Genomic DNA, 144,179 nt, shown 5'->3' on the forward strand with positions numbered 1-144,179 from the left:
GCCCAATGGACTATATTCCTAGGCGTGGTGTGGGACTCAATGACTATGCAGGCCCAACTGTCTCCTGCACGCGTCGGGTCCATTTTGTCCACAGTGACCAGAGTGCAACGAGGCCGCACCATCACTGTGAAACCCTTTCAGAGGGTGTTGGGTCTCATGGCGGCAGCGTCCAGCGTAATCCCGTCTGGCCTGCTGCACATGAAAGCCCTGCAGTAGTGGTTAAAATCAAAGGGATTATCCCCGAGGGGAAATCCATTCCGTCTGATACGGGTTACGATCACGGTTGCCTTTGTTCCCTGTCAGTATGGAGGAAATCTTGGTTCCTGTCCCAGGGTCCCGTGTTGGGAGCGTCATATCGCCGGACAATTATTTCGACAGACGCCTCGCTCACGGGGTGGGTGCCGCTTTGCAAGAGGCTCCCGCGGTCGCCACGTCCTTGTCAGGACCGACAACACGGCAGTGGTGGCCTATTTGAATCAGTAGTCAATAGTTTCATTCATGATTTCAGCCCCGCCCAGAGGTGTTCCCACAGTGTCATCACCGGCGCAGTGTCTCGTTCCCCTTCTCGGGAAACAAGGGTTACATACGTAACCGGAGACGTTCTTCCATTACAACATGATCAGAAACAATACATAAACACTACTGTACATTCAGCCAATGAGCTGTATATGATAAAATGTTATTAAACAAGAACAGCAAAGAACAAAACATTAAGACCTGCTTAACAGCTGTGCTCTCTACATGTCATTTCACATTAACACAGCAGTCAATTTGTGAAGTACAAAAGTAGCCAATTACTTACATGTATAACAATATTTTATAATAATATTTATTTTTATATTGTTTATTTTTCACAAGAAAAGAGCAAAAACAGTGATTGTGTGCAGGAGCCAGACATACCTATGAGCACATTGAGCTTTTGAGGGTCCAGCTGGCTCTTTGAATGCCAGACTTCCCTGTGAATGTGGATCGGGCTAGTGTGTCTTTTCCAAATATCAGTGTTGAGGTCTTGGATAAAAAAAACAATCCCAGAAAGCTCCTAAAAGAAAAAATATTCACAGTTACGGCAGTACTACCACCTAGTTTAGTTTAGTTCTTCATTTGCATATCTTGATTAAACACTGATTCTTACAGCAAATCATTCTCATCATTCATTATTTGATTTTGTTTAGCTAAGGCAGGAAATTCAGACTCCCATCTGGGCCCAACATTAAGTTGGTTAAATGTGGCAAAGGGTTGGTTCAACTTTTAAAAGTTTAATACATGATATATGACCATGTAAATTTACATAAAGTTGAGCAGTATTTTATATAACATCACATGCTATTATATAGTGTGGTCAGGCATTACCGGACACATAAATATTATTTCAAGCGCATCTTAAAACAATTCTCACATACCCGTGTACACGTTGACATCGCTGTTATTAATGAGTTATATTGGTCACTGTAATGATTCCCCCATCCGTGGTTGCAGTGAAGTGAAATCTCTAAAAGCAGTGTAACTTTGGAAGATATCCACTTTTGACTAGATTAACACAAATGCTTAGCTGATACTTCATATTAGCATTAGCTAAACTTTAAAATTAATTTGTACGAAAATGACAACTTGCCTCACAGCAAGAAGGTCTCGGGCCCCGGCCTTTCTGTGTGGAGTTTACATGTTCTCCCAGTGTCTGCGTGGGTTTTCTCCAGGTGCTCCAGCTTCCTCCCACCGTCCAAAGACATGCAGACTAGGTTAATTGGTGTCCCTAAAATTGTCCTTAGGTGTGAGTGTGAGTGTGACTGGTTGTTTATCTATGTGTGGCCCTGCAATGGACTGGCGACCTGTCCAGTGTTTGCCTGTTGTCTGCTGGGATTGGCTCCAGCTCCCAGGCGACCCTTCTTTAGCGTATAGACAGCATCATATTAATTGCATTTATACTCATACCAGTGATAAAGACCTTACTGGTCATCTTAACAGTACAAAAGCTGAATTGAGCACTCACACACGCATGCACAGGCCTGCCTACATTCTTAACCATCAAATTCCAGCAACAGGTAGGTAAGATATGTTTTGCAGTGGCAAAATGTTTAGTGGTGTTTTTGAATTGTATATAAAAATAAACACCACTTAATTTCGGTTTAAAATGCTTTGTAATGGGCATTACTGAGATTTTAACTGCTATAATATTACCAACATTTTATTAGTAGATATTGTTTTATTTGATTTGATTTATATCTTTCCATATTTTAATATAGGCTTGCACTTAATTATATGCTGTGTGTGTGTAGCATGAAGGAACTACAAGTTTTGTTTTTTTATGCAGTTTTGTCTGTTTAATGACAAATAAACAACCTTGTACCTTGTAATGCCTTATATTAACGTTACTGCGTTACAGCAAAAAGCAATACATGACTGTAATTGCATTTCTTTTGTAACGCATTAGTCTCAACACCGGTTCTATGGCAGATGAAAGTGGCTGTCTAGATTATGAAGCTATGAAGATGCTAGTTGACTAATATCACCTAAAAAATATCAGAAAATTACTATTAAAGTTATAAATCAACCTGTTAGCTAGCATTAGCCAGAGACGGGGACTCGAGATTGAGCCTCGGACTCAAGTTTGAGACTCGGACTCGAGTCCGACTTAAGCTGCACAAACAGTGACCTCACACTCGACTTGATACTTCAGACTTGAGTCGGACTCGAGGTGCAGGAGTTGTGAACAATGTTTATATTTAGGAAAAGTCTGATGAGCGTGCTTGCCAAACTAGTGCTTGCCAAACTAGTGGTGGTTGATTGAGTTAATGATTTAAGTCCCGCTGGCTGCCATCAGCGTTAATTATTAACGGTGGCTGGGGGTGTGTTGACTTACAGTAGTTTATAAGCTGTGACAACTGTGAATAGTTGTAGAGGAGTTGTACATCAGGCTATGGTTTTACTCTGTAAGTAAAAAACAGGCTACAGGTTTAGGTTTAAGACCGGGTATGGTTGTAACACTTTTTGCTTCAGCAACTATAACTCACTGAATTTTTTGGCTAGAACTCTCAAATTTTTATACAAAGTACCCACATTTGTTCACTACAAATGGCACCAATTCAATCCTCTACAAGAATATCACAGGCCTCGTGAGTTGATGTCAAATGCAATGTGTTCCCTTGTTGCAACCTACCCCAATAGCGGGGTAGGTTGTAACACATGCTTGGGTAGGTTGTAACAATCACATAAAAAAATCAAAAATAGATGCCACACTATATGATAAGCTTCCAAAACAGGTAGTGATATCAAAGAACAATGTTTCTCTCTTGCTGTAACAGACTTTGTCTGATGACTCACGTGCATCAACAGTATGTGTATGTAAATTTATCTATAGAATAAACTTACTTAAAAGTATACTTAATAAATACTACTAAAATGTTCCTAATTAAAGAACATCTCTGTACATCCTTAAGTCTAACTAAAATGAGGTGTGTGTGTGTGTGTATTCTTATTCAGAGTTTCAGTTAGTGCTTGAAGTGGTTTACTTTCTTATCTCAAAATCAGTTTTTTCTCTATATATTCTGAATATGCCTGTTTCCAGACTTGATGCCTGATCGGGGAGGAAGTAGGTAAATACTGAAATGATCACCTAACTCCTATCTTATCTCTATTTGGTGGAATTGGTGTTATTACAACTCTCTCCATGTTACAACCATACCCGTAACTGTCTCAAAGACATGTTTAATTGAAATGTCTATTTTGTATATTTGTATGTGTAAGTTCATGAATATTTGAGTTCATACAGCCATTTAAAAATAGGAAAAACATGTGAAGATGTTAAAAGGGGTAACATTCACAAATATGTCTTTAATTTAAATACTGTTAAAAATGTTGTGCTTTTATATAAGGTTTATTTCAACGAACAACAGAGAGTAATGGGAAATGGGTCACATGAACAGAGTTAAGATAAGGGCATAACCATGGCATTATGGGTAAGAGACAATGTGGAGGCAGAGCAGAGCATGCAGAGGAACGAAATGAAGCCCCAAAATAACCATATTCTGCACTTGGTTCAAGAGGCGCACACGGTAATTGCCTTTCATTTGTTTACCTTTGTGTATGGTACTTGTTGGTGTACTTTACGTGGACAATATTTATGTTTGGTTATATTGTATGATTTCATTGCATTTCGCTTGTGTTAATGTGTTAGGGCCTGTTTATCAGTGGACACTAGCTTGAAAGGCTTTAAAGTGAATGTGAGATGAATGTTTTAAGCTGTACGTCTTATTATTTTCTTGTAGTTTCACAGTGTCTGCTGACGAAGGAGAGAGTTGCCATAAAATAAATCTTCAAAAGACATCTGTATGATGCATGGCCATTATTTCTTGGGACCAGTGTAGCTACACCCGGTCTCCCCTATCTTTGTTTCAATATAATATTCAAGTCCCCCAGTCTTTGACTTTTCCTAAAAGTGTGTTATGTAGCACCCCCTATTGTTAAAAAATGTCAAGGTAAAGCCAGATTTAAAAAATGGGCATTCATACCTATAAGCGCCAGGTGCTAAATGTGTTGAAGCAACATGTAGCAGAAATAATCTCAAAATCACGGCATTTTTATAGCGGGTAAATTTTACCCGCTATGGCGGTTAGGTATACAACGAACCCTGGCGGTTCTAGTGTTAAGTTGTTATTATGTCTGTGGTGTCCACCTTTGCCATGTCCGAGTCGGGAAAGTAAAACAAAGCAAACCTGGGAAACAACATAATTTTCAGGCCAAAATTAGCTTCCCTCTCAACACTACGTTAACTTGACACAGTAACCTGACTTTCACGCAATGTGATTGGGGCGTCGATTAGAAAATCTTGATTCTGATTGGTCAAATTGATTGCATTGCACTAGCGGGCTGGGCAGGAGGGCACACTTTGCCCCTGTGTATATGTGTTTACTGTTTACAAACAGTATAACTACATTATGATTTAAAGTATGCTTATTACCATACTTTTTTTTTTACATTAAAGATGTGTGTTGCTACCTTCTTGGCAAGGTCAGCGTGGGATCTCAACTGGCTATTTACTTGGTTAAATAAAATTTTAATAAAAAAAGAGAAGAAAAGAAAAAAAGTGTAGGCTATATAAGAAATACTCTGCTTTTGAAAAATATATTAAAATGTTATAAAAATAGGTTTTGAAAATCTAGAAAACAGGCATAAAACATTTGACAATCACATTAATATTTTAAATATATTGCAGTGGACAATGGAGCATAATTGGCATGAATATATTTTTAACCCGCTTAAAGTGTAATTGTTTAACAATATACTTCCACAAAGTAAACCTCAATAGTATTTACTCCTGTGGTACAAATATATTTTTAATAAATAGACTTACATGTACTATAAGCACACTATGTGAATTTCTAGTACATTTTCAATGCCTTTAAGGGCACTTCTTTTCAACCTGGAGGGTGTGTTAAGGACAGGCTTCCATGCCAGTTTGAGCCAATAGGGACCAGCAAACATGAGAGCAAGTAGGAGCAGGAGAGGAGGTGCCTAAAACCTGTGAGAATGAATGGGGCTCATCCACTTTCATTGTTTAAATAGCTTGAAAAGTTCTTAGAGTTCAGAAATGGAACATATAAATTAAGAATCATCTCTGCTTTAGTTTTGTTTTGGAATGCCTAGTATATCATTTTACTGAAAAAAAAGCAAAACAAAGCAGTATCCTTTATTTAATGTTGTATTTTCAACAGGTCATATGTGCCAGTTAAGTCAAATATCAAAGCTAACAAGGATTTGGTGAGTATTATTTTGAAAGCATTCAACAACACATTTTATTGGCTACAAAGGCAGTGGCTCCTAGAAATAAGTGTAAAGGTTAATTCTGATTCATAACAGGTGATGGTGATCAATCCAGCTTTCATGAGGTATGTTCATGACATGTGGCTGCAAAAGAAGGGCAGTTATCCATCCACTGGCTTTATGACTTTGATTCTTGCCCTCCATATTTGTGACGAGGTGAGTTAATTATTATCCTTGTGAATGTCACTAGTGTTGCTGTAACAACAAGTAGATGTAAATTATGTTTTGACCTATAATTAAATCCTTCAATGGCTATCAGGCTGTGCCATCACAAATCGACTAAGCCCAAAGACAGGTGACACTATTCTCTAACTCAGACTTAACTTCCCTTAAACTGCCATTGAATCCTGCATTCACCCCAGCAAAGAGCTCTGCTGTTTTAACCAGACCTGCATTGGCTAACCCAGACTTGTGGCCTGACTGGCTTGATAGACAGTTCAGTTTGAATGCTGTGGCCCACTCAGTAGTCCCGCTGCCAGTACTGCTTATGTAGTGTGATTACAAAATTAACATCTTGAAAGTTGTGGCACTTGTTGCAAAGGCAGTGTTTCATTATGTACATACATTATGTAATTCTGTTAGTTAATAGATGTTTTTGTTGTTATTTTTCTTATCCAACAGGTCCGTGTGTTTGGTTATGGAGCAGACAAATATGGAAACTGGAATCATTACTGGGAAAAACTCAAAGACACAAAGTTTAAAACTGGAAAACATCCTGGAAGTCATGAGTATGGAATTATCGAGGAGCTAGCTGAGAAACAAAAGATCATGTTTTTTACAGGTCGGAGATCTTTCTCTTAGCATTTAAACTATTCATAAACTTGATAGCAAATAATTTATCATGCAAAACAAGAATAAGAAGACCAACTGCCTTGTTGCAGACATTAAAGAGTGGTAGACAAACTGTGAGTGGCTAACCTATTTCTACTGAGGGAAAAGTAAAGAACTAAAAAATGTTTAATGAATGTGAATGATCCTGTTGTATGGGGGACCAATTCTGACAAGGAAAATAAATACAGAAATAAATAAATGCTCATTAAATAAATAAGCATCCGATTAAAATAAAGTACATAAATAAATGAAGGCAGTAATCAAATTATACAATGAGACAAATGTATATATCTCTTGATTTATCCATTCATTTTAATCTTCTGTATCTGTGACACAGCCCCTCCTCATTTGCATAATGACGCAGAAATGCATAGAGAAATGCAAAAATGGATGAAGAGGATTAAGAATGGCAAGAAATTATGAGATTCAAATAAGAATACCACATCTTTCTGTGCAATTGAGTTTAAAATGAGGCCTTTTAAGCTGTGATTACACGTTTAAACATAGAGGGGGCTGTTATACTTTTTGTAATAACTGGAAGTCAAGATGTCATCACTCCACTGATGTGGGCAGTGAAGTCATGGTACAATAGTCTACCCTTGCAGGTTTAATTTCAACTCACTATTAAACAGTCACTTATTGTCAGCCAGCTTCTTTCACACAGTGTGTCTATTGACACACAGAGACAGGAAGTTAAGACATGTTTAATTTGCATGGATGGGATATTGATTTGATGCAAACAGTTGGTGGACACTAAATCTCCAGGCGGGTGCCATTGAGCCATTGCAGAAGAACAGGCTGGAACATATCATACATAAATGCATGTGTGCATACAAAATAATTTACACATAATCTCATTCACACATATATGGACGTTTACATGGACACATACATTCGTTCTGAGCTGACTGTAAGTAAGGAGTAGGCTTCAGATATGACATCTGTATTTTCATTCATTTTTTTTAAAAAATGCAAATGAGGTGTTTTCTTAGAAATGCCTTGTGACTCAAAAAAACCCCAACTGATCAGTTAACAAGAGAAGAATGTCTTCTATATGAAACACAAAAAAATTGGTCCATGGCCTCACGTACTGACAGTGCGACGTTGCAAAAATGGTTAAGGTTTGGTTAGGTTAGGCACATATACAAGGTGGTTATGATTAGACCATGGCTTAAGTTAAAATTACCACTTGGTTAGGGTTAAGAAAACGTGGTTTGGTTTAAAATGATGTCTGCCAGATGTCTGCCTTTTCTGCATCAGTGGAAACATCAATTTATGTAAAGGGAAACAACTAGTCTGTAATGGACTATAATACAGTAAAGCTCTCATTCTGTTTTGCTTTCAATTATATATTCTCCTGTAGATGAACTTTTAGTACATATAATACCATCCCTGCTGAGTCAGCACACATGCAGGCATGATTTAGTCTTCTCTTATTTTTCAAGGAACCACATCGCTTCTCTTTGCAAGGTTGCAACATCACCTCTGCCATGTATTATGTATGCAGTGGAAAATTATGGTAGACTTCACAATCAGATTTAGCAGTGAGGAAATAGATGAGTTTAGCCAGAGACATGACATTTGGAGGAGACATGCTACTCAATCACATTCTCAATAAAACTTTACCATTACGGACTTTCCCCTATGGTAAAGTTGGCGCTAGAAAGCCAATCGTCTACATCAACATATGTAAGCCAATCATGGGGTTCCACTGACGTAAGGGTCTGTTTTACTTCTACTGCATGCGCGGAAGTGGTGATGCATGCGCAGGAGAAGTAGAACCAATTGGGAAAAGCTTTTTAAACCTTATTTGGCTTTTTCAGCGATTTTTATCAGATTTAAATGCTGATTCTATTCATGTAGTTTTTATGTCCCAGTGACCAGTGAAAGTGTATATCTGGCTTTCTCCCCATTCATTTAGACAGGAGCCTGGTCTTGTTAGTCCGAAATAGCTGCCCAGAGGCTTTGCCAAGATGGTGGCCGAGTGGCATGACTTGCCTAAAAGGACTTTGGTTTAGCCCACAATCACTAGGCTATATAATCATGCACCTTAGAGACTTTGCCGTGATTGGTGGTATTCAGAAGAAAACACCAGTGATTTAGATTTTTTTGTCTGATTTCTGTTCTTATAAATCTGATACATGAATCTTGGATTTTTTTCTCAGTTTATTAACCCCCACCATGGCTCCGTATGTTTTGGCAAGGTAAAATAGTCAGTCTAAATATGTGGCAATACTTAGGATAAATCAACCAAGGCTTTCAGAAAGCAGGCTTTACAAACTCTTAGATTATCCCTGAGCGATCACACAGCTTATCCCTGTGTGACTTCTTGTTCTATGGTCAACTTCCTGTTCACATGTGGTTAAAGTCTAATCTGAAATGAGCACAATTTTATTTATTTTTTTGCTTCAAAAGTAAAACATTGGCACTTTACATTTTATGTACTACAACTTTGTTAGGTATGAATGTTCAAAATTATAACTTTGCACAAAGTAGTGGGGATAATAAAAGTGTCTTTTGACACTTCAGCTGAAGTGCTATGTTAAGCTAACCTTGAGATTTAGCCAACATTAATATACATGTCAGTTTGGCATCCGCTCTGGTGGGCAAGGCTTATATGGCGGCGGGTTGAGCTGGTGCAAGCCTGCACACTATAGCCATCCTACAGGCATACCAGGCCCATCTGCTAAAGGAATGTGACCATGAGGGGGGCCCCTCTAAGGAGGATATAGTGCCATTTGTGGCTCAACCTCTCGGGCATCCAGGAGAAGGAAAAGGCTTTCCTCCTTGATGCGCCACTGACGACTACTGGCCTGTTTGGTGAGTCAGTGGATGTCAAAATGCAGGGAGAGGCGTTTGAGCAGTATCTCCCCCGCCAGTCTGGGTCCAGGACGGCGACGGCTGAAGAGAGACGAGCTCAGCCCCCTTCTAGCTCCTACCACCAGAAGCAAAGCGTCGCTTCCTGTGGTCCCCCTCAACAAACCTGGGATGCGAGGCGGCGCTCTCGCCCACAGCCCCCCGAGAAGACGGATATGAGGTCCATCATTCAGTCACGGCGGGCCCGGGGAAAGAGGTCCTGAGGTTTCGAGTAGGCGGGGCCCACTACCACCTGCGCTCGTGCCCGTTATGCAAACTGGCGCATCAGATCCTCCTGTGGTCCCAGCAGAGACTGCTGTCTCAGAGCGATGTATATCCCTGGGACCCAGAATCAAGGAGCAGACCTGCTGTCGAGACGGGCTGAGGCCTGGGGGAATGGAGACTCAACCCCGAGGTGGTGGAGTTATTGTGCGAAAGGTTCGGCCCTACAGACGTGGACCTGTTTGCGTCTCAAGAGACTACGCACAGTCAAGTGTGGTTCTCCCTCTCACCCCCAGCCCCGCTAGGGCTGGATGCCATGGTGCAGACGTGGCCGAGGCTGCGTCCGTATGCTTTTCCCCCAGTTGTTATGCTCCCGGGGGTTCTGGAGCGGGTCCATCAGGACGGTGTCTGCCTACTGTTAGTAGCACCGTTTTTGGCGGGCCCGAGTGTGGTTCTCGGACATAATATCACTCCTGGAGGGCCCACCCTGGCAGGTCCCTCTGAGGAGAGGCCTGCTGTCCCAGGTGGAGGGCCGGGTCTTTCACCCGTGCCTCGCCCTGTGGCAGCTGTGGGTCTGGCCCCTGAGGGGGCGCAGTTCCTGGAGGCGGGCCTGACGGCAGGAGCAGTCAAGACGCTACTCAGCTCCAGAGCCCCGTACACGAGAAGGATGTACGGCCTGAAGTGGAATGTGTTTAACTGCCACCTGTTGTAGAGGACAGGCAGTGGACCCAGTTACCTGCCCGGTGATTATGGTACAGGAGTTCCTCCAGGACCGTTTCTCTGCTGGCCTTTCCTCGTCCACGCTCAAGGTGTATGTGGCTGCCATTTCTGCGTTCTGGGGAGGCTTCCACTGGTCGGGCGCCCGGAGGATGAGACCCGTGACTCGTTCCAGGGTTCCCACTTGGGACCTGGCAGTGGTTCTCGAAGCGTTGGCTGGGGCTCCCTTCGAACCCCTGGAGTCGGCTGAGGCCAAGCACCTGACCCTTAAGATGGCCTTTCTCCTCGCTATCACCTCTCTGAGGAGGGTGGGGGATCTCCAGGCACTTTCGGTTTCTCCACGATGCCTGGAGTTTGCCCCACCTCATGTGACGGCGGAGGACGGGAGACGTCTTTCCGGTGGAGGAAAGCAGACCAGTTGCTGGAGTGTTTCGGGATCGTTCAGAATATTTCCCTGGCCTATCAGGTGCGCGGTTTGCCTTCACCTATGGCCGTGAGGGCGCACTCTACTCGAGGCATGGCGGCTTCTAGGGCCCTCCTTTCAGGGGCTTCGCTCCAGGATTTGTGTGAAGCAGCTGGCTGGGCCACTCCTCACACTTTCATCCTGTTTTAAAGTCTGGACCTTCCTTCTGCACGTGTGCGCTCTCCTCTTAGTCGTGCCTACGGGGTGCTGCACGCTGGGGGCAGGCGGGGGTTAGTGTTGTTACCGACGCAGTTTGAGTTCCCTCGAAGGGGAACGTCTCCCCGAGAAGGGGAACGAGACACTGCGTCAGTCTGCCACACCTCACCCCGCCTGGAGTGCCTTGCTTTATAGCAAAGAGCTAATGTGTCCGGTGCGCCGGCGTGCTTATATACGCCTCCAGTTATGCCGTCACACGCTACCGTACTAGCAACACCAATAGGATTGGAGTAGTTTCATTTATGGTTCAGCCCTGCCATTCCCAGAGGCGTTCCCATAGTGTCGTCACTGACGAAGTGTCTCGTTCCCCTTCTCAGGGACCAAGGGTTACATACGTAACCCGAGACGTTATCATCGTAGTATTAAAATGAAACCGATGTAACAAAAGACAATGAAGATATCGTATTTAGCAACTTGTATAAAACAAAAGATAAAAGAGTAATTAGTTTTAAATATGAGGTGGACGATACTGTAAGAATTTCAAAACTACGCGGCCCTGGCTGATGCTCCCCTTTGGTCCCGTACCCACCGTCTCACAGTCGATAGCGGGGTACTTTGTGGGGATTCCTGTTGATGTCTGTGTGGCAGTGGGTTTATGTTGCTTGATACTGAGGGTGTGGCGGCTGTTGACTCTGTGTTCACTGGTCCCTTTGGCTTTTCTTGGTGGCCTATTCTGTCCACAGTGGCAGTAAAGGAAGGCATGCTGTGTGTGGATGTTGAAGGCTTGGAGCTACAGTGTGAGGCGCCGGCTGTGCTGCTCGGATGAGGTATATTTTTGTTGTGTGTGGAAGCGGGAAGTGATGGGCGCTGTGCGGCTGCTCCATTTGGGAGTGGTGGGCCTTGGTCATGTCTGTACTGTCCCATTCTGTGGTTGTAGTTATGTTTACGCTCTAAATACTGCATCTTCCTACGATGCCAGATGTTTTTCCTCTTTTGGTTTCCTGCTGGTGTTCTCCTCTGTGTTGTGTCATCAGAAGAGCACAAATTGATCGTAATGTCCGACATGGTTATGTCCAGCAGACGTCAATAATAATGTTTAATCAGTGCACAATGGTGTAAAAATTATACTGATCGATATTTCACTGTAAAGGAATGCGTGTCAAGGGACCCTCCTTAAAAGACTATGACGGCGAAATATTACAGGGGACATTTTATGAGCAAGAGATGCAAAAAGTTATTGTAGATAAAAACAAAACATTTAAAATAGAAAAGATTTTTATCTAGAAAGAAAAGACAAGGCCGGGACATGGTGTTAGTAAAATGGGTCGGATGGTCAGATAAATTTGGAACAGGTCATTCAGCTACCTTAGCAGAATACAAACACACATATAAATGGATACAGAGGATTTTTTGTCACCCTGCTCAGAAACTCGTCTGCATTATTTTACCCGAGCAATACAATAGCAAGCTTTAGAACAAAACTATCCAAGCCTTTACACTGTAAATCAGCATACAAGGTGGGTTTGATAGAAATACAATATCCAAAAACATGGAAATCGTTTTCATCAGAAGACTCAAACTTTGTTGTGTTTGAGAAAAAATCCAACAAGAGGGTATCAGCGACACAGGGGTTCTATACAACAATGTCACAGATAATAGCTGAACTAAAGAGTTGTTTATCTGAAAACGACATGGGTCACATTGAGCTTGATAACAACAATATTACCAACCGAGTAAGCATTTTACCAACGAGAGACGTAGAATTAACGTTTCAAGGAAAACTTGGAGAGGTGCAGAAACAGGGGGTCTCTGCATGATCGGATAAGGACATTTACTTAGGAACAATGGGGGAGGGGTAGTTTGGAATGTGGTACAAAACATCTGTTCTCCAAGAGGACTTGGGCCAATCATGGACTGACCTACACTTTTGTTTTATTGTTTTATGACGTGACGATGTACACTAAAACACTGGGTCAGGGAGAGATAGCCAGTCAGACTTCATGAACTGATATAGCTTGTTGTTTGTCAGAGAAAGGAAGATTGACCCAGAGCTCTGTAAGCTTTATTCATTCACTTGTAATAAAACTGATTAACGGGCTCGGTGCTCAGTATGGTGCAGGGTTAGGGGGTATCTTTAGGGGTCTGTTTAGATTAGCATTCCCCTTATTCAAGAAATTATTTACATTTGTTGACCCTCATTTAAAGACAGCTGCTAAAAACATAGTTACAATTGTTATTACTAACGTCATGAACAGACGTCAAGAGGGGTCGAGTATAATGGCCGTGGCCCCCCGACCAATAAAACGACCTCCTGGGAAAAGAGGGAGTTCCCCACCAAAGAGACGTAGCTGAACAACAAATAAGAAAACCCAAACTAAGACTAGAAAAAATAAACAAGCAAGGAGAAGCAAGTCGACAAAAAGTCAGAAGACAAGAGACATTTTCTAACAAGAATGTCGTTGGTACATAACCTGTCACAAGAGTGCGTCAAGTCGGAGCTAGACCTGTTTATGGTGCCGTTAACACAAACGAGTATTGAGAAATGCGCCTACGTCGAATTCCCTCCTCTAGCAGCGGTATCAGACTCTGCACCCCTTGAATTTTTCATTCCAGCTAGTACAGAGGACTACCTGGATCTAAACAATACGTTTCTCTACAAGCATGTGAAAATCACCAAAGCTAATGGTGGAAACCTGGATCAAGCAGACGAAGTGGGCTTTATCTACTACCCTGGATGTACAATATTTTCCCAGGTCGACATCTCGTTGGGGGACAGACTCATAACGCAATCATCAAACACATATCCTTACAGGGGTATAATACAATGCCTTTTGAACTACAGAAATGACGCTCTGCAGACACAGTTTGGATCCGGACTATTTTGCATGGATACAGCAGGTCATATGGACGCAATGAGGGACTAGTTAAAAGAATGGAGTACACACAAGGCGGCCGCGTAGAGCTAATATCCCCATTACATTCTGACTTGTTTTTTCAAGACAAGTTAATGATAAATGGCGTAGACCTCAAGATAAAATTCATAAGATCTAAAAACAAATTTTGCTTAATGCGCAACACTGTAGATGACTTTCGGGTTAACCAAGCCTGTTTGTAAAGAAAGTCACCGTATCTCCGGCTGTTAAGCTAGCGCACGCTAAGGCATTAATGCATGGCGACGTTAAATATCCCATAGACAGAGTCTGGCTTAAAAATTGTGTTTGTTATCAAGAAAATGTATTCTTGGGACAAATACCTAAACTTATTGTAGTAGGATTTGTAGATCATGAGGCATTTACAGGTAGTTATGCGCGTAATCCATTTACATTTAACCATTATGATATAGAGTTTTTATGTTTATACGTTGACGGCCAACAATATTCATCAAAACAACGCTATGGCCATAACCCGCGACGAGTTTTGTAATGGATATAGTCTGTTCTGTTTTAACCTGAGCCCTGATGAAGGATGCGGAGACCATATGTCGCTCATTAAAAATGGTAGTGTTAGATAAGAGGCTCGTTTTAGAAACCCGCTTCAACGCACAATAAATGCGTTATTACGCCACATGTGATTCTATAATTGAGATATCATCAAGAAGACAGGTTCTCATTGACTTTTTCTAACTTTAACAAACTATAGTATGAATACGATAGAACTGTCGAAAGGTAGTGAAGCAAGGCGTCTTTCTTGGAGTATTTGCTCGTGACCAGCTTCCTAAATCAGTTATTAAAAAGAGACCCGCCATGTTGGTGGTAAACACAGACCCCTCCCACCTGGGAGGACAACAATTTGTCGCTATCTATATTGACAAGCAGGGTGTGGGATCATTCTTTGACAGTTTTGGGAACTCTCCGATATACTCACATTTTCCTGAATCCTTTTCTGTCTTTCTCAACAGTAATTGTAAGTCCACGCAACATTCTGTTAGACAAGTGCAAGATTTGTTTCTGTAGTGTGCGGTCAGCATTGTGTGTTTTTTCTTTACCATATGGATAGAGGGTTATCTTATGACAATGTAATGACTAAATATAGTGATAAACGGTCATGCAATGAATGATGACTGAAAGAATGATGAAAAAAATACGACCCTCGGTTGTATGTGGTCAAAATAATTATGCAGAATGTAACAGCGTGTCCAAGTATCAGATTCTTTTAAGTGTGTATAATAATATTAGAAGTTGTGTGCCATTCATTATCAAAATGATTTATAGATTGAATGTTTTTTGTTATTATGGTGATATAAATAAAAACACTTTGAAGTAAAGTTATGTCTCTATGTATTTATTTAAAACCGATAACGATATACAATTAAAAAGTTATCCAATCACTCGCATTTTAGAGGATACAAATGGACTTGTTTCATTGTTTGCTAATCGATGCCCTCTGGTAACAAGAGGTGTAGATGGTGGACCAGTAATAAGAGGAGAAGATTCTCCAAAAGTCTTTCTCTTAATCTCGTCAATTTTTCTTTTGACCTGTTGATTTCGTACAACTGATAAAGGTATATTCAATATAGCCAACAATTGCAGATATTCATCCCAACCTGTAGGTCTCTGGCTGTCAGACATGTTGTGAGAAGCAGTTACTCCTCTTATCAAATCATACACATGAGACCCTTTAATAACATTCTATCCAAAATATGCTGGGCTTTATTCCTACTGTTTTTTGGCTTGTTTTTTAAAACATCTTCAAAAACAAAGTCTCATCGTGCGTGATTCTTCTGCTCTGAAGAGTGAAAATCCTCAGCGACCGGCATTGACAAAGTCAGTGTGTTCTGGTCTTTTTCTCCTTGTTTTACCATGGTGAGAAATCTCTGCAATGCGATGGAATATTTTTTTGCTTTTTCATGAAGATCCTCAGTCTTTTGATCCAGAATGTACAGAAACGTTTTTTGTGCATACTCCATAGTCATCTAAGTTTGTCTTGAACCAATAAGACTCGTTATAAAAGGCACAGCGATACTCAGGAGGGGGAGAAGAAAACCGCCAGACTGTTTAAGCAACGTCTTCTTTTTCTTTGAAGCGCAAACCTTTTTATTGGCAAGCAGTCTAATCCCCGCCTTCTTCTTTTTAAATTTTTGATACGGTGTCTTATTTAAAGGAATTTTACCTTTTAAAACATTGTAAGCTATTTCGCGTAACACTACCAAAAGGTCTGGTGATGCAGATTTAATAATATTCACTCTCTGAGATGGAGATGCTCCGCATAGTTTGCAGTAAAGACAGGTTTCTTTTAATGCAATCAGACATGTTTATTTACTTTCTCTTAGGCACATACACAACAGGCAGGTCTGAAAGCAAGTCGGTTCTGAGTCTGAAATCATCAGGTGTCTTAACTTTAAAATCAATCATCAAGTAACCATAAGGAACACTTGTGGCATCCTCGAAACAATCCATAAAAAAATTACTCTTCCCAGGAAACATTTGTCTAGTCATTAGCATGACTTGATATTTATCTCTGGGATTTTTAAACAAAACAAGATAATTGGTATTCAGATTAATAGTACGGCTAACTTTGCCTTGAAAAAACAAATTCTGAACTAGGTGTAAACACATTTTGTACCTCAATGTTATTGCTAGCATCACTCATTAAATCATCAATAATCAACAAATTGTTTTTATCTAAAGGCAACAATGTATCATCATCACACAAAGAAGATGGCAAGCCTTCAACGAAATTCACATTTCTAATTTTCAATAACTGGTCATACAATGGTTGCCAACACGAAAAAATATATACAGCATTTTCAATCTGTTTTGAAATGAGCTTATCGGCATTTTCAATCAACATATGTTTTACCACTGTTTGAAGGACCTGACACAATTAGACTAAAAGGATGTTGCAGTCTAAAATCAAAACCATCAGTCTCCCTAACAGCCATGGTATGGTAAACTTCTCAGATCAGGAAAAACTTTGCGTATCCTGTACACGACCTGAAGTCTTGCGGCTAATGTTTCATTTTTTAGTTCGAAAGCCTTTTTATTTCTCAGATACTTAAATTGTCTCCTATTGTTAGGATAATAGATAGGGTTATATCTATCTCAGCTTAAATCCCACAATGTGTGTGTGTGCGTAAGTGTCCCCCATCGGTCAGTGACGTCACTACGCAGGAGGAATGTCCCATTCTTGCAGATCGGTTATAAAGGAAGGAGAGCCACAGAGCCTCTGTGGTAATAAATAAACACTCTCGCACGCATTTACAAACATCATGTGAGAGACATCTGTTTTGTGTTCTCACGCATAAATCCGTCCCTCTCACTAACTATAGGCTACCGTTTGCTCCTCGTAAGATAAAAAAAACGGATTAACCCTGTGTCTGATATTACGTTGATCAGACGGACGTTAGGTTTTCTACATTCAAGATTCACTCTTTCAGCGCAGGCCGATAGGTGCCTGCTTTCAACAGGTTGATGGGCGCATTACTCTCTCCCTCCATGAGAAACTTCGCAGAAATCATACACAACACATTAAGGATGGATCACTAGAAAACATGTCTATATGATGTGGGGGACGTATCCTATTCTTGCACCCGTCAAAGCTATAATATCAATCCCGTAATAATATGCATATCGATTGACATCTCCTCGAGAGCCTTATGTTTTGGTCTCCTCATGCATAATCAGTTTAAAACAAGAACGCTAAATAATCACACGCGCGTTTGTAAAATCCCTTCATGCGTGTGATACATTTGAAACTATTGTTACTGAGAGTTTAAATCAAGAACGAAAGCCACGCATGCATTTGAAACTAATATTACTCATTTTGTTACTGAGAAAGTTTAATTGTCTGTCTAATTGAAAGACAGTTTAGCCACAGTTAAGAGAAAGCATACATACAGGTGCTGGTCATATAATTAGAATATCATCAAAAAGTTGATTTATTTCAGTAATTCCATTCAAAAAGTGAAACTTGTATAATGTATACATTCATTCCACACAGACTGATATATTTCAAGTGTTCATTCCGTTTAATTTTGATGATTATAACTGACAACTAATGTAAAACCCAAAATCAGTATCTCAGAAAATTAGAATATTGTGAAAAGGTTCAATATTGAAGACACCTGGTGCCACACTCTAATCAGCTAATTAACTCAAAACACCTGCAAAGGCCTTTAAATGGTCTCTCAGTCTAGTTCTGTAGGCTACACAATCATGGGGAAGACTGCTGACTTGACAGCTGTCCAAAAGACGACCATTGACACCTTGCACAAGGAGGGCAAGACACAAAAGGTCATTGCTAAAGAGGCTGGCTGTTCACAGAGCTCCGTGTCCAAGCACATTAATAGAGAGGCGAAGGGAAGGAAAAGATGTGGTAGAAAAAAGTGTACAAGCAATAGGGATAACCGCACCCTGGAGAGGATTGTGAAGCAAAAGCCATTCAAAAATGTGGGGGAGATTCACAAAGAGTGGACTGCAGCCACTCTTGAACAAGACACAGCGTCAGAAGCGTCTCACCTGGGCTAAAGACAAAAAGGACTGGACTTCGGCTGAGTGGTCCAAAGTTATGTTCTCTGATGAAAGTAAATTTTGCATTTCCTTTGGAAATCAAGGTCCCAGAGTCTGGAGGAAGAGACGAGAGGCACAGAATCCACGTTGCTTGAAGTCCAGTGAAAAGTTTCCACAGTCAGTGATGGTTTGGGGTGCCATGTCATCTGCTGGTGTTGGTCCACTGTGTTTTCTGAGGTCCAAGGTCAACGCAGCCGTGTACCAGGGAGTTTTAGAGCACTTCATGCTTCCTGCTGCTGACCAACTTTATGGAGATGCAGATTTCATTTTCCAACAGGACTTGGCACCTGCACACAGTGCCAAAGCTACCAATACCTGGTTTAAGGACCATGGTATCCCTGTTATTAATTGGCCAGCAAACTCGCCTGACCTTAACCCTATAGAAAATCTATGGGGTATTGTGAAGAGGAAGATGCGATACGCTAGACCCAACAATGCAGAAGAGCTGAAGGCCACTATCAGAGCAACCTGGGCTCTCATAACACCTGAGCAGCACCACTGACTGAAGGGCACAGAGAAGTCTGGGGCAGACAGGACAGGAGCACAACACAGGATGCTTTTCAGATTTTCAAAAGACCGTTGGCACTCACCAGACCAAATGAAGGGTTTTGAAGGACTGGTTAAGGCAGTCAATATGGCTGCCACAGAGGAGAAGTTTTTACAGAACCGGCGATAGTACCCAGCCATCCCAAGGAAACGACGCAGCTCTCTCCTGGTAGATGGTACAGGAAATACAGCAATGGCCTTGATCTTTGCATCAACAGGAAACACCTGTCCTCGACCAACCTGCTGACCAAGATAGAGAACAGTACCCTTCCCAAACTCACATTTGGCAAGGTTAAGCGTTAGGGATGCGGCGGACAGGCGTTCAAAAACTTCCCTCAGGGTTGTCACGTGACTGACCCAGTCATCAGAATATACAACGATGTCATCTAAGTATGCTCTGCAGTTTGAAATACCGCCCAGTACTTTGTTCACCAGTCTCTGAAAAGTAGTAGGGGCATTACACATGCCAAAGGGCATGACAGTATATTGCAAAAAACTGTCAGGAGTTACAAATGCAGAGATTACAGAGGCATGTGGTGTTAAGGGAACTTGCCAATACCCCTTTAACATGTCCAGTTTAGTGACATACATTGCAGGACCAATTTCATCAATGCAGTCGTCAATGAGGGGCAACGGATATGCATCTGGCACGGTTACCGCATTTACCTTGCGGAAGTCAGTGCAGAATCTTGGACTTCTGTCCGACTTGGTATCTAGGAGACACGGAGAACTCCATGGACCAGAGCTTAGTACTGCAAATCCATTTCTCACAAGGTAGTCAGCCTCCTTCTTCATGACTTCCCTCTTGGCTGGACTGACCCGATACGCATGCTGCTTGATCGGTTTCGGGTTAGTCAGAACTATGTCATGAACTATGACTGAGGTCTGAGATGGGACATCATTAAACAAACATGGGAACTCCTGTATGAGTTTTTCAACCTCACCATGTTGGGTATCAGAAAGATGAGATAAGTAGTGGGGCAAATTAGACAAGATCTCCTTGTTACCTAGCCTCACCCCCTGTGGCTTAGCATTACCCATCACTAGCCCATCCTCATTATCAGAAGAGCCCACCTTTGTGAACGATGCCACTGGTGAGACCGACTTCACAACATTGGATGTGGATGACATGTTCTGGTCATCCTTGGCGTGGTACAGCTTCAACATATTGGCATGACACAACCGGGTCTGCCGCCTGCGGTCAGGGGTTTGAATGAGGTAGTTTGTGTTACTGAGTCTCTTCACTACAACATATGGACCAGAAAATTTAGTGGAGAGAGCAGAACCAGGTATAGGTGAAAGAAGCATAACTTTATCACCCGGATTGAACAAGCGGACGACCGCTTTCCGGTCATACTGCCGCTTCATTCTCACCTGTGAAGAGGTCAGGGCATCTCTAGGTTTGTTTCTGGGTTATCTAGTACCTCAGGCACTGGCATAACCTTGCCCCCAGCGAGGTCATTGCTCAGAATGAGGTCAACACCTTTGATGGACAAGGCAGGAAGGACAGCAACATTAAACAGTCCACTAACTAGAGGAGACTCAACATGTACATGATGCAACGGAGCAGGGATGAATCTCATTCCCACACCCTGGACAACTGCACCTGACTGACATGATGATTCAGATGACAAAGGTAAGATCCCCTCCCTAATAATGGACTGTGACCCACCTGGGTCCCCAGAATAGTTACCGGCAGACAATCTTTTGGGTCTCCAGTTAGTGACACAAAGCCTTCTAGAATGAAGGGTTTAAAACAGGGATCAATATCATCCGGTGACTCTTTTTCTGACAGTGGCTTAGTATTAATTAAACCCATGCCTTTTGACTGTGAAATGCTGGGCTGAGTACGTTTATGCTTTAAAGATAAACAATCAGCAATCACATGACCCTTCTTGTGACAGTAGAAGCATTCTCGGTCACCACGTGGAGGTGACTGTGGCCCTCTCGCCTTTTCAAAAGGAGGATGGCCAGGGTTAAGCTTCTCATGTCGCGGGCCTGAACCTCTGTCTGGACGAAAGGAAGACACAAACACATTCTTGTGAGTTAACACAAACTCATCAGCCAAGACTGCTGCCTTAGACAAAGAAGTCACCTTTTGCTCATTTAAGAACACCACCATTTTCTCCGGTAAAGCATTCTTAAAATCTTCCAACAACATTAACTGTCGAAGGGACTCAAAATTATCCTTGACTTCATTAGCAGCACACCAGAGAACCCCCTTTTCACATGCAAACTCAACAAATGTTTGGCCACTGGATTTTTTGTGATTCCTGAATTTTTGACGATACGCTTCAGGTACAAGTTCATAAGCACGCAAAATTGACTCTTTAAGCACATCGTACTGCATGCTGTCAGCTATTGACAGAGAGGAGACAACCTCTTGCGCTTTATCCACCAGCTTGCATTGAAGCAAAATAGTCCACATGTCTTTGGGCCAGTTTAGTGCAGTAGCAATCCTTTCAAAGGCAGTTAAATAAGAGTCAACTTCGGACTCTCTAAAGGTTGGTACTAACACAATGTTTTTACTGACATCGAAACTTTGTTTTCCAGGGACTGTCTGCAAAGGTACTGATTTCTCAAATGTATGTGGTAATGTATGACCAGCAGAAATTTTCATGGCTTCCACATCAAGCTCCCGTAATCGGATTTCTTTGTCAACCTTCAGCTTGCGCAGCTGTAATCGAAGCTCATAATCTGCTTTACGAACAATCTCCTTTTCCTGCGCCTCCATCTGAAGGCGGGCTAGGCGAAACTTCAGCCTTGTCCTTCCGACAAGAATCAATTTTGTCAAGAGTGGGATTTTTTGTAAAGTCTTCTAAATCAAAACTCATTTCAACTACAAGGTGTCAGACACGTTACCACAGTTTAATACAACAGTGCACCATCACCTAATTTGACAAATCACCCACTGCTGTGTACAGCAAGAAAGCACCTGAGTGCGCTGATAATCAAAAGCAAACCCCCTGGTACCTGCCTAGCTTTAACTAAAACCTATGTATCTTCTGAGACATACCGGGCCCGAGGCGTCTTTAAAAGCTGAACTTCAGTGATCCTTAGCCTTGCAGCCGAGGACCTGAAATGCTTACCCCCACCAGAGAAACATGTCTCCACCCAGAGTCATCTCGAAAATTAAAAAGGCAAAATAATAAATGAGTCAACCGGTGGAAGGACAGACAACTCTGTCCAGCTGGAACACTCCCTAACTCACCAGGGTTATCACTGAAACTTCAGGTCAACAGCACTCAGAAACTATAGTTGCAGTTTACTCACCAAGAACAAAAGGAACACAGCAGTCCACAATTTAAACCAACTAAAGATTAGCTACAAAATCCAGAAAAAAAAGAACAAAATCATCCAGTTGAAAATAGATCCCGGACGAGCCCCCAATATGTTACGACCCCGGCTCGAGGTGTGCAACATAAAAGAAGTGCCGATACGAAGAACTCAGCAGATGAAAGTTTATTCAACAAACTACAATGTGTAACAAAGGGCTGTGGTACACTGCTGCTACAAACAAGGCTGATTGCATGGGGTGAGAGACCAAACTCTTCTAGGGTGCTCCTTTTATTTCGCATGTTCCATCCTGGTTGGCCAGCTCCAACCTCCTTTGTCATCCTTTCTCCCAGTCACCCACTCAACACCTGAGGAGAAATTAGTGGTGGAGGAAAACAAAACAAAAACAGGCCTGCTTGGCATGTCACACTAGGGAATACGCTGCGGACAAACTCTCGGAAACTCAGATAAATCTGTCGATATAGAGATGTGACGTCGTCTCAGATTTGTTGTTGTAGTACTGTAGCCCCTATGGTGGGCTTTGTTAAATAAAAAACCCTAGAAAATAGCACTGGGCGCATGAAACTTTTGAGCAACTAATAATGCTTAAGGTGTTTCGTAGAACTAGACATGTGATTGCACTGCTGTGGCCGCAATGGCGGGCGATGTGAAAAGATAAACCCCAGAAAACAACACAAGTCACGCATAATCAACAACATACCTCTACCCCAGAAAACACTTGACCTCTCACACAAATAACAACTCACCACCAAGAAAGCAAGACTCTCTGCACAATCTGCTTTCAAGTATATAAGGCCAAGGATTATAATACGCTATACTTTAATTAATTTATTTGTATATAGATAATGTCATGAATTTCATAGGCTCCTTAATGTTTGTGAGGAACATAAGGAGCAGGAGCGCGCAAAGCTGGCCTTTATTTACTACTCTTCTCTGTTCAGTAGTGAGTTAACCTGTGATTTTCCAGTAGAACAGAATAACTCTTTCGAAGGCAGCAGCTTCACTGTTTGATTCTACGTGACATCATCGGAGAAATCTAAGGAGGGGTAGTTCAGAGGGAAGGGCTTCATTTCTTTTCTCTCGGTTTCACTTACTCCTTACTTACAATGTTGAATAGCTGCTTTTATGTGGTTTCCTTTGTAAATATTTTAAATTATGGTTCATTCTACATTGCTAATTTAATGTCTGGTGTCAGTGAAATGTGTAATTGTTGTAATGTGTTTTACTATAACTTCCGCACCACCAAACTGCAGAGCAGTGTTTTCCCACCAAGCTATGAGACTTTCAAATCAAATGAATCCTCCATGGAATATAGTTTAGAGTTTTCCTTTCTATAATTATATTTCTATATTGTATATTGTCTGCTATGTAGCAGAAGGGAGTTACAAACCACATTTTATTTTACAACTCTGTTCTAATGTGACCGTTAAACCTACCTTGTACCTTGTATCATTTCCATTTGCATCTGGAGGCTAAACGGAGGATGATGAGGTGAGTCAGCTGGTTTACTGAACCACAAGTTGTTACTGTTGCTTTCTGCTTTTCAATTCCCTAAAAACAATTTGTTTATTATTTTAGAGAAGAAGAGTTTCTGATACAGGAAGACCATTTCAGAAGGAATGCTTTCTTGATTATCAGTGAAATGGTGAAAATGAGTCCAAAGCATCCTTCAGTGTTAGTGGATGAGGTTTGTCTGATGAGGACTGAAATTTCAGAATTTCTGGTTCTGGACATAATGCATGGGTGTGTGAAATCGTGTATTTTCTATAAAGAATACTTGTGTTTTGACTTAACAGATTCTTCACAGCATTTTCTTTTTGGGACACATCAAGACTCCTCAATATTCCCCAAAAGATATTGTGAGTGATGACAACATGCAAAATATGTTGAAGGGCCGCTACCCTCAGCCTTTTAAACTTTTTTCCTCTGAACTACCCAAGCGGAGTCCAATTTCATGTGTGCTCGACATGGTGAGATTATAGTTAGTCAAAAGATTATCCAATTATTAAACATATTAAGTGTAGAATTACTACTTCACCTCAATACAAAGCATGACTCTGTAAATGATACTGCACATGTGGGGATAACAGCAGCTTAATATTTGTGATTGCTTGCAGATTGTCAATCTGATGGGACAAGAGAATGAAGACACAATAATAGAAGAGCTGCAGAAGCTCATCCGTCAACTGAAGGAGGATGAAGCAAAAGATCTGGTCTCCTCCACCATCTGTGTCTCACAAAAAAACAAGGACCCAAATTCAGACAGGTACTATGGAGTCTCCATGTCCACTTCTGGCAGGGATCATGGGTGAATCATGATTGCTGCGTCCTGCCTTAGTGCCTGGGACAGTTACGTAGCTGGTGCAGTGATGACCTACTATCCAAAGAAGACACAAAAGCCATATTTTGATGGAACCATTAAACTTCCAGAGCAGGTCAGGTGTCAGGCGTTTAGCTTAAGTGATCTAAGAGAAATGCCTCCTTGCAGATCATGTGGGAATTTGTTTGGTTTGACAACAAGTGAAAATAGGGAGTGGCTCTATGGCCACTGTGCCGAAGCTGAAAGTGTGAACAACTTGCTTAAATATGAGAAAGAAGTGAGAGAGCAAGCACAGCCAAAATCTAAAACAGCCACAGATGAGAACAGGAAAAAGGCTCAAGAGAGTGTCTTGAAAGAGCTTACAAATCTTCTGAAAATGCAGAAATTTACATGGGATAAACATTTCTACACCCCACAAGTTTGATCTTTGGGGAGTTCTTATGGTTCATTATTATATAGTAACCAGATTGATCTCAATGGTTTTGATTCCTTATCAGTAAAGACTTCTCTGTAACCCTCTAATGAAATCAAAGTTTTTTGTGATTGTGAAATTGATGTGACGACCAGGGCTGTCAATAAATCGTGCTTTTATCATAACAAATGATTAATGCTCCAGCTACCCACTCCTGTAACATTAAACATATGAATGCATTCATGGCAGAATCACAAAGCCAGATGTCTGTTAACTGTAAGAAAAAAGCATGCAGAAAGATGCAAATGTTGATGTATTGATCGTGTTATTAACAATAAATAATGGTGGGGTAAACTGTGTTTTGATTTGACCTCCTGCAACTTCATCTAAAGATTCTTTAGTTAATGTATGGAATAGCTTGCCCCTATCCAACCCTACATACTGTATATGGGGTGACAACTCCAACTCTTAGACAGTCATACCAGTCATTCCTCTTAAATGCTAAAACATGACTTCACCAAACTCCTTGACTCTCTATTAGGCCACAGTAAACAGATCTTTTGTTTCTGGTCCCCTGGTCCGTGGCATGGATGCTTTACCCGCACTTAACACCTGGCTGCAGTTAACCTGCCCTGCCCGCAGCTTAGCTTTTGTGGACAACTTTGTTCTCTTCTGGAATCACACAGCTTTCTTCTTTCTTCACGATGGCATTTACCCCAGTGGCCTGCACTCATGCACTCTAACCAACAGTTTATTTAACATAATCATGAACTCTCCCGCACCCTGACAACCTGCCATCGCATGTCTACAAATTCACGCTCGTTAAATTATTATGTGACACTGACTGCATTCAGCCAACATGATATGTCAGAGTAAGCTCGCCTACTGGCTTCTCAATAACTATTTGTGTATCTTCCACCAGGAGGCTCAGCAATGTCAGCATAGCTAAATTTATTGGAAGATAATTAAAATGGTGAGAGTGGGCTGAATATTATAAATGAGTTTGTTGCCACACTTTAGTATTGTAATGTGTATATATATATATAGTAGTATATACTTATAAATAGTACATTTTTATACCCTGTATATATGTTTTCTACCCTGTAAGGAACTTTGAACTGCCCTGGTGGATGAATTGTGCCATCCAATTAAAGTTACCTTGCCTTGTCTAGTGGGCTGTGGAGGACAAGCCTGAGCAGCTACAGATATTGACATCAGAGAGAGAAGATCAGTAACATCACAGGAAAGAATCTTAAACAGAAGTAAGCATGAAACATGAAACTGTTCAGGACACCATTGTAAGGACTACTACTCTAACTGTAAGGAACAAAGTAGTGACTGAGATGAAATCGTGGGTCCAAATGTGAAGTGTTCCAAGACAGCAACCAGAATACATCAACCAAGCAATACTCTGATCTACAATGCTGTAGACCTGTGCTTATCTTTTATGTTCAAGATCACATTTATCAAAAACTTACTGAAGATAAAGTTGGAAACAATATAACACTTTACAGTCTCCTAAAATATAAAGTGTTGGACAGAATACTAACTGCATCTCTCGACCAGTCCAGCTACAGAATATTTTGTCTCTAGTGGGGGAACTTTAGCAACAGCATAAAATAAAAAAAGAATATGAGCCTTACCCTTAAGTGTTTGACATTCTTGCAACATATGGATGATGTTGAAGGTATCTCAAGAACTAAGGGTAGATAAGTCATATTTTTGTTTTAAATAATCAAATGATTGAATTGATGATGAATTGTTCTAATGTAAGAATCAATTTTCCATTCATTCCTTCCAATGCTTTGCTTTGGATTTCCTCAAATACAATACAAAAATGAACAACCTTACAGTTCTCCTCTGTGTACTCTCAATGTGAGATAGAATTAGGAGAAAAAATGTTTAGATGACTTAATGGATGAGCCGTGTGACGGGGAGAGGAGCTGAGAGAGACTCTCTCAGGGGGACCATGAACAATGTTCCTCAAACTATACACGTAATAATAAAATAAACATTTTGGAAGCTCTAAATCTCCCGTGTTTTCCATTCACAAAAGGAATTTTTTCTGCTTTCTCAGCCCTTATCAGATCTCTTAAAATACCTGAAGGGGATTTCTGATGGGAGAGAATAAAACAAATAATTGATTTTCAGAACACAATTCGTCTCGATTACGTGGACTGTTCTTTTGTGAAGATGTGTGAGAGCTAATGAATTGTGTGCTGACACTTCCTTTGTACATGGCATTGTGGGAGAATATCGTGCTTCTACAGGACACACAGAAATCTGTCATATTTACTATGTGTATTTGTGGTGGAGTCAAGTTTGATTATAGTATATTTTGTAACTAGAAAGCAGTTTAGAACATATCAAACTGTTTACACATCTTATATAAATTGAACATAACCTTGAGAGATTTTGACAGGTGATTTCATGTTTTTTTTCCTCCGGTGGGCTTGTCTCAGTGGCAAAGATGCACCACTAGGTGGCAGCTCAACCATGTTCAGTTGACACTTGATTACATAGACTTTAAGCCAGTACAAGCAAGATCCAATTTTCTCATTACTCTGGACTGGATTTTATGAAATGGAGTGTAAGTTATCACTACACTGTCCTGGATGTTTTGTTGTGATCCACTTCCTAGCTGAATCCTTCACATCTGATGGACCAGACCACTTTTTTCACACCAAATACAGGAAGCATGCAGTGGTTTAAAAAATAACATCCCGTGTTTTAAAGGAAAGACAGGAATCAAAGTGCAACAAGAAGAGCAAATAATTCACATTCACCTGTCATCAGTTATTAATCTAGGCATATTCAGCTCTTGGAGAAATACACTTTCTGGCTTCAAATAAATCCAAAACACTGATGAAAAATTGTGCAAACAAAACAAAATATCATTGCAGGTTTGTACAGATTGTTATGTTTCGGGGAAGAAACTCAATCAAGACAAATTCCACCACATTAAAGCCAAATGTTGTTAAACTAATTTATTATTACGTAGCCAGTTTGTACTTGTGTGTTGATTTGTGTGTTGCCATGGAGGTCATTTCAGAATCAGAAGTCTTGAGAACCAAACAAAATGCCATTCTTCAGGAAACGTCTGGTGAGTGATGGGAAATGCGATTTATTTTCAGCTGCTACGTCACAGAGGCTTTGTCTAGCTTTTCCCGTGGACCTCTCTCCAATAACATGTTTGTTTTCAGGTCTATATTTGTGTAGCCAACTGCTGCCAGTGAGGGAAATCCTGTCTGAACTCTCAGCCTGTCCCGATGAAAACACTGGCACTTTGTGACGTCCAGGAGACAGAATGTTAATTTTTCTTTAAACCTTATGTAATTCACAGCTCTAATCTTTGTTTAAACAGGCAATCCTCCTGCCTTGCAGAGATGAAAGGACCTAGCCTTGGTAGGATTCTCAAACATTCTTTGCTATGGGAGCACACACACGTACAGTATGTACACAGATGATGAATGCTGCGTCACACTCGCTTGCACACACACAGATGGTTGCAGTTAGTCTGTAATATTTTCACTGAAGTTGCCCTTGGTGTTTCATGTCTGGAAAATCTGAGTCATGCTTATTTGACAGCTCATCTCTGATCTAATGTAGGCTTTGTTGAATCACCCTGTAAAGCATTAAAGCATGTTTGTAAGTGAAACAGATGCTCAGATAATTAACCCACATCACCATCACACTCATATATGAGGGTGCATTTACAGTATTGTCCCTTACCCACTCATTCTCTAACAAACTACTTTTTCTTGAGGTTGGTCTGTCATTTCATTCTAAATGTGTAGAGAGAATTTAGACCAGAGAAGATATCTGCATGACAATAGTTTCCAGTTTATCAGAAACTAGTTTAAACTAATGCAGTCTAAAACAAAGAGCCCTGAAATAAATCCTAACATCATGAAGGTTATTATGTTTAGTTCAGTAAACTGATCAATAAATATCATGTGAGTACAGAATGACCCCGCATTATCATACACGCTGATGTTTGAGTTGTGTGGGAGAATGCCCTAGTGCATGCAAAAAAAAATGCATGCAAAATAGATTGATTCAGCATTGTCATCGCGATGTGCACACACTGGGGCTACATGATAGATTGATTCAGCATTGTCATCGTGATGTGCAATTACCATATACTGCATATAAAAAGGCAATTACGCAGTAGTCACATCGCAGGGCATGCAGCGTCAACCAATGACATGTGCAAAGCCAGAACTGAATGCCATCCAAAGCAGAAGTATTTCAGATGCCTTTGCCAGTGTTGCACCATACGAGTAAAGTTCCAAACGGGGCTTAATAGGGCTTATAAAAATATAGGCTAATCAGTTGCTGATGCCAAGCGGTGTATGTTATACCATCACGCACCTGTTTTCCACAAGTTGCCATCTTAGAGCTGTACCAGAAATGCTGGGCAAAAATTAAAACAGCAGCTCTTTTTAACAAAATATTAAAATATGTTTACTGCATTGAATCTAAAGAAAGGATGGTTTGCATTAAAAAAAAGTCTTCAGAGTAAAAAGTCTATTAGCCTTTGGATTTTTTATGCATTTCCCCTACAAAATCATCCCATTAATTCTACAATGCTTAATTCTTTCCAAATAGAGCTATTGAAGTCATTTGGTGGAAAAACCTGTATTTTTTCATACAGCAGTATATAGTACTGAATTGCAATGTCAGTTTTTTCCAATATCATGCAGCCCTTACATGCAAACACACTGCTTGTACCCTTACAAAACACAATAACTGATCCATGGAAGCTTTTGAAGTATGTGGCTGAGAACTTGAACCAATAGGCTGACAGATGCTAACAAGATAAGCAGAGCTAAGGTAACTTAATTAGCGGCACACAGAATGATTATTACATTGCTGGCCATGTACAAACAAAGCATAAGCTAACAAGAACATTTACTCAAGTACTAGTACTACAGTGCTACTAGCACTAGCTATAGAACCAGAGGTACAGACTGAGGATACGTTGAATGCCATGAGTAAAGAAAACCTGACTGAGCTTTGTAATGCGATGCTGGGAGTGTACATAGGCATGGTCAATAATATGTTGCTGTGGTTATAATTATTGATCATGGCCAAACAAGATGCAAACTGTAGCTATGTTAGTTAGCAAAGCTAATATTGTTTTGCCTCACCCATCCCAACCACACAAAGAACAATACTTTAGATAATTCTCAATGAAAGCCCTCTATTAATAATTCCTGCGTACATCATACTGTTTCTTGTCCAAATGCTCCAGTATCACTAGTAGCATGTAAATATCTAATCTTACTCCTGCTGGTGTTTGTGTTTAACATAAGCTAGCACGTTCCCCATAAAATCAAAATGTGTAATTTTAATATGCAATATTTACACATAGTCTTTTGTACAGATTAAACACATGAGATATAAAATGCTATTAAAAAGCTTTAGCGGTGCTGGTAGGTGGATTTTGTTACCCTCTTGGACAGAGTCAGACTGGCTGCTGTTTCTAGTTGTGCTAAGCTAACCAGCTACTGCTGGGACCTTCAAAGACATGAGTGGTATCAATCTTCTTATCTAACTCCTGGCAAGAAAGCACAAGTGTATTTCCCAAAATGTTAAAAGATGTTTGAAATCATCATCTTAAGAGTGATGCATGTATTAAACAAACCAAACACTCAATAATCATCCTGACCTTAAGCACTGTCGCCTTGTTTCAGAGATGTTCTTAAACCTACATTTTTAGTATATAATGTATTTCAGAAGCGCAATGAATGTGGATCTATGCAGACTATGTGCACAGTAGGCCACATTTTGTAACTCAAATGCTAAGCTCTCGGTATGTACCAATCCCTCTGACCACCCAATCAACAGTATGTTTATTCGGGTGTAAACACTGTAGAGGAGAGCCAGAGTACTGTGTTTTGTGTGAGTGTGTGGTGTGTGTGTGTGTGTGTGTGTGTGTGCGTGTGTGTGACAAAAATAGTAGCAAAGTTATTTGTTGTTGGGACATGCTGAAACAGGCCAGTACTTAGTACACATCCGGCGTGGTTAACAATAGCTTTTGTGAATTAATTTTTGTCATGTTGTTGCGTCTGTCTGCCACCACTGATCAAGGCTGCCAGGCAGCAGCACAGCAGGGTGTTAGAGGGATTTTGATTTGGCTGCTGCCACAGGACCACCACTTCCCATCATGCCGTTCAGTATGGCTAGTTCTGAATGGCTGACTCAGCAAGCTCTTGATGGACATTTTCATGTCGCTGCTCTGTAACAAAGGAGGGAAAGTAACAATGCTTCCCAGTGTGTGTGTGTGTGTGTGTGTGTGTGCATGTGTGGAAGAAGCCAGGCCTGCCCCACCAATCAGTCCAGCTGTTGCTTTTATGGTCTCTAATTAAGACTAAGATTAAGAGTTTTCCAGCACTGATATAAATTTATGTGTACCACACATATGCCATTCTCACACTCATTCACTTCAGCATAACAGAGACACTGATGGAGGTTTCATGCGTCATTGTTGGTTAGACTTCGCTTTAGGCAAAGGCCTAAACTCCATTATTGTCACTGGGATAAACACAAATAAAAAGAATAATGTGAGACATGAGTGTGACTGTAGCTCAAATTGGGAGCATTTTCTCCTATCTGGCACATAAAACCTGACATGAAATCATTTATAAAGTCTAAGTTGCTGCTGGAAAATAAAGCATACTAACCAGCGTCAGTGCAGTTCTTATATAACAGGTTATATACTGAGCAAATGGGCCCCAGCCCTAGTGAAGCTGTCATCTGCTGGAGTAGTAAAACAATGAGAGTGAAGGGTGAGAGATAACAGAGCACCACCCCTGCTGTGATAATAACACTGTGCGATGGCTATATTTAGGGGCTCACTTTGACAAAATTGCTTGGTGTGTATGTAAGTGGCAGCGTGCACTGGACTGCCCAGAGCTCATAGCTATGCAGTGCCACAACAGCTAGTAAAATCACTTTCAAATGCACTAATGTTTGCAGACCCCCCTTCCCCTGCAACAGAGATACAGCATGTGCTGTCAAATAAATAAATAGGTGGGTAATTTTATTTTACAGCAAGGAATTTGATTGGATGTTTGGTCTCATTTAAAACCATGCTCATATATTATATAATATCATGTTTACTATGAGTTCTCCTCATAACAGTAGATGTCAAATAGAGTGTGGGTACACTGATTTGAGGTATGGCTGTGTTCACACACACACACACACACACACACTCACACACACTCAGAGTTTTAAATTTGACCTTTTCGTAAAGGTACATTGTGACCTTTCCCCTACATTCTCAGGCTCAAGAGCTCCACTCATTAAACCGGCACCAGAGCTTGCTACCAGGACCTTACCTCCAATAAAAACAGCTCAGGCCTGGACAGCTGAATAATGACTATTCACAAGATTTTTACTCTGGTTTGAAGCCAGCTGATGTATTTACAGGAGGTACAATAAGGCTCTCCTGCTTTCCTCTCTCATGTGTTTTAAAGCAGTGGTTCTCAAAGTGGGGTCCAGGGACCCCTAGGAGTCCTGGAGAGAGTTCCAGGGGGATAATGGTAATTGGTTTTACATACTTTCTGTAATAAAACATCTAAAATCAAAAACCCTATCAGATGGGGGACCCTGGGACAAAAGTAACCCATACTGTTGGCAACATTTACACACAGATTAACCTGAGAATAGACCCTCTGTAGATCCCACAGTAGATTTTCCGTTAATTTCATTATATCTATGATGGGGACATACCTGAACAGCAAGGATGACCTGTACCAAGTCGGAGATTTAACAAACAAACAACAAAAATCAAGCATGTTTTCAGATTTCTTTTGACCCTGCAATGAATGGGAGTTTTCTTTGGCCACATGGGGGCAGCGGAAACAAATTGTGAACACAAGAGACACTCACTTTTAACTTGATATGACAAACTTGTTTGCAAAAAGTTGCTTATTACACATCCAGCAGTTATGGAGAAACATTATCATTCATTTGTGTTTCTGGCCACCTGTACAATATTCACTCTCCTTTAAGCTCTTTTTGTTCTCTACCAACTCCTGAGGGAAATATCTGGATGTTTAATCTCCAAATGCTCCACTAGGTTTATGATAGTTGGTCTTGGTGTCTGTTTGCTGTTTGGATGGCAATGTACTGTGGGTTTTAGAGCTTTTTCACTAAAAAGAGCTGCCTGCTGAACAATGAGAGCGGTGAGAGTAAACCGAAGTAGTACAGCTAAACAATTATCTGAAACTCACTAAAGCTCTGTATAAAGCTGAGAGGAGCTGCAGCTTCAGATAATGATAATTCTCTTTAGGTTCATCACTACAAGAGACTCATTTCACAGTGTCACATAGCTGTATACCCTCTGTGTGTGTGTGTGTGTGTGTGTGTCTGTGTCTGTGTGTGTGTGTGTGTTTGTCTTCAAGGAGATTCAGCCTCTTGTGTATCTGTTTCCTCTGTGAATGATTTGACTTGAGTTTTACCTCTTGTGTGTTTGTGTAGTCTGTCCTCTGCCAGGAGGATGTGTCGCTCAGGTCCTATCTTTATGGCTACACCTGAACGTCCTCCCGAATCCATTCTTTATAGATGTCATGTTATAATCTTGTCACTCTGATTGTCCATACTGTAGATTTATTATATTGGTCTATTCAGTACACACAGCATCTATTGAATCTCTGGCCTGGCAGAGGGATCTTTCCTGTGCTGCTCTTCTGGAGGTTTTGTCATTTTTAAAAAAAAGTTTTGTTGGGAGGAGTTTTTCAACAAGGTATAACTAATTAGCAATACGGGAGGAGCAATCATTTAAAGGCCCAGTACACCTATGGTACACTCCCACATGTCTTTAAATTTTTGCTGATTAGACTTCTTCTAAGGACTGTTTTCATGAACTGGAGTAATATCGGGTGTGGGTGGCTGTGGCTCAGGAGGTAGAGCTGGTTGGTCACTAATCAGAAGATAGGTTGTTCCAGCTTCCATGTTGCGGTGTTCTTGGGCAAGACGCTGAACCCCGAGTTGCCCCCAGTGGCTGTTCCATTGGTGTGTAAAATGTTTCTGTTTGAGCACTTAGGCCCTTTGAGAGGTCAGAAGACTAGAAAGGTGCTATACAAATACAGACCATTTACATCTCTATCAATCTCCTAATGGCTTTGTTCCACCTCTTAACGCATGTCAGTTGGATACATGCAATATCACCATTTATTCCCCATAATATGGACAATAGTTTACAAGCGAGTAGTTAATCGGGCATTCAGACACTTATGTGTGCATTTTTCTCCTATGCTGTGTGAATATAGCTTGCACTCAGCTAACTAGCTGCGTATAGTAAGCTAGCTAACAGAGCTCCTGTGGTTAAACCTGCATTCATTGATTTTTGGTTATTTGGGGGCACCACAACAAGCTATAAATACAACATTGACATATTATTGATTTGTAAAATTGATAATGCGAACACTAGTTGCTAATTTTGTCTGTCTGCCTTTTGGTGATGGTAAGCTACCGCAGTGGTTCTCAAACTTTTTCACATCAAGGAACACTAAACTGACACACATTAGACCATGGACCCCCGTTTGATAAGATTTTGGCCCATGGTTGCCCATCTGATTGCATTTTTGCTTTTAGATGTTTTATTACAGAATTAATATGAAACCTTTGGCCAAAGCAGTCTAACATTCATTGCGCCACGGATGGAATAATAGTGAAAATAAATTATTCCCCTTTTTTGCTGGGGACCCCCTGGAACCTCCTCAAGGACCCCTGGGGGTCCCTGGACAACTGTTTGAGAACCACTAAGCTAGCGTACAGTGGCTATATCAGGGCTTGCTCTGCTTAAAACAGCTGCAGCAGGCATTTCTGAGTAATGTAACATGCATTATGCCAACTTTTGAGCAATACAGCTAAATTGAAAGTCTATGTGTGAACAAGCACCACATCTGAAGGGAATGAATAGGTCTATCAAGTCATAGCTATATCTGCTATACACATCAGACTCCTCACAGGTTCACCCTTCCTGTGTCTCAACACAGCGTGTTTTCCTCCCATTGATTGGGGCAGAGTGTTCCCTGCTCTGTTTCTGTTGGCTGGCAGCCAGGATTTTTGAAGCCATCAAGAAGAGATAAGCCAAATAGAGTAGTCACTGTAACCTCAGGGTTATCAGCACTACTATTTACTTAACCCTGTTCACCACAGATACTCAGCACGTGTGCATGTTAGCAGCTCCACCTTGCTTTGTGAGCTGGGTTCAGTACAGCATTTCATTGTTATTATATGAAACCAGCCATCACAGGAGCAGAGGTATTACAGGATGTCCCAAGCTATTAGATATTAGTTTCTCTAGAACACACACACACACACACACACACACACACAAACCTTACACTGTTGCTGTGTCTCCTTTCAGATACTTCTGTTAATACACTTCCATGTAGTACACTGTGTACTTACTTGCTTGGTGAATGAAGTTTGACAGGGTAGTGTTGTCTTAATTGGAACATAGGCGTTGTGGACATTTCATGGCTTATTCTTCTTCTTTTAAACAGTGAATTGCAACCGGGTGGGCATTATCGCCAACATTTGACCAGAATTGTCACCACCAAAATAGGCATTTGCTCACATTAGTTAAATTTGAATAAAAATGAACATGGTTTTACTTTAACTTGCTTGAGTGTGCCACCGAACCACTTCAGCTACCTTGGCTGCCATTTTCACAAGTTTTAAAGTTGGTTGGTGTCTAGCGTTCCACACTCAACTCTTTACTTGTATTACACTGAATTTCGCCATAACTGTCAGTGTGTCTTGTGCATTCAAGTGTAAATAAAGAAGAATGCAAATCAAGCATGTATTTTTATTTTGCACACATTTTGCTTCCTATAGGCGACACAGGCAGCCAAGGAAGCTTGCCTAGGGTACAGAATGTGCTAGGTCCGGCCCTGCCTCCTCCCTCTCTTTTTGCCTTCAGATTCTGGACAGATGTGTCAGGGTTTGGGCGAATGCCAGTTCCAGAGACACACGGACTCTGTCATGCACACGCACACACACACACACACACACACACACACACACACTTCTCCTTTCCTCCTTCCCCCCTCTTCCTGTTGGATTTAGTTCCCGCTGTTCTGAGAAAAATGAGGCTTGACTTTTAAAAGGGAATGTTCTGAACCTTGTCAGCAGGGTTTGGTACCGGCCATCCAGTCACGGTCTGCTGGGACAAACTTGCAGTCTTGCATGTTACATCATGCTCTCCACATTTGCTCCTGTTTGACCTTTCCCTGCCACCTTGAATGGAAAGTCCCGCTGGGCTCAGACAAGGTAATAATCTGGACCTCTCTGAAATTGCTCTGTTGCAATATCAAAGAGTTGACTGTCTGACCAAAGTTTGGCTATTACGATAAATCAAGAAATTCACTGCCACCAAAATTGACTTGACTGGGATTGTTGATGTAGCTGAAAAAATAGATGCACAAATAAAGTTAATTCTTCATGTCTGCTGAGGCCTGTGCACTAGATGTCGCTGTTTTACATAGACATCCTTTGCATGCATTGCTCCACTAAAACCTAGTTTACACTACAGGATTTTAAGCCTGATTTGGGAGTCGCTGAGCTCGCCGACAGACAAAGGGGGTGATCGGGAGCAAATCACAGAGCAATCAGCGCTCGCCAATCTGCACGTAATCGTTATGTGTGAACTGCTCACGGAGGCATCGCAGACGCATCGCCGATACCAGACAGATCTAGCATGCATATCTTAAGCTGTCGGCGACTCCACATCCACATCCAGCCAATGAGAGTAGGCAGCTGGCAGAGCAAGCAGCTACTTTTACATTCATGAACACTTTTTACTCATCTCCATCTCTCTCTGTAGCACAGACAATCCGTGCTGCACAGGTGTGCTAATCCATTCTTTCCCCAATATTGTTTGTCTTTTCCTTTTTTGTGTTTTGTAATATATAAACTATAATAATATAAACTATTTAAAATAAACAACTCCTGTTTCAAGCATGGTTTTGCGTTATTTCCCATGTCACTTCTCACGTGTGTTCTTGACAAAACATGGTTTGGAGACCAGATGTCGTTGTCAGCTCCTGTAGTGATCAGTCACGTAGTGTGAACACCACACGACTTCAAGACCACAAGATCACAAAACAGTAGTCTGAACAGCACAATGATCTGCTGACGATGAAAATCGTGTACTCTGCACTAGGCATAACTGTATCCGTTTTAGTCCTGAAGCTCACAGTAACACCACAACTCTTTTATCTTAAACAGTCAACTCAGACATTACATGAAGAACATGTACACTTGTTGGCAAGACAACATTTTAGATAATATGGGCTGGACTGCAAACTGTCATAAAAGGACCTGTAACTTTAATCTTGTACATATTGTTGGACATTCAAAACGCTTTTGGGCTGGTCTTACAGATGATCTTCGTCCTGAAAGGCAGCCTTCACTCCATCTTGGCTGGTGCTAAGCCGCGAGAGTCCAAGTTGCTGGCTGACGCATGTACAGTGCACTCACCGTTACCAAGTTGAAATGATTAACCTCTTCAATCGACTTTTCCATCTGAAGCAGTTAGAACATCAGATATCTGCTTAGTTTATTCCCTCATTCTTCTTCTTTACACTGCCAGAGTCGTTTGAGTTTCTCTGGATTGTTTTAATGGAAGCTGAACTCTGCCTTGACCTAAACAAATGTGGTTTAGATTCTGGGAGTGTTGCTATTAATATCCAGGCAGTCGTTTGGCAGCAGATAGCTGATACTTAAAGAGGGAGACAGGGCATGATGGGAGGGAACTGCCTGCCTGCCTGCCTGCCTGCCTGGTGCACAAGGGAAAGTCTTTGCAAAATCTAAGAATACTTTTTAAAAAAAATCTGTTTCACAGTCAACAGCTTAATATATCAGGAATCTTCAATTACACAGGGGTTCCAGTGGTATATGGCATGTTTTTAGCCACAGTTGGAGATGATAAGCACTGACTGGGGTGCAGTTTTTCACCAGTATGGCTCTAGGTAGGCACTTTAACGTGAATAAATTATTGTGTAGCATTTTCTTTTGCATATATAGTAGTAGTACAAAGTTTGTTTATTAGTTATTATACAACACAAGGCTGCATACCAGAACGAAATTTGTAGTTCCATGCTACACACACAACATATAATTAAGTGAAGGCCTATATTAAAATATGGTAACATTTAAAATTAAATAAAGCAATATAGTTATTTATATACATACTATATATACATACACGTATATTCCCAGAACATTCCACAGTGCATTTTTTGAATTTGCATCTGGGGTGAATGTAAACCGTAGCAACCAGATGATAATACGAAAGTTTCATCTTTACAATAAACAGTCACAAGTCACAGTCACAATTTGGGAAACAGAGTCCATCTTAACTGCGTTCGTGCACCAAGCATCATCGATGTAAAACACAGAGTCCACCTCCTCTCATCTTGCCAGAATCATTGCTGCCAGCTCGGAACATAGACGACCTGTCGAGTGCTTGATCCGGGATGTTGATGGGGTGGTGTTGTATGTAATATTTACTATACTATAATATAGAATAGTAAATATTTAAATAACTTAATTAATATCATAAATGTGCAACGACTAGTTGACTAAAAAACTGTGGGGGCAGCCCGATTTTCAGTCTGGCTTGTAATCCAGATAGACTTTTCATAGTCTAGGAATGTGAGCCCTTAATGACAAGCTGAAAGATTAATATAGAATAAAACCTTTTATTTATCACTCCTAAAATCTCATTTACACTCCTCACAGAGTGTTTGTTGATGTATTTCTCTTTCACTCGACAAGACTTATTTTTCTTGCCAGCCTCACTTTCAGGATTCATTTTCCCTGCTCATAATGAAAATCCCTGGTGCCGTGACAGACTCAGTTTCTGAGGTGCAATGCAAACATTCCAAGTGATTTAGCTGAGGCAAAATTAAATTCCTCAAATGATTATTGCTCAAGTCTTTTTTTGTGCTGGTGTGGTCTAAAAGAAAAGACTTGCAGGTGCAGGAAGAACATTCCTCTATCATACTATCGCTTCTGAAAGGGGAGTTGTGCTCCCTGCTTTCTCAGTACTCTATTCCTGTAGCCTGTTGAGCCCAAGCCAGATGGAAGGGTGGCGTTCCACCACACGGCGATCCAACCCAAACATCTGCCTGGCAACGGCCGAGGCCTTCTCACTGAGACAAAACAGAGGCCTGCTCTGTGCGATACCATTACAAATGATTTCTCTGTTTGATCGGGAATAGCTGCTGCACGCTGCTTCCGGCAGGGAGCTGTTAGGTTGGAAATCTTAAAGTGGGTGAAGCAGGACTGGATGTTTCCACCCAGCCCTTATCTTTACCCATTTAACCTAGCCTTAACCCAGCCCTTAATCAACCTTCAGCCAGTTTGCCCAGCCCTTGCCACGGACTGTAGAATTATATGGAAGCAGCTTCTGTTTCTTCATCACTTGCCAGAAGTGTGACTTACCCTGATTGCTTTGAACTTGACAAAATAAATGAAGACTTGCAAATAAAGATGCACTGAATGCAATTTTCTTTTCTGATCCCGATTTTAGCAGATTCTGATTTCCTTTCTTTCTAAGAAATAATATTATTTTTCTTTCTTAGGATCCCAATTACCACCAGCATAAGCACTGGGTATTCCTGCTGGGGTCCATTCAATTCTATGTTAATAACAAACACTGACTATTAAAGGGGCTATATGTAGTTTTATAATAAAATTACTTTTCACAGTCTTATTGTAGCCTCTCTTAGAAATGTGCTTCATTTCTAAGTGAGGCTACAGCCCCGTTGCCTGTTTTCTCTGTTGCTCGCATCAGCCACTATTCTGCTTTTAATGTGAGGACACCGGGTCAGATGTAGCTCTGTGTGCGCTCCCGAGCCTCTTTCTGACTACAGCGACAACACCGCAGCTAACGACATGCAGTCCACTAAAACCATAAAACGACCAGCTGCCAGCACAACACAGACACCGGCAGAAACTCCACGTAAAGGTTAAAAACAACAAGAAAGGTTTGCATATGTGTTGAAGCCCATCAGACCAAACAATATTCAGATGATGTCAAATAAAAACACAGTTAACATCAGAAAGGCTGGAGAAACACAGAGAGAGTCACGTTAGCTTGCCGGCTAATGCTAAGCAGTTGCTAACGTTATCCGGTGCAAACAAAACAGCGACAACAACACAGAGGAAGAGCCAGCCACTAACCTTACAGTAATGTTACTTACTGCGGACTACCTGTTATAAAGTGTGACAACAATCTCATTATAATATTCAGTCCAGCTCACTTCCCATTTCTGTATCATGCCGATATGCGGCTCACTACGCTGTATGAAAGGTACGGAGCCGCATTTGATCTGCCTCTGAGCAGGGAACGTTGAAGTAACAGAGCAGTTGAACATGTTTGGAGAAAAGCCACAGCCGGCATGCCGGTGTTTCTGCATTTATTGTAGGATCTCTGTATGATTATGCTCGCTCATGAGTTCAAGCGAGCACGCGTACGAGCACACGCCTGGTTGCAATCTTAAAACCGCACCGCTAGAGGCAGCTGAAAACTCCATAATGGCCCCTTAAATAACATTTTCTCCAAAACTGCACCAGGTTACAGAATACTGTATATTTTACATTACCCTATTTCTAGTAGAATATTTCTTATCTCACCATTTAAATTCATCTTAATTCTCTTCTCTTATTTTAATGTGTACTGACAAACTACTTTCATCTTCCTTACTTGCTTTTCAGCCACACACAAGCACACCCCTACACCTGTCTCTCTCCGCTCTGTTCTGCAGTTTTATGAAGTCACTCAAAAAAACACAACTCACATTTTCACACCAGCAGGTGAGCTGACTGTGGAGGAGGCTTGTTGTCAATGATGTTCCCTCAGTGTTTCCCACAGAATTTTAAGAGACTATGATGGGAGAACCTCGGACCCTCTTGGGGGGTCCCGGGGGCCTGCACCCCCGGTAGAAAATTTTGTACATTTAAAGTTAAATGCATTAATTTGGTGCAAAATTAAGAGGCTATCTATGAATAACTTTAAACTCTTGTAAACAATGTTGTGCTCTAGTAATCTATTTGATCATAAACCCATTGTATAGCTATGAATGGTGATGAAACAGCAACAGAAGTCAACAAATGTATTTAACGTTTTTCCAGCAACCCTAAATCAAAGAATAGAAAATAGAATAAGTAATTTTCCTAACATTTTATTGTTGTTGTTGTTTTTACTTTTAATGGACAAATGTAATATGTTTTATACTTTCTGTGAATATGATATAATCCAATTAATATTAATTCCATACTGTATAGACACCTTATTTTGAAAACCGGACGTGCTAAATTCATCAAGTCCGACCCAGTTTGATAAATTATATTGTATGCGGTTCTCTATCACGTAACATAAAGACTTCACAGCCTCTCTTCAGGTAGGACTCTCATACTGCAACACTTGTCTTTGTAAAGAGAGAAACTGGCAGGAGTCACTAACCTGCCTGTCAGCTCGAGCTGGTCCGTTGTAGTTACCATAAAGGCTTTAATACGTGTGTACTCTAAATTTATGTGCAGCTAGCTTAATCGCCTTCTCATAAACGAGTGACAGAAACAGACTGTTAACGTTACTGTAGTTACCTCAAAAGAAAGGTGGTTGTCTCAAGTCAGATGCCAAAGTGTCTGAGCGTGCAAGTTTACAGCAGTGCAGAGCAGCTCCCACAAAACATAACGTTAGAGGTCTGAAACGTTATTTTGAGGTGTAAAAATATTTTCGGTTCATTTTAAGACTATGGCGGAGCAAATTAGTGGCGGGCTGCCATGGTCTCGTTAATTAATGGGAAACACTGCTTATCAAAACAATCGAAACCAACATGGTACAGAATGACATCGCCAAAGGTGTGTTCACTGTTGCTTAACCTGGTCCATGCTTGTAAAATACACCCCCGTGTCTGCATATTCTAATCAGATACCAAATAGCTTTGGTGACCGTTAATATACCTGGACGGTCCACCTAAGTAAAGTCTGTGCTTATTTTGACCTTACAGGTATTACAAATTGCGAGTGTTGTGTCTACTTTACTCACGGTGAAGAACTTCCACTCCGATTACATATTTTTGTGTGTGTGTGACAATAGTCAGTTACTGTCTGAAGGACGACCAGGAAGCAGGACCCAAAGGGTTACCAGTTTAGGAGACCAACAACAAAGGTGGAGTCCCTCAGGAGGCCAGCGGCAAAGGCTGAACATCTCTGGAGGCCGGCAATGAAGGCAGATCCCTCTGGAAACCGGTGGAGAAGGCAGAACTGGAGACTGGCAACAGGGCAGCACGACTGGAAGCTGGTGACAACTAGGAGACAGGTGGGAGAGCAGGTGGAGTCAGGGAAACAGGAGGCTGCTGAAGTACAGGAACAGGTAACTGCTGCAGCTCAGATTCATGAGATAACTGCAGCTCTAAAACAGAACTGCAGTACTCGCTCAGAGGATTGCTGCAGCGCAGGAACCAAAGTCATTAGCAACTCAGGAGCAGCAAACTGTTCAGGAGGAACGAGAGGTTACTGCAGCTCTGCTGGGACAGAAGATTGCTGCAGCTTAGCTGGGACAAGTATTTGCCAGGCTGCCAACTGGGGACCATGAACTGATTTCAGCCAGGCAGCTGACTGGGAACAGTTAGGATTGGTGGTAATTCAGTGGAACAGGGCATCGGGGTCTTATAGGCACTGGCTGGCAGTGACCAGAAAAGTCCAGCGCTGGACAGCTCAGTTTCTGACGTATGTGTGTGTGTGACACAGCTCAGTCTCTGTGGATCTCTGCACCACGAGGCAGCAGCAAAGAGGAGTTGGACAGTGGTGTGGATCAGGAGCTGTGGTAGCGGAGACAATGAGGAGCTGCGCAGCAGTGACTCTATGGTGCTGGGCAGAGGAGAAGGAAGACAATGTGAGAGCCACACTTCCTTCTAGAGGGCTTCCCAGAAGGTGGCTCCAGGGCAGGATCAGGCAAGAAACTGGCTGGTTTTAAGCAAGCTGACTGGTCATCTGTCTCTAGAGTGGGGTCTAGTTAAAATGAGACCAGAAAGCTGGATGACAGGGAGTCTGTAGATTGTCAAGCACCCCGCTTTCTTGATGGGGCTGTCTTATATGCTGCTGGGTTCCACAAAAAGGAGACTCATGGGAATCATGGAGGTGGGATCAGGTGAAATAGCTTGAAACTTTGAAGTTGCACAACAACTGTAAGAAACACAAAACTTGCAGGGACCAATGCTTCACCCAAAAGTTGGTAGCACTATTGCTAAGTTAGTTTGGGGCCCTGGGAGCTGGCAGGAGGTTAACAGGCCAGAGACAGTCTGGCTGGCTGTTAGTAGTCCAGGAGGTTGGCTCAGGACAGGAAGGCTATAGACTCACAAACCCAAGCCTAATCGACTGGCGTGAAGGTGGTTTGCAAGCAGGCTGGAGTGAAGGCTGGTGGTAAGCAGGGTGGAAGCTAGCTGGCTTGATGCTAGCAGGCCGGAGCACAGACTGATAGCTAGCACACTAGTGACAAGCATGTTTGAGGCTACCTGACTGGATGCTAGTGAATTGAAAGGTAGCTGGGTGCAAAGTCAACTGAGGGCTGGCAGGCTTTGAAGTAGTCAGAGGTGCAGGGGGGTTAAGGATGTCCCCGTGGCCCACTTAGGTATTGAATCCCTCAGCTGAGGCTTTGAAGACACTGTTTTTTGTGCCAGAGACAGGATTGCCTCTCCATGATACTCACTGATCGCCTGTTTCCACATTACTCTCAGGTTGAAAAGGTCCATAATTAAATCATAAAGAGGTAGTGTCTGCTGGGTCCATGATGGTTGGTTCATTGTGTCACATTTAGCCTAGGAAAACAAAGGATTTGGACCCGAACGCAGAACTCCAGGCAGAGCAAATTCAGTTTTATGGAGTTTTGTTACTAATAAAACAAAAAGGGTGAACAATCTTATGTAGAGTGTAAATCAAGTTCAATACACTCCCAAACATACTTCTCTTAAAGTCAAAATATCCACATATCCAAATACTTTTAATATTTGCCACCAGACGTTGGCTTTTGAGAGCCTAACATCTTGTGGAAAATGTTGATTGGCTTTGAAGAACCTTTCTTAAGATGGCCTCACCCAGAGCCCCCAGACTTCATCAAAGTTGTCCAAGCCCATTTTCACCTATTTATTCCAAGTTATTACATACAGAGAAAGGTTCATGAATCTAGTAGGAATTAAATCAGCTATAATCACAATGTGGAGCTCCTCTTTCATCTACGATAACATTTGATTTGTGTATTATAGTATCTTTTACTTTTAAGGCAAACAAAATATTATCATAATCTTTAAACATGCACATGTTGCACTAGAAGACACATGCTCTTTGAAAGTGGTGTTTACACTTTTTGTATTAACCACTCTGTCAGGTGTCACAGAAAAGTCTCTATTGTGTAGAAATAAAGTATTTTGTAGCTGTGTACTTTTCCAGAGGTCGGGTTTGAGGCTTGGTGGCACTGACGTACCAGGCTGCCAGAGTGAAAAGAATGTTCTGTTATTAGTAGAAAAGCTCCTGTTATGTGGATTAATCTACAGCTTTGACTTTGATCTCCTGACTCACTCTAAGCGACTTTGGAGGGGAGTTGGGGCCAGTGCACATTTCTCTCTCTCACACACACACACACACACACACACACACACACACACAGAATGTACATGCTGCAAATAATGTCCAGTCACATAATCTAGGTTGAAAACTTAATTAAGTCTTTCAAAACAAGTCAAAATAATCAGTTCAATTTCACAGTGTTTAGTTAATTAAATCAATCAAAAAAATAAAGATGTTGAATAATCTCCTGAGGTTTCCTGATACTTACACTTCTTTGTCTAAAATGCCTCCAAAAAATTTAACTATTTTGAAAGCCAATACAATTCCTTACCTAATTAGCAGAGATGTTTTTTTGTTGAATCCTGAGTTTGGGGAAAAAAGTGCACACATTGAATGTCGATTTACCATAAATTAAGCAATTAAAATGTTCTTGTCTGCATGTGTGTAGTTTCAAGGCTTATTACGGAATAAAAAAAACAACAAGCAAAGAAAATGTCTGAATCATACACTGTAAAAATTATCAAGGTGGTTCAACTTAAAAACTTAAGTTTTATTGCTGCCTTAAAAATGTGAGTACACTCAACATTAAGAAAAGCTTTGTTTCAACTCATATTGTTACATTATACAATTTGTTTAATTAAAGATAATTTATTGTTTGAACTCAATACTGTGAGTTAAAACAACTATATATATTACATTGTCCATTCAAGGAATGCAATGAACATACAATTCTACACTCTTTCAACTCACATTTTTAAGATAAGACTAAATATAAGACAGTTAACCTGCTGCCTTGAAAATGCAAGTTAACTCAACTTGTTTCAACTCATAAATTCAAGTTCATAAAGTTGATATAACTACAGTGTTGTAGTTGTCTCAACGTTGTTTGTTTTTTTAGTTAAATTTTATAACTTCAACTTCATACTTTGAGTTATCTAACTGATAGTTTCAAGTTAAAACAACTTAACCAAATTAATACTACTTTCCATCTCAAGTTAAGGGATTTAAATTCCAAATTTGTTTCAGTTTACATGTATGAAGAGCCTTGCAGACAGACCACGACAACAGCACCGCTGCGCTATTATCTTGCGACACGGCAGAGCGGTTTGTTGGTGTATCGCACCACTTGAGCTCCCGTGCGCACTGCAGTCAAAGTTCAAAATAGCAGCACCTCCTTTCTAAAAGGGCCTTTTTCAGGAACCCTTTCCATCAGTGGCACTAGTCTTGTTTACCACAGAAGTGTCTATATTTTGATTGGAATTTGAATACATGACTTGTCTGCAGGGCGGCACGGTGGTGCAGCAAGAAGGTTGTGGGTTCAAACCCCGTTTGCCCTGGCCTTTCTGTGTGGAGTTTGCATGTTCTCCCTGTGTCTGCGTGGGATTGGTGATCCTAAATTGTCCTTAGGTGTGAGCGTGAGTGGTTTTTTTTCTATGTGTGGCCCTGCGATGGATTGAAAACCTGTCCAGGGTGTACCCCGCCTTTCGCCCGATGTCAGCTGGGATTGGCTCCAGCCCCCCGCGACCCTGTCTGCAGATAAGCGGTTGATGGATGGATGGAATTATCTGCAGTGCATAATTAGTAGGGATGAGCAAATACACCACCATCTGTATCTGTTTTTCTGTACCTTCCATACTCACTTAATCTAGAAGTGGGCGGGGCTAATTGGAAGTTATTTAAGCCTGAAATTGGTATCAGAAGTTGCTATAGTTATTAGAGAACTATTTACAGAACAGCCTCAGAATTGAGCTTCAGAGCAATGTTTTTGATCACAATAGTAATTGATTGTTTTAAAAAAGGTTCCTATATTTATATTTATAGTTTATAACAAAACAGATATTGACACATTTTACTCTGATGATACTCCTGGTAATAATTAGTTGATTATGTATATGTTTCTCTCAAACTCAAAAGACACAGCACCTAGGCAATTTTTTTTCTCTTGCTCCCCTCCCTGCACTCTCACCTTTTTTTCAGCTTATAATTCAACACAATTAGTCAATGCAAGTTTAACTTTCTAAAACTCATACGTTTGAGTTCAAAATCCAAAACTTGTCAGAGCTATTTGAGTTAAAAAGAAGAAGCAAGTTGACATAACTAAACGGGTCTATGATTTTTTTTAGTGTAATACAGTGTTCCAAGCTCTTAATAAGATTTTAGTTTGTAACGTAGATGCCTAATTATATCCAAATTCCATGTGAAGGCAAAAGACATAAAATTATTTTGTTACTGATTTAGATTTAATGATTACTAAGGTATTAAAGGATTAAGGATGCTTAAAAATATAACAACCACTGTGACCGTAGTTTTAAACCAACAGTAAAGTCCAGAGGACTCAATGAACACAGAATACAATATCTCTTTCCGAACAACTTGAAAAGGAAGCTGTGAATGTCAGTAGCAGATAAAATTTATCAAGTATACACAGATTAGAAAAATATTGTATTTGTTTTAGCATATATCATACATAACTATTGTATACACTGAGCAGTCGTCTAATTGATTAAGCCAATGAAGGATTAGATGATGAATGAATTGCCTTTATGATGGAATATGACACAAAACAATTTAATATATCAACAAAGTTTAGATGCAGCTCAATTTCATGTAAAGTCAATAGAAAGATGCAAATGATCATGTAATAATTCACCGGGGGGTCATTAACTGAGGAGAAGAAGCAGTTGAAAATGTTTAACCTTAAGAAAATTTGTGCTTATCCTGGACTACTTCATAATGTGCAGAGACAAAATGAAAAAGGAGGTGAGGTGCTTGCGATCTTACAGCTAACGTAATTTGCTGTTCAGGGTGAATAACGTTCCAGCTCATGTGAATAGTCTACAGCCATTCATGTTAATCCATCCAATTGTTTACAAAGTGGACCAAAGTGGTCGACTGACAGACCACTGCCATTCCTAGAGCCAAAAAAGAACAAATCATTGCTATAACGTTACTCCATGCAGGTCTTTGCTTTCTCATCTACCTCCTTCACTTCTCTGCACCAAACCCAACCTCTGTATGATATTATGTTTGGATCTCTGTATGATATTTCGTTTGGAGAAGTATCAGCATTCCAGCTCAGAGGTGAACATCAATAAAAATAAGTAGGTCCACAACAGCTCTCAGACCACCCAACCACAGACACTCTGTCCACACAGACACACCCACAAACACAGACGCACACAATGAATCACCTACAAAACATGCCGTGAGCGCACACGTTGTACCCTGGAAGAGATGACACACACACACACAATGTCAGGATGACCCAGTTCCATGTGGCTGGACTCAGTTTTGTTTACTCCGCTGAGCTCTCAGAGGTTTCAAAATGGTCACAACACACTGAGTTTGTGACCCAACCGTTTAAGACGATTTTAATTGTCTCACACATGAAAAGACGCATTCAGACAGGGTAGTGCTTTGATGTCAATCTTTAGGCTGCTATGCATCCTATGTAAGCACACTGAACACTGTATTTACAACTGGAGACAATTTAGCCCATGGTGGTGGCGTGAGTAGTGGTGTGTTGTGTGAATGTATCTGAGTTGACCTCCCAAGGTCTTGAGAGACTCAGATTCCACCACATCTGGTATGCTTAACTATTTCCCAACATGGGTCAGTGGAATTTTTATGTAACAACCATGCTTCTCCTGTGTTTTCAAAACACTGTGCATGTCCATTTGCGCGGCTGACCCATTTCAGTGGGAAGCATCAAGCTGTTTCTGTTGTCAATTGCGTAACTCTATTACATTTAACCTTCAAATGCAAACAAACAGAGCAGTGGGACTCACCGGTCATCAGACCAAGCCAGGCCTTACCCTTTAAAGTTTGTTGGCTTTCATATAAGGCGCTGTGCTTTGAAGTAGTGGAGGTTCTCATCTCTTAATAGCTTGTGCTCTGGTTTCTACCAGCACAGTAGGTTTTATGCTGGAATCCATGAGCCATATTCCAAGGTGAGCATTCAATCAGACCTCAGATATTCCTCAAATCTACTCTAATGGATCCTTCAATCAACCATTCAGTTATTTAAAGGGTAAAATCGCCGTGCAGCATGGTCTCAAAACACTTTTCAATTAAAAGAATACATAGGACAAAGATACAGCAATTAAATACAAATTATTAAAGTAAACAATTAAATAAAACAGTCACATCAGTTGAAGAGAGGTTTGAACAAAAACAAATTATAAAACACCCACATTGAAGCATAAGTATTAAAAAGATGATTTAAACATTTCTACCCAGCATGCATATTTAACAAGTAGTGGAAGGCCGGTCCAGAGATAAGGGGTGGGCAAATGATCTGAAACCAACCGATTTTCTGTAAACAGAGGGAATGACCAGGAGACCAGCATCAAGAGGGTGTGTCGGTGTATATGGGATAATTAGTTCAGATAAATGAGGTGGTCCAATTCCATGCAAGGCCTTATAGGTTAAGAGAGAGACATTAAAATCTGCTGGTAGTGAGTGAGGAGCAGCCAGATTCAAGTTAAATGATCAAATCTTTTTGTTTTTATCAAGATCCTATCTGCAGCATTCTGAACGCACTGAATACTTCTTGTGGCGCAACTATCCAGACCAGAGAAAAGGGGCATTAAACAGTCAAGCCTGGAAGATATAAATCCGTGGATTAGCCTTGATATGGAACTGGCATGTCATGCAAGAATCAAACATCACTCTATAATCTACCCAGATTTTAGATTTTGAAAGTGCATACCCATCTTTTTTCTTTTTCCATCTATTTAAAAAAAATGTTTTTAAGTTTCTGATAGACATGCCTCTACATTTCAGGGTTTGGAGAGGTCTTTTGGCTTCACAGATACTGTGTATCATCAGTATAGCAATGTAAATTAACACTGTATTTGCAAATTATGTCACCAGGGGGAAGCATAAACATAGAAAAGAGCATCGGGCCAAGGACCAATCCTTGAGGTACGCCGACATTTTTCTGCTGAGAATTCAGATATTGTATTATTGTAACTCACACGCTGTGTTCTCTTTGATAAATATAAATTAAGTCATAAAATCACCATTCCCTGGATACCAATATACTTCTCCAAGCGGCCAAGAAGTATTCTGTGGTCTAATGGTGCTTTCAGACCAAAAGCGAAGCGAGCGTTTGGGGCGGCGAGTTTACATACAAAGTCAATGCAAAGACACGTAGAGCCACGATTTCCTGTCGGGCGGCACAAAGCGACGCAAAGGGGGCGGGGCCGGCGACTCGAAAGGCAACGCGAAAGAATTCACGTGAGTTGAATATTTTCAACTCAAGCGAAGAAGTCGCATGACGCTGAGTCGCGATAGCCTATTAGTGTTGAGCTTGTCCGTACGTCACCGAGGCTTCAGAGCGTTGTGTGGAGAGGGCCAGGCAGAGCGGGGGATTGAAAATCTGCTGGCCGGCTGAGAGCTGCTGAACTTGGGGGAGAGGAGCAGGGAGCAGCGCTGCAACCACTGGACAAATAAACCCCCGTAGTCGGTCAGATTCTGCTCTGACAACTACGCCGTTTTCTCGCGGGAGGAGCTTGGAGTAAACTGCTTTTATAAAATTAGCTTTTTACTTTAGTTTTTGGGATTTATCTTCACTGGAGCTTCTCAGCAGCTAGGTTCCGTGTACATCCGGTTCCAGTGTTGTTGTTGGCGTCATTAGCTCTGTCAGACTACGACTTCATATTTATATAAAAACCAGACAAAAGTGGACATTGCTGGGAGAAAAGAAAGCGAGGAGGTTGAACTACCTGGTGAGTTCAGAAAACATGTGTCTGTAACTTTATTCCAGCTATCATTGTACTTCACTGTGACCAAGTTAGCATAGCATAGCCCTGATCGACCCAAACTCCATTCAGAAAACAAACATTTTAGAACTTGTTGTCTTGACCTGACAAAGCATGAATTCATATGTTTAACAAATCTGCATCATGTTGTAGTTATTTTGGCATCAGTTTAATCCGTTTATTGCTATTTAATCACAGCAAAATGTTTACTTAGGATTCATACAGTTGTAGTAAAGGCGAGTTGTGTTTATTCACGTTATCGTGTTAAAATCGCCTTCTGTGTATGAACACTTGCAGCGAAAGTACTCACGTGAGGAAAGCGTTGCGAGGCAAAAATTCATGGTTGGTCTGAATGCGGCATAAGGTGTCAAAGGCTGCAGTCAAGTCAAGAAGCAGCAACAGTGATGTTAAGTCAGAGTCAGCAGTAATTATATCATTGACTACTCTGGTCAAGACAGTTTCAGTTGAATGAGGGAATAGATAAATAGACCAGCGACAGTAATTTTGACATAAAAGGAAGATTGGAAATTGGTCAATAGTTGTTCCAGCTTGCCTTCCAGCTAGATAATTTAAATTGCTTTTAAACGAACATAGCTTATTGTAAAAATGCTGAATGACGGGACAGCATCTTGGATATTTTATCTCTACATAGAGCATTATTGAAAGAGATGACGCTGCAGTGAAAAGAAAAATCCAAAGCCTTCTAGCAGAAAACGACAGTATATGGCCTTTAGATAACCAGTTTCTGGCTCAAACCCATGTAAATAATTTAAGATGAAAATTGTTTAGATCTGCACTTTGTTATCTAATCATACTTAAGACAATCCAGTTGACTGCTTCTCCTCTCCCAAACACTCTGTGTGTGTACATGTGGCCAACCGTTTAATGCTGCTGGTAAGAGAGGGTGAACAGGAGCTGGATTTTGCCCATGATTTATCTGAATGAAGTAAAGTGTAAAATACATACTCTTCCCTCTGCAAATACATCTCACAGCTTCCCAGAGGAAAAATCTTTTGCTCAGAATAGTCTTTTCTTTAACTCTTGAGAAAACACTAAGATATCAATAGTATATCTTTTTTAGATCACTCCAATCTGAATTGTTGCTCCTAAAACCCCTTAGGAGAAAAGGATGAGATGAAGAGAGATTGAGGTTTGGAGACGTAGGTAAGACAAATGGATACTGAATTGAGATTACAATAGGATAAATGAAAGTAACAGATGAGATCTCATCATTGGATCTTTTTGAGTTCCTTAATGTCTTGCTTATTGCTCCTAAAAAGCAGTTGGGAGATGTTTGTATCACATTACTGTCTGTGCTTGGAAAACCATGCTGAAGGCCCTGAGCTGGATTTCCTGTTGTTCAAAGGGCAACAACACTGCCCCTGCGCCATCCAGAAGGATTTATTGTCATTAAATAGAATACAATTTTCCTTTACTTAAAAGAGGAGAAATACCATATCCACATTTAAAGTCCTAGAAATTCTACTCAAGTAAAAAGTATATAAGTATTCCATAGTGAATGTACTTAAGTATCAAAAGTAAAAGTGCTTATTCTGTATGACAGATACATGTTGTATCTCAGTTCTTGCGTGCATTCGGTCATTAATTAATTAATCTCTATACATCATGTCAAAGTATTGGGTGTTCCAGTTATGCTGGCTGTGACTACCTTAACAAATTGGAAAGCATGTCATTTGAAAGTGCATTATTTTCAATGTCAAAATTTATTTTATTTTTCTCAGTAACTTGTAACAGATAATTAACAATAAATACATTAAGGATTTGTTTATTAAGGGGAGTAAAAGTACAAACCCCCATAAAAACAAAGTACTTGAGTAAAATAACCCCTAAGTGGGGACACTAAGACAAAACTGAGAAATATCTTGGAGCTTTTTTCTGATCCACATTCTGGAGACTGAAATTACACTTATTTAAGATACTGTAGAGATCTCATCTTTTGATCAGAGTAAGACAGAGATGAGTTTTTGCTCCTGAGGCCAATATGAGAAAACTGAGACATATTTGAGAAGAATCATGAGATCCCAGGAGTCATTGCTGAGTTTTCTTTGAGCTCTTTCTCTGATCTCATGGTCCAAAGTTCAGGAGACTTAAATTAGACTTATTTAAGATCAGTTAGAGATCTCTTGTTTTGATCAGAGTCAGACATGAATGAAATTTTATATGGTTGTTTCTCCTGAGATGAATTTGAGAAGTGGGAGAAAAGGCCTTTGGTCTCACCTTGGTATTAAAAGCAGCTCATTTGTGTCTAGGAGAAAAGAAGGAAACAACTATGAGATCTCATCTTGGATTTTGCTTTCCTATGGGTTCATACAGGATTCAATCTATGTGAAACTTAAATCAAAACTATCAAAACTGATGATCACTCTCTCCATGTAGACTTAAAAGGTAGTTGTACAATAAGGTGGTTCAATGTTTGTATATTCCTCACTGATGGAGATACCATCAGCTATCATTAGCTTGAATTCTGTATAGTTAAAATCACTTGCAATGAATTCTGTTGCTGACCCCCTTTCACTTTGAGAAAAAGAAATGTCCACAGAAAAATCTCAAAGCATTCCTGCAGCACAATTTATGTCTCCACTGTCTATCTGTAAGCTCAGCATGTTCCAAGCACTCTAAATGCAGCCAGAATCGGGCCAAGTACAGAGTGCCATGCTCTTTTCCTCCTTGAAGCTAATGTAGGTTTATCAGTGATGTAAAAATACAAAGTCATCCTCCTGAAAAGTATACAATGTCGTGTTAATATTATCTGGGTCTTGAGAGGGGCAGAAACAAAATGGAGAGTGCCTGGACAAAGAAACACAACTGGAATTCCTGGTAAATTTTGAACAAAGTTAATGTTTCTGTTTTCGTTCCAATTGCTTTCTGTCTGTGATTTGTGGTGGTGGTGATGATGATGATGCACTATCTACCAATGCCATTGTTATCATACATCTGCTCATTTTGTGGATGCGAAACATACATTGGCTGCGTGGGGTCAACAAACATGGACAGCTAAAAAAGTGGCCAAATAGATGTAAAAACAAAACAAAACAAAGCAACACAAACATCACATAGTATATAAGCATAACGTTGTCACCATTATCTCTGCTTACCTGGAGAACATACTCCCAGCAATGGCGAGGGAAGCTGAGGAACTGGAGAACCGGAACCATTAGAATAGCAGTGGATATGATGGAGGTGCAGTGGGTACTAGCTCAATGACTATGGCTACCAGCTTAGCTGAACTTGGAGACAAATCAAATGAAAGTCAACATAGATGTGTACAGAAAGGGCCAGCGGGCAATGAACCACCCCAGAGCTGTCAATATACACAACCCAAAAATCTAATGTATCTAAACATCCATAGTATCTTCTATAATCCACTTCTTCGTTGCAAACCCTCCATGATGTAACACACTGCATTGAAGTGCAAAGGTCTTGGAGATCTTCTGTTCTTAAATGTCTTCTCATCACTGATTCCTTCTCACTTCACTGGACTGGGTTTAGGTTGCTGTCTCCCATTTGCTCCTGTGAGTGAAGACACTCTTTGCTCTCGCTGCGGTAAACACCAGCCTACTGCAAGTGCAGTCTAACCTAAAAAGGCCATCACACACCGATTTAAATGTTCAATAACATATGTAATTTCAGTCAGTACTTTAATGAGTACAAGTGCAGAGAAGTTCTGCCAAGTTCTGTGAGTGTAAACACTCCCATGTGATGTAGTTATGAGTATCTCCTGGTGTTGGTTTTGTAAACAAAGGCCTACGTGGAGGGCTGATTCTGGAAATAGCCTTTGACCTAGTTACAGAGCAAACTTTTTTATGATGAAGCTTCACATACATGTGGCCTTGAACTCATGTATATACAGGCTCAATTTTGATTTTGGCAGGCTTACATGTGTCCAAGCTGTCTGTCAGAGGCAGGAGGATGTCTGGACTGGAGTGTCACAGGTGTGCAGGTGGGAGACTGGAGCGCCCATAAAAACATACACACACACACACACACACAGACAAAGAGAAGTTTCCAGACAGGGGACAGCTGAAAACACTAGGAATGAGGAAGTGCCACAGCAGAACCGTGACACTCCAGTGTGTGGCTATATGTGAGGACAAATAATATGAAATGCACTTAACTGCAGTAATAATCTATACAGCTGTGTCAGAAGGCTAACATGTCCACAGTGAGAATGCTAACGAGCTGATAATGTTTGCCATGCAAGTAATATTTATCACAGTCACCATCTTAGTTTAGTGTGTTAGCATGCTAACACAAATGTTAGCTTACTAATGACGTGATAGTGGCTAGATGGAAGGTCAGTAGAATTCATCCTCTGGGGACCATGAGTGGTATCCAATTTGATGATGAGAGAGAGGAGGAACGCACACCGATGTTGGAGAGAGGTGCTTACCACAATGAAAGTGTGTAGAGTAAGAAAGGTCTAAAGGCTGTAATGTCTGACAAAACGGTAAATTATTTGGCAAATTATTAAAGTTCTTTTTTGCATCATGGCTATGATGTCGCTGGCTGAACACTGACACTTGGGGGCTATTATTTGATCTGATTCCAGGATTTTGTTACACTTGCAATATGCTGTGTACACCCATTCTACTTTTAGGCCAATAAATGAATAGGCTATTAAACATGGTTTAGACATCCATGTTTGGAAATAAAATTCATAGAGCATTTTATTCGAACAGTTCAAAGTTAATAAAATGTTTATTAAAAATTATTATTGTGGGGAAGGAGGGGCTTGTGACCCCGGTATTTCTGAAATCCTGGATACATCCATGTTTGTGGACCCAATATATATATATATATATATATATATATATATGTACCAATTGTAAATGTAGGCTACTTAATTTGTGTTTATGGTGCTTGGTGCTCAGTAGTAGGTTTAGAGTAAAGCCAATGCTTGTTTTTGTTTATAGTGCTAAATACTTTAGCCCTCCTCATAGTTTTAAAAATCCCTTATCATACTTAATTTTTTAACTCCCATGGCATGGCTGTTCCATGCCTATAAGAACCTTAGTGTGGCTGTTTCTTTAGTCTGCAGGTGCAAATGTGTGATGAGACTTGACATAAAGGACATATGCTGCGGGAGACAGTGCAGGTACACACTGTGCACCTCAGTCTGACACCAGATGGATGGATGACACTAATGAATGTATCACTTTAGCTCACGGAGAGGAGGCCTCCCTCCCTCTACTTAAGGGGTTAAAGTCAGGTCTTGCACTCACTGCAAAAAATGTCAACCCCCACAGTTATTTTTTGTCTTAAAAATGTGAAAATTCTTCAAAGGAAATGAACAACTTCAACCTTAGAAAGTCAGTAAAAACTATTTTGGGATACATTATTTCTTTCTTGCGTGTTTAGCTAAACATTAGATTTGTAAACTGACCACCGGGTTTATTTTTTGCAGTGTGCTACTGTGAACAAGGCGGGGCGGGGAGAGGAGGTTTCCTTCAGAGAGTGAGAGAGACTGTGTGTATGTGTGTGTCTGCGTGTATGTGTGTGTATGTGTGTATGTGTGTGTATGTGTGTGTCTGCGGGGGGGGGGGGGGGGTGCAAGCGAGAAGAGTCAGCTGGTTGGAAAGTGCAGGTTGAGATCAGCGCAAGTGTGTGCGTGTTTGTGTTGGATGTGTGCGAGTGTGAGTGTGCGTTTACGTGTGTGTACGTGTACAAGGAGAGCACGTCGGGGGAACAAGGTGAAGACAATAGACCAGCGGGCAGAGTTTTTGGGGGGAAGCAGTTTGTGTAGAGATCCAGACGAGGACAGTCGAAGCGCGCCGGGTGCTGCTCCGTCGTGCGCCCTGGACACGATACTTGAGCTGCGTCCTGCACTTTGATTACCGTAAGCACTTAGGTTATTTGTTTGGAAAACTCCCTATGGAACGCATTTGGTTTAACTCTGTGTCAAACATGCTTCCTATAGAAGCGTATTGCTCATGCACATGGATGCAGAGGAGGGTAGACGCTTTTCAGCTTACTTTACCAGCGCCTTTATTGGCAGAAATAAGACTTTACTGACATTAGTAGGCTAGCTGTTACATGAGATAGAAAGTAACTGTACTTATCTTAAAGTGTGTTAATCTACTGTAGGTGGTATAGTTAATGGAGAAACTGGCATTTAAATGATCCAGAGCGTGCCTCTCTGGAAGAAAATATGTTGTTATCATTATGAACATCATCAGCTGGAGCACAAATGTAGTTTCTAAAACTACATCACTGCATGGTTATTTAAAACATGAATTGACATAACTCCTCCTCAACACACCAGTCAGTCTAGATGCCCCATCAGTGTCAATAAGCCATTGCAGCGACTGTTTCACTGTAGCTGTACTTTGGTTTCTTCCTCTAATTGCTACTTTGTAGGGGAGTTATCAGAATCCACAGCACATACAGGAACGGCTGCATACAGGAGGATAAGCTGGCTGTGTGTGTGTGTGTGTGTGTGTGTGTGTGTGTGTGTGTGTGTGTGTGTGTGTGTGTGCGCGCACGTTGATGATCTGTCATAAAGCTCCGTTAGCTTTGACTTAATGTGGGGTAATCTCTGCATGCTGCTAAACTTCCTTCTTCCTTTTTTCCTTCCTGTTCTATTTGGATCTGTAACATTAAGACCTTTAAGAGGCCCTGAATGGCATTTTGTCTTTAATGAGATATACATGAAAATACAGCCATGATCACTTGATCATGAAAACCTGCTGCTAAAATGTACTCAATGTCAGCATCTGAATTAGGAAAGATGTTTGAGTGTGACCTGCTACATCCACACACACAGACTCATGTGTGGCATTATTAAGTTGCTCCAAGCCCCATTTCATTCTCTAGATCTCCCCGTATAAGCAGTAAAGCTGAATTACTTCCTTTCTCTGCAGGAGGAACCACAAATGTCAGCAAATGTCAAGCAGTTGAAACTTTGGCTTTGCTTTCAGGCCTATTAGCCACACATACAAACCGCCCCGCTTGCCCTTTTGGCCAGCAGTTTGATTGGTGTGAACACACACATAAGCCTATGCAAGAACGTGTGAGATTTAAAACCGTTCATGTAAAATGAAATTGTTTTTAAAAAGTGTGCAATTACCAGCAGTGGAAAGGCTGTCTTTTTGATGTGTGTGCGACTGTGCACTCAGATTCTCAGTCAGCAGAGCGACCTAAAGATAGCAGAGCCCCAGTGGAAACAGTAATTAGTGGGGTGAAAAGAGAGGGAGAAGAGAGGAGGAGGAGGAGGAGGAGGAGGAGGAGAGAGATATATTGTTTGAACCATCTGATATCTGTTATATAATGACCTGTACAATGGAGACATGCTGGGAGAGAAAGTGAAGAGAACCCAGCAGAGTCAAAGAGTGAGAGGAGCTATTTAGTGAGAGAGATGCAGAGGTGTGTGTGTGTAGATTCTGTTTGCCAAACCTTTGTAGGAAGCAGTATCGGTTGCAGCACTTCCCTGAAATTTGTATGTGGGCTGCAGAAATATCCAACTTAACAAGTAATTTCTTGCTTTGTGGAGCATTCATATTTTTCTTGAATTGACAGAAAAGCCCAGTTTATGAGCAGGAAATCTCCAAAATGTTATTGCAGCTTTCCATGAAATTGGGTGGGCATATAGGAGTTGTTAAAGGGAACAGTTGATTAGATTTTGATGGTGATCTGGGATTTCCACCAACAGGCGAGGATAGGCATTTCTAGCCAAAACAATAAAACAAATGGAGATAGAAATCTGATTCCAAAACGACATTATGCAGGCCAAAGGAACCCATTTATCCTCATATTTTAGTGGTTGGAATGATTTTTGGGGTGTAACTTCAAGTTGGATCATTTTTTAAAGACTCTTGAAGACATCTTGCATAAAAATCTCCCTCTTTACATCAATGCAGCAAAATAAATGGTTTCAGTATTTTTTATGTTCAAAGCAACATCCTGTAAGACTCAGTGCTGAACAGCTTGAAATGGAAATGTATTGCAGTGTGTGTATCCTCTTTAAAAACACACATAGGCACAACTTCCCCCTGCTTACTCACAGCAGATAATGCTGCACAATGCAGTGGAAATAGCCGACTCCTATTTCAAGTTCCTTCAGAAAGGCTTTCCCCCTCTTCCCCCCTTTTGCCTTCCACATCAGTCGGCAGGTGGTGAGTGGTCATGTGTTGCTTGCTTGGAGAGGGTTTCTTATTTAGTCTTAAGCCCCAGGCTTTGTTTGGGAACTGACTTGTGTGTATGCGTGTGTGTGTGGTACACAATGGCTATGTTTACAATGGATTTGGTGTGCACATGTTCATCCATGCATGCACATTCATTTGCACATGCAGGCTTTGTTTTCTCTTAAGCAGAGAGAGGGGTGTCGGGTTTTTGTCTTTAGGCACACCAAATAGATACCGGTTTTACAAAGTTGTTGCATGTTGTTTTAGCACTCACCTGGGATGGTAAGTCCATTTTGTTAATTCACTCACTTTGTGAGTTACCGCTCTTTTCTCTTTTTTTCCTCATTCAGTTCATTTTGTGCTTTTAGTGATGGGTGGTTTCTTTCCTGTTTGTCATTCAGTCTGTATTCTGTGTCCTTCCTTTATATGCAGGGTGCTGGTGAGACCAGAGGCTACTGACGAAACACCATGGCCTTAGCGGGATGCCCCGACTACTTCTTACATCACTCAAACTACCAGGTAAATATTTTCTGTGTTGCATGTATGCTTTCTTGTCAGTGGTGGATAGAAGCACATAATCAAGAACATGTTATAGTAATTTTACACTAAAGTTTTCATGAAACAGAAAAGCTAATGCAGGACATTTAACTTTTAACTTGGATCCTTTTTCATCAGTTGCTTTTCCAATATTGTAAATAAAAAAAAGTGTGCGAGCGGGACTCAATAATGACCAATATTATTAAGACAAAATTGACATGAAACTCGGTTGTGGGGCAAAGTTTGCTGATTTCCTGTGTAATTAGAAAGCTAAGTTTGGCTTAGTCGATAGCTAACCGCCCGTGTACTTGCTACATTGACCTCCGTTCTCATGATGTAGCCTTTTTCCCTCATCTCAACAATGCAGTTGGTGAGTAAAATAATATAATGTATAGAAACAATGGCAATGTCTAAAAAAATAAGAACTAGGTTGTGGAACAATTTGAAAAACCCCTGACATATTATCAACTTATAAAGTTGTAATGGTGAACGTGTTTACAAATAAATAAATATGTATTCACACATAGCTAAATTAGCATTTCTTTGGAAGTTTTTTATTTAGTTTCTTGGCCACCAGAGGAGTCCAATATTCTCTCTCCTTTAGCCCTGTTGTGTCTGTGGTGCTAAATGCTCGCCTGTGTTTACAAGCTAGACAGCAATTTTCATCATTTGGTGCTGGACTGGCGAAGAGGCAAAAACGCTTTAAAGAGTTGAGGGGAACTACAGAGTTGCATTGTTCATATTACACCTCTCTGTGTGTATCAACATGTGTGGCTCTGTGAGTCTACTTGCTTTACAGTGACAACAACTCTCAGCCTAATTAGGTGAAATATGGGGTCTCTGCAACACAACAGACCCAATTCCACTGTCCAACTCCTGCAGAATGAGCCCTTTGTTTCTCAGCTCAGATTTTCTCCTCTCCAACCCTCCAGTAACCTAAAGAATTTGGCCGAAGAGCATCATGGAGGTCTATAAATAGAGTGCTAAACAAACAACAATAACAAGCTGTAGGCTTTGTTGTGTGACAGGCCTGAAAGCAAAGGATTAATGGTATGACGTCTTACTTGGACCGATGGGACGATGGAGGTGACGTAGCCTCAGCTGTTTTATTCCTCTTAGTGGAGGTACAAAAATGCAGCTAACCCATACCGTGGGACTGCTGAGCCCCTGTTGAGTTGACGTGAAGTTGGATTGGTTCACGTTAGCTTCCAGAAAAGGGGTTTTGCACCAGTAAGACTGCAGTGAATAGTGAATTGAATCCCCATAGAAAACAACATTCCTCCACCCTGCATCGAGCGGAGAAAATACAGAGTTTGATAGTTAGAGGGAGAGAAGTGGGTTACAACATTGCTGTGTGTGTATGTGTGTGTGTGTGTGTGTGTGTGTGTTATGTAAAGCTTGCCAGTTGACGTGACACAGCATGGCACATAGACACCTCATGGAGTCTTTCTGTAGGCAGTGACTGTAGGTTTAGTGTGTATAGATAAAGCGCAAATGAGCCCTTTTCTGCATAATTACATAACGCTATACATAATGGCGGGCATGTTTGGGGAATCTGGGCAGCATTCCAGGCCTGTTTCCTAAGTGTGTGTGTGTGTGTGTGCACATCTGTCTGTCTTAGTGAGAACTTTGGATCTGTGCCAGAGATGTCTCAGAGAAAGCAGGCAGCAACTCTTGCTTTCTTTGCCCTTCTGTCTGCTTATGTATCTGTGTGTATTTTATTAGTGTGCAGACACGTGAACTGCAGAGCACTAAGAAACCACAGTCCGCGTACTCAAAGCTCAGCTGAGTTATGACTTTAACCGGTCAGAAGAACATAATGAATGAAGCATTTAACAGATCTACTCCCTCAAACGTCAGTATTTGTCCTGACAGTCCTGAACATGGACAACAGTTCTTTCTTTCTTTATGTTCCGTAAGGTCTGAGGTCAGCAGCTGTATGCTACACAGTTTACACGGCAGCAATGGGCATGCTCAGTCTTGTACTTGTGCTTTCGAGGAGGTGTAGCGAAGAGAAAGTATGTTGAAATGCCTGGATGTCAATGTTGTGAGCTATGGAGTGAAAGTTTGCTCATGTTGAAGAGCTGTCAAGAGTAGTCATACCATGGACAAGAAAAACCCAAGTAACTGATTGAAGCTCCAGGCGTAAGATTTTCTGTAAATGCTCTGCTGACTAGCAAGAACTCTGACATTAGTACAAAAAAATTATCTTTAAAAAATATTAACTCACTCAAACCCAGGAAAACAATAGGACATGGCTCTTGCTGACACTTGTTTTTGAAGCAGATGCATTGTGGAAATCACCACGACTCTAGGACAGAGAATCTAAGCTGTCGCGAATCTAATCTAAGCAACATCGACACAACATCATTCAAAGCCAGCACCCTTTAACAAGATCTCTTCGCACTCCCCCCAACAACCTCTTTACAATGTTCATTAAACTGTAAATGTTTTCTAAAGATGTCATTTGAAAGGGACTGTTCAAAGGTGGTTTTAGCACAGACCGTAGTTAATTCACCAGAATATTCCATCCTAATGGTATGTTTAATAAGGATCTCTGCCAAACATATAAAAGCACCCCATTTGTTTCCCAGTAGTGTTGGGTTTGGGTGATCTCACATGGAAACTGAAGTTTTGTAAACCATCATATAAATGAGTTTGTCCCCTACCTATAATTCTATGTCAAAAGCAATACTCAGAATCTTGTGTCATGTAGAACTTTTAGCCATGCTAGCGGGATTGCTCTATCGATATTGGTTGGTAGGGCCACCACTTTGTAAGCTTTGTAGCTTATAAGTTTTTTTTATTTTTTTAAACTGCTTCTTTTTTGATACAGATCAGAAAAATGGCACCTAGTTTTGAACTTTTTTCTCTTTTGAAAGGCTTGAAGACCCTTATCTTTACAACAACAATGGAAGATGTATTATTGATATCAAGAATGTTGATTTATACAGTATCTCACAAAAATGAGTACACCCCTCAAATTTTTGTAAATATTTGATTATATCTTTTCATGTGACCACATTGAAAAATGACACTTTGCTACAATTTACAGTAGTGAGTGCACAGCTTGTACAACAGTGTAAATTTGCTGTCCCCTCAAAATAACACATCACACAGCCATTAATGTCTTAAACCACTGGAAACAAAATTGAGTATGGCTGGACAATAAAGTTACAATAATTATCGCAATAAAAACATTTTCAATAAAAATATAACAAATGTTCAATAAATATTCAATAAATGTTTGATTTTATTCACTTGAATCATACACTAATTAGGAATTAATTTTTTTTATTAAGATTTTAATTTTTTTGAGGAAAAAGGCTTTTACTTAATTTTACTCACGCATATTTGTTGACACAAATTTTATCATAATTGTTCTACCTCAGATTTGTGAAGTGTTGACTATAAAGAAGAGTTTAAAACCACAATAACCATCAGTTTTCTTCAACTTTCACTCAGGAGCAAAAATCAGTCTTTAAACTTGAAAGAAATAAAGATTTGATATTTATCATGATAATTATCGACAAGATATGAAGATATGATATATATAAAAGATATGATATATACAAGACATTTTTATCGTGATAACATTTTTGCACAGATCATCTAGCCCTAGAACACCCCTAAGTGAAAATGAGTTAGGGTTAGTGTGTCAATATATGTATTATTATATATGTATTTTGTGGCCACCATTATTTTCCAGCACTGCCTTAACCCTCTTGGGCATGGAGTTCACCAGAGCTTCACAGGTTGCCACTGGAATCCTCTTCTACTCCTCCATGACGGAGTTGGTAGATGTTAGAGACCTTGCGCTCCTCCACCTTCTGTTTGAGGATGCCCTACAGATGCTCAATAGGGTTTAGGTCTAGAGACATGCTTGGCCAGTCCATCACCTTTACCCTCAGCTTCTTTAGCAAGGCAGTGGTCGTCTTAGAGGTGTGTTTGGAGTCGTCAGAATCCTGCCCTGCGGCCCAGTCTCCAAAGGGAAGGGGATCATGCTCTGCTTCAGTATGTCACAGTACATGTTGGCATTCATGGTTCCCTCAGTGAACTGTAGCTCTCCAGTGCCAGCAGAACTCACATAGCCCCAGACCATGACACTCCCACCACCATGCTTGACTGTAGGAAAGACACACGTCTTTGTGCTCCTCACCTGGTTGCCGCCACACACGCTTGACACCATCTGAACCAAATAAGTTTATCTTGGTCTCATCAGACCACAATGCTGGGAGCACTCATAATTTCCCAAAGACAACCTCTGGATAGGACGCTGAGCAAGTGCACTCAACTTCTTTGGTCGACCATGGCGAGGCCTGTTCTGAGTTGAACCTGTCACTTGGCCACCGTGCTGCAGCTCAGTTTCAGAATCTTGGCAATGTTCTTGTATCTTAGGTCATCTTTATGTAGAGCAATAGGGATGGGGATTGTTAATTTTTATTGATATTGATACCCTTATTGAGACTGCTTAACAATCTGATTCTTTATCGATACCACTATCGATACTTTACTATTATTTAGTGATGGTTATTTGGTAAGACCAGACCCAACGGGCATGCGGTTGGCCTGCACGGTATGAGGAAAATATTCAATGTGCGGTAACATTGTTATATATTGAGATGACATATCACTTGCAATTAAATAAACATATTGAAGTGTACATATTAACTGCCTGGTTGTTTTTTAATTTAATATTTTAAATACAGCTAAATGTTGTTTCTAGAGCAGCAGCAACATTAATGTTTACAACAGCAAAGTAACTCAATAACTTCTGACATCACAAGTAGTGAGTGAGGTTTAGAAAGAATTACATCAGTATGTATCAGTCCTCCTCCACTCTCGCTGGCTGCAGGTAACTTTACCAGGTCGAAGGAGGACGGGTGAGGGGCCCACAGTAGCATCCATTACTCGTTGAGAAGAGTATAAGTACAATATGTGCTTTCATGTCATAGTCTCCAAAAGTTTCCAATAACACGAGAAAAAGTTGCTAGACTTGTCACTGGTTGCTTTTTGAAAAGAGAGGGATCTGAAAACTCGTCAGGAGGAGCGGCTGGTTTGAGTTTTTAAGACTACAGACCAGTCTGTGCTACAGACAGACAGCTTTCTATCTAGCTTGTTTGTAACATTTGGCTAATGCCAAGTTAGCTTTAGCTGTGCTTCTATAAAACATACAGGATGAGATACTGAGGACAGAGCAGTTTAAAATGAACCCTTTCTACATGTTTAACATTACCTTACAGACATGTGTATTGATGAAGTATTGTCTTTTTACTTGCGAAGGTTTTATTGCACGTACTTACAGTAATGAGGGTAGCTGTCATCAACTAACGTTACAGTAGTTTGGAGCTAACTTCACCCTCACCGTAACGTTATTCCACCGCGATGGCGCAGCCTCTCACTCTGCTGCCGCTGTGTGTGTGTGTGTGTGTGTGTGTGTGTGTGTGTGTGTGTAGGAGCCGACAGAGAGCAGGCAGAGACTGCAGCCTGATGATTTTCTTATCCATTGCGTTTCAAATTAAATCACATTTGACGCTCGAGACATAACGTTACATCATAGCCCGCAAGTCTCGTAGCAGTATCAATAAGCTCAAACCTTATTGATTTTTGGGTTTTGAGAAATTTTGGAACCAGGTCTCGATCCCCATCAATATAGAGCAACAATTCTTTTTTTCAGATCCTCAGAGTTTTTTGCCATGAGGTGCCATGTTGAACTTCCAGTGACCAGTATGAGTGTGAGAGCGCTAACACCAAATTTAACACACCTGCTCCCCATTCACACCTGAGACCTTGTAACACTAACAAGTCCCATGACATCCGGAATGGAAATTGGCTAATTGGGCCCAAATTTGGAAATTTCTCACTTAGGGGTGTACTCACTTTTGTTGCCAGCAGTTTAGACATTAATGGCTGTCTGATGTGTTATTTTGAGGGGACAACAAATTTACACTGTTATACAAGCTGTACACTCACTACTTTACATTGTGGCAAAGTGTCATTTCTTCAGTGTTGTCACATGAAATGATATAATCAATATTTACACAAATGTGAGGGGTATACTCACTTTTGTGAGACATTGTAACTATTGGCTCTACTTAGTAGAGTTATCTTTATTCTCAGGTTGTGTGTCTCTTGATATAAACTAACAACGTAAGAGACTGGTAAGGGCCATTCTTGCAGTTCAAACTGCAATAGCTAAGGGAGATGGATGTTTCGATTACACGCTGAATGATAAAAATCCCTTCAGCACTGTGGTAGTATCAATGTCTAAAGTCAAGTAAACTGTCTTTCTTGCAAATTTGACTGCATAGGTTTCAAGGAGTGTAACATCAGTAGGCCATATGCTGTAGGTGGGTGATTTCAACGTATTCACCAGGGAAACATATATTGAATATTTGACCTAGGGGAAAACATGGCTGAGAACGTAAAATCCTTTGAAAGGTGTCCTTAATGTGTCACATTTAATAGCATATTGAGCTGGGAACATATACGCTCTCCCTAGTTGACTATTGAGGTATCATCAGTGCACTCTCTTCAGTCTATAGAGTCAGAGACAGTGCATTATTGGGAGTTCACAGTGAGGTTTTTATGGGGAGTGTAGCTGTTAAAGCTGACTCTCTTACTGCACGAGTGTTGCTGAGGGAAGGGGATTTTCCCTGGGTTTACTTGTAGCTATATAACACTGATATCTGTTACTAGAACTATGACACTGTCCTGCCTCCAACTTCACACACGGTGTACAGTTTTACACTTTTATGTCCAGGTAAAGGCAACCCAAACCAGTGCTGATGGTGCTGAAAGAAGAATGACAGACACACAGGTCGTAATGTTTAAGAAAAACAAAAGTTAACCGTTTAAACTCTTGATTTTGTCCTTAAGTTTCTTCAAATTTGAAAACACATACATATCCCCTACCAGCACAGCTAAAGCTCACTAATTAAAATGTTAAATCTCGTTTGTTTAATTGTACAAAAACCGAAGTTTAAATATGTCAATTAGCCGTTTTAAGGGGGTTTATGTGCTGGCTTATTTCTCAGCTCTGAGCAGTTGCCACGCAACCAGTGAAGACTCCAGAAAGTTACTGCTCGTCAGCCAAGAAATAATTTTTAAATACGTGTTTTACATTACGGGACAGATTAAACAAATGAGAGTATAAATAACTGGCTGCTGGCTGTGGCCTTATGTTTAATGGACAGGTATGAGAGTGGACTTTGATCTTCTCATCTAAGACTGTGTCAACTTATGAACATTAGCAGAACAACAGAAGGAGCTTTAATGCTCAGTCTATGTCTCCACAGGATGTGCTTAGGCACAGTATTGAGTGTAGGTTGTCTGTCTTGTGCCAGCGCTCAGACCCACTACATAATCAGAATATTCAGACATTTTTGTGTGTTTAAAGGCCAAGTAAAATGCGAGCCATCACTCGGCCTGTGTAGACCGGTGATTTGTTCAAAATAGAAGCGTATCTGTTCCATCAGGCAGTGCATAAGACAGAAAACACAGCCCAAATGCCTCCTGGGTAGACACCATGTAACTCTCTGCCAGAAAGCAAATACATATATTTCCTATTGGATTGGATTTAAAATTATATTTTCTAGGTCATGCAACATCAGTCTGTAAAGCTGGACCTAGCAGTGGATGCGACAGAGTAATGAGAGAGTTTAGTTGTCTCTCTAGCTAGTCAGTTCTAGCTGAAGCCTGCGGACTTTCTCTGTCAGCCCGCAGGCCCTGCAGCCAAGTTGCCTTCCTTGGAAAGCTTTTGGCTGCTGCTTCTCAGAGCTATAAATCTTACTCTCGGCATTTATGGATGTTTTCGAAGCACCGAGGGGAGCTGCGAGTGTGCATGCATGTGCGTGCATACATGCACAACAGGACCCCTGGCCATGAGCGGTTCCTGGAAGCAATGCTTCCGCGTTCTTCTTTTTCCTGGAAAAGGGAAGATTGAAAATTTGTTTGGCTTTTTTCCCCTCCCTTTCTCCTCTGCAGCCTTGTTGCCTCGAGGCTGCTTCAGATTAGACAATGTGTGAGGAACTTGGCAGCGTGTGCGACTGTGCGTGCATCTCCAGACGTGTGAGATTGTATAAGTGTGCCTGAGCTGTTATGTTGTTGCTCTAAAAATGATTGATCTGTTTTTTTTAAACACACAAATCAGTACCTGATGCGAGTTTTTGCATGTGAGAGTTTGGAGAAAGAGAGACAGAGAGAGAGAGCCAAAGAGCAGTGGGTCATAAAGTCACAGGGTCAAAGTGTCTCTGAACTTGAGCCTTGATGTTCCTCGAGAGAAGAGGCATGAACCCAAAGTTTGTCTCACCCTCTGAACACTGACATATCTGAAATCTTAAACCCACTGCATGGTTTGCGCTGCATGGTCTTCACCTTTTTAAAAGAAATCTTTCTCTTTTCTTTTTTTGACAGGAAAACATGGACCACACGTCCTCTCGCAGGCCTGAGGAGCTGATTGTTCCAGGCTTTCAGCGCTCTGCCACTCAAAATTTGCCACATCACCATGGTAACTCTCCTCTCCTCATGTCAGATATATTCACAAAAATTACCATCGTTATTCACCAATCTCTTAATCTAATCTTTATGTTGTTGTGTTTAAGATTGTTGACACAGTTCTCTCCATATTTCACACAATTCCTTCTTTCAGAGGTTTCCTTATGTGATCTGTCCACAGCCAAAACGTGTTCACTTCCTGTCTTCCTAGAACACCCCCCCACCACCACCACAACCACCACACCCTTTCCTTCTTTATCTTCTGCTCTCCAGATGGAGGTTAAAGAAGTGTTAAAGTGTCCCCCTTCATTGTCTTTTAGTACTGCTCAGCACTTTTCTGCACGCGCACGCACACACACACACACACACACACACACACACACACACACACACACACACACCTAATAAATTCCCAGAAATCTCTTCAGCCATCGTGGAAAATCTTGGGAATCCTTTTGGAAAGCGACCAACTTGAGGAGAGGCTGTAAATCCTCCCTCCCGTACCTCTTTTTTTCTCCCTTGGGTTGTTGGTTTAGTGGATTGTCTGCTCTGCTGATCTGTGGTGGTCATGCTCGTGTGAGGGTAGTAAATATGGCTTCACATGAATAGGGTGAGTGGATGCGGTGTTTATATAGGCTTGTAGGTCAGTTTATAGAGGGGAGTTTGTAGTAAGTAGGCCATAGGTCTGTGGGACAGGGAGTAGAGACAGTAGAAGGTATGCATGTTCACGGTTCATACTCAAATACAGGCTGTGATACGATGGACAATCTTAGAGTGATTAGAGGATTTTCTGAAGTCGCATTTAGACGTCATAAAATGTCTGTTCATTTCAGTTCCACTTTGTAGTAATTCTTTATGATGAGTCAGGTTCAGGCAAATAAAGTAAAGGAAATTACAAGCTTTTATCATAAATAACTCCTCCTTTCGAATCATCGAATCTTCGACTATTCAGGGTACCCCCTACTAACAGCATAGGAATAGCTCAGGCAGTGTTGCCAACTTAGTGACTTTGTCGCTATATTTAGCGAGTTTTCAGACCCCTCTCTTTTCAAAAAGCAACCAGTGACAAGTCTAGAAACTTTTTCTTGTGTTTTTGGAAACTTTTGGAAACTATGACATGAAAGCACATATTGTACTGATACTCTTCTCAACTAGCAATGGATGCTACTATGGGCCCCTCACCCGTCCTGTAGCACTCACTGGTGGTCCAGTCCTCACGCAGAGTAGGAGATGTTCACCCCTCCATGTCCAGAGACTGCAAATGATTCGTGCATGCGCAAATATGTTTGGAAGTACATTGTTCTGGTGTTTTTTGCTCACCTTTTGTCTCTCCCACAACGTTATTCCTCTCTCCTACAGCGTCCATCACAATTACATGCATATGGTAAATTATGCAAATTAGGTCATGATGTTAGTTAGAGACTTCTAGTGACTTTTAGGACAGCCAATAGCTACTTTCCTTACTGATGAGTTGGCAACACTGAGCTCTGGTTATTACTTTAAAGTGATCAATAAACAGCAGACACCCGTTATAGAAAATAAGAAGTAGACTATATGTGAATAAATAAATGAATGATATGACTTCAGAGAAACCGCAAGAGTCCAAGGAAGGTTAAATTTAAGTCCAGTTGCTCTTGATTTTAACCTTCTTTGGATAACTATGACCTGGATGACTGAGAACCTTCACAGACATCAACAGTCAAATACACACCGCCAGTGTTGCACTACGGACAAACATCACATTCATGCTGTATATCTAGATCATGCCTGGCTCAGGTTACATGCCCTTCATTTCTGCTAGGCCTGTGTTTTTGATGATCTGATGATGCACGTACCAATACACACCACAGTGTTGACTGCAAAGGTCAGCCAATAATCTGTACCTGATTTAATGATTATTATGAAGCCTCTTATTTGTTTTGTGTGCTCTCAAGAGTTTTCCTGCATCACTACTGCAGCACTACTCATTGACTTTACCATCCCACATTTACATGTCATGTGTGGTGATTAAAATCTGAGACTTTGCTAGTTTCACTTTCACTTTATTAGGAAAATGAGCGCTTACTACACTGCACAATGTGAATACACTGACAACAAAAATCATGCCATATCATGGCAGTACAGTATGAAAGGATTTGTTGCGGCTGATACACTGGATGCATTAAAGGTCCAGTGTGTAATATTAGAGGATTTATTGACTGTAATGCAATATAATATCCATAACTATATTTTCTGTCAGGTATAAAGACCTTGCAGAATGAACCGTTTATGGTTTTATTAGAATGAGCCATTTCCATCCGTACTGCCTGCTGGATCCCTATCTGCTCATGCGTAGAAGTTGTCAAAGAAAGTTTCCACAAATGTGCCTGTTCATAATTACTAGTTGGTTGTTGTCTGTTCTCATCTCAGGACGTCAAATACAGACGCTTTCAGAAAGGCTGACAAAGTGTTATTTGATGCAAAAGGTACGCTTCAGTGTCTGTATGAGACGCCCCTGGGCGCATCAGTATGAGGCGTCCAGTCTAGACCGGAAGCGAGAGTATTAGCAAGCTTGTACTAGCTCATACTCATAGCTCAGTTTTTGAGATGTTTTTTGCTTCGGTATGTTAGTCCAGATGAGCCAACCCTCCTAAGATGTAACAAAATTTATAACAGTACAGTAAAATAATGTATTACCATAGACTGTATTATGTGTATTACAGGAGTAGGCCAAATAATCTAGCACTTCATTTATTGATGTTGCTGTTGTTTGATGAACAGTTAACAATAATATTCACATTACCGTTTGTTTTTACTGAATAATTCAGTAAAATACAATGTTTTAATATATCTGTCTAAGAAACTCCATTTCTTGACTGGCTACTCTCTTTTGTCCTGTTTGTCACTGTAGCTATCTTACGCGCTTGGATAGGGGAGTGGGGGTCATTGAGTGAGGATTTTTTTTGCAATTCATTCCAATTCGCAACCCTCACCACTAGATGTCACTGAAACTTACCCACTTAACCTTTAAACTAACTTTACTTTGCGCTAAATGGTACTTTGCGCTAAATGCTAACTTGCTAGCATGCTCACAACGACCGTGTTAAAGCTGGGAACGGTGACATTGGAGAAACTAGCTGCTAAATTGAACTGGGACCCCACCGGCCTTTAGGCATCCCTCCAAAGCCACTTCCCCAAAACACATTTTCATGAGTCTACAAATAGAGTGCCCGCAGGTGAACATGCTGTGCTTATTACAGTCCTGCCACAGCCACAAATACTGATTGCAGAGATTGATTGCTGTCGAGATGTAAAGGAAACAAATGACAAATAAAACAAAAATGCTTCTTAAATAAACTGCCTTCACCAGATTTAACAAGCTAATGTTGAGCAGGTATAATGTACACCAAGTTCACAATCTTAGTTTAACATGTTAGCAAGCTAACATTTGGTAATTAGCTCTAAACCATAGACTGTATATAAAAAATGGACATGTGATCATGACGTCACCATGTAGATATTTTGCAACCAGCGGCACCGGACGACGTGACCATATTTGGACGAGACGATGAAGCTAATGGCCGTGTGTGGAGCTAGCTAGCTTGCTTAGCTAGGTGCATCTGTAATTCACATTAACTGTCATTTTAACCAGGATGATAATATTGTCTAGCGAGCAACAGTCTTAAAATGTACTCACCAGGGAACAGCCAACTCCTACTAAGCTTTTTCAATGGCACTGGTTAAATTTACACAGTGCCGTGGGTACAAGTCACTCTAACCTGATTTACAGGTAGCCATTGTAACGACTTGTCAATCATAGATAATCCCACCCTGAAGCATACTGTGCTTTATGGTCTATTTTCCTCTAAATGGGAACATAATTTACTAAATGAACATCATGTTGTATTAAAGAAGACCTGAAACTAGCAAGTGAGACCATAAACACATTAGGAAAGTGTTTACTGAGGTAATAAATGCGGTGAGAAGTAGGGTAATTTTACCATTATTTCTGATGGAACCGGATTTCTTTTTGCAACCAGAAGAGTCACCCCCTGCTGGCCATTCGATAGAATGCAGGTTTAAGGGACTTCCGCATTCTCCTCAGCAGTCGATATTGACTACCACCTCTATACAGCATGCTAGCCTCGAAAACCCAGGTATTTTCTAACATTAACTTAGCTCTCCTTATTAGCATGAGGGAGAGAGAAAGAGAGGAACGGGTGAGTGACAGAGAGAGAGGGACGAGCAAGAGAATGTGCTGCGCGAATGCGCTACGGTGCTCTGCAATCAAACACGATTTTAAATAGGCCTAGTAAAAGAAATCGAAAATCAATATGTGGCGGTCAGCGTTAATATTGTGGTGGATCTGAAAAGTGAAACTTATTGCTCCCATGGCAGTCACCAATGTGTAATAAGCATTTTTCCACAGAAGACATTTTGACATGAAGAAAAGCACATGTTAATACCACAACACTGATGGATGGATTTAATTTATCTGTCTCTGTTCATTTGGCTCTCCGAGCCGTTACTGTTGTCACTAACACCTGTGCTTTTGCTACTATGACAAGTCAAAATGTCAGATGTGAAAAAAGGCCTACGTATATTGCAGCTTTACATAATAACCCTCTCTGACTGGCCTCATGTGTTCTCTCGTGTGTTTTTTTCCAACTGTGTGTGTGTGTCCCCTCTTTGTCCCCACCAACCCATGTCCCACTCATAAACCATGACATCACATGACTTTATCCCAGACTTTCCTTTTTGTATGCAAATATGTCTGTATGTGTGTCATGCATAACTCTTTGTGATCTGCTGTTTTTGGTACAGCGGCTTCTTTTCTGCTTGGTAGGCCCAGTGTGCGTGTTTTCCTGTGTGTGTCTGCGTGCAGTACAGTGTGCTTTTTCTTTTAATTCTCCTGTGTAATTACATACACATGCTCATCAGCACTGCATAGCGTACATGGTGTCCTAGGTTCTTCTTTGTGTGTGTCTGTGTGTGCGTTTTGGTGCATGCTCTGTCCTGATCATTTGGCCACCATATGCCATGAACAGGCTGGTGAACCTTCCCAGAGTGCTGTAATTTCTTCTTACAGGAATGTCAGGAATTCTGTGTGGTGTTGGGGCGGGACGCACATAGGACCAAAGGGCTTCGGAGACATATGTATACACACACACACACACACACACACACACACACACACACACACACACACACACACACGCGTACTAGAGACATACCGCACTTGTGAGGACATTTAGCGGACCTACTAAGTCTTGCGCTTATTCTGCTGTTTACCTAAAACTGGCTTCATTAGAGATTTTTGTCCCACTAGTACACTTTTCCTCCACTAGCCAACAGTGCACATTAGCTTGGAAGACACATTTCTGTTCACCTGGAACAATTAAATAATGAATGAAGTTCAACTCCATTTATGTCTGAAGAACAATTGATTTTGCAGTATTAAGTACTGTAAAAAATCTATGAAGTCTGGTCCAACAAAACAGGAGTGAATGAACAGCAAGTCAGTAAAGCACTTAAGTTAACTCACACTAGGCCTTCCAAATCCTGGACTGACTTCAGTTAATAAATAACAGATCAGTTTAAAAGACACTGACTGGCAACTGCTGTATTGACTGCCCAGCAAGAGCAGCTCTAGAGACTTTGGTTTGCTTGGTTGTTCAGCCTGTGGGTGACTTGTTCGTTCCAACTTCCAGTGCTTGATGGACATCTCAGCCCCTTGAATGACAGGTTTCACATAATCTGACCAATGGCAAGCTAGTGAGTGTACTACACAGCCATTGGAAGAAATCCAACCCAAAGTGAAATCCAACATGAGGAGGAGAGAAACTTCAAAACAAGGCTGTGCTCTCTTTCGCTCTCTTTCTTTGCATTCATGTTCGATAGTTCAGGACCACGATGTGCTTCTGGCAATATTTTCACTGTTAACTGTAAAATTACAACTCATTAAAGGTGATAATCAGGATGTTGTGGCTTTGTCTCAGTATATACAATAGGAATGGGACAAAAGGTCAAAATGCTGAGCTCTGGTTTTAAAGTATTGCGAGGTCAAGCAAGATGTCTGATCATCCTTAATGTGTTCCTTTAACAATCAAATGTGTCTAATCGGCTTTATTTACTCCGTCTGTCTTAAATTGCAGAAATACAAATGCAAGACAAGACACATCACTAGGAATGTAGACATTTCCATCATAGTTTGTGTCTTGTTTTACTTTTAGTAAGCCTTTAATATCCGCTGTGAAGAGAAAACATGAATAGCTTTTATAGTTCTATTCATCACTAATCTTGGCTGCTACAGTTAAACTAGACTGATACATGTTTAATCTCATTTGCAGAGAGAGTGTTACAACTAGTGTCTGTGAAGAATGATTTTTAATGACTATCAGCTGATTGTAGATGGTTTTAAAATGATCTCTTAAACACTGATACCCACTGAGGCAACACCTAGTGGATGATTGCTATCCTTTCACTGTCACTGTCATTCACTTCTCCCTCTCTCCCATCCCACCGTCCACGTGCTTCCACAGATGATGATGTGGACCTGGAGCAGCTGGTGAATGACATGAACTCCTCCATGGAGAGTGTTTACTCTACGCAGACAGACACGGCGCTCCTCCTGAACAATGGCCACGTGCACGCTCCACACCACCACCACATGCACCCTGCCTACCCGGGACACGGTCAGGCCCACCGTCGTCACACCCCGCCCCTGCACCCTTCCTCCCCATCCAGGGAGAGGCTGCGGCACTCTCAGCCCATGCACATCCAGACTGTCAGGTAGTCACACATAACATGCCCCCTGCATTGATTTCACTGTTTTATATTCAGATAAAGACAGCTAGAATCAGGGTTCCTGCAAAAATTAAAATATGTATATTGCCTGAGGAAGAACACCTCTGTTTGTCTTTTGCTCCGTGTGTTTTTGTTGGTTTGCTTGCATTAGCACGCAAAATATAATTATGTTAGTAACTCATAATTTCAGCAATGGGCTGTGGTGCAGTGGTTAGCACTCAGCAAGTTCAAACCCCGGTTGCCCCGGCCTTGGCATGTTCTCCCCATGTCCACGTGGGTTCTCTCCAGGTGCTCCGGCTTCCTCCCACCATCCAAAGACATGCAGGCTAGGTTAATTGGTGTCTCCGAAATTGTCCTTAGACCGGAGTGTGAGTGGTTGACTGTCTATGTGTGGCCCTGCGATGGACTGGCGACCTGTCCAGGGTGTACCCCGCGTTTCGCCCAATGTAAGCTGGGATTGGCTCCAGCCCCCCGAGACCCTGCAGGATAAGCGGTTGACGATGGATGGATAATTTCAACAATGTTAGAATGCACTGTTGGCTTTAAGTCATTACTTAAAAGAAATATTTGCTTGATCAAAGATAAAATGAACTTCTATACTTAAATAATGCTCACCATCATTCATATACAGTGTGGCCAGTTTTTCAGGACACAATTGTGTGTGTGTCTCCCTCTGCAGGTGCCTGCAGGAAGCTCAGCAGTTGCGCCCAGCCTCCATGCCGGCCATCCCCAACCCTTTCCCTGAGCTCTGCAGCCCAGCAGGCTCCCCGGTTCTCAGCCCCATACAGACCTCCGACAACCACGTGAGTACACCTATACCACCTCACCTGCGCTCATACACACTCACTGCATTGATACAAATGACCGGAGGAGGCAGGTATGCTCAAGTGTTGGAAGGTTTCTTACTGAGTGGCTACCTTTCGGTGCTGGTGGGAAAAACAAATGTAAACAACTTTCTAGCCAATTCTAACTGTTAATTAAGTTAAATAATTACATGGACATGACATCACAGGTTGCAGCATTCTGTGTGAAAATAAATGCAAAGGGGTTGTTGTGGTATTATTAAAAAATGTTGTTAAATTTTGAAGTTGCTACTGGTCAAAACCAATATGGTTGGACTCCTTGTTGTATTTATTGTCCTTTACTTGACCAGTATCACAAGAGATGCAGAGTGTGTGCGTGTGCGTGTGTGTGTGTGTGTGTGTTTTGAAACCAGCTGACTGGTCTGTTATGTTCAGGTCAGAGCAGCATGTGTTGAATTTGGCTGCGGACAGCCTTTCCTTCCATTACACAAAAGCTCACCCTGGGTTATGTGACTGCGTGCATGCATGCGTGCATGCGTGTGTGTGTGTGTGTGTGTGTGTGTGTGTGTGTGTTGTGGAAGCATGATTATCAATCTCCTGTACACATGCAGAGTGACAGACATGTTTTGCCGTGGAAGGAGGTGAACCATGTCTCCAGGATGCTGCAGACAGAGTGCAGACTTCCGTAGCAGGGCTGGGAACGTCTGTAGTTCTCTCTGAACCTTCTGAATCCGTCTGCTGGCTATGGCAAGACAGGCGCCCATTTCCGGTTCACACGCTTCAACACTGGCTCTCAGCGTCACTGTGTGTGTGTGTGTGTGTGTGTGTGTGTGTGTGAGTGAGTATGTGTCACAGCCTTGGCCTTCCTTCCCCCGGTAGAGCCTCCTCTCCCAGGAATGTTCCATCCCTCTCAAAGATGGTTTCAGGATGCCCACCCTGAACATTAAAAGTTATTTTAAATGCTCACTATTTCTTGCACTCTTATCCATACACACTCACACACACACGCACATGTAGCATTATTCAGTTCACACGCATACATACATGTGATAAGGCAAAGCATTAGTTTTGCATTTTGTTGACATCATCTCACAAGGTCTGGAATCAGAGCAAGTTTGCAGTTTGTACAAAGGATCTTTTGTGTGTGTGCTGACTAGTGCATCATGTGTCTTTGCCAGAATATTTAGTCCAGTTGAGTTAATTTAACTATTGTCTTGTGCATCTAAAGAGACAAATAATAACTCAATACTTGTTATAGAGAGGAAATACATTTACATGTATGATGATGGTAACTAAATACATCTAAGTACATCTAGACAGTTAAATGCGTTTCTGAGTGGGATTTTCATAAAGCTGTTTTGCATATGCTTTCACGGACTCATTCCTGCTTTAATTTTAATACAGATTATAGGTGAGAGGTGTGGCAACAGTTTGCTTCTTCTTTACTGCTATTTTTTTTTTCATGGCATGTCACCAGGTTGGAGTTGGCAGGAAATTGTTCAAGACTGCTCAATGGCACAAAAACAGGAAGATGTTAGTATTATTCCAGCTCGAACAGCGATAAAGCTCGAGCTGGAAGGCGTAAAAGGCACATGGAAAAATCGCTGCCAACATTCTATCATGTTTATCATCGTCAGCAAAAGAGAAAAACCTCTTGGCTGAAGAAGCCGAGGAGGTGGCTGGGAGACTGATAAATGTGTGACTGGAGGTGATGGGGATCATGGGAAATGAAAACCACCAGTTTGGAGACGCATCTCCACTGTAATTTGATTAGATCACAATCATTTATTAACATCACTGTGATACATTCATGCCTAAAAATGCTACATGGGGTAACTTTAGATGCATGGTTCGAAGGACGGACTGAAATGTCAACAACTATTGGATGGACTGCCTTCAAAGTTTGTAAACACATTCATTGTTCCCAGATGATGTTTTTAATGACTTAGGTCATCGCCCGACTTTTCTTTTGAGTAAAATGTCTCAACTACTTGATTGATTTTGTATTAGAGACATTTTTCCCCTTCTAAAATTAAATTCTTATAATGTTATTGATCTCCTCATTCCACTCATCTATCTCATCTTTTATTTATGATCCGATACCTGCAAAACAAATGATATTCCCATCAGACTCCTCTGTTCCTCGTGTTTAGAGCTAATTAGTGTAGTGCGTGCAAATTAGCATGACAGTGCATTAAATTAAGGTGGTGAAAATGGCAAACATACCTGCTCAGCATCAGCATTATAGCATTGCTATATCTGAGCATATTCGCATGGGTATGTTAGCATTTATCTCAAAGCACCATGCCTAACTCTCACTTTTTAAACAATGCTATGTTATGTTATGCTTGTTTAAAACGAGCAATGCCTAGTCTTCGGCTGACTGAATGAAACCTTCACTGATCATACATCTAAAGTTCAGCAAGACCAGTGGCAGACTGGCCAAGACGTGGCCTTTAACACCAGATGTTGGTGCGTCTGTCTGCATGCCATGTTGTGTAATGTCCTATTTAAGAGCAAATAGAAGAGCTAGTGAAGGTTGGGAAGTTTTTGGAGTACCTGTATGCAGGTCCCTTTAGTTATGTCTGCAGTGCATGGAGGATGGCTTACACAACAATGCAGACGAGAATTTCAGACGTGCCGTGCGTTGGTCTACAGACATAGTTGCATTGTATTTGCATTGGCATGGTTTTATCATAGGATCTCTCTCCCTCCAGCTGTAGAGTTGGAATCTGAACATTCTTCACTAAGCTTCAGTCTTTCTCAAAGGGATACAAAGCTTATATTATGAGCCAGTAAAACTGTGGATATGCGTGACATGACAGGTTTATGGCCTGCATTGCCTTTGATAACATGAACAGGCTACCATGAACAGATAACATGATGCTGCCTCTCCATCAGATTTAAGAAACACGTTTGGGAGAATGCCAATCTCATGGTAAATCCTATTTAACTCTTTACACTGGGTCTAGTAGCTGCTAATGCCAAAGCTAATTCTGTAGACTGACTGTTGTTAAGGCTGAACTCTCATAATAGCCTTTTCCCACGCTAGTTGTGGCAGTCTTGCACAATACAATTCAGCAATATTACCCCGGCTTTCACAAGGATTTGGCAGGTCCTGTCTGTCATCATTGGGCGAATGGGTTTACTTTGGCATCATGACTGCGGCTGTAACGCAACTCCTGCTTTTATTTGGGGCCAGAGACGCGGCATTACTAACATCAGTGATGGCGGGGGGCCCCAGTGGGTAAAGAGACCATCTCTCAAGCAAAGATCTCGGGTTCAAGCCCTTGTGTTGGCATGCATCCATCCACCCTGCTGAAGTAGCTTTGAGCAATACACTGAACCCCTTCCAGTTCTGGGCTCGCTGCTCTTTAAATGACCCTGACCTCTGACCTCCCTGTGGAAAAAAGGCAAGAAAAAAAAGTTCAGTATGTCGTCTGATTACTGAAATATTTGGTGCTTGTGAAATTTTTATAAAAATGTAAACCAGATAATTGACAAAGAGGAGGCATAGTGCTGTCTACAGTCTGATCATGTGGGTGTTATAGCCATGCTACTGGCTCTAGGGATGGCATTTAGTGGTTTGAGAATGCTATACTTTACCATGTATTATGATTTTAATGGTGTCATTTATTGCTTGAAGAATATTTAAATAGCTAATCACAAATGTTGACCTATACCTAATACCTCCAAACAAATATTTAAATATTAGGTTTCTTTTTGTGATCTCTGGTTTGAGATATATATATAATCATAAAAACAAATTGAAGACTAAAGCTCTGAGTCACACACTCTCTCTGTGTAGGACTCCTACCTCCCCCTCTGTCTGTGGTCAGCTGATGTACTTTTGCACGCAATGGTCTGCTGACCCACTGGCCAGATCAGGTGCATGTAAGTGTGTGTGTGTGTGTGTGTGTGTGTGTAAACATGGCAGTGAAAGCCTGTTCAACAGAGTAAGCTTATAATGACGTGGATATATAAACTCTATTTTTAGATGGACACTAGGTCACTGTTTTTAATACAGACCAAGATGCTTTGTGTTAAATTGAATGTAAACACTTGTCTGGGTAGGTAGAAATTCAAGTCTGAGTAAATGTCTCACGTGTGTCTGTGTGTGTTATAAAGATTTACAGGACTTTTAAGTTTCTGCCAAGAAGTAAATGTTTTACATGCTGTGGCCTGTGATGATGTAACTTTGTAATTTCTCAGGGAACATGTGCTTCTATATACACACTCACTCACTCACTCACTTGAATGTGTTGTCTGAGTAGTACATGTTGACAACTTGATGCTACATTCAGTTTTCCAATAAAAACCATAAAAATGCAACCAGGTAATGATAAAAGCTGATTGTCTAAGGGATCTCAGAACTCGTTGTGAACTTTTGTTTTAGGTCATTTTCTCACAGTTTGGGAGCCAGAAATTCACATTGCCAGCGTCTGATTGCAACACTGATGAAATGATTCTCAAAATGAAGCTTAGTCAGTTTCTTGGAATTTTATCAAATCAGATCAAATGATGTATGCTGTATATTCATTTTTCTGTGGATGTGACGGAGAGATTCGTGTTTCCTCAGACAAATTGGATGAAAGATGATGGGATGGATGTGGATGGGATCTTTGCATGAAAAAATAAATCACCATGTAAACATTTCAGACAAAATTTATTTGAAATTGTGCCAGGTCAAAATTTCTAGAACTGGTAGACATATGTCAGTCAATCAGAAGCGTGTGTGTGTGTGTGTGTGTGTGTGTGTGTGTGGTCAGTGTTAGATTGTGGGGAGGTGAGCCACTCTGTGAAGCTTTGTGGTGGCGCTCCACTGAGGTGAAATTGAGTTTGGCCTGTCTGCAGACCTAATCAACTCTGTCTGGCTTGAAACCCGACCACTCACAGACATGACAGACGACTGATGCTGTAGTAGAACCACCAACCAGCATTCAAATTCTGACATAGCAATGGGTATGTTTATATGGGTATGTATGTCTACAACGGAAGCCTCCACTAGACAGCCAGCTATCATTTGAAGGTGTGTAGCAGCTGGAGCTAGTAGTATAATTTCCACAATTGCAGGATAATGTAAGAATAGGCTGTGAATTTAATATCTTTAGCCATTTAAGACATTTGTTAAGAAAAAAAGGTTACACCATTTACAATAGAGGAATTGACACTAAATATTACTGACCATTTGCATTTTAACATCTTTCAAATCATTGTTTTGGTTTTATGGCCTGCAACTTTTCTGTTTCAGCCTAATATCCAGCTGCAGCAGGCAGCTGTTTTCAACAAAGCTCTGATAAAGTTCTGATAAATCAGCTGTGCACTACCTGCCAGGCACCAACCAGGAGACGGACACAGTTAGCAATGAGCTGATGAACATAGTGGAACATCAAGCACCTAAATAGCCAGATTTACTGTATTTCTCAAAAGTTGATTGAAAGCATAACAGAACTAAAGAGGGAATGAATATTGGAGTTATATTCATCAGGTGGTCCAGGAACATGACACATTATAAGCAGGAGCAACATTAGGAATCTAATATGTGACCATATTTCGAGTCCCGGCCTAGTCACTGTGATTTTGAATGCTGGAATGTCGCAGTAAGATGTATCACTTCCTGTAGTTCAGGGACGTCTGTCTGTCTGTCTTTCTGTCCGTCATTTCATCACACACAATACTTCAGACAGCGACTTGGCTGTTTTTATCCTGGGGACAAATACTTGGCCCCTTATTATGATCACTGAAAATAAATGCTACTTACTTGACATCCTAAGATTTTTTTGATGCCTTATTATACTAGGAAGCTTCAACATCTTTCTTGTGAAGTAGCCAGTAGAACATAGTAGCACATCGCCTCTAAAGAACAGAACGGTAAGATCCAGAATATCCTTTTCTTTACATCCATGTTTGATTTTCTGCTGTAACTGCAGTCAAACAGTCATCTTGTGAGTTACATTACCGTCTGCCAGTGCCACAGTGGTCCATAAATAATAAAACATCCAAGAATGTAACAGCTGTACTGATGATACAAGACAGTGGTCATCACTACCCCTGCCCCCTCCACTCTAAATGAATCAAGATTGCTTTTACAACCAGTGGGTCGTGTTACTGTGGAATAGATCTGCTCTGGCTTAAAACAACCAGATTGTGTGTGTGTGTGTGTGTGTGTACACAGCATGATAGGTTTAGGGGCCCATAAACTTCTTGGTCAAGTGGGCCTGACCCTTGCGCAGATTATTGTGTTTGACATCTGGCCCCTGCACATACTGTGTGTGTGTGTGTGTTTATATGCATGCAGGTGTCTGTCCATGACCCTTCAATCCAATATGCTGCGGCACCAAGCCCTCTTTACGTGTGTGTGTGTGTGTGTTGCACCATAGGAGACCAATAAACCTGTACATTTCCACCCTTCGCCCTCTTCTGGTAGAGAGAAAAAGAGGGAAGTGGGGGAGGGGAAAACCAAGGGGGGAGGAACAAGCCAAGGTGAGTTAAATTTCATCATGTAAAGATAAAACCTGGTAAAAGGAGAACATGGCTGAGGATTTTAAATATCTTGAGGGTACAAACGGTCGTTTGAATGTAAAAGAACAATTACATGACCAACTGGAAACTTAATTAGAAAGAAAGAGAAAGAAAGAATTAGAAAGAAAAAAAGGGAGATTAAACAGAAAGAAAAACAAGGACAATTTTGATGCACAAAGTGAGCTTGTTATCTCTCCCTACACCCACTCTTTTTTATCCACATGTGCTCATCACATTCATGAACATGCATTATCCTCACACACATGTACATATGCTCAGTAAGAGTGTAACAGTGTTATACTGCTCCCCAGATGGCTGCAAAAACCACTGCGTGAGACTGGAGGGAAAAAGTAAAGTAAAAAAAACTGCTGGAGCAGGTTATCATAGTTTACATTTTGTCTTCCTCTCTTGAGAGAGAGTGTGTACAGCTCATAGTTCTCATGCACACTGTATTAGGGGCCAGCTGGGTTGGCCTGCGCACTACACATGAGCCTGATTATGACTCAGTATTGCATTACTGACATTCCTCCATAGCTCTCCCTCTTTTCTCTCTCTATTCTTCTCTCTTACCCTCCCCTCTTTTTCTCTTTATCTCCCTCTCGCTCTCTGTCTACCTCTCCCGAGGCTGGGCAGATTTGCTGAGCAACCCCCCCATCACCCCCTCCCTCCCCCTCCCTTGACCCCCGCAGCAAAGCCCAAACGCCCGACACGTGATCCACGGCTTCAGATTGAATCACCCCACGGTTTTCTCTCAACCGCCTTCTTTGCAAACCTCGAAGCCGTTACTGTGCGTTACACATGTTGCTCTGGTCCTAACACACTCGCATAGTATTTCACATACAGCTGAGGCGGAGGAAGAGGAGGAGGAGGATAAGAGGGAGGGGGTAGAAATTAAAACAGTCAGGCAGCTCAAAGAAAATGTCAGTGGATGCATAAGAATAGTGTGTGTGTGTGTGTGTGTGTGTGTGTGTGTGTGTGTGTGTGTGTTTTTAGTGATTGGCTTAGTGGTTTGAGCTTGTTTGAGCTATCCATGCGCATCTGTGTGTGTGGGGGGGGGGATTGTGGGCGTGTTTTATGGAGACTTTTGGTGCGACGCCATCAGTAAAAGAAGCTGACAGTGATCTTTTTTGGGGCGCAGGTGAGGGGATTTGAACGCAACACTGAAGATATGAGTGTAGAATACGTGACAGGTAGCAGCTCACCGTTTAAAAATCCCACACTGGGTTAATCCAGTGTGAGGAGGAGGGGGAGGAGGACGAGGGAGAGAGGAGAGGAGCGGCGGCTCATACCACTCCTCGCAGCTCAGCCTTTATGCTGCCCAGCACCAGAAGAAGGGGCAGGCTGTCTCTCTTTCGCTCTCGTCCTTCCTCTGTCACTTCCTCCCCCTCTTCCCTCTTTACCTCTCTTGCATTCTCCTTGCCAATCTGTCCCTCCCTCTCTCGCTTCCTGACATCCTTCCCTCCCTCCCCTCTCCTTCTCCTCCTCCTCCTCCTCCTACCCTCCCTCTCGCTGCCTCTCTGTGTCACTGGAGAGCGTCTCAGTGTGAAAATGCCATCCTGCTCTCCAGACTGTTGCCTCTTTCAGGCTGTGGAGGTAAGAGACTTGTATGTGTGTGTGTGTGTGTGTGTGTGTGTGTTCATTTCTTTCCTGGATGTCCGTCGTGAGCTGTCTGTGTGCGCGTAGATTTGTGCTTGTGTGGCGATTAGTTTGCAGCAATGAGGACCTTTTGCATTTTTCCCCCCTTGATGTTTCTAAAACTTTTCTCAAACAAAACTCATGCGTCATGAAATTACTTCTTTTTTTTTTTTACGGGGGCGTGTGGAAGGAGAGGAGGGAGTCTTCTGGCTTTGCAGGGGCAGAGAGCGCTGTGACGTTGTTTCTGGTTGCATTCGGAGTCTCTCTTTGCGTCGCTGTGCTGGTGCTTCTGGTGTTTTTGTGTCATTTCTAGGCCACCTTTGTTGCCTTTTTTTGGTGGGGCGTTTTGTGTGTTGCCACTTCGCTGTGCCATTGTTCGACTTAATTTTCCTTAACCCACCCCTCCGGCCCTCGCCCATCACCAGCTTTGTGTCTTGTTTCATGTAATTCTAAACAGTTGTTCCCCGGTGATTTTATGCAGGGCAGCAGAATCCCTAACGGGGACAGAAGATGTTAAGTATGTGGGTGTGTGAGGATACACACGCACACACACATGCACGATTCGTCTCTGATATATGCAAGATAATTTGAGTCGTCTTTGTGGTTTGCTGGCACTTTTCGATGTTCATTTGCTCATGTTTATGTGTGTATTTGTGTGTTATGCTGCATTTCAGAGCCAGCTCTCTGTGGTGTGTGTGTGTGTGTGTGTGAGAATCTGCTCATACAGTGGTGTAAAGCAGCTGGTCTGTGGTTATCTGTGCAGCAACACACTCAAAGGAGAATTATACCCTGTTTAAATGTCTCTTTGGGCACTTGGCTGAAATGGTTCAAAATGGCGAAACAATGGGAGGTACTCCGGCTTTGAACTGTACCCACTCGCTGCTCCAAGCAGGGCCATTTTTAAGGACAAAATGCAACATGTGTAAATGCACCGTGTTATTTCACTGTCCAAGTGTAAATATGTGGTACATTTCCGACTGGATGTTCTTGCATGTGATAGAAAACATGTCAAAGTGGTTTGTGCGCAAGCAGGTTTACGTGCGTATTAGTGGATGTGCGTGTTAGTAAGTTTGGTTGAGCTGTGGACAAAAGGGTTGAACTGAGAGCACAGGGGCCGGCCGACCTTCCCTGGACGTCATCTTTCTTTTTTTTTTTTAAGGGGTTGTCATGTTGGCGTGATAGAACAATGTGAACGGGACTTTTTAAGAGTGGACTTGCCAAAGCACCGGGTTATGGAGGTAAATGTAGCCTCTGATCAGTTACATTCTCCCTTTTCTCTGCAGATTCAAATTCCTGAAAGTGGTTGAGACGGCGTCACGCCTTTAAACTGTTCTTTCTCTTGTATAGGAAAACATGACCTTTACTGCTGTTAATGAACATATTCTCATGATTATCCCGGTGTGTTTTTAGATAGTGAAGGTGTGGAGCGAGGATGGGGCCGGTAAAGTGGTGGAGATCCCTGCAGACATGACGGCCAGAGACGTTTGCCAGCTCCTGGTCTACAAGAGCCACTGTCTGGATGACAACACCTGGACACTGGTGGAGCACCATCCCATCCTTGGCCTTGGTAAGAGTACGTGTGTGTGTGTGTGTCTGTCTGTGTGTGTGTGTATGTACAGACCGAGACATGGATTTGGGACACTTTTGTGTCTATATTCAACCCCCCCCCCCCATTTTTTTTTTTTTGCAGTAATGGACATTCTACCTTTGTGCATCTGTATGTGTGCATGGGTGATATGCAATGATGCAGCAGTTTATGAGAAGTTGGTTAAACAGCAGCATGATTTTCAGTCTTCCAATCACTAACATGAACAACAATCTGTTACATTATCAGTTATATTTTACAAAAAGTTTTTTTCTGTAAAAGGCCATGTCTTTTACACCACAAACTCTGATACATACCAGGAAATGTGTCATGAAGATTTATATCAGCTTTGAGAAAGTGTATAAAAGCCATTCTGAGTGTAAAAAAGAAGGATAACATGAGTTATGGAGGGTTTACCTTCCACTACATCCCTGTATTATTGTCTGTAGTGGGTCTTTAGGAACATGTCTTTTCTGCAGTTGTGTTAAAGTCTTGTATATGTGTGTCTGTGTCTGTACTCCTTTTGTGTGTGTCTGCATGGGTCATACTCCTTTGTGTGTACCCTCAGTGTGTATGTTCACTTGGGCATGGCACGAGTGCTTATATGTCTTCTATACTGCTCAGGGAGGGAGGTGTGTTGGTCGTAGGATTAAGTATTTTCCATGTTTTGCTCGCATGCCTGTTCCCTCCCAGTAATTCGCTCAGGGGGGAAAAAAACTACAAGAAAAAAAGAACACAAGACTCCTTCTTCACTTTTGCCTTGTCTCCCCTTGAAGCTTTATTTATTTCTTTACTGTCTTTGTCCTTGGTGAGGCATCCCTACTCCCGAATTGTATTTTTAGAGTCAAAGGGTCGCTTTGTGCTTTGCTGCTTTGCTGCTTGATCTGTGTTTCTGGAAAAAAGTGCACTGTAGAGATGGAATGTGAGGTGAGGAGAAGGAGGGAGGGAAAAAGAGAGAGAGAAAGAGAGACAGAGAAGGAGAGATATTGAGGGGGGGTGAGGGCAAGAGAGGCCTGGACTAAAGCGTCATACCAGAGCTGCAAGGAACCAATCGCGGTTCTCCATCGGACGAGCCCCTAGCCTTCGTAGCCAATCAGTCTTTTCTTAACCCTCAACAGGATATTCCCCTGCTTGCAGCCAGCGCACCCGCACACACACAAACACATACACACACACACTCAAATAGAACTGAGACATTTCCAGCCCTTTACAGCAACCAGAATACTTTTTTTAGCAAGAAAAGGGACCGTTTCACCGAAATGTCTGTATGAGTGTGTGTGTGTGTGTTGTCTTAATAAAACAAGACTTTGTGAGTTAATCTGGAACACAGAATCAGTGCTAAATCCTGGTTGCTATCATTTTGTGTGTGTGTGTGTGTGTGTGTGTGTGTGTGTATGTGTCCATGCAGAACTGGAACATCCTGTCATTATCAATGTCTTATCAGCCTCACTCTGAGATCATGTGCCCTCAAGTAAAGAAGGAGAACACACACACACACACAGACACACACACAGAAAGTAATTGGGCCTCTGTGGTGCACATCTAGCAGGTTAGGCATGTGTGAGCTCTCACCGTGTGGTTGTGTGTTTGCCTGTTGCTTGTACTTTGCTTATGGCTTCGCTGCTTTCAACAGTCAGCCTAAATACATGACATCATCTTCCTGCAATGCCCCCCCCCCCCCATCCATCTCATACCACTTCTCCTCTCCACCTTCACCTCCTCCCTCCCTGCCTCACAGTGCTTCTTCCTTTCCTCACCTCTTTCTCTCTTGCTTGTCTCTTAGTAACAAGAGATTTGTTCCTGCTGTGTCATTGTATACAATAACCGGTGATTTAGTGGTAAAGAAAAGAAGTGCTGTATATGAGGCGTGCACTGCTAACTATGACTTCTACTATTTACTCACATCATGGAGATTTATGAGACTTAGAAAAGATGGTAAACTCTATTTTTCTAGGTGATTAATTCTTTCCAATTTGTACCAATTTCAGCTACAAAATAACCAGATTTAAAAAATATATATAAAAATACTAGACAGCGTTAAACTGATTTTTAATTGGATTTTATGTTCAGGCACATCAACAAGTTGTTGAGTTTCCTGCTGCTAGAGGACACTGTTTAAAACAGTTTACAATAAACACGGTCCTCTGGTGACAAGGACATTTTAGAATATGCTTTGAATATTAAAAAGAGAAGGGGGAAAATGAGGAGCGAACGAGAGGAAATGCATGCGAAAGAGCTGCTTGTTATGAAGCTGATCAGCCATATAAAAAGAACCTGGAAACTACAGTTAGAGTAAAGTGCAATTTATACTTCTGCGTCAAATAGACGGAGTAGCCTCTGCGTAGCCCCTACCCTACGCCGTCACCTACACCATAGCCTACACCATAGCCTGACGTGCACTTCCTCAAATACAGTATGTAACTACACGTCGAGTCGACGCGGACCGTAAGCTCTGTGATTGGTCGGCTGGGTAGCCTCGCAATGCCTCCGAGCCGACAGGAAGTGCCCCATGCCTTGAAGTAACTTTTACTAGTGGTCGAAATGGCGGCTGTAACACTGTGGATCGATATATTTGATCGTCACAACCCGAGCGAAATGACTCGTTTCACTAACAGAATGAGATCCATTCGGTCAGTAACATTTGAAAAGGCTACACCAGCCGCACATTTACAATTTTACTCCCATTCACATTAGTTGAGGGCTAAACCGGAAGTTAGCCTGCTTGGCCGGCAAAAGTCAACACAGTTGATGCTGTAGCCCTACTGCCAACTGGCGTTTGGGGGTGTAATGGCAGATTGACGGACACACAGTCGCACAAATATAAAGGCATGGCTACGTGCGTAGCCTACGGCGTAGCTACGCACGAAAACCCTATGCAGGAATGCTTGGATTTGGATTGGATTTGGATTGGTTTAATGGATTTTTTTCTTCACCCAATTTCAATCAATATTCAAATCCGAAAAAACCTCAGGCTTTTAACATATGAATAAACCCTAATGCGGTGTACGCTAAAATCTGTGTTTGACTCCAAATATATCCCTGAGGACAAAACAAAGTTAACCCAGTTGAGGTGACTAACACTGTCTGTGTCCTCATACAGAGAGATGTCTGGAGGATCATGAGCTGGTGGTTCAGGTTCAAGCCTCCATGAGCAGCGACAGTAAATTCCTCTTCAGGAAGAACTATGCCAAATATGAATTCTTCAGGAACCCCCTGGTGAGTCTCTCGCATCCCTAAAAAAAGCTTCGGTTTTGGCACGCAGCCCCACACACCCACGCACACACAGCTGGGGTTCAGCCGATTTTCCAGCCTTGATATTTTTGGATTGGAGCTGCTGATTGCTAAAATTACATGCTGATACACAAAACCTTTACATTTGATTTTTGTAGCTAACAATTACAGGCTCTCAGTGGTTCCAACAGGTTATTGTTTCTAGGCAAACCATATGTCGCAGAAATATTGATTTTCCCTCAAAAAGTGTCATGCTCATGAATGAGCATGAGCTACAATATATATCGCCATCATGCTGTATTTTGTTGTAGGGACAGAAACACGACTGGACCGTGGTTTTTTGACTTTTTTTTTTAACTTTAAATTATTATCTGCTTGTAAAGCAGGGACCAGCCACTACTCTTTCATTAGCAGACTACTTGATCTTTTCAAAGCCACAATCTTAATGCTTTAAAAATCTTTAAAAATCTTGTTAATTGCAAGGTACAGTATATTATGTGAAAAGAGGTTAGACAAAACCAGTCTAACAGAGAAGACCCATTGAAAGCAGAACAAAAAAAATTGTACAATGTGCGGTGTCAACACTCGCAAGCTTGTGAGAAGCTCACAATGTGTCAATTATCGACCTGCGCATATATACACACACACACACACACACACACACACACACACACACACACACACACACACACACACACACACACAGAGAGAGCATAGTGTATAAGGTTAAACTGATATGGGACAGATTTTAAAATCGCTTTTCTCGGCTCGAGGAAAGTTTAACAAATATAAAACCTTCATGGATCAAACATTCATTATAGAGATTTTCTATGGGACAAGAGTGAATTGCTTTGCGAGGCATTGTGGGATTCCCAGCAACACAGATTGACCAGCAATACGGTCCCATGTCCTTGGTCTCCAGGATTACAGATACAAACAAAAAGTGCAGCTTGACATAACGTCATGTAAACTGTGGAATACACACACACACACACACACACACACACACACACACACACACACACACACACACACACACACACACATACATATACATATACATATATATATATATATATATATATACAGTGGGTACGGAAAGTATTCAGACCCCTTTAAATTTTTCACTCTTTGTTTCATTGCAGCCATTTTCCAAAAATCAAAAAAGTTAATTTTATTTCTCAGTAATGTACACTCAGCACCCCATCTTGACAGAAAAAAACAGAAATGTAGAAATTTTTGCAAATTTATTAAAAAAGAAAAACTGAAAAATCACATGGTCATAAGTATTCAGACCCTTTGCCGTGACACTCATATTTAACTCAGGTGCTGTCTATTTCTTCTGATCATCCTTGAGATGGTTCTACACCTTCATTTGAGTCCAGCTGTGTTTGATTATACTGATTGGACTTGATTAGGAAAGCCACACACCTGTCTATATAAGACCTTACAGCTCACAGTGCATGTCAGAGCAAATGAGAATCATGAGGTCAAAGGAACTGCCTGAAGAGCTCAGAGACAGAATTGTGGCAAGGCACAGATCTGGCCAAGGTTACAAAAAAATTTCTGCCGCACTTAAGGTTCCTAAGAGCACAGTGGCCTCCATAATCCTCAAATGGAAGACGTTTGGGACGACCAGAACCCTTCCTAGAGCTGGACGTCCGGCCAAACTGAGCTATCGGGGGAGAAGAGCCTTGGTGAGAGAGGTAAAGAAGAAGCCAAAGGTCACTGTGGCTGAGCTCCAGAGATGCAGTCGGGAGATGGGAGAAAGTTGTAGTAAGTCAACCATCACTGCAGCAATCCACCAGTCGGGGCTTTATGGCAGAGTGGCCCGACGGAAGCCTCTCCTCAGTGCAAGACACATGAAAGCCTGCATGGAGTTTGCTAAAAAACACCTGAAGGACTCCAAGATGGTGATAAATAAGATCCCCTGGTCTGATGAGACCAAGATAGAACTTTTTGGCCTTAATTCTAAGCGGTATGTGTGGAGAAAACCAGGCACTGCTCATCACCTGTCCAATACAGTCTCAACAGTGAAGCATGGTGGTGGCAGCATCATGCTGTGGGGGTGTTTTTCAGCTGCAGGGACATGACGACTGGTTGCAATCGAGGGAAAGATGAATGCGGCCAAGTACAGGGATATCCTGGACGAAAACCTTTTCCAGAGTGCTCTGGACCTCAGACTGGGCCGAAGGTTTACCTTCCAACAAGACAATGACCCTAAGCACACCGCTAAAATAACGAAGGAGTGGCTTCACAACAACTCCGTGGCTGTTCTTGAATGGCCCAGCCAGAGCCCTGACTTAAACCCAATTGAGCATCTCTGGAGAGACCTGAAAATGGCTGTCCACCAACGTTTACCATCCAACCTGACAGAACTGGAGAGGATCTGCAAGGAGGAATGGCAGAGGATACCCAAATCCAGATGTGAAAAACTTGTTGCATCTTTCCCAAAACGACTCATGGCTGTATTAGATCAAAAGGGTGCTTCTACTAAATACTGAGCAAAGGGTCTGAATACTTATGACCATGTGATATTTCAGTTTTTCTTTTTTAATAAATTTGCAAAAATTTCTACATTTCTGTTTTTTTCTGTCAAGATGGGGTGCTGAGTGTACATTACTGAGAAATAAAATGAACTTTTTTGATTTTTGGAAAATAGCTGCAATGAAACAAAGAGTGAAAAATTTAAAGGGGTCTGAATACTTTCCGTACCCACTGTATATATATACACACACACACACACACACACATGTGTATGTTTGGGGTGTTCTCCCATTTCCTCCTTCTTCCTGGTGATGTTGAAGCTGAAGCTCATTCTGCTTTTACACTCATTTTAAGTCTCTTTGGATAAAAGCGTGAGCTAAAACATAAAATGTGAAGCTGTTCATTATTTTAAGGACACAAAGCTGCCTACAACAGCCAGCGAGTCAGCGTTATCCTGTTTGCGTGGCGTCTTTTGCTGATGTGGACTCCGCATGGGTCTCTGCTGTTATGTGCTGGCCGGGTATACGGAGACATTATTGCAGTGGTGATTTAGGTGTATGTCAGAGCCAGCAGGTGACCTCAGCTCTGTGGTAATGAGCACAGTAAAACACCGTAGTGCTGGACGCAGCTTGTCAATCACGCTAAGAGTAGTGCTGCTGGCTAAAGGGGATTACATCAGTGGGTGAGATCATACTGCATCTACTCCCAGGCAGGAGTGCCCTCTCTTGCCCCCACCACTTTGTCTCGGAGTCCTTGTGCTCATCAGACATATTCTACACTACCCCACTCTGAGCTTGCATATGCACTGAGTGGTTTCTAGTGCCTGTCTCTCTTTCTTTCTCTCTCACTCATTGTCAGTCTCTTTCTGTGTGTATTTTTCCATCCAGAACTTTTTTCCAGAGCAGATGGTGGCTTGGTGTCAGGAGTCTGATGGCTCAATCCCTCAGTCACAGCTCTTACAGGTGAGGCACTGATTCAGTGAAGGGACACATACATCTTGAATAGCACACATGTAAGGACTTGATTCATACATTTAACCCTAAACTAAATCCTAACTGAATAACCTGAAAAAGGAGTGAATCTTCCATAGTCTGAGTTTATGTCCACACCACTCCACACATTTTTTAGAGCTTCAGTCTGTGTGATTGATTCCTTGGTGAAGTGTGGTTTTTTTTTTCTTTTCTTTTGAGTGATTGCAGTGCTGCCTGGATTAAGTTGATTTGTTTTCTTGTTTTGCATGTTGTAAATATTGGCTTTGTAAACTCATATTTTTGATAATGAAAGATTAAAAAAACAAGGAGTGAAAGGAAGAAAATGCTTTCTCTGTGGAAGATTTTTATCTTCGTGAGGACATCTGGTAGTCCAAAAATAATGCATACACTCACACACATCTCCTGAAATCTGCTAGTTGCATTCGGCCAGTGTTGTTCCTGCCAGATTTTTGGAAAATTGAAAAAACACCTGCCTCGTTATTCCACTGCGATCTCTGGACACTGTGATTTTTAAATAGATTTTGCAACATCTATGAACATGTACTTTCCAGGATGTTAGAAGCAGAAACACAAACATTCGGTTCGCCTGTAGGAGCGTTCCCAATAGATGCTGTTTGTGTGTCTTTGCAGAACTTCTTGAACTCCAGCAGCTGTCCAGAGATCCAGGGCTATCTGCACTTGAAGGAGCCTGGACGCAAGTCCTGGAAGAAACTCTATATGTTTCTGCGACGCTCTGGGCTGTACTACTCTACTAAAGGAACATCCAAGGTGATAAATTACTCCTATATTGACCTAATTGGTGGCAATGGTTTCAGTTGACATGTTTCATGATTGACAATCTTTTTGTGTAAAGTTCTGTTCAGGTTTTCTTGGCTTTATTTTATTTTTATTTATAGTTGACACTGCAGTTTCAGTCATCTAAGAAAACTTAAACTTCTTATTTTTTTATTAAAATTACCTTAGATTCGTTTAATAAAAAAAACTCCAATACCAATTTTACATTTTCCAAAAGAAAAAAAAAAGTTTTAACCAGTCTATAATTCATTTCTTTATGTTGTTGCTGACCTCCATCTCCTTCCCGCTACCAAACAGGAGCCCCGACACCTGCAGCTGCTCTCAGATCTGGAGGACAGTAACATTTTCACAATAATCACTGGCAGAAAACTCCACAATGCTCCCACAGACTACCAGTTCTGCATCAAGGTAACGCACACAAGAAAACGCTGCGACCTTAGCAACTCAGTCCATCCAATGCTGCAGAATACATAATTCATATAAATAGCTAAATAAATATGCAGGGTTGAATATGATAACATTACTTTTCCAGTACAACTTAGTTTAGCATTTTAAAAGAGATTCTTTATTTAAGGTTGTTGTAATTCCCGCAAACCCCATAAAAGAAGTAAAACTTATATTGGATCATGTAGCCATCCTGTCAGAGGTGGATTTTATAAAACAACTTCGCAACAGATGCACCTGCTTCCTCTCTACATATATTGGATTTTGTGTGTGTGTCAGGGGACACACCGTGCGTCCCACTCCAGGAGTTATCTGTGGTGGGTCACCTGCTGATCTGGGATAAGCCCAGTGGGATAAGCCCGGATGGTACAGGGAATCTGGCCCGCCTAACCCCCTCACCTCTCCTTATATACACACACACACACACACACACACACACACACACCAGACCACCGGAGTGTCAGATGCTGTCAGCGGGGGTGACAGTGCAGGATTTGGTAAGGGATTTTACTTGGTGTCTGGGGGTGGCTGGATTGTTGCTATGGTGACATGAATTAATTTATCAGTAGGGACTGCATCTAAGGAGCAGTGTGTCCTTGTTACTGATGGAGGGAAAAGGACAAAGTCTGTGCTGTGATGCTGGCAAAGTCAGATTTAACCTGTTGTTTTTGCGAAGGGCGAGAGCAGTCACCCTACCCGGATTCAAAGCCTGGTCTACAGGGTATCAAACATGCAGCATTGACCGCAACGCCAAAGACCCAGGCTTGTTGGTATTGTCTATTTTACCAAACAGTGAGCTGACTGTATTGTTAAAACATTACAGACGAGGGATTAAAGCAGTTACTGTCAACATGCCACTGGGCCTTTTTTTTTTTAAGCAAGGCTATGTGACATCTTAAAGTAGAAATAACACATTCTTCTGTTTTACAAATGTAAAGTTTCATTCATAAGCAATAAAATGCACCCTTCATAAATTTCAAACACACAAAGGTTACAGGTATAGCTGCTACAGCCTTAATTGGTCTGGTATAACCAGTAGAGTGAGTTTGTTGGATTTATAACTCTTCTCTAGTTCTGTTACTGTTGTACTCAACTACAGTGCTACTGTTTTATCACTTACCATTATTCCATAATTGTTACTTGTGGCCACAGTGGCCATTGTTAGAAAACATAACATAGTCTCGCACTATATAGGCTAACTGTCAACTGCTGAATTGTATATGTGATTCACAGGATTGAATACAATGTACCACCACAAATTACTTGCCAATTTTAGCAATCACTGTATCAAGTACAAACCTGTGTTCACGCTGTGGTTTTGTACTGTGGTCTTGCCATGTCACAGGTTTGATGGTCTCTATATACAGAAAACAGAAATGTCAGAATCTACAAAAGAGGCCGTTCATGTTCATGATGTGCATCTTATTCATTTAGTCTCCCACTGTGTCTGCTGTTTGGTTGACAGCCCAGTAAAGCAAGGAGTGACTGTAAGGAGCTAAAGATGCTGTGTGCCGAGGATGAACAGAGCAGGACCTGCTGGATGACTGCCTTCAGACTGCTCAAAGTACTTCCTTTCATATGTCGTTAACTTGATTCATTTGTTAGCGCTGGGAAACACGAGTTAACGCCGTCTCTCTCTTCTCTCGTGTCCTCACAGTATGGCATAGTACTGTATCAGAGCTACAACGTTCCCCAGCAGAGGAAGTCTAACCTCTCGCCTTTCTCGGCGCCTGTGGTGAGGATCTACTCTCTGACATCACCTTCTTACGACCCCGCTCTAATGCCCCCACTCAGCGGAGATCAATCCAGATTGATCCATAAATTAGCTGGTGGTGAATGGGAATCCAGTTCACTTTGTGCTGCCGCCTTGTGCCTTGTTCTTCTTAAAGGAAACATCATGAGCTATATCACTTTCTCATTTTGCCTAAAAAGTATTTGTTAAATGCTGAAGTGCATTAGTCAAACCACTATTGCTGTGGTTCACCTTTGTTAATGAGTTGTAAATAGTGCTCTGTAGTGAGAGGCTTATGGTCCAGATCAGCTCAGACGTTTTACATACAAAGTACGTAACATCTTATTAGAGTTATTTCAAAGAGTGAACGTTTACATAATACTCTTTACTGCGTAAAGTGCATAAAAGAATGGGTGTTTTGTCTTTTAACTTCTTGGGATGATATCGTAAATAAGTGTTTTAACATGTTATCCTTTTCATCTCTTTTTTTTGCATCCATAAAGAAATCATACAGTATCATATCACCAAGGTGTCATAAGCTCCTTTAGAAAAATTGTGAAGTAAAATAATTGACAGAATCTGAAGTTTTTACTTTGGACAGTACAGACTGGGGAGTGAGTTATGTTTGAGGACATATGGTCATGTAAGTATACTGTGCTATAAAACATTATGGTATATACACGCAAATCATCATGTTTGAAGAGTAATTTTACTATCAATTGATCTGCTGGTTATTTTTTCGATTAATTGTTTAGATTGTAGAATGTCTCACAAGCCCACGCTGATGCCTACAGATGTCTTGTTTTGTGAATAAACAGCCCAAAACTCAAAGATTTGCAATTCACAATGAACAACAAGGGAAAAGCAGTAAATGTTCACACTGTAGGAAGCTGGAACAAGAGAATGTTTGCTCGACATTCACAAATAATTGTATTTGGCAATTCATTTTCTGTTTATCTACGAATTGATTAATTGTCAAATTGTTTTAAAGGTTTATCACTATACTTCTAGATAATGTTGACAAATCCTGCAGACTTCACACAGACCCGGATTCTTTTTAAATAATATAACATTTAAGAAAATATATTACATATTTATGATGTAAATAATCTCAGTGTTTAGTGAAAGAAAAATCCCAAATTGGCCAAGTCAGTGAGAGATCTTCTGAAAGGTATTACTTGTAAATAGGAATAATACTAACTTTACCCAAGGGGAAATTTGTCTCGCAGAAACAGAACATAAAACATAATAAATACATACCATAAAACCCAGAGAGCATGCCGCCATAATCACCCACCAATGTAATTTGTTAAACATCCAGCAAATTATGATAATGATTGTGCAGAATGAAGATGTTTAATTTACTTTATTTTCAGATAAGCAAAGGACACAAGTAATACATCAAAATAAAATCTGAGTCATTTGAGCCAGAGAGCCAGGAGAGGCGTGTGCTTTTCCTCAGAGGGGCATTTGTGGATTGACTGAAGTGGGTCTGTGTGCAGACAGGATTTGTCATGCCTCAGTGAGTGTGTCTGGCTTGTTTGACCTCTGACCCCTGTCTCCCCCCCTACCCAACCATCGCCACCCCTCCACCATGCCCCTTGTGTATCCCCTCCCCCCACCTCCTCACCTACCACCACCCACCATCCCACCCTGCCACGCCTCTCTACAGCGGAGTGTTTCTGAGAATTCCCTGGTCGCCATGGACTTCTCTGGACGGACTGGACGCGTCATTGACAACCCCGTTGAGGCACAGAGCGCAGCCCTGGAGGAGGGACAGACCTGGAGGGTAAGAAAGCGGGGGGAAGCTTGATTTAAGCTCCAGTTGATGTGATTACCACAAAAGATAATTCCCTACAGCATTTAAAAATGTGATTTGGTATTGTTTTGTATTGGCCTCTGATTTCCCCTGTCATACTGTATGTATTGTCACAAGTCATTTTGTGAGCACAGTTTCTTTCACAAACACCTTTGACCAATATCTTTTGCACTTTTGATTGTTTTTGTAACTTCTTTTATGGAAACATTGTGCAAAAGCCTTTTTCCATTTTGAACTAGTTTATCTTTCCCCTGCATCACTTTTCTCAGTAAATTCAAGTGTGCAGCAGCTCCACTTATCTGTTGCTGAGATCAGAGCTCTGACAAGGCTTTTTGGTTGCGGATAACTGCAATACATTACAATCTAACCCTAAACAAAAACAAAAAAAATGAATCCTTTGTGTTTTGGTTCAAATTAATCTTGATATGATGTGTTTGTTGTTATCTGATGTTAAATGTTGCACATGTAAACTTTCTTCCACATAGAAACGGAGCCAGCGTATGAATGTCCTGGGCAGTCCCAGCCCGCTACACCCATCCTCTCTTAGCACAGGTACTCCTACTTCTCCTACTCCTACTAAACCACAAACAAATAAAACATAAATCACCAATGTAAAGGCTATGGCTATAGCCCAGCAACAACAGAAAGACTAAAATAAAAGATATCTTTCTTTTAGTGATCCACAGGACACAGGTATGGTTTCATGGTCGCATCATGAGAGAGGAAGCCCACAAAATGATCCTACAACAAGGCCAAGTAGACGGGTAAGAACTACTATATATGTAGAGTGTGAAAAGGTTACCTCATGGGGATTGTTGCTCATGTGAAATATAGTAGAAATCTTTGTGGGAAAAGCTAGTTAAGTGAAGATTATTTTGTCAAACTAGAATGACAAAATATATGAATAAAATGGAGACAACATTGCTGCCAAAAAAAGCTTAGATCTGTAAAGTGTGGTGTCTAAAAGCGGCCTTTTGGCATGACAGCAACGCACCTTGGCCTTCACCCAGCGGATTAAGATAAGATTCTTAGAGAGTCACAGCTCCCTCAACTCATGCAGCAGCAGATCATCAAGCATGAAATGAAATGAAACCACCAAAATGGATTTACAGCAATATATTGCATGCTTTTCATGAAGCAGTTTAATAATTTTCTCTTTTGCTGTTCTGTGTGTCAGGTTATTCCTTTTGAGGGACAGTCAGAGCAATCCCAAGGCGTTTGTGCTCACCTTGTGCCACCACCAGAAGATCAAGCACTTCCAGATCCTACCGGTCAGTCACAGTCACATTACACAATACACTCACATTACACTGCAGGAAATTTGTCATGCTCGCTTTTAAGATCTGCTAAAATAAGGCACAGGCAGATCACTGCTTTACTCTCAGAAAAGGACACAACTCTCAAAATGCTAACTTTTTTAGGAGGGTAAAATGACCTATTGTTACATTCCATGTTAGTAGTCCAGTTATGAAACTGCAGCCATAGCCCTGGTTGGCATCACCTGCAAAGAAACACGTCTGTTCCTGCTAATTTCAAGCAGATCCACCTTTTCTAAATGCCCTGAGACGCAGTTTAATCTCATTTTATTGATAGATTGATCTGTTACACTAATGTAACATCACTACCAACCATTTTCCAAAGCATGCCATGCTTTTTTAAAAGACTTTAGAATAATTTTTCCTTCCTCCCAGGCAGCCATCTGTTTGCATTTATTCTGTTACAGTACAGAAATAAACTTGAAAAGGCTTAAAGGGCCAGTTTACCCAAATTACAACAGAGACATACTTTTTCACTTGCCCCCAGAGGAATCTGGCCATGCAGAAAGTTTTGGTTTCATTTGCTGAGGTTTTGAGAAACTTGCTAACAACGTAGGGACATACTGCATAGGTGTAGTAAACTTTGGAAAATGGTTAATAATAGTGTCAATCAAGCAGGTAGTATAATACACACATTAATAAACAAAATGAAAAACTCCTTTTAATAAGAAGAGTCAACAGTCATGCAACTCTTTGGGGCTGTGCTTAGGCATAGCGGTAGTATAGTCATTAGTTCGGGCGGTTTGGCGTGAGCGAGGAGAGCAGCGTGAGCAAGGGTCTCGGTGTAGTTCAATGTTCATCAGACAAGAAGACAGGATTTGAAGAAGAAGAAGAAAAGTAATGTTGCAGCAGGTAGGTAATAACAGCTCAGCACAGCAAAAGATGAACTTATGATGTTATTGGACAAATGAGTAAAAAAAAATGTTTTTAAATAAAAATTATTCATTACAGCTGTTCTATGTTGTTAATCTAAATAATCTTTAAATCTTTAAAAATACAACATGCAATGGGACTTTTAACTGTTGATACTGTTTCTCTTTAATATGAGCTTTCACTGGTGATGGAAACATGTACACCAAGATCGGAGTTTAAGTTTAAAGATGTTTTCAGACCGAAGAACAGACAATACAGGAAGGTGGCGGCAATCATTACAGACTTGACCGCGAGGGGACAAGGCATGAGCGTAGGGGCGTGGCGTGAGCGTTGCATAGTCAGCAGACGAACCTTGTTGAAGGATTGGACAATTGCACTGTCAGGGGAAATGTCAGGGGATCACCAAAGTCAGTAGTTAAGTCATCATCGGTGGGACTACAAATCTAATGGCAATCCATTCGATTGTTGTCAAGATAATTGTGTCCGCACCAAAGTGGTCAACTGACTGACAGACTGACACTCAGTACACGATGATTCCACATAATTGCTCCGCTCTCACCTGTCTGAAGATGTCACATGTTCTCTCAGTGGCTCACTGTGATAAAAGTATACATGTCTTATTGTCATGTGATGGTTAACTGTCCTCTCTCCTCCCTCTGGCCTTAAGTGTGAGGAGGACGGTCAGGTGTTCTTCAGCCTAGACGACGGTGCCACAAAGTTCACCGACCTGATCCACCTGGTGGAGTTTTACCAGCTCAACAGAGGAGTGCTGCCCTGCAAGCTGAAACACCCCTGTACCGCCGTGGCCTTGTGACACTCCACGTCCCTAACACCTCCACCCCCTTTTTGCACACCTCTCACCCTGAGATCCCTACCCCCATCTGCCCCTCCCTCACCAACGCAATGAGGTTGAGGAGAAAGAGAAAAGTTGAGTCAAGTTTGGGGGATGCGAATATGTCAGTAGGAGCCTGCGTTGGTGGTTTGATTTCCCCAACCCGCCCGTGCTTTTCTCCACCTGACATCTTGTTTGGATGTTTGAATAGGAACCGTTCGGACAGTTGAAGCTTTGCAGATTGTGGCCAACTCCAGCGACGTTGATATGGAGACTTGTTTTATCATTGCAGTTTACCCCTGGAGACAGACCATGTGTTGTGAAAACACTAGACGGCTAAGATCTGTTCAGCAGGAGTGCTGCAGGTCTTCCTCAGAGTCCCCCGTCCCTCACCTATCAAATCCCCCAGGCCTGATAAGCTGTGGCGGGGAGCGCCACCCTCTGACTTCCTCATCGATCATCAGGGATGGACGGGAACCTCTATGGGTCTTATCAAACTCGATCCAGGAGTTTTCTCAACCTGTGCAGTCCAGTCTGGATAAGCTGACACCTTTCCACCCCCCGACCCAAGCGGCCTCTCTGCTGTGTTGTCCCACAATCCCCTGGTGCAACCCCGATTCCCGCCTCTCCACCTCCACAGAAGCTCAGAGAAAGGTCGGGAGAGAAAAGAGAAGTAAAGGCAAGATAAGCGGAGCATTGGCGAGGGTTTGCTGAAAGGACAGAGGAATGTTTATCAGGAAGGTTGTAACAAGCCTCTCTTGTAGAGTTGATTACTTGATGTCATTTTAATGCTGTTTTATTACTGTTGATTAAATGCAGAACTAGTTTTGCACTCCCGGGCAGACAGACGACAGCTGTTCCCTCTAGCTAAATGAAGCTGCCTGCACTCTGTTTGTCATCCTCCTCCTCCTCCTCCACCCCCCTTCTGAAAAGCATGCATGTGAATTTCCACCAGTTCTGATTGGATTACAGTGGCGTGGGAGCAAAGACAGTCACGGGTGATTATGCAGTGCCTTTCAGACAGGTTTGAGAACATCTTGGACCTCTGTGTGGCTTGAACCAACATGACCATGCTTTGGTTAAAAAAAAAAAAAAAAGTGCTCCTGAAGCGGCTACAGTGTCTCAAGACCATGAGGAAGAGGAGGAAGACTGTTAAATAGACTCCCCCACCCCCAAGCTTCTGCCATTTCAGTCTTTTTTTTTTTTTTCAAAAGGGTTAAATTTGTTGGTGAATTTGTCTTTGAATGTCATTATCTTTTCCCAAGTAAACTCATTGCTTGCACATTTTAATTATCTTGATTTGATATTGATAGGTTGGAGCTGTCATGTTCGGATTCTGACCACTGTTCCTTCTCTCCAGAAAAGACAAATGAACAAAAGCACTCAGTTTTTCTTCTTCCTCGTTTTAATATGGAATTGAACAAATGACTTGAAATGTGAACTCAGTTGACTGTACGTCAACACAGTTTAATGAGATTCACTCGCCTTGAGAGAAAATTGTGAGCATTGTGTATGAAATCTAAGCTATATGAAAATGCACATACAGTAACACATTTCAGAATTTTAACAGGATGGAGTAACATCAAGATTTAGATTATGTTCAGTGGATAGTTTAACCTTTTTGGAAATAATCAGATTCAATTTCTTGTTGAGAGTTAGATGGGAAGATCGATACCACTCGTGGCTAATATGAAGCCGCCGTTAGTTAGCTTAGCTTAGCATAAAGACTGGAAACGGTAAACAGCTAGCCTGGCTTTGTCTAAGGGTAACAAAATCCTTTTACAAGCAACTCTAATGCTTTCTAATTAACACGTTATATCTTGTAAAAAAAACAACAGTTTGTGGTTATGTGCTGGACAAGTGCAGTGGCTTTCAAAGCCAAGCTAACCAGCTGATGGCTGTACAGTAGTGTCATATTTATGGATCTCACCACAATGGAAAATAGTCTTGACTATTATGTTATCCTTGAAATCTTGACATATGAGAGACCTGGGGTCCTCTCTCTCTCATTGTGTCAAATAAACAGAACTAAAGACACGACAATGGTATCAATCCTCTCAACTCTTGTCAAAAAAGCAAACAAGTATGTTTCCCAAAATGTCGACCTGTTTCTTAGAAGTAAAAATTCAGTTGAACACGCTTCAGAAAACGAGTAGTGGTGATGCTGCCTTGTATTTCTGGGCCTATTTTCCTGTTGGGTGCTGTATTTAACTTCTTTCTGCAGAAAACTGGCTAAAATGTAACATCATGTCCAGATATTTCCAGAAGATGCTTTGGAGTTTGCTAGCATCAGTGGTGAACATCAGGTTGTGGTGTCAGTCGCTCACAATCAAACACTTTGTCCAGCAATTATCGAGGAGAAATTCCTGATAACTGAGGTAGAGGAATTCCACACCAGCAGTAGCCTCAGTAGACCAGAATGCCTTGCTGCCATTAGGCGAGTTGTCGGTAAGAAGCTATACCAAGTGTTCATAAATTATTTAAGAGCTGAAATGATTAATTGATTAATCAACAGAAAATTTATTGGCAATTAATTTGGATAATCAACAATAATTTTTTTTGCGAAATGTTATAGTTCCAACTTGTGAGCATATACTGCTTTTGCTTTTCTTACATTATAGTAAATTAAATATCTTTGGGTTTTGGACTGATGGTCAGACAAAAAAACCTTGGCCACCTTGGTATCTTGGACAATGTGATGACATTTTTCATAATTTTCTGCCATTTTATAGACCAAACGATTCATCGATTAATCAAGAATATCAAATGTATCACAGTTTGACTAGCTAGCTAAATTCTATTTCTAGTGGTTGGTGATGCGTTTTCGGGGAGATGGAATGAAAAGGAGATGAGGCATGTACACTAGGCAAAGTTGGTCCACCAAAATAGTAGACCAACACTAAATCACTAAACATATCTAACTTAAAGACATTGTGCAGGATTAGAACAAGTCCAGCGTTGGTGCCCCTAGTGGTGGCATAAAAAACAAAGCATAAAAAGTGTCTTTAACAGATCATCAGAGTGGATTCTTTCTCTCTAAATTTGTTTCTGATTGCTGTGTTGTTGTTAAAGGAAAGTGAGGACCATGTTTGTAGGAATATATAACAGGAAAAGAGGTTAGAGACATCCTCCAAGTCCTTTTGTCTTTTCCTGCCTAACACCTTCTTAGCCTCGCCCTACATCCCTCCGGCCCTCACCTGCACCTCCTCTCCATCTTGTGCCAGATTCCCAGTGAACAGGGTTAGCGCGAGGCCATCAGACTCCCTGCCAGGCTAACTAAACTCTCTCCAAGTACTGTCATTCACTCACAAACCACTGCCACCGTTCGACTAATCGCGTGACTTGATTGACTCACCAGCTCTGCGCTCTACCAATCAGGCCTTTCTAGTCAGCCAGGGCAGACTCTTTCCAGGAATTGGATAATGCTTGAACTCCCCGCCCCCTTTTCCCACCTATGTCCAGCCTGTAAGCTATGACCGTGTGTGTGTGTGGCCAGACTGTTATATTCACTATTCAGGATTGCTAAGTTTGTTGGTTATCATAACTTGCCTTTTAGAGACAGTAAGAGAAAGGTTGCTTGTCAAGCTAAGCCGTGGATTTAGAGGAGACAGGAGTTTGGCTGGAGGAATCCCAGCATTCCCAATCCTCCATTGAGGTTATTTCCTGTTTGTCAGAGAGGGACATGAAGCCACATCGCTATGGGTCAGCGGGGACGAACCACCGTCCTCTCCTCCTCCCACCATTTTTAATCACTGTGCAACAATGCAATCCTATACACAAGCCCAAGTATATGAATATACCAGTAAACAGTATAATTTTTTTTTTTTAAGTATGTGAAGCTATGGAGAAGACGTAGCTCTAACACTGTACCTAGGTCACAGATCACTATGTATGGGGCGTTGCTCATAACTCCGTGTAAAATGAAGAATGATTTATTTTGTCCATTTTTTTTTTCTCCATTATTTGATTGTGTGTATATTGACATTACTGTGTATTTTCTTTGGTTTGCCACAAAATTACCTTTTTTATATATTAAAAAAAGAATATACCACAGTATATACAGTATTAAATTAAGCTGTTTTTTTATTTTAAGAAATCAAACTGGATTTTTGGCGTGTGTCAAATTTCTGAACTTCCGTTGCGTGTATAAGCTGACAGGCTGACAGTCTTCAACTCTGCCAGCGTCCAACTCTGATGCCATTTTGTTTTACAGTCACATCTTTTGAATATCCCCCTCTGTCTGTCTGCCCCATCTGATTCCACTCTTTCACTTTCAGTTTCAAGGCAGTAAATGTTTGGATATTATATGCACACACACACACACACATAAACACGCGCCAGTGGTTTTTCATTAAGAGCGCGCACACACACACACACACACACACACACCGACAGTAACCCTTGGGGATATTCTTAGCAGCTTTTCTACACCTTTCATCACAACTAGTGCAATTATACTCTGTAGCTCAAAAAGGCTGTGCATTTCATTATGTCCATTTACTCTGATTTTTAAGGTGCATAACAACTCTTTTTAAATTCTTTCTCTTAACTAAGCCTATTCTTGCAGCAGGTGCCTCTTGTTTGTGAACAGTATCAAGTCCTTAGTTGCCATCCGTCCACTCACTGCATTCATTTACAGTTAGCTGTAACTGTGAAACATAATCCTACTGGAATGAAATCCTAATATCAGGTCAACATCGCATACAAGTCCCATCGACATTGGTGACTAACAGTGTAAGTGCAAGTGAAGCTGACTCAGTGTTGGTTGAGTTTTATTTTGGGGTTGAAGTCATCATAAGCTGACGTCAAATAAACATTTCAGGGAAAGAAAAAAGGAGCAAATGAACCGTAATAATTTTTTCAGATAACCCCACTGTGCTTTGCTTCATTCTGTCTGTACAGCTCTGGATCTACATTGTATCCTGTTCAGGTATTTTTGTACAAATAAGGGACTGATATATTCTCTGTTTATTGGAAATTAGAATAAAAGACGACATTGCTATAAACCAAAAATGGCTGACCTGGTGCTGTGTTCTTCTCTGTTCTGGTGGTGTATGATGTACTGTTACCAGTCAGAGCATGTGGGTCGGATCAGGTTTGTTGAATCTTTTGCTAACCTTCTTTGATCAGCCACAAATAAAGTGGGGTGAGTGATTTTTATGCTTTAGTGAACACTAAACTCTGATCTAGTAAAGTAGAAGAACCAATGTCACAATGCAAAAATACTTCATTGTAATTAAAAGGCCTGCATATAACAATAATTATGGCTCTGTTCCAGTTAGTGTCCCAGAAAGCCAGCATGTACTTTAGTGAACCACCCTGGAGCAAGTTCACCTAAATGGAGCACAGCAATCATTTATGTTAGTAGTTATGCCTGTGCAGTTCCTGCTTTGACATGTCAACATGTCTACTGTGAAAAATGTCTATAGAGTGTCTTTTATGAGCTCATGTTTTTTTTTTTTTTTTTTTAATCTATAGGTGTGTTTGACTTCATGCGGCACTTAAACACTGACTTAACGTGATGCAAGCTGGACTTTTATTTGCAGGAGCAAGGCGGCTGCAATTTTCTGAGCCTGATGCCTGCATTGCTTTTCTCCAGCTGCACCAAGTGGGAACTACCTTTTGCCATGAGATTAGCCATTGTTCTAAGCTCACGCACTTTAAGTGTCCGACTTGAAGGCTGTCGTCAGCTCACGTTTGATCAAGTCAGTGATGGTCAGCCACTGTCATCTTAAACGCACCTATTGTGTAATTCCTGTCCACCTGCTCCAAACAAATTGGGGGCGGTATTGTGCAAGAACTGCATGATTTTCTAACTGCTGCGCCAACACTGCTCCAGATTGTGTACAGTTAGACACGTGTAATAAACCTTGTGAAGTCCTCAAAAATGTATCGCAAACTACTGTATCCATACAATCATCAGTTATAAAAGAAAAAGAAAATTTCTAACTAACATCAGGGCAAGAATACGCAAAATTTTACCAAACTGCTGAAAGCCTGAGAGCCAGTCAACATGACACTGCACTCTTCACATGTGCTGTTGGCCTTTAGTTTATGTTATTTAGTTAGCTTGTTTAGTTCAGTTTTAGCAAGACCATAGCAAGAAAAGGGCCACATCAAAACCCTATATTGACACCATTTTTATTGTTTTTCAGTAAGGTTGGTGATGTCATTAGGTGCACTAAAGAGACGTTTCTCTAAATATAATATATATAATATAAATCTAATGGGTGAGTTCTAAGTTGTCTTAAAAGTTTTAATCATAATCAATGTTATTTCTAACATAGCCTAAATAAAACAGATCTGCAATATGTCCCTCCCGCCCAGAAAATAATGGAGTTAGAAGTGCCTTTCTCCTCAATAGTGTTAAAAGTAAAACCAGCAAATGTCCAAACAATGGAGAAGCATATCGACCAACTGACCAGAAGTTGTCAGTCCGTATGTAAGTGTCATTTGGACAGACTGGCCTTTCATCTGACTATTTTGCCTGATCTAGTACAAAGATGATTCATTTCATAACAACATGTGAAACAATTCTATAAATAAATACATCCCACAATTTAGAGTCGTTGTCTGATGCGCAAACAGCTCCAATCAGCAGGTGTTCCTCACATATTGGTGATCTAGGCTTACTTAAAGCCAATGATTCAGGTTGGTTAGGGGGGTGCCGTGGATGAGGTGGAGTTTAGGAGTCTGACAGCCTGAGGAAAGAAGCTGCTCTGTAGTCTGGAGGTTTAGTAAAGCTACAAAAGCTTTATTTAAGCTTTAAGGCTGACAGGACTGCTAGCTGCACGGCTAACTGAGCTAACTAGTTAATGGCAGCAACAGTTAGCAACAGTTAGCTTTTAGTAAAGCTATTTGTCCACCTCCAAAGGTGTTCTGAGCAATGAGATCTCAATGGGTCTTCAGTGTGTCTTGATGCATTCACTAGGGGAGGATCCAAGCTGGCTGGGATTATGTATTTTATGTGTTGGAGAACCAGTTTCTCGAAGCACATCATCAGAATGGGGATGAGTGCCACAGGGTAGCAATCATTCAGACCCTAGACGCGGCAAAAGGTACAGGGACTATGCTGTCTGTCTTGAAGCAGATGTGAACCATCGACTGTGACAGTGCGATATTGAAAATTTCAGTAATAACATCAGCTAGCTGATTGGCACACATTTTTATTACATGGCCAGGGATGTATCAAATTCACTCTCAGCAGGACTCTTCTCACATCTGCTGTGCATACTGACAGTGGCCGGTCCTCTGGAGGTGGAGTAGACTTTACAGCTGACTCTGTTGAGGAAATCAAAGTGAACATAAAATGTGTTTAGCTCTTCTGATAAGGTGGTCTCACACATGATGGTTTTGTAGCCTGTGATGTTTTTGATTGCTCGCTCTAGCGGTGCTGTATGCTTCTTTGTCACATGGCCAAAACAAAGCTTTTTTGTCCCTGGATAGAGCCCTCCTCTCCATTCATCCAGGCTTTCTGGATGGGGAATGATTTTATTGTCTTTTTGATCACCATATCATCAACACATTTGGTGTATAATGTCACTGTTTATGTACAGTATATTCCTCAAGGTTCTCCAGGATCTGTGCAGTCAAAACAGTACGGAGTAAGTGGGCAGGAGAAACAGGGAAATTGGGGGTGGAGGAGGGCTTTGTAGCTGCCAGTTATCTATTTTTAATAAACTGTTCTGTACTCAAAATTTACAAAGTATAATATTATAATTATTTAATTATTTTAACTATACATGTGATTAAATGGAGATACTCAAGTAAAGTACACGTACCTCATATTTGTACTTAAGTACAGTACAGTAAATGTAATTAGTTAAATTCCACCATTGGTGTCCATAATGTTAAAATAATATATACTGTGGTCAGCAGACAGCAATGGAATACATTATGGTATGACTTACTATATACAGTAGATTTAACTGCTCTGATGTAAATGTCTGTGTGCATCCTGTGTTCACTAGTTTTTTCGGAAGTCTCCTGTTCTGTAAATTTTGTCTGCCCATGAAACCTTGTTTGGGATGCTGTATAGGCTATATTGATTTGGAGCACTGTGTATCACATAGTATTTAAGCTAATAAATAGGCTACTTGTGCCTCTTAGAGAAGAATTTTCTGAAAAAAAGCCATTCTAATGTTCTCTCCCACAATATTAATGTTGATCGATCTATTTTAAGGACACACGTGTGTGGGCATATGATGCTGTAGTGCATTTGAGAAGGCATGACCAATGCCTTCACTGACCAACAGGGTATTTAAGGTATTCACACCTCTTCCAGCACTTGTTTGATTAGCCAGTGACCTCTGCTGGCTAGTCAGGGTATTGATCAAGACTCTCTCATTAGGAACACTTGTGATGAATTGTATCATCCACAATCACTTTTCCCTTTCTATTACAGCCCAGGGGCATCATGTATAACAGACTGTGCAGCTTTCATAATGAAAGATGGTGTACTCACAGAAGTACGTATGCACAGAAGTATCCACATACGACGCAAAACGACGGTGTGGCAGAGTGTCAGTGAAGTGAGGAGGCTCACAGACTCATAATGGCTGAACTAAAGAAAACATGGTCTGACAATGTGGATGTTAAAAAAAATACAGGAAACGTTTTTCTAATACAGAAATCGAGGTGCTTGTGAGGTGTAAGTTAGAAAGTACATATTGGTTGATGCAGTTAAATTGTTCACAAACAAAAGAAGACTCAGAGAGTTTAATAGAATTAGGTCTATATTATTCTAAACAAAGACTTGAAAATGTAAACACTACACTATAAACACGAATAAGTTCAGAATACTCAAAATATTTGTGGAAACTGATTACCTCAAACTTTTTAAGTAGTGGTAATAATATTTTTGAGTAAATCTTAACATAAATATAATACATTTTTTTAAAACTTTATGTTCTGCATACTAAACTACATTGATTCACTGATGCTTATTAAAATTCCACTTATTCTTTACTCAATAAATGTAATTGTGCACAACTTATACTCTGAGGGAAATCTACTGACAAAAAGTAATTGTGTGAGACTCAAATACTAATGGGAACTCACTCAACAAAATTACTACTAACCTTAAAATTTACAAAATGCCTATTTTCAGATATTCAATTCAATTTTATTTATATAGCGCCAAATCACAACAGTTATCTCACAGCGCTTTTCATAAAAGAGCAGGTCTAGACCGTACTCTGTGATGCTATTTACAGAAGCCCAACAGTTCCCACCAAGAGCAGCACTAGGCGACAGAGGCAAGGAAAAACTTCCTTTTAAGAGGCAGAAACCTCGAGCAGAACCATGGCTCAGGGTGGGCGGCCATCTGCCTCGACCGGTTGGGGAGGGAGAGGGAGAGAGAGAGAGAGAGAGAGAGATGCCTCAACCGGTTGGGGTGTGAGAGAGAGAGAGAGAGAGAGAGAGAGAGAGTAGATAGTAGCCCTCAAAAATACAAATAAAGCTCCATTATTACAATTGAAGTTCTCTTTATTAGTATAAAAACCTTAAACATCTTCTGTCATTTCTACATTTAATAGACAGAAAAAAGGCAAATCTTGCATAACGCTGACTAGACAAAGTAATTGACCGGATCAGATAAAACCAGCAACAATTTTGATAATCAATTTGTTGTCATTCTTTTTTGCAATAATGTTGAACATTCTCTATTTCCAGATTCTTAATGAGATTTTTTTGTGTTAAGTGATAATAACTTGAATCCTGAGCTAAAGAAAATTTCCTTTTACTACTTACTTTACTGTGTTTTGTGGAAAAAGCGACTAAGCATAATTTTATTCCATGAGTAGCACTTTTACTTAAATAATATAAAAGGGAGCTTTAAATGTGGAACTGGGGTGCCCCCCCTGGCAAGGAGCATATGCATAAAATGCTATCTACTGTTTATATTATGTAACCCCCTGGTTTGAGTTAAAAGGTGAATTGCAGCATACAAGCATTCGCATATTAGGCTCTGTCACTTTAAGAGGGTAACCTCTGACCCTGAGCTGTGACAGACTGTGTTTATTTCAGGAGAGGCCTCCGATTCGTCCATGTAGATGGCAATCACGTTTCTAAACTTGTGACTGGTTAAGGGGCGGAGCAGAGAGCAGTAGACCGGTGTTGTGCCGAATGTGTGCGTTTTTTGTGGAGGCAGCAACAAGCTGCAGAAGAAAGAAAAGTCTAATTTAATTAATGTACAGAGACAGTTAGTAGCCTGGCTAGTTTATAATAAGTTTGTCACACTGCTACACAGTTTTGTGTGTTGTACTGTGTGTAGCTAATGGTCTGCAGATAGCAACAGGTTAGCACCATCGCTAACAGCAAGCTAACGTGGTGCGAACACTGTGTGTGACCGGCTGTTAACGGTATGCTTCGAGGGAGACAGTCCTGTGCCTGTTTTCACCTTCACCTTTCTGAGAGGATTGCATAACATGAGAACAGCGGGAGTCATCTGGAGGATGCTGTGAAACTGGGCTCAATGTTACTTGCGCCCAACAGGCGCCCCAGTTAGCAGCACAACAAACACTGCGGGGACGCGCCGAGTCAGCGGGCTGTCTGAAAAACTTCAGTCACCCAGAGGAAAAACCGCCGGACCGCCTTTCTCCTCACATGAGGCCTCAGCTCTGGTGAGTGAACGCTTCTTTTATCATCCTGAGTCTGCTGCTGGTCCCTGCATGGGCAAATTGTTGTGCTGGATCGGTTGAGACTAGGCAGGGATTACTGTTGTTGTCATATAGCCACTTTCATACTGCCTTATTATTCGGGATTATTAGGCCAGTTTGCTGGCACGCTGCCCTGTATGAAAGGTACGGAGCTGGGCGTGTCATTGACTTCATTGGTGTTGAGCGTACTGCTCTTTGTTTATGGCCTTGTACGCTCATTTATTCTGTGCTTGGTTGTGTCTGCTTAAATGTTGCATTCTTAATCTAGGTTTGTGACAGTGGTAATGTAACTTGTGTCAATGCACTCCTCTCGCTCTCTCTCCTGTTAAGTGCTTTGTTGACATGTTAAAAAACACAGAAGCAAGAGAGATTATTGTAGTTTTACTGGTATTTATGTCAAATCGGTTGTTAAAAAGTGGGATATTTCACACCAAACTTGGTATGTTAACAAATAATTACACAACTCTATACAGACACATATGTATATTTATATTTTAATTTAATGAAAAATATTTATGCTCCATGATGTCTGTAATATTGAGTAGGATTGTTCCTGGTAAATGTTTTGTTCCTCCCCATCACTGCACTCCTACAAATAAAAGCTGTACTTGTCTTTTTAAGGAAAAGGTTAACTTGCCTGTTTAAAGAACAATTAATTGCCTAACACATACAGATAACACACAACAGGATTTTTATGGAATGTTAACTGAACTGGTTTTAGTCTATGGACATTAGACAATTTTAAGTCTGATCATTCCTTAACTCATATTTTTATGTAGTATTCAACAAGTTTATATACTGCATAATAGCATTCCTGAAATTCAGTTATGGCTTTTGGTTTAGTGTGCCACCCCAGGATTTTCAGTGTCCCCATCTGGCCACCCCTGGGGAAATTTTCTGTGGGCACCTGGTCAAATTTTAAGACTTTTTAAGACCATTATGAATGAAATTTAAGACCTATATCACGACTTAAAAAAAAGAAAAGCACAAAGGAAATGCAGTCACAAAATTACTTGCAGAGTAAATCCGTGTCTTTTCAGTGACTTTGTAAAATATAAGCTACTGCTGATGGATAAACTCAGGGGAGCAGACAGAGAGAAGCAGGGAAAGCCGGTGTGTTTGCAGTGAGAGACCAGAGGTAAAGGTGTGTGTGAGTGAGTGCAGGGAGAAGTCGAGTCAGGCGCAAAACAGGTACATTTACAAATAATAGAAATAATGTCCATGTGGATTAAAATTTGCTTTCACAGGGCGGTATAATGTAAAAAATTAAGATGGTTTGTGTGGGGATTGGGGGTCCTCCCCCAAGAAAATTATGTTTTCCAATAAAGAAATATTCAATTCCACATAATTTTGTAACATTGGTATTACCACATGTGTGAATAAGTAGGAAAATCTAGAGCAGATTTGGAATAAACTACACCTCAAAAGCTAAACTTGCGAAATAAGTCTACTGGGGTTGAATTCTAATCATTAGATCTGGGAAAATTCATTTGGTTAGTTTTGATGCTCTCCACAGTGATTTTACATTCATTGCGCAGCACCAAGTTGTTTTGAGCCTCACCACCAAAACACATGACCTCAGAATCAGTACAGATAGGATTATTCATGTTTACCTTTTGTGTCTTAATTTACTGCTTTATACATTTGTAGAAATTAACATAAATAATAGGCAACATGAAAACCACCTCCCTTCTGTATTATTACAAACATTTCATTTGTACATCAAAATCCAAAAGAATAATCTCCTCATTAGCTTAAAAGGACTAACGTTAGTTTGCATCCCTAATTTGCTTTAACGTTACTAACCTCAGCTCCTCTGTGGTCAACACCGTCCTTTCTTTTAATTTAATTATCAAGATGTACAGTAGAGAACAGAGTAACCTGTAACCGACAACTTAATGCTGATTTTATCCTCCTCTTTCACCGTCACTTTCTGCCGCTCTCTCCCTCACATTCGCTCGCCATTTGAAGAACGAGGAGCGAGGAACGTTTTTCCCAAAGTTGAACATTTTTCAACTCTCGGCGACCGGAAAAAAAAACACTCAGCTCCGTCCTGAACAGATTGAACATCCATATTTGGGTCACACATAGCGACTTGTCAATCACAAGGTAGCTCCGCCCTAAAGCCTCCCCTGCTTTCTGGTCTATTTTACTCTAAATGGGACCATAATTTACTAAATAATCATCATGCTGTGTTGAAGAACTGAGACCATAAACTCATTAGGAAAGTGTTTACTGAGGTAATAAATCAGCTGAGAAGTAGCCACATTTTCTCACTTCTATACGATCCAATGGAGTGGCCCCAGTGCTGGCTTTTAGAGAGAATGCAGGTTTGAGGCTTCACTTTTCAAACCTGGAGGTTCCTGCTTGGTGAAGACACAAAGGTGCTTCCTGGTTTCACAAATCAGACACATTAAATATCAAATTTTCCATTGTAGTTTTGAAACGGACTAATCAAAGAATGAGATGCAGATTCAGGTTGTCCTCACACAGAGGAGCAGGTGGAGGTGGGGCTATGTCCCAAGGCGCTGCTGGAGATGCTCTCCTTCTCGTTGTTGGTGGACGGAGCCACTCCTTTCCGGGAGCGAGACAAGGAGGCCCGAGCCTTATCGCGAGTACTCCTCCGCCCGGGCGAACAGCTCGCTGAACCTGCAGGAGGAGGAAGTGATATCATCAGCCGCCGCAGTGATGTCACGTGTCAGTGTGTGTGAGTACGTACCTCATCTTGTGGACCTCGTCACAGCTGGCCTGAACGGCCAGTTCAGAAGTGCTTTCAGGAGTTTGTACATGAGTTACATTAACATTTACATTTAGCTTTTATTCAAAGCTACTTACAATTGCTATATATGTCAGAGTTGCACGCCCCTGGAGCAGCTAGGGGTAAAGTGTCCTGCTCAGGGACATACTGGTGGACGTGTCACAATGGAGACCCGGGTCTCTCACACCAAAGGCATGTGTCTTATCCACTTGTCCATCTCCACCCCCAGAGAAACAGACAAATCCATCCACAGCCACCGTTCACTTTGGCTGAAGCGGACTACACCAGGAGCGTCAGTGTCAGTGACCACATGAGGAGTGTCAGCAATGTGTGGTTCATCTTTGCACTGCAAAATACAAACAATCCAATTATGAGGATAATTATAAAAGAAAGCTAGCACTGCATGCTCATCTGTGCCCCGCTTACACTCAAAGGCATATTTTTTATATTTTCCAAGCCTGTCTTGATACAATACCAACATGCCAAAATGTTAAGTTACTGGTGGCAGTTAAGATTATTTCTGTCTATACTGACTCTACAACGCTTTCTTAATCTGACTCAACTGTAAGAGAATGAGGATAAAATTCTAACTCTAATATAAATACACACAGAATCAAAGCGCAGGTCTTGCTAGGTTTGGGAAACATTTTTTCATGAAAAGAGAAGAATGGATTTGTCCCTAATTTCTAATAATTTGGCCATGCCTATGAAGGGGATGCTAATAGCCAGCAACAACATTTTCACTGTACACATCATATTTTAGCATTGTTTTGAGATAGACTACAAAAAAACACAAACCTATCCTTTCATCTCTTTGAACCTGTCAGTTGTTGGAAGAGGTATTTGAGTTTTCCATAGTACATTTCTTTACATTACATTTACATTTCATATTACTTGTTGATTTTGACATTTCTCTGAGTACACCGAGTACTTACATCGCAGGTTTTGAAGAAGTCAGTCATCCGCTAGCAGGTTCACTGGGAGGCCACGGAGGGTCGGATGGCATCTCATGTGTACCTTTTGTTGTTCCTAGATTGACAATCAAAATAATTATTACACAAATATTTTTACAGCCCATCAAGCCATAAAGTGTAACAGTTCTACCAATGTAATTATAAAATAATATTGATAGCAATAACAAATCCATCCAGCTGCAACTACTAAGTCAAGTCAAATTTAAACAAACACAGTGTCTCAAACAATGGGTGAGAAATAGAAGCTAACTATAACCTTAAACATGACAATAGAAGAGATTTGGAAGCCTGTGTAGTAGGGCTGGACCCAAATATTCGACTATTCCTTCACTGGGTTGTTGTTCACTTTTCAATTTTGGGATGTGGAGATTTGCACAAGCACCTACAGTTCTGTCCCGCACAACGCTGCACACACACCAGCTTTCACCGCCCTTTTCAGTTTCTTTCTTGCTGTATTATGCAGCGACAGACACATACAGGCTGCTATCTGTCCGCTTTCAACTTTCATTGTCAGCTATATGTTTTACTGCCCAATAAACACAGATAGCGTTTGAACTTTCTCACCCATGATTCTGTGGTAACAACCGCAGGTGAGCTTGTGGAGAAGGCCTATAGTGCATCTCTCTGTTTGTGTCTCTGAAACTGTCAGTAGACCGTATGGCGACCGATCATGGATTGAGTTGGTCTCTTGGACGGATAGAAAAATAAAAAGTCATGATCATGATGATGAGGGAAATGGAGGATTTTCTGTCTTGGGTTATGTGTTCAGGGCAGCCCAAGAATTTAAAAATAAGCTTGTAAATGGCTTTTAAAGTGATCATGTACTGGAAAACTTACAAAAATAAATGCAAGTGACAATTGAAAGTCGATGGCTCTGTCCTCCTAGTCATCACAAGACAATATCATAATCAAATTACACTATTATAGTACAGAGGTCCCAATCTGTATTGACTGACCATTATGTAATCAACATTGTTGCTATAGAGAGCCTATGTCACTCACTTCCGCTTCCGGCTCATGGGACCTTATTTCGGAAAAAATATGTATGGTAGTCAATGGCGAGAGACAACTTATCTTTTTATTCCGTCTGAACTGTGCCCTGAATTACACACATGATGTTTGTCAATTTAATTTTGAAAGTCGCAGTTTGTCATAAAAAAAGAAGATTGAACAGCCCCGTTACTCAAAAACAAGAGCAAGATGTGCTGTCAGCAGGTGAAGTGGTAAGACAGAAGACAACAGGGAAAATATAAGCAGCGCTTAGATTTGGCTAACGTTAGCTGGCTATTTAACTACATCTGTGCCTTTTTGTATTGAAACACATTCAACTTTTCATAAAGCCGATGCGCTCTTCAGTGTCACTTTTCGTGAACAGCTCAATCACAGCCTGAATGGAGCAGGACATTAAAAAAAGTTTGATGTGCTACAGCAAACTTTTTAAATGCTGACCTCATTGTTCTGCATAAATAGTATTTAGTAGTAAAGTTTCAGATTGCAACCAACAGTACACCCTTTACATATTTATGCCTGAAAGTAAGTTACAACTATGTCAGGTAGTTATCGACTGGTCGGTGTTTGCTGGCAAGCTAACATTATCTAGGTTGAACCATCTAAAGCACAAATCACACTGTTTCACATGTTTTGCGGTAATGTTGCTAATATAAACGTCGTAGCCGATGGATTTTCGCAGGAAATCCGACCAGTCCTTCACATAGGAAACGGTAGGCCTAAACAGGCTGTTATAGGCAACTGAGAAAGTTGGTGAATGCCTCAGTTTTTAGGTGAGATTACAGCCTGGTCACATATAGGCAATAAAAATGTTACATATGTTTAAATTCCTTGTAAAAATTCCATAATTCCCCTTTGAAAGGTGTGAGGCTGACTTAACCGGTTACAGCTCAAAGTGGCGCGAAAGTCTTAAAATATGTTGAAAAGGTCTTGAAAAAGGTCTTAAAAGGTATTGAATTTGACTTTTTTTGTATATGCCCTGATGTGGTAATAGCAATGTTCCAAAATTATGTGGAATTGCATATTTCTTAATTGGAAAAGTTTCACATTTTACACCCTGCAAAAGCATGTTTTAATCCCCACGGACATTATTTTTATTATTTCTAAATGTACCTGCTTTGCGCCTGCCTTGACTTCTCCCTGCACTCACTCACACACACCTTTACCTCTGGTCTCTCACGACAAACACACCGGCTTTCCCTGCCTCTCTCTATCCCTGTCTGCTCCCCTGAGTTTCTCCATCAGCAGTAGGTTATGTTTTATAAAGTTGCAGAAAAGACACAGAACTCATAATTTTTCTGGATATTTCCACCCGTGATCCTTCTTCACGGCAGCAGGTGCGCCGCTAGGGCTGTACATAACAATTATTTTTCAAGTCGCTTAATCTAACGATTATTTTTTCGATTAATCTAACGACTAATTTTGTTTATTCTAAAGAAAGAAAAGTTGCCTATTACTCGATTAACATCCAATTTATCCAAAATAAATATCAAAAACATGTCTAATCAATAAATCTATATTTTATTCAATCATCCTGATGAAGCACATTAGAATAATGACAATAGTACCAAATCTTAAAATGAATCAAATTTCTACGTCACTGCTGTGTTGTGATAATAACAATAACAGACATTAATTAGGCTACTTTACTTAAAACTTTAAATGTTTCTGACATGGATTCATTTCAATATTGAGTAATGCAGTATGATAATAAAATGTATTTCTGCATCAGTGAACACCTGAAAAGACTCACAGTCACAGATCGTCTGTACTGTTAGTTTCAGCTGTTTTCTCGCTCATACGTGGTCGTTAAATAAACAGAAAACATGAAACGGCCGAACATTAGATGACGCGGTGTAACGTTACGTTACCATGACAGCAGCGGGACAGAAATTACGGATTAACGGATTACGTGTCCTCATGCTGATAATGTGCCGCGCTTGTGTGGCGACAGAAAGTGAACACGATTTTTCGGTGCTGCCGTCTAGACAAAATGCTCCGGGATATTTTCGTTTCACGTGTTTGTGCTGCTTCACATATTCATGGACAGCAGTTTTGCTGCAGTGAAGCTGTTTCCAGTTCAGAGAGCTCACAGAGCAGCACGTTGTTGAGTGTCTGTCTGAAATACTCCAAACTGTACACGGTTGAAGGAGCGGTCTTGTAGCTGGAGCTTGTCTGGGAGAATCCCACACCGGATGCAGCGATGCGTCGCATTACGTGCCTCGACGAATTGCCCCAGCCCTATGCGCTGCATACCAGCTTGTTAATTACGTAGCCGGTGTATGTCATTGTCCATCCCAGTGATTCATTGTTGACATCGTCCAATGCCAGAGTGTGAGTGTGTTCTCTAAATTAAATGGAGTAGAGTACAGTAAAATATGTAGTTGGATTAATTTCATGTAGCCTTGTTATTATCCAGCGCTATGGTTTGGCTTTTCCGGTTACATTGGCGAGACAGTCAGCTGATCAGTAACGTTAATTGGCAATACAAGGTAATGTTAACTTAGAGCATGGAAGCAACAGCCAGCTAAACTTTTACTGCCTGTTAGAAAAAATATGTAGTTGGATTAATTTCATTTAGTGACTCTCTCTCTCCAGCGCTCTGTATTGGCTTTGTCAGTTATGTTCGTGAGAAAATCAGCTGATCACTAACTGGCAATAAAACGGCAGCTTCCAGCATGAATGCTGAGATCAGCCAGCTAAACGTTAACTGCGCTGGTAGAAACAATTTAATTGGATTGTAATTTAATGTAGTTATTCTTCAGCGCTCTGTTATGGCTTTGCTATATGGACAGAAAGGTGCCCTTACCTTCCTGAGACAAACAGCTGATGAATATTATTGTCAATAAAACAGTAACAACATGGAAGCTCAGATCAGCAGCTAAAGTTCTGTTGAATACTGCCCTGGTGGAAAACATGTATTTATTTTACTGCTAATAGTGACGCATAACATGACCGTGTGCCAATAAAGTGACCGATAATGAATACTTTCCGAATTTGCATTAAAAAAATTTTTTTTTGGATGGTGCTTTGCTACTGTGCACACAAATGTGTAATTTGTACTTGCATGTTGCACAATGTGTGCAATGTTGCACATGTTGAAATTATGGTTGTCGGTACTACTTTGTGTTTCTGTTGTATTTTAAAAAATTTAAAAAAGACATTTTAATTAATTAAACAAAGTGAGAGGAGCCTTGATCCTCACCTGACAATGCCTTTGTAAACTTAATGTAATATGTGGTTTATAGTGGACTGTGGTGCAGAAACAGTGAGGCTTTTCCGGATATCTGTCAGTGGTCATAGGTGGTTAGTCCAGAACCCTCCCAATTTGTAAAATACTGTATTGCAGGAGCATGAGACATCATGTAGCACTTCATTATTTAATGTGGCTGTTAATAATATTCACAAAAACGTGGTTTTACTGGATAATCAAGTAAATATCATGTCTTAATATATCAATGTAAAGAAACCTGATTTCTTGACTGGCAACTCTCTGCTATCTCATAGATGACATCTTTTTTCCTGTCTCAGGCACCATAGCTGTACTACTCACTTGGATAGGGGAAGGGGGGTGCTATTCACCACTAGATGCCACTAAAACTTGTACACTGAACCTTTTAATATTAAAAAAAAAAAAAAGGCAACACGAGAACCCCCCCCCACCCCCCCATGTGCATTTTATTAAAATCAAAAAAGAAACCTCTCATTTGCTTAAAAAGATTAGTTTGAATCACTAATTTGCGCTAAGTTACTAACCTCAGCTCCTCTGGTCATCCCCATCCTTTCTTTTCCTAACAACCACTTTTTCAGACTCTGAAAATCTGAAAACTGAAATGGTTTAGGATGTAGCTGTCTGTGGGCTACAGGACAGAGCTGTAGGCTACACCAGTTTAGTCTAAGTTTGTACCTGATGTCAACATTGGACAAATAGACAGTAATAAAATACAGCTGCCAGTTACTTTATATAAATTTAGTTAATGTTGAGTTACATAGCAGCCAAAAGACGTAACCTACTGTAGCCTATAAGTTTTCCTGCTCAGCTGTGCAGTCTGAAGGGGAGGGGAGGTGTTAGCTAGTGCAAACTTTCACTTTGCCAGCAGTTGGGGGAACAACATACAGAGTTTTCTTGGTCTTGAGAAGCTAACACACCGTAACCGATACGGTGAAATTAAGTTCGCTCCAACTACTCAAGTTGTTGACACCTACGACGACGTCTGGCTGCTCTGCTACCTCACCCCCTCCATCTACATATCCAGTTTCTATCTCGGTTCAGTTCCCAGATGAGACGCTGCGGCGCGTCTGGCTGCTCAACATGATCGTAGCTTTCATCTACTCCACACAGGTTGCTGATCAGGACTCACCTCTGCAGAACCTTTAGTCTGGTTCTGCTGGTTCTGTTCAGTAAACAGGTCTCTCTGTGTTGCAGCTGCAGGAGCTGATGTGTCACATGATGATATGGAGCCTGGTGATGTTCAGGAAGGACTCTGTGCTCAACATCCTTAGTGAGACACTCTCAAAGGACACCTGTCCTCACGTCTTCCACCTGTGTCCACCTATCCTTGCGTCGTCTTTTTCTTTGTGTGTCCACAGTTTAGTCTCTAGACTAGAAGACCTCCGAGCAGTACAGCACCTGGCAGCTGTTCCTGGAGACCATCATCCCCATCCTGCAGAACCTTAAATATAAAGGTGAGTGGTGTCCAGGAAAGGGTCCTTTGTCTTCGTGTTCCTAGAACACCCGGAGGCCTTGTCCTGTCTGCTGCTGTTGCTCCGCGGAGAGAAGTACGACAGGAACACACCTGGACACTCGTCTTAGAGACTCCTGGGTCCCCGTTAACGTCTCTGTCTGTGTGTCCCAGGCCCAGTGAGGAGTTGGTGAAGATGAGTCGTCCCTGACACCCCGAGGACCAGTTCACCACCAGCATCCTGAGATACTGGGCGTCCAATCAGGAGAACACATAAAGGCCCAGCTGATCAGGAACAGCAACCAGCCCCGCAAGAGACAGAGGTGTGGACAGACTGGGACAGGTGAGGACAGACAGATGAGGCCTGACAGGAGAGAGGTGAGGACAGACTGGGACAGGTGAAGACAGACAGAGAGATGAGGACGGATTGATCGCTTCAGGTATTGATAACTGATAACTGATTGATTGTGTCTGTCTCTGCCAGTCTTCACTCAGACCCCGATCCTTCAGGCTCTGCAGCACATTCAGGCCAGCGGTGACGAGGTCCATGAGATGAGGTATGCGCTAGGGCTGCAACAATTAGTTGACGTGAAATTTCATTGTGAGTGGTGCTAGCCAGCCGGCCAGTCTAACCCACAGAGCCCTCTGGTCCCAGTTATTCAGACCACTGCAGCAGCAACAACAGAGCTACAGAGACCGAGGAAAGGCAGTGTTTCCCATATGTTCATTTATTTGTGGCGGCCCGCCACAATATCAACGCTGACCACCACAGATTGATTTTCGATTGTTTTTTGTTTTTTTAAATTGTATTTGATTGCAGAGCGCCTAGTGCATTTGTGCAGCACATCTTCTCGCTCATCTCTCTCTTTCTCACTCACCTTTCTCGCTCTCGCTCTCTCTACCTCTCCCTCATGAACACAGCTGCACAAATCTTTCCAACACAACGCTGTCAATGTTGGAGATCTTAAAAAAGTTATTAGCAAGCATGTAAGGAGCCAAGCATGTAATAAGGAGAGCTAAGTTTTTGAGGTTAGCACACTGTATATAGGTGGTAGTCAATATCGACTGCACGCGCACCCCCCCCGCCCACCACAGTTACACTGTCATTCTGTGGGAAACACTGCAATATCAACGCTGACCGCCTCATACTGATTTTCGTTTTTTAGAAAATTTTACTAGGCCTATTTAAAATCTTATTTGATTGCAGGTCAGCACCGCAGCACATTCGCGCAGCACATCCTCACTCTCTCACTCACTCACTCACTCATACACACACACACACACACAGACGGGTGACATCATTCCATTTCAAAACCCCAACGGAAAATTTGATATTTAATGTGGACAGACTGAGACAGGTGAGAACAGAAAGGTGAGGATGGAAAGGCAGGTGAGGACAGATGGACGGTCAGGCAGGTGAGGACAGACAGGTGGGGACAGATGAACAGATGAGGACGGGCAAGTGAGGACGGACTGAGACAGGTGAGGACAGACAGGTGGGGACAGATGAACAGATGAGGACGGGCAAGTGAGGACGGACTGAGACAGGTGAGGACAGACCAGACACCCCTTTTCTCTCAGCTGGACAGGTAGGCTGGAATAAAATACAGCTGCTTCTTACTTTCTATAAATTGAACTAAAAGACATTCTGTTAGCTTCCTGCTCAGCTTCCAGTCTGAAGGGGGGGAGATGTTTGTTAACCTGCTTCACTACTCCAGCCGTTTGGGAACAGACTTTTGTTGGACTGGAGCAGAGCCCTTTAAAGAGAGAGTTGTGTCAGCGGGAGTCCAAAATGCTTGATCGTCACATGGTTCATGGAGACCGCAGATAGTTCCCGGAAGTCCTTGCAATTGAAAATGAGCGAGAGAAACGACAAAACGGCGATTTTAAGCAATTTTTGGTATTTTATACAATAAATGCGTTCATTTACAATATTTGTACAGCACACTGACACGTGTATGTAGTTACATTACTATTTTTTAAAAAGGAGGAAATATATTTTTGACAATAACAGCTACAATCACCTACCATGTTGACATTTTTTGGCCAACCTTACATTGGAAAGTGTGTTCCTCTTGAAAACACGTTTAAAATTCAGATCAGATTTAGCTTTCTAATATACCTTTTAGTAATCCCATGGTACCAGGGTTAATTGATCTTAATGACTGAATGTCTTTATGACTTCAGATATTTCCTCCTGAGATTCACCGTCACTTTCTGTCACTCGGACAATCAAACACTCTGAGACCCACAGATTAAAGGAGCTACTCTGATAACAGCGCCTGTCAGGTAGACGTCCTGCAGGGTCTAAAAAAAGTCTAAAATTTCAACATTTAAGTTTTTGTCCTAGGTCTTACATAATTTTAAACGGGTATTTATTTTTCAACGTCCATGTAACGCTGCCTCTAATGCTCGTTGAAATGGCCCTGCAGCACTCAATAATGTTTTTTCCTCCTGTGGTGGTGTAGTTCTTTCTGTCGCTAGTCCAAATCAATCCAAATATAATTCGCTGTATTACAACTACAATGACTAACAGGCAGCTTCATGTTATTGCCCAAGTCTCTTTCGGATTGTACCACAGATAAAAACGAATTTATTCTTCAGCTATGGGGAGTTGCAACCTTATTGGTTCTTGGATGGAAAAACAGATCTTAAGGCTTAAAACTAGTCTCTAGCAATGTATTTGAAGCCTACTGTTGCTGCTTAATGAATGAGCGGCAGAAAGTGACGGTGAAAGTTAGCAGAGGATAAGATCAGCATTAAGTTGTCGGTTACAGGTTACTCTGTTCTCTACTGTACATCTTGATAATTAAATTAAAAGAGAGGACGGTGTTGACCACAGAGGAGCTGAGGTTAGTAACGTTAAGCAAATTAGGGATGCAAACTAACGTTAGTCCTTTTAAGCTAATGAGGAGATTATTCTTTTGGATTTTGATGTACAAATGAAATGCTTGTAATAATACAGAAGGGAGGTGGTTTTCATGTTGCCTATTATTTATGTTAATTTCTACAAATGTATAAAGCAGTAAATTAAGACACAAAAGGCAAACATGAATAATCCTATCTGTACTGATTCTGAGGTCATGTGTTTTGGTGGTGATGCTACTTGGTGCTGAGCAATGAATGTAAAATCACTGTGGAGAGCATCAAAACTAACCAAATGGATTTTCCCAGATTTAATGGTGAAAATTCAACCCCAGTAGACTTATTTAGCTTTTGGGGTGTAGTTTATTATTGTCTCCCTGTCTGCTACCCTGAGTTTATCCATTCAAGTTTTATAAAGTCGTCAAAAAGACACAGAACGCTAATCCGAATACATTGATTTACTCTGCAAGTAATTTTGTGATTGCATTTCCTTTGTGTTAGGTGATAAAGGTTTTAAATTTCATTCATAATGGTTTTAAAAAGGTTTTAAATTTGACCAGGTGAAACCTGCAGAAACCTTGATATTGTCCAATTACCTCGTTAAATGATTAACTAAACAGATGAGGCTACTGTCATGCCACAGCCTAACTGTGATTAGTCAGGATGATGCCAAGGGAAGCCAGCCGCTGTCTGGCTTCACGCCAATCAAATCGCAGCACGCGATCAACGTCATTCAGATGAAATAACGGGAGCTGTTAGCAACTTTAGCTGGTGCAGTTATGAAGGGTGGAGATTTGGAGTTTTTAGTTATAATAAATAGTTCTACTAAACTACCACTACAGCAGCAATTTTGGATTAAATCTGACGGAAGACCAACGCCAAAACTGGAGCTGCGTGTGGAGAGGGAAAAGGGGTTTCGGGCGTTCAATGAGGAAAACTATATCCGTACTGAGTGGCTAGCCGGTAGCGCCAAACTTCAACTGACTCTGATGTGGAGGACGTAAAAGCCAGTGGGAAATTCTCTAACATGGTTATTGACCACTTTGCCTCCATGGAAGACAGGAGAATGGGCTTCCTTTTCAAATAGGGTGAGTGAAATGTCACCTTCTTCTCTCTCTGAACTGAACTGAACTGCAGCTCTGTGCGATTTTTGACGTGGTTATATTGTTTGTTTTTGTTTTGCTTACCTGGATTTAGCTGCGAATGAATAGTCCGCTGAAGTAACCTTACTGTTTTTACTGTGGTTGTGTACGCATAGATAATGAGCTCCGGACAGCACCTGGCACAGGGCACTGGGCACTGGGCCAGGTTAGGTTAACTTACCCGACTTATTGTTTTTACTCTGTCGGTCTGGTATTTGGCTGTTAATGTATGCTATTTGGAGTGAGTGAGAGAGAGAGAGAGAGAGCATGTTGGTAAATGCAACTTTGGGATTGTGCATTGATACCGGATAGTGCGCATCTAAAGTGTGATTAAATTTTGTGTAAAATTATACCCTGCACTGTAATAGCACAATATATTAGATAATTGCCCTGCAAAAAAAGACATCCCCTCTCACTTGGCTTCCCCAAAAAGTTACCCCACCCCACGCCACTGGAATAAAATTATGCATCATCGCTTTTTCCACAAAACACAATAAAGTAAGTAGTGAAAGAAAATTTTATTTAAGTTATTATCACTTAACATAAAAAAATCTCATAAAGAATCTGGAAATAGAGAATGTTGCAAAAAAGAATGACAACAAACTAATTATCAAAATTGTTGCTGGTTAATTATCTGATCAAGCAGTCAATTACTTTGTCTATTCAGCTTTATGCAAGATCAGGACTACTATCTGAAAGTTGACTAATTTTGTTGAGTGAGTTTTCATTAGTATTTGAGTATAGCACTATATATATATATATATATATATATATATATAAATAAATTATTTATTTGAGTAGATTTCCCTCAGATTATAAGTTGTGCACAATTACATTTGAGTAAAGAATTAGTGGAATTTAATTTTAATAAACATCAGTAAATCAAGTCATTTAGTATGCAGAAATTAAAGTTTTAAAAAAAATGTATTATATTGAAGTTAAGGTTTACTTAATATTATTACCACTACTACTCTACCACCCCAGTTTCCACAAATATTTTGAGTATTCTGTACTTATTTGGGTTTACAGTGTATATATTGTTGATCACATCAGACACACCTGTCGGCTCCCGCTGCTAACAGCCGGCTGCCAGAAACAGTGATTATAGCCTACATGTATTTGTACCGGGATGGCACGATTCCGCCTGGTTGGTCTGTCCCAGATCCAAGGGCACAACTCTAGGGAATCTAAATGGAAATATTAGCCAGTCATCATCATGGGCCAGGTAATCTTCATGGACACTCTCTAATCCTTACACTGGCGTTTTCCTCTGCGGTGCCATCGCGCAGCCATGCTGCATTACGCAGTGTCACGCAGTATTTATATGTTTACAGCAGTACAGAGTAGGCTTCACACCTTGCCAAAATGATGGCTTCAGTCAGGGGTATCCCCCATCCCGGGAGATCATTTGAAGATTGAGGTTTAACAAATCCGTGTATGGTTCATTCTTTGGTTAATTCGTTTCAAAACCAAATCGTAAAAAACAAGTAGTTTTTCTGTTTTAAAACTAAAACGGAAAATCAAAGCAGCTGCGTTTTGTTCTATCTATGACCGGTGTTGTATCACTACTGGTTTTCAAACTAACTGGCTGCTGTACATGTGGCCTGCTTGCTACAGCTGTGGTCTGCGTCGGGCTTCATCCAACCAGAGAGAATGATCACAGACCATCTGCAGCGCAACAGGTCGCTCCTGCTCCCGCTCAGGTTGAAATGGCTACACTCATCAAAACTCAAGTTGATATTTATGCTAGTTGTCCATTTTAGCTTGAAATAAATAGGTGTAAAATGTAGCTGTTTAAATAATAAAACAAAAAATAAACAATGTTTACGGAAACAAAATGTCAAACAGGGTACATGTGTTCATTATGTTTAATTTTCAAATAACTGATGGCAAAATGAGAATATTTACAAGAGAAATGATGTATGATCTGTACAAAGAAATATACATGCAAAGATAAAAAACAAATAACAAACATGTATTTTATGAAACCGGAAACAAACATGACCAAAAAAAAAGACAGACAATGAAGGAAAAAAACAACCTAAACTGAGGTATCCAGTCCAAGCATCCTTGTTTGTAATGGCCTGTGCACACCTTTCAAATAAATAAAAAGGTAACTGGATGTCTGTTCCTGGTGGCATCAGTTTAAACATAACACATCCTAACCCCATAATGGATTCATGTGTAGTTAAGTGGTTATAGCACAGCTATCTCGTTTTAATTTCCAGGAAAGAAAACTAATGAAACCAAAGCCGCCATCTTAGGGTAGTGTTTTTTTTTGTTTTTACACACAAAGAACTTGAATTTAGCAAAGAAATATTTTGGCAACAAGTATCTGTACATAAAGTTAGAACACCATTTAGTAAACGATGCACAAATCTCCCATTCAACTCTTCCAATGAAACTGCAATGCTCCATTCTCTGTGAAGAGGAACTTTAAACCCGTCTCTTTACTAAAGAGCACTAAACAAACTAATCCTGTTCCTCCAACATAGTGTTTAACTAGTGTAAACAATCATTTGACATGGTCATAGATAACCTAACTCAAGAGAACCACATTTTTATTAAGAACTATAAAGCTAGAGCAACTTTGGTGTACCAATACTACAGGGACATACAGTACAAAAGTGTTAAATCATTTTTGATCAAACCATAATGATTGTAGATTGTGTACTCTAACTTGGCCTGGCAGTTGTAACACTTAAAGATCAAATAAACACAAACTACCAGCAGTGCTTGCAGTACCAAGTACGTGCTTTTCTCTAGATTTATTACAGATACAACAGATGTCTTCATAAATAGTTGCATAAAATGTTAAAGCCGCAACATTGCACATGATAATCAAACATAACATACAATGAGTGCATTTACAGTAATTTCTCTTCCCCTGCCTCCACATTCACTCCCATCTGATTGGCAATCACTGCTGCCACTGAGGCTCTGACAGTCTCGTGTCCTGCCATCCGAAAGCAGGAGTCCGCTGTGAATGTGAGAGGAAAGAAGGCAGAAGTCTATATACAAGGTAAGGCTTAAACATCTCATATCTGCGCAACACAAGTTTTGTTCTAGGAAAAGCAAACTGATGGATGTCTATTGTTTCTTCTCAGATTGGACAGTGCAGCATTGTTACTCGTGACATGGTCATCATGGTATCATTTTAGATTAGGTACATTATATAAGCGCAGCCATCAAAAAGCTCTGAACGGACGTATAAATGTCTCAATAAAATCAAACCTCAGTCACTGTTTCCAGGTGTCTACAGAGTCCAAAGTAGCACAGCAATTTTCAACTGATGAGCTTTTTCTACTAATGTTTTTTTCTTGGAAACGTAGACAGTACTTTTCCTTTGTATACATTGTTTCTATAAGAAAGGGCTGCTACTCAAAAGTCTTTGAGTTACAGTGTTAGTGTAAAAGAGCAAAAACACACAACGTCTGTGTCCCTCTGGCAACAAGAGGGAGGGCAGTTTGTTTCTCACTAGCTTTGTTGGCATCACTTCCTCCTGAAAGCTCTGCATCTGTGCAGTGGTGTCAAAGCTCGATCAATTGGCTCTTCTGATCAACTTTAACTCTTGCAAAGGAAAATAAATTACTTCTTAAGGTTTTTTTATTTTGTTTATTTAAATTTTTTTTACATTTTTTCACTTAACTAAAAAAATCTATTTTAAGTTGAAACCAGCAAGCAGCAGTAGACAAGGGCATCCATAATTTACGTGATTGGTGAGAACTGTGTTCTCTAGGACTCTGTTTGGCTTAAAACCTCAACAGGTCTCAGTTTAATTGGTGAAAGGACTACAGGACTTTAGTAAATCAACATTCTGTGAAAGAGGATGAGATAAGCATTCATTATTTCTCCTTGCTTTTACATCTAGACCATCAAGATGCTCAAATCCAGAGGAGCCTGCAGCCCCTACAGTCTAAGCACTGGACATCCAGTTTTTACTGCTTTTGTCAGCTATGATCAGATTGGAGGCGGCAAAGATTAGGGGGCTGGTTTGGACTTGTGTATCCTATCCTTTAAACTCGGGGCTGAAGGCGACTTTGGATGAAGCTCCTGACTCCTCCGATGGCCCGGGCATCAGTCTGATGTTTCCTTCTGTCTATGAAGGAGATGAGGCGGGAGGTGTCCAGGCAGCCCTCTGCTCTGGACCGGCCGTCAGCTGGACCGGCCGTCAGCCACGACTCCTGGAGGCAGATCCCGGCTGGAGGCCTCCTGTCTGGGTCTGTCCTCAGGAGCAGGCAGATGAAGTCCCGGGCCGCCTGGCTGACGCCCTGGAAGTAATCCCTGGGGAAGCTGAAGTCTAGCCGGCAGATGTTCAGGCAGGTCTCCTCTGTGCTTTCGTCAAGGAAGGGTGAGGCGCCGCTCAGCAGTACGTAGGTCACCACGCCCAGGCTCCACAGATCGGTGGTCAGGGACAACGGCTCTCCAAGGACCAACTCTGGGGAAGCAAACTCCGGGCTGCCCAGCAGAGGGTGAATATAGTGGGCACTGTTGAGCTGGACAGCATCACCAAAGTCTGTGAGTTTGACCGTTGGCTGGCCACTGGAGCTGTGGGCCACCAGCAGGTTCTCAGGCTGGGAAAAAAGATTACAGTGTCACCATTAGTCTTGTCTACTTGATTCTTATTCGTTACTACAGTCCAGCAAGTTTTCCACACTAAATTCATTTGTTGTTGTTGCAGGTGAGACATCATGCAAAGTCTGTGTGACCTTCAGTATTCAAAGATAAAACAGGATCCAACTGCAAGTTGATCCATTTATGTCTGGAAACGTGACCGTTAACTGCCATGACGACCAACTCAAGCTCAGTCACTCAACACTTTAAGGCCTGGGCACATCTCGATGGAATAGCTCAATATTTTAGGAAATAGAGTTGTATGGGCAGACTGATACCAAGCTCATCTCTGTACGGTAAATATGAAGCCAGCACCTGGCTAGAATGGCTCTGTCTGAAGGTAACAAATCCACCAACAGCACCTCGAAGACTCATCAATTAACACATCTTGTTTGTTTTATTAAGTACAGAAAACTGTTAAGTGTATAAAATCGTGGTTTTTATGGATGATTATGTGCCAGACTTTTTGTGCTAAGCTAAATGGCTGCTGGCACACGGATGTGAGAGTGGTATCAGAATGTTGCAGTAGGAGCAGATCACTGATTCACATCTGAACAGATGCTTTTAGCAAAGGCTGTGAAAGAGGGACAAACAATAAGGATAGAGAAATCCTCCTCTGTGAATGTTTCCGTTTGCATAGCAGCACATGATTTTGTGCTTTTGCCTGAGTAGGTGAGAAATCTGACCACTCTCATAGGATTGTTTTAACCTTTTCCCATGTATATGTCTGTACAGAAATGTGCTTAATGCCAAATCTTTTTCACACACTGCAGGGGGTTCCCCTGTGCTGCTATAAGAAATATCAATCACGGTAATAAAAACACTATTGCAGTGGAAGTAGTTACTTTTATGTCCAAATGTGCTATCCTGCAGTTGTGCAGGTAGTGTAAAGCTTCTAAAACGTCTCGAAGGTAGCAGGCCACTTTCTCCTCCGTCAGATTCCCCCAGCTAACAATGTAGTCCAGCAGACGGCCTTGGTCAGCCCTGAGAAACAAACACACAAAAGTAGTAAAACATCAGATGGAAGAAATGCAAATGCAGGCCTGAGCGAGCTAATGAGCTACATATGTTTAGAGTTCTCACATTTCCAGGACGAGGGCGTAGCTGCTGGGGGTTTCATACGTGTCTATCAGGCTGACTATGTGGGGGTGTTGAAGCCTCTGGAGCAGATTGAGTTCCTGAGTCACCCGGTCCCTCCTCATCAGCTTCTTGTTCACGTGTTTAACCGCCACTGTGCGTTTGGTGCCCCGCTGGTCACAACGCTTGACAACAGAGAAACGACCCCTGGGGAGGACGGACATTCAGAGGTCAGTTAGTTCACTTCAGACACTTGTTGTGGTTGTGGAATCAATGCCACTGTCAGAATCTGAATTTTTCAAATCTATTTTATTCATAGACAACCTGTGTATAGTATGTTTTAGGCAACAAAATGAATCAGTCATATCAGAAAACACTGTCTGAATGTCTGAATTTTGACTGAATGTCAAAAGGTCTATGCAAAAGCTGTACACTGAGATATTAAGTCTATTACCTGCCCAGTTCAACCACCTCATTGTAGTGAGACTCAAAGTTGTCCTTCCAGCTCACTCGGATCCCGTCAGTGGACACGGCTGAGACAATTAACACACAATCAATTCATGTCCACACCAGCATGTGTCGAATAAACTGTGCAGAGGGCTCGATGCTGCACATTTTGTTCTCTTCTCTTACCTAACACTCTGAGGCTAGCTGATGACGTCACGCTGCCCAGCTCGTTTGTGGCAACACAAGTGTAAACGCCGTCATCATCAGAGGCTACGCCGACTATCCGCAGCGTCGCCTCACCCGTGTCACTGAAATAAACACATACATGTGAATCTACACATGAATTCAACATTCGACTTTTTCCTTGTTGAGCAGCAATTTCTTTTTGTTAAAACAGTCAACTGTGGGGCCACAAACGAGTGACAGTCCTATTGGACAGTGAAAATAAACCCAAAAGAAAATCTGAGCTGCAGTCTGATTTGTTACCAAACACCAAGGGACACTCGTGTAGTGATGCTCGGACTGCATTTTCTTACCTGTAGGCGATGCTGATGTGTCCATTGTTGGTGAGGTTGCTCTGGTTGGGTCCCTTCCAGGTAATGGTGGCCCGGGGCCGACCGCAGACCTTACACCTGAGGGTTACACTCTCTCCGTTGTCACACGTCACATCACTCAGAGGTACAAGGAACTCTGGGGGAACTGAAAAAGGAGAAGGGGAAAAAAAAGTCAAGATTAAATCCTACCAAATGCGGAGATGATATTCAAACTTCAGCGCTGACTGTTTAAGTGATGCTTTTGATGTCACAAAATTTGTTAATCTTCAAAGAAACACAATTCCACAAAGTTAACACTTACCATCGTAGATGTAGTTTGGATTTAGAAGCTAAAAAGAAAGAACGAAACAGGTCAGCATGGAAAATGCAAAGTAGAATAGAAGCAGGACTTATTAGCAGCAGAGCGTCTTCAGATGTACTGATAAACTCACCTTTACAGAAACTTTATTGGCCATGCCATCTCTGGACTTCCTGTAACCGTTTTCCAGCTTGGTCTCTTTCTTTGCCTCCTTCTCCTTCTTCTCAGACTTTTTACGGATGCGTAGGGACGTGTGCCAGGATGAAGACTTCCTGCTGGGACAACAAAAGGGATCCAGTCAAATCACACTGACACTGAGGTAGATTTATTCGTCTCTAATTTAAATGTGGTTCAGGACAGCTTCAATCAATAATATGGATGAAGCTGAGACAGATATGAGACTGCAACCATTCATTTTTAACAGAACATTAACAATTTCTCAGAGCTCTTACTTGATGGATCCTTCGGGGCAATCAGGGACTATGGCAGAGGTGTGTCCCAGCACAAATCCGGGGATCCAGCCCTCGGCGGCGGGGCCCTGCTCAGTAGCCGCCCTGAACACCAGGAACATGTTTTGCTGGTTGCTGGCCAAGATCTGGACCACCTCACCCTGAATGACGCTGATCTCATCCTCCTTCACTGCCATGTAGTCCTGGGTCACCAACATGGTGGATACGCTACTGCTGCTGCTACTTTCACTCTGCACACCACAAGGGAGGAAACACGGGCACGTGGGAAATTGTAAGTACAATCTCACACGCTTCATTGCAGTAAAATCTTAACACAAGTTGGGATTTCACACTAAAATATAAATCCAATACTTTTGGAAAAGTGAGAGAAGGTTGTAGCAGAGGACAAACACTGAGATAGATGTTTGATTAGTGTCCACTTGATAAAGTCTTCAGAAAGGATTAGAGTGAAGTGCAAGAAAGACTAAAAAACAGTGATTCATTAATTTCTTCTTGGGGGGGGGGGGACAAAGAACTGGATGAAGAAAGGCAGGAATAAGATGGAGATTTCCATTTCACTCATCTTTGCTCTGCAGCTCCAGGCAAAGAGGAGGAACGTTAGGCTGAATGAGAGCATCTCTGTCGAGTACGTTTGGAGGCGAACCACAAACGTCAGGTTAGTTTCAGGAAAAGTACATTTCAGTAACACACCATGAAGACAGCAGGAGGTGAAGGACGGCCAGGAGGAAGTCAGGTGTTAGTGTAAGCTTAGAGTTAAGAAATCAAGAGACAGCCTTGAAAGAGAATCACTGAGGAGCTGACTGAGGTCCACTAGAGAGGTTTTGAACCTGAAAACGTGTTGACAGCGGAAACGTTTGCTAGAGATTGTCTTCAGAAATTGGCTAAAGTTAGAAAAGATGATGCTGAAGAGCAGTGAAGGTTGTCAGAAATATGTAGTAGGGGACAGATTAGTAGCGCTGGCTGCAGCAGGACAGGAGACAGACAGGACAGACCAGGCCTCCCTTTGCCTCGGTGTTAGTCGGTGCAACACTGGGCAGCAGGTATTAGTCTTACCCCGTTACTCTGGGTGGACTGGATGGACTGCTCGCTGGCCGATGAGCACGTACTCATGCGGTCGGCTTCCTTGCTGTGTGTGGAGTGTCTGTGAGTTAGGCTGCTAGATCCAGAGCCAGTCTGGATCTGGTTCGAGTTCTGACGGACAGGAGTCTCTCCTGCCTCCCCCGGGAAAGTGAACGAGCCAGGCCGGCTGGCTGGAGAGCCTGGCATGGAGCTCCAAAATCCAGATCCAGACTTCTGGCCCGGGCTGGGAGGGGGAGGAGGGAGGCCATCCTTGCCAAAGGCAGGAGTGGCCAGGGGCAAGGCCATTGGGGACACGGCTCCTGGCCGTGGTTTGGATGTGGGTGTAGAGGGCAGGGGCCCAACTGTGGCGCGGGGAATAGGGGCAGGAACAGTGGGGGTCTGTGGTTGGTCCTCTAGGGTCTGGATGGGGCGCTTGCCCTGCGGGCTACCCCCTGGAGGGAGTAGGGGAGAGTGGATAGGACAAGACGACGAACCTGGATCATAAGTGAGCAGAACTCACAACTCAGTCACATCTTTCATTTTACAAAACAAATTTCACAAATAGACAGACGTTCCATACCTGACATCTTGTTGGGGCCGTCGGTGTCAGCCCCAGGGTGGAGGCGTAGGGGCTGGGGCAGGCGTGAGGGCTGGGGGATCCTGGAGGGCCGACGAGAGCCACCCTGGGGCCCTGAAGGGATGGCGCTAGCCTGGGAGCTTCCACCTCCGACTCCAGGGGGCGCACTGGACCCACTGCTGCCCCCAACCGGAGCTCCCGTGCTGGGCACACATGACCCACCGCTTGCCCCTACATGGTTCCTCTGATACTCTATTGGTGAGGTCAGAGCTGTGATAAGGTACCAAAGAGACAAGCATGGCCATGTTGCCAACAGTCCTCCTATAAAACTCCTATGTTTGTGTGTGTGCACGCCTACCATTGAGGAAGTTGCGTTGGCTCTCGAGTATCTGGCTGATCTGAAGGGTCCAGACCTCACGCACCCCTGGGTGGGAGGAGTGAAGCACAAAGGACTCCACGGTGCCGTTGGTTGACCGAGAACTGAGACTGAACTTACAGGGGTCGCCTTCCACATTCTCCTCTAGACCCAAACAGCTTACCTACAGAGTGCAAAGGGAGAGGGAGACGCATTGTTACATACCACAGTAGTTCGAAGTAAATACTAAGCTTTAATAGTTAAGAAATCAATCATTGCTTCAGCATTTTTCTTGCATTCTCTTCCCTCAATTGACTTATTCTTCGATAATATAGATTTAAAACCCAACATTTCACTCTTAAAAAAAGTTAATCCAGATGACTACATTGTCAAAATAAAAGCTCCAATAAACCGCAATGGAGATTCTTGTTGCATAACGTACAAAAACAGAAAATTTATCTTATTTTGAAATTATCATAGTATATCTACATTAGGAGTGTACATTTTAGATTGTTACTCACTCAAAAACTAACTGATTATCATTATTATATTATATACACTATTTATTATTAGTAGTAGTAATGTTATTGTTTTTGATTATTATTAGTTTAATACATGCTGCAGTTTATCCACTAGGAGGAGCCATTTAGCTGACAGATATTCATACATCCTCAGTTCCACTGGCCTTCACTGATAATGCAGTACACCGTGCACAGCCCCCCATATATATCAGTTACCTTGATGCTATTCTTGTAGAGGAAGCCGGGCAAGGAGAAACCTTTCTTCTTGTCGAGGGGCTCGCTAAAGATGACCAGCTGCTCAAAGAGGAAGACTCTCCTCTCTTTCATCCGGCCGAGCAGACTTCCCTCGGGGTCTAATACCATGAACGTGTCCTGCAGCAAAAGGCGGCCCTGAGCCACAATCTTGCCCTGGAGAGGGAGATGAACAAGATGGAAATGGGTAGATCAGGTGTAGGAAAAAAAGAGACGGCACGGGAGGGTGGAGAAAATTGAAATGATGTGAGGTAGAAGTTTTTGTTCAGAAGGCAACATGCTGTGAAGAACGCGTTGTGTTGATGAGCGCAGCGTTGCTTGTTCTTACATCAAATCCCTGAAGCCGGCCGACATTCATCATATCATTACACCTTTTTGGCACGATGCACATGACCTCCACTGCTTTCTGGAAGAGTCACAAAAGTAGCACAAGGTTGATGGGATTGCTGAACAATGTTTAGTTGTGATTAAGAAGCGCTGTCAATTCAGCTTACCTCCAACTCCATAGACTCCAGCCCAGCCTTTTTAGAGTGTTTCAGGAAATCCTAAAACAGAAAAAAGTGATTTTAAACTGAACAACTCACACTTTTATACATCAATGTAGATTATAAGGAGATGACTGTATAATAATATGGACGCCTGTTCAGATGGCAAGACTACACAAAGAGGAGGCAGGTAAAGAGCTACAGCTCTGGCGCCCTCTGCTGTATTAAGAGACCAACCTTAAGCAGCAGCTGGTACTTCATGATCCTCTGGACTGGCTTGATGAGCAGGTCTGAGATCTGTAGCCTGTGTCCCAGCCGCTGCTTCAGGTCCTACAAAGTCAAAGGTCAAGGGTTACTACAGAACCTGATGCATCTCAGATGCGTCTCTTCAAAATAATGGACTCATACCTCAAAGTAGGTGTCGATGTATTCTGAGACGATGTGCTCTGACTTGGGCTTGTTTTGACAGTAGACTACATACATGTTTAGCCTCCGCTCCTGGATACAAAAAGCGTACACAATTACAGCATGATCAAAGGGGTATATAAGCATTGTCCAAACAAAGTAGGAGTTTTACATTCACCATGGACGAACCTGTTTGAGAAAGAGGGGTGCCAGTTTGTCGGGGTCGTCCAAACATTTCTCCAGCTCGCCAAGAAAGAAACTATAAAAGAGAGAGAGAGAGAGGTGTAAGCTACCGTACTAGATTACTACTACTGAATTTGGCCAGGGAAAGCTCTGCATTCTACATATGTGTGCGTCACATACTCTTTGTGACAGTCGTAGATCTGGTGGATGTTGCCAAACACGATTTTGTCTTTTCCCTTCATATCATCAGGGACACCCTCCTCCTTCATCCGGCTCATGTAGCCCTTACGGTGGAGATGCACAAACACATTAACAGAAATTTACAACAAGGGTTCTGCAAAAGTTCAGCAAATAATCAAGTCTAATTCTTTCAAGTGACATTTTAAAATGCTTAGAATAAACTGTACTATTAGGAACCAACAAACTTCCACACACAGTCATTTGCAACTAGGTAAGCAGCTGATAAAGCAGCAACTCACCTCCACCACTAGGCCGAGGTCTCTAACATATTCTCTCTCTGTCTCCACCAACTCCAGCAGAATGTAACTACAGCAGAGACAGAAACAAAATTCCAGACATGAGGGAAAGTCACAGCGAATTCCCCAAACACCTCAGTGTCTGTGATGCAGATGAAGGAAGCGGACGTACTGTCTTTTCTTGAGGACGCTGGTCCTGCGTTCGTCCATCTCTTCCATGGGGGAGGAGGAGGAGAGGAGGGAGTTGTCAGAGGGGTTGAAGGAAGGAGAGCTGCTGTCTCCCTGTTCTACTGACAGTGAGCTGGGTCTGTCCTCCAAAGCCTGCACCAGGGAAAAACAGACGGTAAACTAAATGCTAACTCGTGTAAAAGTGACAAATGTCTTCAGCATATTCAGGCAGTCAGCTGATGCCATAATCCACATGCTGGCAAGGTTTCCTGCATGGGTTCTCGTTTTCCTCTGTTATCCTACCATCTTGCTTTTGACCAGCTCCTCGATGGCGCTCACTAACTCGGCGGCACTGGGCGTCTCTGAACTGGATGGACGGACCGACAACCGAGAAGAGGTCTGGGTAAAAATAGAGAGTTGAGAGGACGGGATGAGGGTGGAGGGAAGAAAAAAGAGCATTAGAACCTGGTAATACATACTATCTAACAACTACATCTGCTAACTCTGCTCTTCAGCTGGCGTCAATACAACTCCTACAGATAATGTAACGTAGCGTTTAATGTAACCAGACTATAGTTTAACTGATACAAGCTTTACTTAATCAGTCATTTAAAGAGATGTGACAACTACACTTGCTATGTAAAACAACAATTTCTTCATCTCTAAAACAGATTATACTCCTGTTTTGTGTGAAAACTTGACCCATGACCTACATGTACTGTAAGTTGGAAGAGTCTATAAATGGATAGCAAAAGAAATAGCTTAATATTATTTTTTGGTTAAAGGTCATGCTTATGTTTGGGTTAAGATTAATTTCAAGCTTTTGTTTAGCTTGTTTCTTAGTTAGTTTTATTATAAGCAAATGTTTTAATTTAGTTTTTTGAGTGAGCAATGACTTAGTGAAAAAGATGTTTCCAGAAGTGAAACCCCAATGCTGGGGGTTTATATCTAAAGGTTCAGAGAAAGTGAAAAAGAAAAGTATATGTTATTTAACAAAAAAAAACTCAATGGAAAGGTAAAAACATGAGGCTGAAAGTGAACAAAATGAAGAAGTGGGAAAAAAGTGTCAAAATGGTGATGGGGAGGATGGCTGGAGAGGGTAAAAAAAGTCATGTTTTGAAAGGAAGATGTTTCCGGTGCTTTCCTGTGATGATGAACAGCCTTTGAAATAATGAAAATAAAAAAGGATGCTAACAGAGCGAGAATGAAAGAGGTGTATGTATGTATGTATATATAGTTGAGGAGACTCTCACCCTTGCTGTGCTGTGCTTCAAGACTTTCCACAATTAGGTTTTCTGGGTGAGGCTGTGTGCCCTTCTGGCCTCGCCAGCGTTTAGAGATGCCAATTACTCGCATGGGTAATGAGGTTAACGCACAGAGGGTAAAAGGGAGATGAGGACGAGCGGGCAGGGCGGGGGTGAGGGAGGGGGTTGAAGGATGATGGGGACAGGGGGGCTTTTGAACTTTCACCTCAGTGTGTGGGGTCATACTAAGATAATTATTCAGGGGAGCTGCCTGCTCAGCTGAGAGGGAATCCCCGTTTCCTCATTGTATTAATACTGACATCTACCTGTGTCTTTTAAACCTCACCAACGCTTTCCAAACCTATGAATGATTAACATGCAGAAAAAAGCTGCAGTCCTGTGGTATTCCAGCAGGCTCAAGGCATTAAAAAATTCCCTCGAAATTTATACTTGACGTGAATTTGGCATTAGAGCCGTCTGATCTGCACTAACACAAACGGGAAAAACTTCCACATTGTCCTCCGTTTAGAGTAAAGAGCTACATGCACCTTCTCTTTATCTATATTTTCCCGTAATGCCTTTGCGCCAAGTCGACTCTGCATTACAGCGGTGTGTTGTAGAAACAGGGCAGAAAGTACTAGACAAAATGAAAAAAAAAAAAGAAAAAAAGGAAAAACTTCTGCACTAAAGAAATTCAGGAATGTTTAAGAGTTCAGAAAAATACAAAAGTAAGGAAGAGTGAGTTTTAGGGGACAGAGAGAAGAAGAAACTTAAGTCTAAAAGAGCTGCTAGCTTCATTTCCTTTCAATCTAGAAACTGTTGTAGAAACCGAAGGAAAAGCCTTTAGCAAGTAGCATTTAAAGCTGAAGAGTGCGGGGAAAAAAGAGAATTAAAGAATTGACTGAGGTAAGAAACAGAGGGGGACGAGCGGGACATTTCAGATGGATAGGTATGGAAACTGAGACAAAGCAAAGACAGGACATAAATCAAGGTAATGCTACAGCGTGGCAAACAGCAAACGATACAACCAGGAAACGAAACAAAAGAGAAACAGAAATTAGTGTCAGAGGGGTCTCCGCTTTAGTCAAGGAGGAGACTTGGCGTGTCTGAAACTTTTCATTGCATTCTGCTTTAGAAGAGAAGGAGAATATGATGCAATATGCCAGGATTAAATGTTATGCATAACAGAAACTAAGGAGCCTTAAAACTTAAACTGTCAGGAAAATGCACTTTTTGGGAAAAGTGGGAGACTGAAATGAGCGAAAATGTAACCTACAAGAATTAAAAATCATAACAGCAATGACAAGAGAGAGGACCTGTAAGTGTATAGTGTGTAATATACATGATCTACGGTCTAACTGAAACGAACCCTTAGAGTATACCAATATACCAAATGTGATGTATTTTCAGACACAGATTTCAATGGCTATTAAAGCCATCTCCCCTTCCCTTTATTGTACAAAGCACATACTATTCAGCTGCTTTTACTTTCTACAGTTAAATCAAAAATGCAAACATACAAAATGCACTAACAGTGCAATTATTAAGTTCATGGTAGCATCATGGCTGGCCTTTTATTTAGGAAAAACCTATAGCGTGCATAAACACTGCACACCCCAACATATGTAATTAGGGAACCAGGGATAATACGTAATGCTTTTTAATACACTCAACAAAGGTGAAAGAGATTGTTTGAAATAGGACTGGGCTACACTTGATATCATAAAACTTTAAACAAAATAATGCAAAATATTGAAGCTAAAGATCAGAGCTTCCGTTCACCACAGATTAAAAATTGACAAACACGTTCAGAAAACTGTAGTGATTTATCTGTAATGTAGCGACGCATAGCTTTGTTGCCATATTTAAATGAACAAAAATCTCTGGCAGCATCTAGGCTCATAACACTTTATACAGATTCATCCAGCCCTAATTCCAAAAGGTGGGAAGGAGATAACTTTGGTGATTTCTGGACTTTAAATTTAAAGAATAATGTGAATCAACTTTGTAGCACTAGGAAATGTTAAAAGTCAAAGGTGAAAATAGTTTTTGTCCCAGTCCCGAAACATACCGTCTCCTGCTCCCTGTGTCCCCTCTGCTTCCCCTGTTCATCATCTTTGCCTGTCTGTCCACCCCCTCTCTTCTGTCCCCACTGTAACGTCCTCCCTCTGCTCACCTTGTCATCCTGTGAGTCTGGCTGCAGCAGGCTGTGCTGCTGGATGGCCATAGGTGGAGGCAGAGGTACAGAGTCGGCGCCTTCCTCGCCCTCTTCCTCTCCGCAGCTCTGCATGCCCGAAGAACTGGACTTGGACAGCGTGCCGCTTGACAAGCCCTCGTTACGAACCCTCTGCAGCACAAATGGATGGCAAAGCAGAGATGATGTCACAATACTTGACAGAGCTGCTAATTGAAGAGAGGAAGAGAGTGTGATTTATCGTGGATCCACTCACCTCCTCCACAGTCTCGTCCTGAGGTGTAGCGGCACTGTCGTCCGAGTCTTTCTGGGACCCCATCGTCATCTCCCCGCTCTTCCTCACATCTCGGCTCTTCTTGTGTTTGTGGGCCAGCTTCTTCACATGGCCATCTGCCTTGCCGCTGCTTAGCCGACGCACAGGGCTGGTGAGCCACTTCCGCAGGGTGTTACCTAATAAAGAAATAAACCAAACACACCAAACTCAGTTCGCTTCTTTAAATGACAGAGGGAGGGAAAGATTTCATCTATATAGCATTCATCACTACACTTCCACCTGTATTTGTTGCCTTAAAGTGATATTTTTAGTTAGAAAAATCACTAAAACTCCCTACTTTAGAAGTAGATTTATCAGTGGTAGTAACATGTGGGGAAAAGTACTCTGGTAAATTAAAAATTTTTTCTGTACACCACTCTGATGTAGGAGGGTTGTGAGATCTTTAGCGCAACAAACGGTATGGCAAAGGTCACCATACCTGGCCGTTTGGGCCCTGGTGAGGTGTGGGAGCTGATGCCGTGAGCAGGTTGCAGCGTAGCGGACGACCCTGGCATGATGGAGTCATTGCTGCACACTGACAGAGTGTCTGTGAAAGACAGAGTGAAGTTATGCTTTAAAGCTGATTTATGATGAAGATTTTCTAAAATTAAATAACTTTCTGTGTCATTCCTAGTGCATAAAAGTTCTTAAATACAGGATACGTGTATCATTTCCTCCCTCGCAGACGTACTCCGTCAAAACTGACCATTCACACCACATTCTGTACCTTTGTGGTTGAAGATGCCTTCCATCTCCATGGATGACCTGGAATGGGCGATGCAGAGCATGGCGCAGGGCACCAGGCCCTCCAGGGCAGGGGAGCGGTCTGTGGTCCTGACCAGGCACCAGTCTGGCTTTTCGTGGCAGCGCTCCAGAACCTCCACCGTCTGACCGCGCCGTACTGTCAGCTCGTTGCTGTTGCTGGCCATGAAGTCGTGTATCACCACAGTCAGCTCACAGCCACCGGAGAGCTGAGGGAGACAGGAGAATCACTATGAGCTGGTTTTGGGAAGCAAGCTGCACTTAGGTATTCTTCGAAATGCAGACAATGTGCAGTTAGGACATAATTTCTGGTCGTGTGTGTGTGTTTGGCTCACCTTGTCGCTGTCCAGTGTGTTCTGTGATGTGCGGGATGCCAGAGAGATGGTGTCTGGTTGGCTGCTGCCTTCACCCTGACTGTCCAGGTCCTCTCCATCCCTAATAGACACACACACAATCAATAAAAGGTGCAAGTGTTTCTGTTTTAGAGTGAATGTGACTGGTTTGATTAAAAATAAATAAATAAATCTCTTCCTGCTCCCTAGAAGATCTTCAGCTTTAGGTGTCACACGCTTACCTTCGCCCCTTGTGGTGCTTGGCTGTAGTTGCTTTGGGAATATGAATGGGCTGCTTGAGCGCTCCTCTCAGGTGAATGGTGCGCTCCTGAATCACCTCCCTGATGTGCTTGATCCAGTCCTGCTTGTTCTCAATGCTTGATGCCTGTTATTGGTCAACAATGGATCGAGTTCAAAAAGTCAAACATTAGAGTTGTCAAGGAATGGACTTTATTTGGAATTCTTGTTTCACTCCGTGTTTCACACAAGTCTGAACAGACCTCATCACTTCATATCAACTGAAAGAAATTTTCAGATACATTTTATTTTACATGAGCACTCTGGCTGTGGACCCCTAAAGCAGCAGTTCTCAACCTTTTTTTGTTAGCTGTACCCCCAACAACCCTCACAGATGTACTTAATTATTTTTTAATAAAATAATTTTACAGCTAACTATTTGAACTGTTTTCCGTAATTCTATTTTAAGAATGGAAAACCGATTACACACACACATATACATCATTTACGCTGTTTGCAGCTATGTCTACAGTTTATGTATTACTATAAGCTAATTATTTTATTAATTCATATGTTTTAGGTAACAAATGTTTAGACCTCTCTGCTCATTTGGGAACTAATTTTCACAGACACTAAATCACAGCAGTGTTCAGGTGCAAAGTCAATATGTGGATATTTCTGTTTTTTCTAATTATACTGAACAAAATTATAAACGCAACACTTTTGTTTTTGCCGCCATTCATCATGAGCTGAACTCAAAGATCTAAGACTTTCTCTATGTACACAAAAGGCCTATTTCTCTCAAATGCTGTTCACAAATCTGTCAATCTGTGTCAGTGAGCACTTCTCCTTAATCCATCCACCTCACAGGTGTGGCATATCAAGATGCTGTTCAGACAGCATGGGGATGGCACACATGATGAATGGAGGCAAAAACAAAAGTGTTGCGTTTATAATTTTGTTCAGTGTAGTTGAGTGACGAAACAATCTTTCCACATACCCCTTGGCAACTGCTGGAGTACCCCCTGGGGTCCCAAGTACAGCTGGTTGTGAATCATTGCCCTACAATATTTTACGCTACAATCATTTAGCCTCCAGCTATGGCACTGGGTTAAAGTGGCTTTCTTCTGAGGAGTACATGTAGGCTACTGCTTTTGCCCATCTAGAGTGTTCCTAAGCTACTGTCCCAAGAAAAATAGCAGGGATAAGAAGTGCTAAGAGTTTGTGTTTCAGACTTGTGAGAAGTGGCTGAGGGCTGTGTTGTGGGATAGTTTGTACTCACCATCGCTCCATGTTTGGATCCCTGACTTAGCTTTGAATTTAAAATATAAAATAGAGAATTTCACTGGTTTGGTTTTAGAAGATGTACATGACATTTTTTTATGCTGACAAAACGGTGTGACATGATAGAAACGTACAACACTGATAATTTGCCTCGACAGCGGACTGTAGGCCAATTAAACATGTAGCAGATTGTAAGGTGTGTGTGTGTGTGTGTGTGTGTGTGTGAACATGTGTGGTTAGTAATGAGACACACTTCATTTACAATGCACATAACACATGACTGCTTCTCAGCAGTTAGTTTGGTAGTCAACATGTATAATAGAGTTGTAACGCTCAGAGTATAATGTGTTAGGATTTTGGCTTCATGCTGTTCCAACGGCTGACACAATTTTTAATCCATCTGTGAGAATATTCAACAAGAAAAACCCACAGAAGGTGAAAATGGGGGCTTGAAAATTTCACTCACAGAACTAAATACATTGAAGTCATATCTTACTTCTACAACATTGTTCAAATCATTAAAAAGCTTATTTTTCTGGTAGAGAAAGACGGCAACTCGTCACTTTGATAAAGTGGCAGAGAGCCAGGGTGGGAGATTGTGGGCGTCAAGGGGTTGAGTCAGTGTCAGCAGCGTTGGTGGAGGCACATCAGCCCACAGAGAGAATTAGAGATACAAACATCCACAGAAGACACAGCCCCAGATATACCGATGTGCCTGAGTTTGTTAACAGATGGAACAAAGCCGGATCTAACCAGAGGACAGAGGCTGGCAAAGAGAGAGACAGACAGAAGACGGAGAGGAAGAAGAAAGAACAAAAGAGGAGTTTGTGACTACAGAAAGCTTCTTGGCCACCTAGAAGCTGCTCATGCAATCAAACAAGACGTCAGGGAGACGAGAATATAAGAAAGCTAGGAGAGGGTTGAACATGAAGAGAGAGAACTGGGTTGGACCAATATAAAAGATTTTCCGACACATTTGGCCAGCATTGGCCTTTTTCCCCCCAATGATATGATTTCCCTCAGTGATATCCAACACACTTATTTGGAAGCTTGTTTGATTACATTTTTTTTTATATATACCTGTAATGTTACGATCGATCAAGACTTTTAGTCCCCAGCTGTCTCAGGTTTCTGCCTTTGAAAACCCATATTGGTCAAACCCCAAAGGAGATTTTAGAAGAAATAGATGAGAGGAAGTGTGTTTTACCTTGAGCACAATCTTGTTGTCAGAAGTCGGGGTGCGTCCCAGCCATAGAGCGAACTTACAGGGGTCTCCTTCAACGTGCTCTGTCACCCCCAACTCTGAGGTCTGGAAAGAGAGAAGAAGAATTAAAAAACTTTGTCACTGCAGTAGAATGGCTATTTGAAATACTCTTGCTCCCAATAAAGTGCGATAGATTGAGACAGACGCCTGGTTGGCTCTTTCAACACATTGTTCTTATTTCAGTTAATGTGGTTAAGCAAGAGAAACATCTCCTAACGCCTTTCATCATTAAAACAGTTGACCATCATCTACTTACAAAGAGTTTGCTCTTGTAGATGTATTTGCTCCTGCCGTTTGAGTCCTTGACCTCCTTGCTGAAGACAAGAGACATCTCAAAGAGGAAGAGGTGGCGCTCTCGACCCTTACGGATCAGGGTTTTTGGATCCCAGACCTGGAAGGAGTCCTGGAGAATGAGCTCGCCCTGGGACTCGATGTTTTCGTCAAAACCTGGGAGAAGGAGGGGATATTAGCATGAAAATTCTTTAAAAAACATGTTGTTGTCTGTTTTAGGAAGAGCTGTAATTTGATAGAAGATAAGCTCACTACAAATAGTAAAAGATCACAGCAACATAAATAACTAGTGTGTTCCACCTTCCAGCATAGAGAGGTGCATGGCATCGTTGGCTTTCTTAGGCACACTGAGCATCACCTCCAGGCCGTCCTTGATCTCTCCTTTACCTTCTTCACAGCAGGTCAGCAGCTCCTAAACAGACACACACAGAAGCTATGACAACAAGGAAAGTATGGACATGGCCACTTCAGCAGTGATATTTGGTATGATGGTTTACCTTCAGCAGGAGCTGATACTTGGTGATTCTCTGTACGGGCTTGATCAGATAGGAAGAGATGGAGTTGGCCAGTCGGTGCCTCTGTTGAATTTCCTGCAGAGAGAAGAGGAGTCATGTGATCGGACGTAACTGACAAAGACCACATTCATTTTAACGACCACAGGCGATACTCACATCAAAGTAGTTCCCAGCATGTTCTAG

At 41.6% G+C, this 144,179-nt stretch overlaps 3 protein-coding genes and 2 long non-coding RNA genes across 12 annotated transcripts in view; 4 read left to right on the top strand and 1 right to left on the bottom strand.

Moving 5' to 3' along the window:
- The window catches only part of LOC119906741 (CMP-N-acetylneuraminate-beta-galactosamide-alpha-2,3-sialyltransferase 1-like), a 17,980-nt gene extending 11,156 nt beyond the window's left edge, over positions 1-6,824 (top strand). Inside the window, exons 4-6 of the mRNA XM_038724079.1 lie at positions 5,709-5,754; positions 5,854-5,973; positions 6,439-6,824. Of these exons, the coding sequence (XP_038580007.1) occupies positions 5,709-5,754; positions 5,854-5,973; positions 6,439-6,618 (346 nt within the window). The 3' untranslated portion in view covers positions 6,619-6,824. The remainder of the gene's footprint in view (positions 1-5,708; positions 5,755-5,853; positions 5,974-6,438) is intronic.
- A 49,256-nt stretch (positions 6,825-56,080) lies between these two features.
- LOC119906981 (growth factor receptor-bound protein 10-like) lies at positions 56,081-104,545 on the top strand. Of its 3 annotated transcripts, XM_038724485.1 has the most exons (17): positions 56,081-56,363; positions 59,080-59,166; positions 67,600-67,693; positions 74,202-74,451; positions 75,146-75,269; positions 84,837-84,993; positions 88,112-88,227; positions 91,617-91,691; positions 92,352-92,489; positions 92,814-92,924; positions 94,426-94,524; positions 94,618-94,695; positions 96,365-96,481; positions 96,997-97,063; positions 97,188-97,275; positions 97,689-97,782; positions 99,368-104,545. In XM_038724485.1, the coding sequence occupies exons 2-17, from the start codon at positions 59,116-59,118 to the stop codon at positions 99,512-99,514; spliced, it is 1,806 nt and encodes a 601-aa protein (XP_038580413.1). In that variant the 5' UTR covers positions 56,081-56,363; positions 59,080-59,115; the 3' UTR covers positions 99,515-104,545. The 3 variants fall into 3 exon arrangements, with proteins under 3 accessions (XP_038580413.1, XP_038580415.1, XP_038580416.1); XM_038724488.1 differs by lacking the exons at positions 56,081-56,363; positions 59,080-59,166; positions 67,600-67,693; positions 74,202-74,451; positions 75,146-75,269 and adding exons at positions 83,367-83,384; positions 84,586-84,664; XM_038724487.1 differs by lacking the exons at positions 56,081-56,363; positions 59,080-59,166; positions 67,600-67,693; positions 74,202-74,451; positions 75,146-75,269 and adding an exon at positions 82,965-83,384.
- Positions 104,546-109,629: 5,084 nt separating this feature from the next.
- On the top strand, positions 109,630-122,539 carry LOC119906982. The gene is made up of 4 exons (XR_005445065.1): positions 109,630-110,154; positions 119,521-119,616; positions 119,787-119,990; positions 120,097-122,539. It is a non-coding gene; the product is annotated as an uncharacterized LOC119906982 (long non-coding RNA).
- A 2,930-nt stretch (positions 122,540-125,469) lies between these two features.
- Positions 125,470-144,179, bottom strand: part of trioa (trio Rho guanine nucleotide exchange factor a) — a 75,465-nt gene continuing 56,755 nt past the window's right edge. The window contains exons 30-63 of one of the 6 annotated variants that reach the window (XM_038724490.1): positions 144,153-144,179; positions 143,979-144,071; positions 143,782-143,893; positions 143,447-143,637; positions 143,134-143,235; positions 141,925-141,954; positions 140,648-140,790; positions 140,409-140,508; positions 140,039-140,282; positions 139,751-139,858; positions 139,255-139,448; positions 138,981-139,151; positions 135,864-135,959; positions 135,565-135,713; positions 135,396-135,462; positions 135,097-135,200; positions 134,923-134,992; positions 134,737-134,826; positions 134,566-134,658; positions 134,338-134,388; positions 134,172-134,249; positions 133,808-133,999; positions 133,074-133,254; positions 132,719-132,985; positions 132,133-132,632; positions 131,062-131,309; positions 130,743-130,881; positions 130,613-130,640; positions 130,294-130,456; positions 129,944-130,065; positions 129,765-129,843; positions 129,317-129,517; positions 129,079-129,217; positions 125,470-128,193 (exon numbers count right to left, since the gene is read on the bottom strand). The exon at positions 144,153-144,179 is cut by the window's right edge and continues 63 nt beyond it. In XM_038724490.1, coding sequence (XP_038580418.1) covers positions 127,636-128,193; positions 129,079-129,217; positions 129,317-129,517; positions 129,765-129,843; positions 129,944-130,065; positions 130,294-130,456; positions 130,613-130,640; positions 130,743-130,881; positions 131,062-131,309; positions 132,133-132,632; positions 132,719-132,985; positions 133,074-133,254; positions 133,808-133,999; positions 134,172-134,249; positions 134,338-134,388; positions 134,566-134,658; positions 134,737-134,826; positions 134,923-134,992; positions 135,097-135,200; positions 135,396-135,462; positions 135,565-135,713; positions 135,864-135,959; positions 138,981-139,151; positions 139,255-139,448; positions 139,751-139,858; positions 140,039-140,282; positions 140,409-140,508; positions 140,648-140,790; positions 141,925-141,954; positions 143,134-143,235; positions 143,447-143,637; positions 143,782-143,893; positions 143,979-144,071; positions 144,153-144,179 — 5,130 coding nt within the window. In that variant the 3' untranslated portion in view covers positions 125,470-127,635. Of the gene's footprint in view, positions 128,194-129,078; positions 129,218-129,316; positions 129,518-129,764; positions 129,844-129,943; positions 130,066-130,293; positions 130,457-130,612; positions 130,641-130,742; positions 130,885-131,061; positions 131,310-132,132; positions 132,633-132,718; positions 132,986-133,073; positions 133,255-133,807; positions 134,000-134,171; positions 134,250-134,337; positions 134,389-134,565; positions 134,659-134,736; positions 134,827-134,922; positions 134,993-135,096; positions 135,201-135,395; positions 135,463-135,564; positions 135,714-135,863; positions 135,960-137,741; positions 137,802-138,980; positions 139,152-139,254; positions 139,449-139,750; positions 139,859-140,038; positions 140,283-140,408; positions 140,509-140,647; positions 140,791-141,924; positions 141,955-143,133; positions 143,236-143,446; positions 143,638-143,781; positions 143,894-143,978; positions 144,072-144,152 lie in introns of those variants that run through there. The other 5 variants (XM_038724489.1, XM_038724494.1, XM_038724493.1 and 2 more) reach the window with 5 other exon arrangements.
- Positions 130,788-136,770, top strand: LOC119906984. Its single transcript, XR_005445066.1, has 3 exons — positions 130,788-130,928; positions 131,053-131,350; positions 135,453-136,770. It is a non-coding gene; the product is annotated as an uncharacterized LOC119906984 (long non-coding RNA).

Source organism: Micropterus salmoides, unplaced genomic scaffold (assembly GCF_014851395.1).
Source record: "Micropterus salmoides isolate LMB-PRFRI ecotype aquatic unplaced genomic scaffold, ASM1485139v1 Ms_hic_scaffold_17, whole genome shotgun sequence".
Taxonomy (NCBI): domain Eukaryota; kingdom Metazoa; phylum Chordata; class Actinopteri; order Centrarchiformes; family Centrarchidae; genus Micropterus; species Micropterus salmoides.

Excerpts from the sequence above, each read along its gene's own strand:
- LOC119906981 (XM_038724485.1), top strand. The coding sequence starts at position 59,116 with ATGGCCTTAGCGGGATGCCCCGACTACTTCTTACATCACTCAAACTAC. Across the intron at positions 59,167-67,599 it reads TACATCACTCAAACTACCAG|GAAAACATGGACCACACGTC; the intron begins GTAAATATTTTC and ends TTTTTTTGACAG. Across the intron at positions 96,482-96,996 it reads AGGAGGGACAGACCTGGAGG|AAACGGAGCCAGCGTATGAA; the intron begins GTAAGAAAGCGG and ends TCTTCCACATAG.